The 144,179-nt window shown below is 42.8% G+C and overlaps 1 protein-coding gene and 1 long non-coding RNA gene across 2 annotated transcripts; one reads left to right on the top strand and one right to left on the bottom strand.

Moving 5' to 3' along the window:
* Window positions 1-3,985: 3,985 nt before the first annotated feature.
* LOC149466402 (uncharacterized) lies at window positions 3,986-5,979 on the bottom strand. The gene is made up of 2 exons (XR_016312094.1): window positions 4,450-5,979; window positions 3,986-4,295 (listed from the first exon to the last, which is right to left on the bottom strand). It is a non-coding gene; the product is annotated as an uncharacterized LOC149466402 (long non-coding RNA).
* A 61,375-nt stretch (window positions 5,980-67,354) lies between these two features.
* Window positions 67,355-112,957, top strand: AADAC (arylacetamide deacetylase). The gene is made up of 5 exons (XM_089672634.1): window positions 67,355-67,640; window positions 93,604-93,826; window positions 97,557-97,626; window positions 105,920-106,091; window positions 111,185-112,957. Exons 1-5 carry the CDS (start codon window positions 67,503-67,505, stop codon window positions 111,791-111,793), a joined length of 1,212 nt encoding a protein of 403 aa, XP_089528760.1. The 5' UTR covers window positions 67,355-67,502; the 3' UTR covers window positions 111,794-112,957.
* The last annotated feature ends 31,222 nt before the right edge of the window (window positions 112,958-144,179 follow it).

Below are 144,179 nucleotides of genomic sequence, written 5' to 3'. Positions count from 1 at the left end.
GGAGCTGGGATATACATTACTGTATACATGTCCTATCACTATAATGGAGTACAGGGTAGCTGGGATATACATTACTGAGTAATGTATATCCCAGCTCCCCTGTACTCCATTATAGTGATAGGACATGTATACAGTACTTACTGTCCCCCCGAGTCCCCCGCGGCGGTGGAGAGGGTGTCTCCTCTCAGCGGAGGAGAGTGGACCTCTCCTGCACTTGTCCCCTCGGCAGCGGTGCCGCAGAAACCGGAAACCGGAAGTTGTAAACCAGAACTCGGCTTCACAATGAGGCTTGGAGCGCAGGTGCAGTCGCTCCATGCTTCATCTGTGCTCGCAGCCGCTCGCCACAGAAGAATTTCTCCTCGCATTTGGCGAGCGGGCGAGCGGCTTTTTCAAGCCCTGTATTAAGCCATGTTAAACCATTCATCAACTTCAAATGTTTCACCTATGTCGTGTTCCCATTTATCCCTTTAAAACAACTTTTCCGGCTTAGAATGTTGTAAATTCTTGAAATGTGACCTACATAAATATTCCATCAAGGTGGAAGTGGTTAAATTGGATGTACACTGTAAAGTCCTTAAAAAATGTACAATCTGAGAGTAATAATAAATTTACAAATTGGGGAGCTGATTTTTTTTTAGTAGGGATTGTTTCGATAAGATAACCTTGTGATCACACAAATCAGCAATGCGTATCAGACTTTTGTTCATCTACCAGGCAAAAATTAGAGGGTTGAGACCTGGGATGAAAGCTGGATTACAAATTAAGGAAGCTAAAGGAGCATGGGGAGACTTCAATTCATACATACTGTTTTGTTAATATATCCTATAAGCTCAAAGAAAAGGATAGGGCAGGGCACATTATAGTGGGTCTATCCTTGGTTTGCAGCCTCATCATATGACTAATCAACTTTGTAGGATTAAGAGATGACTCAATTTTCATCCATAAAGGTTGAGATGTCAGCAAATGACAGCAGATTAATTGAGCTAACTGCACAGCATAAAAGGATTTGGCCAAATCTGGCACCCCTAGGCCACCCTTCAAATTAGGTGTATGTAAAGTGCGCTTGCTCACCCAGGGTCTCTTGCCCCCCCAAATAAATTGCAATACCTTGCATTGAAACATATTAGGATCCGACATATGGATTGAGGTAGGGAGCGTTCTAAACAAGTATAGTAATCTTGGTAGGAGGGTCATCTTTATTGTGTACAGTCTACCAAACCAAGACAGTTGATTACCAGCCCATTGTTGAAGATCTGCCGTCAGTTCTCTATATAAAGGGGGGGGGGTATTGACCTGGTACAAGGTGAGGAGGGAAGCAGTTAGAAAAATCCCCAAGTATGGGAGAGCTTCTCTTTGCCATTTAAAAGGAAACAAGTTTTGTATAACTTGGATTGTGCTGTCTTCTAGGGTGATGTTTAAGGCCACCGATTTCAAATGGTTAGTTTTAAAGCCCAAAATGGTGGTAAAATGTTGCAGGGTTTGGTATAGATTAGGTAGCGATGTTATGGGGGGCATAAAGCTTAGAATAGAAATGCTCCTGTTGGATTCATCACAGCTCATCCTCTTGTTGTATTGTTTGATTGCGGATGTTCTAGAGGCAATTTGAATCAATTTGCCACAATTTGCAATCTGTTCAAATAAGAGGCGTACCTAAAACCTTCAGGGCCCTGGTGCAAGAAACCATGAAGGGTCCCCCTTACCCCCCCAACCCCCTTTCACTCTGAGCCCAGGGCCCTTTACTCCAATCGCAGTCCCTTTATTATGGTCCCACAGCAAAACCGTTTCACATGTTCTGCAGAGGGCTCCCTTCCTGCCACTTGGGTAGGGTTGCCACCTTTTCTTCAAGCCAAACCCGAACACTGTAGTGGCGCATGGTAAATTTTTTGTAGTATACATATATTTTGTGAATAAATATCATTTCTAATCATATGGATTTAATCACAAGAGTTCCCCCTTACATTAAAGTCCACAGTGTCCCAGGGACACAGCACACTACCGATCAACGCGCTGCGTGCATGCGCGGTTACAGTGGGAGGACACTTCCTCCCAGAACGAGAAAACCACCTCGCATCCGTCCTTTCCATATATGGCGGGCAGGAGGCAGTTAAAAAATGTAGAGTACCTCTAGTCTTGATCTCTGATTGTGCCCTCCATCTAGATTTCACCTAATGAGATCCTAGTGTTCTCTGAGTCACAGTTTCTGAGAGCAGAGGCTTGTAGTACAATCAACTGTACTAGGATCTGGTTGCAGGCCACATATACAAAGTATTATTTGTCTTAAGGTACGTAAATCTGTTGTAATGTAGGTTTTTAATACTTACGGATTTATAAGAAAGTTAGTAATAGTTTAATGTAATAAATTATGTTAGTGTATAAGTAATCACTTTTATATTTTTATATATCTATATATATAAATAATGTATACTGAGACATATGGTCTCATTATTCTGTGGAAAGTTGGGAACCTCTGACCTTTCTATTTTGTGGTGTGGCTCAAACCAATTTTGACTAGTTTTTTATGGCTGAAAAAAAAGGATGTTGGACTCAAAAGAGAAGTATGAATCAAGGACTACCGCTTCCAAGAACTTCAAATGAAGAAGTTGAGGACTTCCCCTGATTTAACTATGCCATATTTATCCATTTTTATCATCTGTAATACCTCTTTAAACCAAGTTGTCTTTCAAGTTGTCTGAAATTATTGCATTACATCAGCATACAGTATCTGAAGTATCTTAAGCGCTTCCCGTCCCCCTATAGCAGAAATACTGCTACAGGGCGGCATGGGTGCGCAAAATCACGTATATATACGTGATTTTGCATTTCCAGGTAGGGGGCGCGCAAAGATCTCCGATGGGGGGGAGAACTGTTTTGTTTACGAACAGTTCTTCTCCCTGTCAGCTCTGGCACACTGCATTGGATGGCTGTGCACAGAAAAGCCATCCAAAGCAGAGTAAGGACTGTGAAGCACACTGACACTGCCCCCTAAAAAAAACACTCCCAGCACAAAGTTAACCCTTTGATTGCCCGTCATGTTAACCCCTTCCTGCCTAGTGCCATAAGTACAGTGTCAGTTCTTTTCTTTTTTTAGCACTGATCACTGTATTGGTGTCACTGGGGATGTCGGTGACACCAAGTCAGTTCCCTCCCAGTGTCAGAATGCCCACGGCAGTCCCGCTATAAGTCGCTGATCGCCACCATTACTAGTAAAAATAAAAAAAAAAATCCCAGCATATATACCACCATTTGCAAACACTATAACTTTCACCTAAACCAATTAATTTACTCGTATTGGGATTTTTTTTAGCAAAGGCATGTAGCAGAATACATTTTGGTGTAAATTTATGATGAAATTTGATTTTTAAAATTTTTTTACTGGACGTGCGTAATAGCAAAAGTTCAAAAATAATGTTTTTTTTTTCCAAAATTGTCGTTTTTTTTTTTTTTTTAATGTATAGTACAAAATTTATTTTCATTTGGGTGCAGCATTGCATGACCACGCAATTGTCAGTTAAAGTAAAGCAGCACCGTAACGTGAAAAATGGCCAGGTCAGGAAGAGGGGTAAATCCTCAGGAGGGCAAGTGGTTAAACATAGGAACGTTTAGGTAAAGTCTATCCCTTTATTACATCTGTTCTACACCCTATCCATCTAATAAAAAAAATTTCATAACGAGATGCCACATGTTGTCCACTCTTACCTCTCTTCTTTGCCCTTTCTTAGAATAATGTCTCTATGCTATGGAGGCCTCAGTCCAATGAGAGTGCCTGGCTTTGGACTCTCTTTGGACAGTGGGCTGGTTGGGAAGACTTGTGTTGTAAGACAATAAATCATGGCCTCCGCAGCTGTAAGAATAATCTTAGATGACTAGGAATGAGTAAATCGATCTGGGACAAACCTTTTTTTCAACAAAGGAACATGGGCAGTTAGGTACTGCCATGGGGGACTGTAACGGAAGTGAAGGCAGGACAGAGCACACGGAGAAGATGGGGAACACACAAAGCTTTATTGAAACAACAAAATGACAGACACTCAATGGGGAAATGGCAGGGAGTGTGATGTGCATGCAAACTAGGGACGATTCCAGGCACGGGGGGTCTTCGGCGACAGGCAGGTAACCCACCGCTGGACTGGGGTCTCGGGCAGTAGGCAGGCGATCTCCCCCCTAGGCTTGGGGCCTCAGCTGAGCTCCCTCCGTGACTGGACAGCGGATTGGAAACTCAGGCAACAGGCGGGCAACCTACCCCTGGGCAGGGGTCTCGGGCAACAGGCAGGCAATCTCCCCCCTAGGCTTGGGGCCTCAGCCGAGCTCCCTCCGTGACTGCACAGCGGATTGGAGTCTCAGGCAACAGGCGGGCAACCTACCCCTGGGCAGGGGACTCGGGCAACAGGCAGGCAATCTCCCCCCTAGGCTTGGGGGGTCCCAGGCAGAGTCTGGTCATGAGGGTCCCACCTCAGCCGAGCTCCCTCCGTGACTGGACAGCGGATTGGAGACTTGGGCAACAGGTGGGCAACCTACCCCTGGGCAGGGCTCTTGGGACTCAACGGGACTCTAGCTGTGGAGTCTGGCCTAGCACAGCTCCCACCCAGCTTTCTAGGGATATCGGGTTCACGGGGACTCAACGGGTAGCAATGGCTCAAGCACTCAGAGGCATCACAGGTAGCTATACTCCGAGCACGCCATGGGGCGGTTCAAGTAAAGGTAGTCTAGGCGTGTAGTAGGGCAGTTCATAACCCAGGTGGTCTGCGCGCACAACAGGGCCAGCTCAGGACACGGGTGGTCAGTGCACACAGCAGGGACAGTTCAAAACACGGGTGGTTGGTGCACACAGCAGGGACAGTTCAGAACATGGGTGGTCAGTGCACACAGCAGGGACAGTTCAGAACACGGGTGGTCGGTGCACACAGCAGGGACAGTTCAGAACACGGGTGGTCGGTGCACACAGCAGGGACAGTTCAGAACACTGGTGGTCGGTGCACACAGCAGGGACAGTTCAGAACACGGGTGGTCGGTGCACACAGCAGGGACAGTTCAGAACACGGGTGGTCGGTGCACACAGCAGGGACAGTTCAAAACACGGGTGGTCGGTGCACACAGCAGGGACAGTTCAAAACACGGGTGATCGGTGCGCACAGCAGGGACAGTTCAGGACACAGGTAGTCTGTGCGTACAACAGGGACATTTCAGGACACGGGGAAGGTCGGTACGCACAACAGGGACAGTTCAGGACACGGGTAGTCTGGGCGCACAACAGGGACAGTTCAGGACACAGGGGAGGTCGGTGCGCACAACAGGGACACTCACAGTAGGCGACTTGCAGACGCTCAGCAGCAGGCGGCTTCCAGGGACCCTCACAGCAGCTGGCTCCTCCAGGGGCCTAGCGATCAGCAGCAAGGCCCTCACGGCAGCCGGCTCCTCCAGGGGCCCAGCGACCAGCAGGCAGGGGCCCTCACAGTGGCCAGCTTCTCCAGGGGCCCAGCGATCAGCAGCAGGGGCCCTCACACCAGCCAGCTTCTCCAGGGGCCCAGCGATCAGAAGGTAGGGGCCCTCACAGCGGCCAGCTTCTCCAGGGCCCAGCGACCAGCAGGAAGGGGCCCTCATAGCGGCCAGCTTCTCCAGGGGCCCAGCGATCAGCAGCAGGGGCCCTCACAGCGGCCAGCTTCTCCAGAGGCCCAGCGATCAGAAGGTAGGGGCCCGCACAGCGGCCAGCTTCTCCAGGGCCTAGCGACCAGCAGGCAGGGGCCCTCACAGCGGCCAGCTTCTCCAGGGGCCCAGCGATCAGCAGCAGGGGCCCTCACAGCGGCCAGAAACAGCAGCGAGGGTAGCATGGCCGCGGGGTCTGACCTTCGAAGAGGGGCTCATGCAGAGCTGCGGAGAGTCCCACCCTGAGACATTCAGCGGAGGGAGCAAGATGATTCCAGCAGTGTGCACAGGAACAAAGAGAGAAGGGCTGCTTCCTGTGCGAATCTTTTTAAAACCATGTGGGACGCTGCTAGGTTGCCTCGGCAACGGCCGGCCCAGCACTGTTCATGGAAGCTGCACAGACATCTGAATGTGCAAGGGGGAAGGGAGGGGTGGAGGGATATGGCGGGGGATGGGAGAGGCACTGGCACACCTGACAGGGACATTTAAGAAAGCAAAACAAAAAATACAATGAGTAGAGGGTCCTTTTATTATAACTAAAAGGGCAACATTGAAACAACATTAATCATCCTAGCTACATGTTTGGAAAAAGCCTTTACGCTGTGTGTGGTTTCACAAGATAATACAAATTTCATGAACAGTGACACCATATTCTGACACAGGAGCGGACTGACCATTTGGAAACTTAGGCACTGCCTGAGGGCCCGGGGTCAGTATTGAGCCCCATGAGATGCACCTGGTACCTTTTTCATAGGCTTTTCTGAGTTTGGGCAAGGACACAGTGGCCCCATGATCCCCTATTGCCCGGGGGCCCCATGAGTTGTCAGTTCGCCCCTGGTCTGACAACACATATTTTGGTGTACTTTTTTATGCCTTATATATAGCTTGAGTTAATTACAGCAGCAGAACCCAATCTGATTCATTTCTTTGAAAATATTGAACAAAAGGCTTTTTAGGTAGTTTTGGTCAGACCTGATGACAAGGGTGTCTGTAAAATGTGTAGGGAGGAGCCTATTTTGTGATGTCATCATGCACGCCTCTGTTGGGTGGTGACGCTGTATTAATGTGCTTTGATAAAGCACTTTGGGAACATCCAGCTTCTTTTGCAATTACCTTTTGAGGCTTTCTCTCCTTATGGAGGGTGTCAATGATGGTTTTCTGCACAACTGTCAGGTCAGCAGTCTTTCCCATGATTGTGATTCCTACTGAACCAGACTGAGAGACCATTTAAAGGCTCAGGAACCCTTTGCAGGTGTTATGGCTTAATTAGCTGATTAGAGTGGGACACTTTGAGCTGAGAATATTGCACCTTTTCACAATATTCTAATTTTCTGAGATTGCGGATTTGGGGTTTTCATGAGCTGTAAGCCATAATCATCACAATTATGACAAATCACGGCTTGAACTATCTTGCTTTGCATGTAATGAGTCTCATATATTAGTTTCACCTGTACATGCTCAGATACATCTTTGTTTATTAGTGCCACATATGTATCATAAATCCATTTTATAGAAGATATTGGGCCATGTTCCATAGTTTTTTTTTTGTTTGAGTGACTCCGGTGCTCCTTTTGTAGTAAATGCATTGGAGACAAGAGGCTCACTGAGGGCCATCCATTTGAGGTGCAGACTCCTGTGGTGAGGACTGGTGGATACTCATGTTGTGTTAACCTCTTATAATTTGAAGGTTAAGGCTGGCTATACACTATACAATTTTCTGTCCAATTTCTGCCCAATTTCCTTTAGATTACTTTCAATTATGTAGTGCTAGGGCCTGCCTAATTGGATACAATTGAAAGTGTTATTTATGTTTGACCTCATATTATATGTTTTTTGGTAAATCTAAAGCAAAATTCTTGAGAAAATTGTCTAATGTATGAAAAGCTTAAGGCTGGCCATACATTATACAATTTTCTTTCGAAAATTGCTTTCGATTTACCAAAAACCATATAACATGAGGTCAAACCTGAACAACACTTTCAATTGTATCCAATTAAGCAGGCCCTTGCACTACATCAGGGGTGGGCAACTTTGGCACTCCAGCTGTTGTAGAACTACAAGTCCCATGAGGCATTGCAAAACTGACAGTTACAAGCATGACTCCCAAAGGCAGAGGCATGATGAGACTTGTAGTTCACCAACAACTGGAGGGCCACAGTTGCCCACCTCTGCACTACATAGTTGAAGGTAAATCTAAAGGAAATTGGGCAGAAATTGAACAAAAAATTGTATAGTGTATGGCCAACCTAAGTCTTTGGTAAGGCTGGCCATACATTATACAATTCTCTTGAGATTTTTGGTTTAGATTTCCCAAAAACCATATAATAGGCCAAACCTAAAATTACTTTCAATTGTATCCAATTAGGCAGGCTCTTGCACTACATAGTTTAAGGTAAATTTAAAAGAAATTGGGCAGAAATTGGACAGAAAACTGTATAGTGTATCGCCAGCCTAAGTGTGTTAGTGGTGATGATTATTCTGAGATCATGGCAACGGTCTGTGTGTGCTAGTGGAAGTGGATGGACTCTTTTCATATGTTAATTAACAATTTTATTTATTTATGGACAGTTATTAGTTTGTGTACTTTATGTATTAAAGGATTTGATATATGAATTGATATGCACAATAGCACTTTATTATCTACGAATGAGTGCACAGTAAGCAGTTTATGTTTTCCGGAAATTAACATATATTTTTTTTATACTTACTGCCTAACAGCATTGTATGTATGTATATATATATATATATATATATATATATATGTGAATTGAGCACTTTATGCGATCATCTCCTAGATTGTAAGCTCGAAAGAGCAGGGCCCTCGAACCCCTCGTGTATTGTATTGTTACTGTCTTCTCTCATGTTCTGTCCCCCTTGCTACTGTACAGCGCTGAGCATACCCTTTGGCGCTATATAAATACTGTATAATAATATAATAATAATTTAAAGAGACAGCGCACCTTTCCTGTATTCACATAGAGGGGTCACCTTCAGTCTCATGTATGATTTGACACAAGACGTGGGTTACCTTCTGTTTGCTTGTATTACAGAGGACTACTAAACATTCACTTAAAACAGGCCTATGAAAAAAAAATTTGGCAGCCAGCAGCAATTAGAAAATATGCCATTTGAAACAATACCTTAAAGATACCTAAAATACCTGAAAAGAGTCTGCAGGATATCAGCAGAATTAGGATGTAACAAAGGACAAAAAAAGGTAAGAACTCCTCTCTCCCCCCACCCCCAAATTCTCCAAGATACAGTTTATGCATTTTATCAGCAGCACTTCTTATGTTTTCCCTATCACAGCTAAAGCGTAGTCTCACTCTCTCAATCAACATTGATTATGTTGAATTCATATGCTACTAGCTTTAGTAAATAGATAGCAAAGAATATCATATGTATGTGTTTTAAACAGTTTTTTACACTTCTTTAGTTACTTCCTGGTTTCCATGTCTAGGCAAATTATGTCATACAACACAGCAGTCTTCAAGAGGGGAGGAGGGTTTTCTCAGCTAAGTACAACCCCCTGTCTGCATGCCTGAGCTAAGGGCAAATTAATTCCAGGAAGTACCGTATTTTTTGCTCCATAAAACGCACCTGACCATAAGACGCACCTAGGTTTTAGAGGCAGAAAACAAGAAAAAAAAATATTCTTAACCAATGGACTGCAGACATAGTACAGGAGATGACCAGAGACTGCAGACATAGAACAAGAGATGACCAGAGACTACAGACATAGTACAGGAGATGACCAGAGACTGCGTACACAGTACAGGAGATGACCAGAGACTGCAGACATAGAACAAGAGATGACCAGAGACTACAGACATAGTACAGGAGATGACCAGAGACTGCGTACACAGTACAGGAGGTGACCAGAGACTGCGGACACAGTACAGGAGATGAGCAGAGACTGCGGACACAGTACAGGGCATGACCAGGGACTGCAAACACAGTACAGGAGATGACCAGAGACTGCGGACACAGTACAGGAGATGACCAGAGACTGCGGACACAGTATAGGAGATGACCAGAGACTGCGGACATAGTACAGGAGATGACCAGAGACTGCGGACACAGTACAGGAGATGACCAGAGACTGCGGACACAGTATAGGAGATGACCAGAGACTGCGGACATAGTACAGGGAATGACCAGAGATTGTGGACACAGTACAGGAGATGACCAGAGACTGCGGACACAGTACAGGAGATGACCAGAGACTGCGGACACAGTACAGGAGATGACCAGAGACTGCGGACACAGTACAGGAGATGACCAGAGACTGCGGACACAGTACAGGAGATGACCAGAGACTGTGGACACAGTACAGGAGATGACCAGAGACTGCGGTCACAGTACAGGAGATGACCAGAGACTGCATACACAGTACAGGAGGTGACCAGAGACTGTGGACACAGTACAGGAGATGACCAGAGACTGTGGACACAGTACAGGAGATGACCAGAGACTGCGGACATAGTACAGGGAATGACCAGAGACTGCGGACATATTACAGGAGATGACCAGAGACTGCGGACATAGTACAGGAGATGACCAGAGACTGCGGACAGTACAGGAGATGACCAGAGACTGCAGACAGTACAGGGGATGACCAGAGACTGCGGACAGTACAGGAGATGACCAGAGACTGCGGTCACAGTATAGGAGATGACCAGCGACTGCGGACAGTACAGGGGATGACCAGAGACTGCGGACAGTACAGGAGATGACCAGAGACTGCGGACAGTACAGGGGATGACCGGAGCCTGCGGACAGTATAGGGGATGACCAGAGACTGCGGACAGTACAGGAGATGACCAGAGACTGCAGACAGTACAGGAGATGACCAGAGACTGCGGACATGGTGCAGGAAATGACCAGAGACTGCGGACAGTACAGGAGATGACCTGAGACTGCGGACAGTACAGGAGATGACCTGAGACTGCGGACAGTACAGGAGATGACCAGAGACTGCGGACAGTGCAGGAGATGACCAGAGACTGCGGACAGTGCAGGGGATGACCAGAGACTGCGGACAGTGCAGGGATAACCAGAGACTGCAGACAGTACAGGGGATGACCAGAGAATGCGAACCTTTGGGAAGGGGAGCGGGTACCTGAATTTGACAGGTACCCGCTCCCACTTCCACAGAGTTATCCTCCCTTTAGTGTGGGCACTTTGTGATTGGTCCGGCGTCTTCTGGAACCTGTCATGTGTCCCAGAAGACGCCGTACCATTCACAAAGCGCAGTGATTCTTGCGCATGTGCACTGGGCACTCAGCTGTCAAGCCCTGAGCTCACACTAAAGAAGCCGGCACGGGAAGACTGTACAGTGCTGGACCGAGGAATAGGTAAGGTCCTGCTGCAGAGCTGAGCGGCCGGCCTGGTATTCTGACACGGCAGCGGTGGAAATATCGGTCCGGCCACTCCATATTCGCTCCATAAGGCGCACTGACATTTTCCCCCCTTTTTTGGGGGGAAAAAAGTGCATCTTATGGAGCGAAAAAGACGGTAATTGCTACATGAATCACCTGCCCTTACTCAAGATGGTTATGGCCAGAAATGTTAGGGGGTGTTTTTCAAAGTAATTCCTCAGCAAAATAAAGCATGGAGTTATGGATGGGTGTAGGAGTTTGCTTTGAATATTAAAAAAGAATTAACTAGCAGTTTTGGTTTGAGGTACTCAGATACAGTGCAGTTCCACTGCAACCACTTGTCTACCAGGCACTTTTACCCTCTTCCTGCCCAGACCAATTTTCATCTTTCAGCGCTGTCGCACTTTGAATGCTAATTGCGCGGTCATGCAACACTGTCCCCATATTAAATTTGTATCATGTTTTCACACAAATAAATCTTTCTTTTAGTGGTATTTAACCCCTTGCCTACAGGGCACTTATACCCCCTTCCTGCCCAGGCCAGTTTTCAGCTTTCAGCACTGTCGCACTTTGAATAACAATTGCATGGTCATGCAACACTGTACCCATATGAAATTTGTATCATTTTTTTGAGACAGATAGAGCTTTCTTTTGGTGGTACTTAATCACCTCTGGGTTTTTTATTTTTTGCTAAACAAACCAAAAACAACTGAAAATTTTGAAAAAAAATTTTTTTTTCTTAGTTTTTGTTATAAAATTTTGTAAATAAGTGATTTTTCTCCTTCGCTGATGTGCACTAATGAGTCTGCACTGATGGGCACTGATAGGTGGCAATGATGGGCAAAGATGAGGAGGCACTAGTAGGTGGCACTGATGGGCATTGACAGGCATCACTGATGGGCACTGAAAGGTAGCTCTCATATATGGCACTGATAGGCGGCACTGACTGGCACTGTTAAGCGGCACTGACTGGCACTGATATGCGGCACTGATTGGCAGCACTGATAGGTGGCACAGACTGGCATTGATAGGTGGCACTGACTGGCACTGATAGGTGACACTGAAAGGCAGCTCAGATGGGCACTGATATGTGGCATTGATGTGGCACTGATGGGCACTGGCAGGTGGCATTGATGAGCACTGACAGCTGGCATTGATGGGCACTGACAGGTGGCACTGCTGGGGCTACACTGATCATCAGGGCACACTGATCATCGGTGCCCTGATGATCAGTGTACATGTCCCCTCCGAGGAATGCCGATTACCGGCTCTCCTCTCCTCTCGAGCTGTCAACGTGACAGCTCGTGAGGAGAGAAATGCTGATAACCGGCATTTCCTTATTTACATGCGATCAACTGTGATTGGACACAGCTGATCACATGACCGAGCCGACATCTTCGGCTCTTTCTGTTGATCAGTGATCCACAGTGTCCGAGGGACACAGCCCACCACCGATAGCCACTCTGCGCGCCCCCAGAGCCATGCACCCGCGGTTAGAGTGGGAGGACGTCATATGACGTCCTCCCAGAATGAGAGAACTGCCTTGCTCCCATCATTACCTTATATGGCGGGCAAAAGGCGGTTAAAGCGTAACTTTACTCTCTCAATCAACATGGACCATTTGTAATCCTTATGCTGCTAGCATTTAAATAGATAGGAAAGTATATCATATTGACTTGTTTTAAACTTTTTTTATACATTTCTTCAGTTACTTCCTGGTTAGCATGCCTAGGCAAATAATGTCATACATCCCAGCAGTCTTCAGGAGAGGAGGGAGGGTTCTCAGCTCAGCCAATGCCTGAGCTTAGGGCAGATGGATTTTAGGAAGTAAATGCTACTTGAATCATCTGCCCTTACTTAAGATGGCCAGTGCCAGAAAAGCTAGGGGGTGTTTTTCAAAGTGATTTCTCAGCAAAATAAAACATGAAGACATGGACGGATGGGTGAATTTGCTTTCAATATTAACAATGAATGAAATAGCATTTTTGGTTTGTGTTGCTCAGATGCAGTGCAGTTCCACAACCTTTCATTCTACGAATAAAAAATTACCTATGAATGAGGGACAAGTGGAGGATTGAAAAGTCTGCCTCCTCCATTCATAGATCACACTTCATTCATAAAAGCTGTAGCATGGCTTCTATATATAGAGGAGGTGGGTGGAAAGAACAGGCATAGATGGGCACTCTTGATGAGTGTCTGTCACAGCATTCTCAGCTCTATTAACCTTCACTTCACCAAAGGATAATGGCAGTGGAGGTAGGGGGTATTGGAGGATGAACATTTTAAGGAAAGCAAGAGCCAGCAGCAAAAGGAACACATTATTAGTAAGTAAGTAAGTAATGTCCCTTGTGCTGATTTTTTTTAATTTTGACTAAACTTAAGCATTAAATGTGTTCCACTCTATATCAAATGCTGCCTAAGAGTAGGAACCACAAACAAGCCTGAAACCAAAATGTACCTGGAATTACCTCTAATGTCCCAATCTTAGGCTAATAGAAAGTAATGTCCCTTGTGCTAATTTTTTTTTTTTATTATTTTGACGCTTTAATTCTGCCTATGTATTTTTGCATAAGACTTTTTTTTTTTACATTTGTTTGCTTCTTCTGATCTGTGTTCTCCTGTCAATGAGTGATTGTAATATGTCAAAGGGAAGGGCTTCATTTCCTTTCCCTACTTCATCCTTCCTGCGGTGACTAGGGAGGCCTTGCTGCATGATTATCAACTGGCTTTCAGGATTCCATGATCAGAGGGTTTCACTCTAGTGTTTACTTTGTAGTTCACCGTGAAGACGGGATTCAGTGACCTGCATGTGCAATAATGGTTTGTATGATTCAAGACATCAGCACTCACTGCTCTATTAATTATTTATCATATTCAGATCAGAACCAGTTGTGTTTAGACCACTACACTTAACTGTTTCATTCATAGGCTCCACAGTCAGTACTGATACAGTGCAGGCAATGCATGTGCATTAGTGCATTGTACTTTCTAAAATATGTCCAGACATTAGAAAATCACCTAATTTTCTGTCTAGTTTAAATTATATATAAAACTAGCAACAATAATGTAATTTATTGCAGCTCACCAGTCCTTGGATGTGGTGGCTGCATTCCTTTAATTTTTTCAGAAAATACTTGTTGATCTTACCATAAACGTGGTGCCATTGTCAACAACAAAAGGAAAAAAAGAGTAGGAAAAATTTAAAATGAAAACAAATGCAGTCACCACATCTAAGGAGTTGTAGGCTTCAAAATATAACATTTTTATTTTGGGGTTTAGATATACTTTAACTACCCTTTGACCCACTGATTATAATAATTTATAGGAATAAAAGAGAATCTTACATTTCAGATACCACGTAGAATAATATGTGAATTTCTCTGCGGTACTCCTTTGTTAGACTGGTCATGGGTTTTTTGTATTTAACAGTGTCTAGGGAGCAATCATTTCATACTCATAGTTTTCTACAGCAATATAATCTGATTATTTCTTCAATCCAATTACCTAAATCCTATTTTATTCTATTTGTGGAGTGATAGCTGAAAACTCCTGCTTAAGATGACATTTAGCGTGGACACGAGTGCCAGCCATAAATTTAAATTGTAGGCTGACATACACATGTTGCATTAAAGTCTGCAACAATGACTCTGCAGATTTTCCTGCTTTACCCCACAAACTGTATGCTGATTATCTTAATTACATATTTTATTTTGTGAACATTAGAGCAGGCTTTTATTTGAGCTGCATATGTGAAGGAAAACTATTACAATTACACAGAGTGTTTTTTATAATTTATTTATTGTAATATGAGAAACATTTGGAATATACTAATATTTCTCAAAGGTAACCAATAATGCTTTTATAAATGTTATTATTCAGTGTGATACAGAAAAGATTTTCCAGCTTCCTGGCTATGTCACACAGCTTTGTCTGCTTTTTGCATCAAACGCCACTACTGCAGTCCCAGCCTCCCTGCTGTACTGGTTCCTTAACCCCTTCACTTCTAAGGGTAAAACAAATCTTAAAGCCTAAGTAAAATTTTACAACATGTGTTAGTAAAACCGTACATATCATCACAACTAATTTGTACATCCAGGTGAATTATACTTTCTTTTTGAAATTATGGCCAAAAATTTCAAACTTGGTTTCATCAGACCATAACACATTTTCCCACATGCTTTTGGGAGACTTCCAGGGGCGGACTGACAACTCATGGGGCCCCCGTGTCCTTACCCACACTCAAAGTACACCCAAAAAAGCCTATAAAAGGTACCAGGGGCATTTCATGGGGGCCCCCTACTGACCCCGGGCACTTGGGCAGTGCCCGAGTGCTCGAATGGTCAGTCCGCCCCTGGAGACTTCAGATGTGTTTTTGCGAAATGTAGCTGGGCCTGGATGTTTTTCTTTGTAAGAAAAGGCTTCCATCTTGCCACTCTACCCCACAGCCCAGACATATGAAGAATACGGGAGATTGTTGTCACATGTACCACACAGCCAGTACTTGCTAGATATTCCTGCAGCTTTTTTAATGTTGCTGTAGGCCTCTTGGCAGCCTCCCAGACTAGTTTTCTTCTCGTCTTTTCATCAATTTTTTAGAGACGTCCAGTTTTGGTATTCTGCAAAATAAAGTGAATTGGTGCAGCACTACCCCAATACTACACTACTCCCACACTAGTTTATCCTCAAAACATTATCAGATGAATAAACCAATAAATGATGTAACATACCAATAGACAATAAGGTAAAATAGAATAGAATGCACATAAAAACCGTTTGAATCATCCAAAATGATTTGTGTATGGTACAATGGCCACCTAACATCAAGAAGACCTTTTTTAATGTGAGCTGGCTGAATCATACTAAATCATCCCTGAGGGGGATCCTGCTGCCTCTTCCACTAACCTGCGAAGGGGATATCACCGTTGCGGACCTACAGTAGTTCACCAACAGCTGGAGGGCCACAGTTGCCTGCCCCTGCCCCTGTCGATCAGTTCACTTTATGATCTGTGAGTGATTGGTTTGTTGTATGCACTGGTGGCATACATTAGTCACTTATGAGTTTGGTACGAGCCATTTTGGATGATTCAAACAGTTTTTATGTGCATTCTATTCTATTTTACCCACTTATTGTATATTGGTATGTTACATCATTTATTGGTTTATTCATCTGTTAATTATTTTGGGATAAACTAGTGTGTGAGTACTGTAGTATTGGGGTAGCGCGGCACCAATTCACTTTATATTTTGCACAATATCCATTTGGTATATGGTTGGGTGTTAGCAGCCCCCTCCCCATAATTGTCATTAGTCCATTTTGAATAGCGCAGGAGGTCCTTATCGATTCAGTTTTGGTATTGTCACTGTTTCACCACATTAACTCTAGAAATTCTGAAGGACCCTCTGCACACTGGTATATACCCTTTCAAGCAAACTATGCAATAAATAGGGATATTTGGTTCACACATATTGCAATACATGCTTAAGCTGGCCAACTGCATCAAAGTAATCCCTCTATGGCCAGTCCTACTCTGTCCTGCCCTGTCCTGCCTACGCAAGTGCTACTGTGGACACAATGCTAGCATAGGGGAAAAGACACAATGGGGAGAGCTACAAGGTTCAGGTCTGGCTACTGACACAGCAAACAAGAGATCCCTGTGCTCAAATCCATACAGCTAGTGCATGCATTTATCCATCAGGTGCTAAAGGGGTGTAACCACATTAACTCTAGAAATTCTGAAGGACCCTCTGCACACTGGTATATACCCTTTCAAGCAAACTATGCAATAAATAGGGATATTTGGTTCACACATATTGCAATACATGCTTAAGCTGGCCAACTGCGTCAAAGTAATCCCTCTATGGCCAGTCCTACTCTGCCCTGCCAACGCAAGTGCTACTGTGGACACAATGCTAGCATAGCTTAAGCATGTATTGCAATATGTGTGAACCAAATATCCCTATTTATTGCATAGTTTGCTTGAAAGGGTATATACCAGTGTGCAGAGGGTCCTTCAGAATTTCTAGAGTTAATGTGGTTACACCCCTTTAGCACCTGATGGATAAATGCATGCACTAGCTGTATGGATTTGAGCACAGGGATCTCTTGTTTGTTGTTTCACCACATTTTCTCCACTTAATGATTACTGTCTTCCCTGTGTTCCATGGTATATCTAACACACCGCATACCCTTGTAATGAGAACCTTTCACTGATGAGCAGAGCTAACCATAGGCTGATTCAGCCTCCTGTTTATTTTGGGCACACATAGGTCTAGGCACATACTTCAAGAATTCCCTTCTCAAATGCTTGTTCAACAGCAATGACTGTCAGGACCTAGATCACTTGCTGGAGGCACTGTGGTTCCCAGAGCCAATGGGTGTAATTTCTGTGGCCACAAGCAGGTGTCTCCCAGTAGCTTGCTGATCCTAGCAATCAGTCTCCACCTGATTCTGGCTGCTGGGAAGGTATATAACCCATTCCCTAACTTCCTTTATTGGCTCAGTGTATTGCCTGTGTGCTGTCCACCTCGTTATTGATGTGCTGCTTCTGACTGGTCCTGATTTCTGCTGTAATTATGTTCCAGTATCTTCATTCTCTGTCCTGCTACTTCATATCTGCTCCCCTTATTTCTGATCCCAGTCCTGGCACAGTAATTTCCGTTCTATGCTTCAGCCTGACAGCTTGACAGTTCTCCTGCCCAGTACTCCAGCTTCCCGGCCAACCTCTGCAGACACCAGCTGCTTATCTGCTCAACTCTGCATAGAGGAGAAAGGATACTGGGACCTTTCCACATGCAGATATGCCTACTTTTCTGCATATGGCTGTTCCTTAAAGGGGCGAAGTACATTTACAGAGGACCTGGATGAGTGGAGGCTATTTGGCATTCCCTGGAGAATATTGAGTGCTAGGAAGCATCTATTGACTTACTTGTGTAAGCAAGGAGTTGCAAGACATTTGGTGAGTGCGGTGTGTGGTGGAGAGTCACGCAGGTGCATGGGGTGATTTGCTCACAGAAGGTGGATTCACAGGTGTAACCCAAACAATGAACTTTTATTTTGATGGGAGGAGCACAAGTGTACTTTTACATTTATTTTGGACTATTCTGTTTTTGTTTGTATCAGGCATGTTATATGTGATATGTTAATGCTGTCTCATTACATGTTTTTTTCAGTATAACAACAAGTTTTATGCTTGGCTGAAGATAGCTGCTGTATTTAGTCACACATTGTTTAAGCGCATGTGTCTGTTTTGTTTATATATCACTTAATTTGATACCTCTATTGGGCTACCTGTTCTAAGCTTCCAAGGATCCTTTCCCAGTATCTCTTACCACATCTGCAATGTGACATCCAGTGCAACGTTCACAATATACAGTCTTTGTCTTACAAATATATAATTAATAATATTTGACAAAGGATTCCCAAAGCATAATGTGTTAGCTAAAGAGACTGCACAGCAGACAAAGCTTGCTCTCATTTAACACCTTCACTCTGTACACTATGATGTGAATTTACTAAAGGCAAGTAGACTGTGCACTTTACAAGTGCAGTTGCTCCAGAGCTTAGTAAATGAGGGGAAGCTCTGCTAATTTCCATCACCAATCATGTGCAAGCAAAAATTCTGTCTCCTTATTTTTCTTGCATGTGATTGGGTATTCTTTGCGATGTGAAGCTTCATCTCATTTAAGCTCTAAGCTCTGGAACAACTGCACTTGCAAAGTGCGCTGTCTATTTGTCTTTACTAAATTAACCTCTCTGTTGTACATCTTTGCTGCATAGCCCTTTGTTCTATACATTGCACTGTACATGTAATGCTACCTAACCTTCTTCTTTGTACACTGGGCATGTACATTCAATGCCACATAGCAATTGTCTTTATACTTTGCACTGTATATTCTATTCTACATACTTCTCCACTCTGTACACTGCATTGTACATTCTATACCACATAACATTCCTCTTCTGTACATTCTTTACTACATACCACTTGCTCTGTACACTATGACGAACATTCTATTCTACATACTACTCAGCTCTGTACACTTTCTGTACATTTTATACTGTATACTATTCCTGCTCTGTACACACTCTATATACTGATCTACCCTGTTTAATGCAATGTGCATTATACATTCTATAAAGTGATATTAATGAGGTGCGATGAACCCCAAGCTGAATGGGGATTCTTATAGAAAACATAGATCTGGAAATCTCCTGAATTTTGTTTCTACCAAATCTGGAAGTCTGCAACAAAAAGTTTAGATTTAAATCTGATGTCTATTCTGCAGAAAGCAACAACAGCTTTAAGTGATTACATAAATGTATAAGAGAATACGAATCAGTTCAATGCTAAATATGCCTAATCCACACTGTACAGAAGGTGGATTGGTCACATTAAATCATGTAGGCAATATAAACATCTGATTTATGTCATGTTTGGTCTTTAGCAAATCATAATTTCTGATTAAAAATGTTCAATTATTCCACACATGTATTGTGTTGAATGGGAGGTACATTGTTGAGTAGCAGACAAACATACAGTTAGGAGGAACAGAATTAATGTAGACAAAAGAACATGGCTGAACTATGAACCTCAAAGCCGTAATGTCTACAATGTAATAGTATATGCATGTAATTGCATCCAGTTCAAAATATTTTAATAGTTGGGAAGGGTAGGGTTATATAGGGGAGGGAAGAGACAGGGGAGTTCCTGGGGGACTTGAATCTGGGCAAGAGAGCAGTTTGGGACTCATTATCTATCTATAGCTATCAGATTTTAGTATACTTGAGGATGCTTTCCTTCAGGGTAACTTCGATTTTGCCATGAATCATAGCATCTGACCCAATTCTTTACTTGTGTGGGGCTTTCCAAGCAGCAGCCACTGTTTGCTTGTTGCAGTTGGACGCATATTGTTTCCAAAAAATATTTTATTAGAAAAAAAAGGGCATATACAACTACCGATCGCAGTCCGAGCATAGACACAGTAAATAGCCTCCTGTTGCGCAGACGGGTCATAGATGCAGACTACAGTGCAATCATAGCAGGACAATACATTAGGATAAGTGCATATTACATATCTGCAGGTATAAAGAGTATATTAGATAAAGTAATATATATCATAATGGATACTGACCCATGTAATAGTGAGCTCTTATGTTGAGAGAGTGTAAAGTGTTGGGTAAGGGTAGCCTTGAAAGGCGTGTATGTCCTGTTTTGTGCATTTGGATCAAGAATTTATGAGTTACGTAGAAGTAGTTGTGCCTGTAAGAATAAATGCTATACTCTGTTGGGGCGAAGTGACTGAAGAGAGTGTATACAAGAAGAATAGAGATAAATTCGAAAGAATAGAACAGTTAGAGAAAGGAATGTGTAGTGGGGAGAGAAGAGAGAGGAGAAGAAAATATATATATATATGAATGGGGGAGGAGGGAAGGGGGGGAATGGATAATTGTGGATAAATAGATCATATCCTTATGTAGGAGCAGAGCCAGGAAAATCTTCATTTAGCTTGGCATATAATATGCATATGGGGCAAAATGTGGGTCATAAACTCAGACTGCACATTATGCAGCAAACTTTTAGCCCATCCATCTATGAATCAAAAACATCTTTGATGAACTGGGTATTCTCTGATACAGAATTATGTCTGATCATTCAGTCAGGGGCCTAGGTTGTTCATGTACTACTGTGTGATAGGTAGTGGTGGTTTTGAAATGACTCCAACAGCCCCATGTCCTCTCGGGGCATTCCTGTGCCACAGAAATCAGTTCCTCCATTTCCTCAATTTTGTTGATCCTAGTAATAGTGTCTTGAATAGTGGGGACATGTGTGGAGCGCCAGTGGACTGGGATACACTGTTTTGCTGCGTTTACCATATACAAGGCCAACGATTTACGGTACGTCCTAAAAGGGAGTGAAGAGTGGTGGAGCAAGAATTGTGTGGTGGAGAGGTCCAGGGCGTACGTAGTTACTTGTGTAATTATGGTTTGAACTTTTCTCCAGAAGGGCTTTAGCAAAGGGCAGTCCCACCAAACATGCAAGAGTGTACCCATCGCCTGGTGACATCTCCAACATGAATCTAGGACATTAGGATCAAATTTGTGAAGCAGGGAAGGCACTCTGTACCATCCAGAGTATAGTTTGAAGTTGTTTTCCTGTGTGGAAACACATATGGACCCTTTATGTATGTGCTCATAGATGTGATCCCAGTCTTCTGGTGATAGTTGGAGTTGCAGGTTGGAGCTCCAGGCCCTGCAAGCTTTCCGGGATGGAAGGTCAATCGTGTTTTCGAGGCATGTGTAAAGCTGAGATACAACATGTCTCTGGGGAGAATCTGTAGAGCAGAGTTTTTCAAATGGGGTAAGTGGCCTAGTGTAGTCTTTTAGATGTGAGGCGCTATGTATAAAGTGGTGGAGTTGTCTGTACATCCACGGCGTCAGGGTCCGGGACAGGGATGGCCATTTGTTTAGAATGATGTCTCTGGATAGGAGTGTCTTGTCTTTGAAAAGATGATGTAACCTCAAATTGTCTGTGGGGCTATACCTGGCGAGAAAAGCACTTGACATACCCGTTGGGAAGTCTGGGTTCATTTTGATCAGAGTGAGTGGGCCAGGGGTGGAAGAGAAACCGTTTTTCTGATTCATCTGATGATAACATGATACAGTGGGGCCTATAAGAAGGTGTTCCCTGAACTCAGATGGAATGTGGGCGTTTTTCAGCCAAGGGGAGGTGGCGAGCAGGATCCCTGAAAAGGCAGCTTCTAAGTTAACCCAAGCCTAACGGTTGCAGTTTGTAGACCAATCAACTATTCTTGCCAGGTGACAAGCTGTCAAGGCTCCGGGTATGACCAGAGGTGTGTGGACTGACACAGGGAAACGCAGGCTTCAGGTATAGTGTAAATAAGACAATTTATTAAGACTAAACAACACAAACTCAGTGCAAGGTAATCATAACACAGTGCAAACAACCCAAACTCCAACAGATAACCGTATATACAAAATCAAACTTAGTCGGGCACGCCGGGACGGTAGCAAACAGGGTACTAGGAGCGAGCGGAAGAGTGGTCAGGACAGGCAGAGTTCGTTCAGAGTCAGGATCAAAGCAGAGTCAGGATCAGGCAGGATGCAGGTACAGGGGCTCATGGGAAACATACACCAAGGCACTGACTGCAGGTCTGGCCATTCCTTAACTACACCTCCTGCAATCGGCCTCAGGTGGTGGCTGATTGCAGGAGTGAGCTTCTGGTTGCTGAGAGCACCCGCTGGCCAGCCCTGGTACTGCAGCCCACACGGCAGATGAGTCCCACCACTAATGGTGAGTCCATTCCTGACACAAGCCTTGTAGTAACGGGTGATATCAGGTAGTCCAATACCTCCGCTTTTCTTAGGCATAGTGAGTTGGTCAAAGCCAATTCTGGGGCATTTATTACACCATAGAAATGAGGTACACAGTGTTTTGTAAGGTTTAAAAAAGGAATTAGGTAATTTGATGGGAATCGTTTGCAGTAGGTATAGTAGTCTAGGGAGTACTTTCATCTTAAGGATAGCAGCTCTACCAAACCAAGAGAAAAACGGTTTGTCCCATGGCTGAAGATCTTTGGTGATGTTATGTAGGAGGGGTAAGAAGTTTTTGGTATAGAGCTCTGTAAGGTGAGTCAGCAATTCAATTCCTAAATAAGTGATGGCTAGGGCCTGGGATTTAGTGAAGTTTATTTTAAAGTTGGACAGGTACTGAAACAATTTGAAAACGTGTAGTAGGTTAGGTAACGTAACATGTGGTTCTGTCAGGAAAAGCAAGATGTCAGCAAAGGCTGCTACCTTGTGAACTTTGTCATTGATCAAAATCCCTTTGATGCTGTCAGTCTGTTTAATGCAGTTCAAAAAGGGTTCCAATGTGAGAATGAATAGGAGGGGGGATAATGGACACCCCTGTCTGGTCCCATTGCTGATCGAAAAAGCGTCTAAAAGGAGGCCGTTGACTCTCACTCTAGCCAATGGCATTGCATATAAAGAGTTGGACGCATATTGAGTATAGCTATTGCAGAGTACAAGGTGATTGTTTTGTTAAGGGCTTTAGAAAGGAGTTCAAAAATCTCTGCCAATCAAATCATAATTTGATTCCTTTAAATAATATGTTGGTTGTCCGAATGTAAAACCATGTCATCTAGAAATATGGATTTAGGTGGCATATCTGGCAATAAAAGTGAATCTGCTAAAGTAAAACACTTCAGCACTCCTAGATCACAGCCCTTAGCTGTTTTGACTGGGTGGGGGTTTGCTCAATGACACTCTTTGGAAGGTCAACAAAAAATTGCTGCAATTGGCAGTTGTATTGCCTTTTTCACTAGAACCATACTAGAATGCATTTCTGAGGATAGTGACTTTGTCATAATTGGATTTACTCTGAAGTGTTTTGGACTTTGCACAGAAACCAAAGACCAGGCAAACTCTGCTAAGTACCTGTTATGTAGAGGTATTGGCCAAATGATCAAACAAGCAGCCTAGTGCAACATGGTGTTTGCTGGATGAATGCAGTATAAATTGATTGTATTAGGACGATTAAAAATAATTTAATAGGCACATACGTCTAACAAGCAATACAACAATTGCAGTAACAAAACCACCTAGGGGTAGTCTTTTCACAAAGGCTGCAAGGTGGCAATCCAGTATAGAACAACACATTCTCAGTGTAGACTAATATCTGCATAGTAAACCGTATAGCACAGTTACTTAAAACATAATAAAAGAGAATCTCCAAAACATAGACAGTGTAGTTCTCTCTCTCTCTTTCTTTGAGAGCAGGTTTGGTCAAGTAGTCCATATGGGTGTGTAGTGAGGGATCCCAGGAACAGTTCCTCAGACAACTGGCTGGATCCCAGGAGCAATCTAACAGACCAGAGTCTGGAGCAGTCTCAGTGGTGTATAGGTAGGATAGTAGCTATAGGTACAGTAGTAGGACCATCCCAATGGAAATGCAGTATCCCAGGGCTCACATACAATGTGCCCATCCAGTGATTGGGACTTAAAGTCTACCTTCACTCACTTCCATGGTGGGGCTGGTGCACATCATCTAGGGCTGACTGCCAGAACCTGTAAAAGACAGCCAGCTTCTATCAGTGAGAAGGACCAAGATGCCAATGCGAGGCAGTCACCTTAACAGCAGACCACAGTGAGACGCACTGGATTTGCTGAGCAGGTGGGAATATGTTTTCTGGAGAACCTAATAATAAAGGTAAGAGAAAAAAATATTGCGAGGGAAGTCCCCTTTTAAATAGAAGCTGAGTTGCACTTATGGGGAGTCCAGGGTATTGTTAGAAAAGGAATTAGAGGGACCTGAACCCACTGTAGAACAAGGTGGGTAAGGAGGGACTCCACGGCATATTTTACATTTTAAGCCCATTTATTTCACACTTGTTATTGTCTATTTTTGTAATATCTTTCTTCTATTTTTTTTAACTACAAATCTTGCAGACTTCACTGTTTTTAAAGTGGAATTATATGTAAAAATAAAAAATGCCCTTTATTTCTATGGATAATAGTAGAAACTTTTATATTATGGATTATTAGAATTGCTAAATGTCTTATTAGAAACAAACAACAATCCAGATATTCAGGCACTTTCTGAAACCGTTGTCACTGTCTGTGCTAGCAGCACAGCACAACAAAACTCAGTATCACCATGCCCCTGTCTTGCTCAACTCTGCCCGATCCCACCTGACACCAACCTAACCCCTGAATGCTCACTCCCACCAACAGCGGAAGAGTAGGCATGTCGCTTCCAGGAGTGACACTTTCTGGTCAATATGCAGCATTTATATTTCAATATCACTGCTTAACAGGAAAGTTATGACAATGTTGGAATATTAACATGTATATATTGCACCAGGCAAGAGGGAGACCAGCTAATAGATGGTTAGACACATTGACTACAGATGTGAGGATGACACTGGAAGATCTCACCAGACTAGCACAAAACTGACTTCTTTTTAGATCTTTCATCAAGTTGCTAGGATTTGGACCCAAGTTGATCGCACTTAAAAAAAAAAAAAAAAAATGTGTCTCCTAGCACCCTAAGGTCTCCTGAGAAAGTGACACATGGCGAAACACGTTGGGATTTTGGGAACCTTCCTGTATACTTTCTAGATGACTAAGCTGCTGTCATTGAAGATTGGTTAATACATTCTCTATGCGATTTAAGTATATTATACTTACATGATATCTTGAGAAATGGAGGTCTGGTCTATTAGCAGGGAGAAAAAGAGGTTGCATCTGTGACTCAGCTTAGGGGTAATTGTGAACATATATTCAGCTGCTTAGTTTTAATCTGTTTTAAAGTGGTACTACAGGCTGAAGGATTTTTAGCTTCATGCATTCTATACATGAAGACAAGAAACCTTCAGTATGCAGCTTCCCCCTCAGCTCCCCCCAATACTTACCTGAGCCCAAACTCAATCCAACAATGTGCATGAGAGCAGCAGCCTTTCTGGGTCCCTCTCTCCTCACTGGCTCAGACACAGGGATTTCAAACACTGGCTGTCAATCGCAGCCAGTGAGGAGGGAGCCTAGGGTGGAGCCTAGCCATGCTGTGTGTGTCCTATAGACACACAGAGGAAACTCATGAGTTCCCCCAGAACAAGCAGCTTGCTCTGGGGACACTCGGCACTAGGGAGGAGCCAGGGCTGGTGGGGGACCCAAGAAGAGAAGGTTCGGGGCTGCTCTGTGCAAAACCAGAGCAGGTAAGTATGACATGTTTGTTATTTTGTAAAACAAAACGTCTGAACCTTAAGGCTTGCTTCACACTCTTCTGAGACCCCAAGTTGCATGACGTGTAAAATCCCATGCAAGTCAATGAGAGCTGTCTTAATTAACACTGTACTACTTGAAGGTGACTTCTATCCGACTTGTGCCCATAGACTTTAATGGAAGTTGCCTCCAAGTCAGATCCTCATCTATATTTCTGTGATTTTGGATCTGAAATTACAGGAAGATTACGCAGGCAACGTCTCATGGCACACAGTGAAACAGCACACAGTTAACCCTTTGATCGCCCCAGATGTTAACCCCTTCCTGCCCAGTGTCATTAGTACAGTGTCAGTGCTTTTTAGCAGCACTGATCACTGTAGTAGTGTCACTGGGGATGTCAGTGACAGTCAGTTCCCCTCCAGTGGCATAATGCCTCCCGCAGTCCCGCTATAAGTCGCTGATCGCCGCCATTACTAGTTTAGAAAAAAAAAATTCAAGTAAATATACCTCTATTTGTAAACACTATAACTTTCATGTAAACGAATTAATTTACACGTACTTATATTTTTTTCTAGTAAACACATGTAGCAGGATACATTTTGGCCTAAATTTATGACGAAAATTGATTTTGAAGTTTTTTTTTTTTCTCAAATTTGTCAGTCTTTTTTTGTTTATAGCACAAAAAAATAAAAAATGCACAGGCAATCAAATACCACCAAAAGAAAAGGACATAAACTTAATTTGGGTGCAGTGTTGCGTGACTGTGCAATTGTCAGTTAAATTAAAGCAGTGCCATATCGCAAAAAATGGCGTGGCCAGGAGGGGGGGGGGGGGTAAATCCTCTGGAGGGCAAGTGGTTAAGAACAATGATGCTAAGAAAAATATGGGAGCTACTACTGCTGACTTGTATTTGCTGTCTTTACCTACTCAGTGACTGATCTGGACAATGTAGAAGTGGGGCTCAGACTTTTAACAATTCACTAGCCTCATTGTTTGATCCAGGTCCTGGGCTCACTAGCTAGCCAGGCCTGGATCAGTTAAGCCTGGTTATTTTAGCAGCTGTGAACTTATTTTTATTTAGAGCAGTGAGAATTGTGTACCCTTGGGCTTGGCATCAAAGGAAAGGAAAACAAGAGACAGCCAACAAGAAAATACTCTTCTTTATCTCAGTTTAGAAGAAACCTGTTTTCAAAGAAGTACAGAGGATGTAATTGCAGGTCAGCAATTTAGCTAGAATTGTAGGTGCTGCTCTTGACTCGACTGCATTGCTCAATCACAATCCGTTCCTAATCAGCCTTTCTTTTCCCTCCTGTCCAAAATCACTGTACCCTCTGCCCCCTGACCATGATCAGCTTCAACATTACTTCTACCAGCAGTCTAAGGATTGTTGTTATTATTGTTGTTATACAGGATTTACAGTCAGGTCCATAAATATTGGGACATATGCAAACTGTTGTAATTCCTACACCATTCACCTGATTTGGATGTAAATAACCTCAAATTAAAGCTGACAGTCTGCAGTTAAAGCACATCTTGTTTGTTTCTTTTCAAATCCATTGTGGTGGTGTATAGAGCCAAAAATGTTAGAATTGTGTCTGGTGATGTCTATGCCTTCCAGACTTCAGGCTGTAATTGACTGAAAAGGATTTGCAACCAAATACTAAAAAGTGAAAGTTTGATTTATGATTATTATTCTGTCCCATTACTTTTGGTCCCTTAACAAGTGGGAGGCACATATGCAAACTGTTGTAATTCCTACACCGTTCACCTGATTTGGATGTAAATACCCTCAAATTAAAGCTGACAGTCTGCAGTTAAAGTACATCTTGTTCGTTTCATTTCAAATCCATTGTGGTGGTGTATAGAGCCAAAAATGTTAGAATTGTGTCGATGTCCCAATATTTATGGACCTGACTGTATATAGCGCCAACAGTTTGATCAACGCTTTACAATATAAAGGGAGACAATACAGCAACAATACAGTTCAATACAAGAGGGTTAGGAGGGCCCTGCTCCTTGGAGCTTACAATCTAAGAGATTAGTTTCCACTCTTCTTTCCCTGTCTGTGCTATCCTAGCTTCTGCTCTAACTCCTCTCTTACCTCCTGTCCACAATCAGCTCCACTAATCTGTTCATGAAGAAAAGCACGTTTGCTGGGACATAAAATGTGCCAAAAAAGTAGTTGTTACCTGTCATTTGATTGCTTTTAAACATCTTTTTTTATTGCTGTCGTGATTTTAATTTATGTATTGCTCTGAGCAGTACCTTCAAACTAAGAACAAACAGTGCAATGAGATATACAGGAATGAATCCAATTATTTATTTACAGTACATATTGGCCTATGTGCAAACAGTTGGAGGAGACGGCATGGGTTTGATTCCAGCTGACGAATGTTGAGGTCTTGAGACAGCATAAAGTGTTCCTGTTTCTGAGTCAGAATGAAGCAATTAACTATATTGAGAGAAATTAACTATTTAAAAAAAAAAAATATAGAAATAGAAAAAAAGAGAGGAAATACATAGTGTTGCACAGCAACTAGTTCATGGACAGATACACCCACATTGGCTTACAATCTCCCTGTCCGATATATATTTACTGGCACTCTTTGCCTTGATTGTAGCATTTCCCCAATTGAGCTGAGAGCACAGATCCTGGAATCTAAAAAGGTCTGTTTGTAGGCTGTGGGAAGGTTCAGGCAGTAGGCACCCGGAGAGGGGAGTGGCTGAAAATGCGTAATTGTATTGTCAAAATGTTCCCGATACAACATTTTTAGACAAGTGGCAACACTCACTGCAGTATATGGGACTTGCAGAGAGAAAGTGATGCACAGAGACTGACAGCACCTGGCACAGGGAGCAGTTTGAAGGCAGATACAGTAAGCAGAAATAGAGTAAAAGTTTCCCGAGGAATTCTGACGACAGTTCTTATGCTGTCCCTCCTTCTCTGGAACTTCTCCCTATGCTAGGCACACTGACAAGCGGGTTCCTGTCCCTGACCTAGCACCATGAGGAATGTTCACCATCTGTAGTTAGCCAGGGTTTTTTTGTAAGTTCTGCCTTCATTAACCACTTGCCCTCCAGAGGATTTACCCCCCTTCCTGATCAGGCTATTTTTTGCGTTACGGCGCTGCGTTACTTTAACTGACAATTGTGCGGTCATGCAATGCTGCACCCAAATTAAATTTATGTCTTTTTCCAACTAATTGAGCTTTCTTTCGGTGGTATTTGATCGCAAGTGCATTTTTTATTTTTTGCACTATAAAAAGAAAAGACCGACAATTCTGAGAAAAAAAAACTATATTTTTGACTTTTTGCTATTAAACACGTCCAGTAAAAAAATGTTAAAAATCAAATTTTGTCATAAATTTAGACCAAAATGTATTCTGCTACATGTCGTTGCTAAAAAAAAAAATCACAATACGTGTAAATTAACTGGTTTGCGTGAAAGCTATAGCGTTTACAAATGGCGGTATATATACTGGAATTTATTTATTTTTTTTACTAGTAATGGCGGCGATCAGCGACTTATAGCGGGACTGCAGCAGGCATTCTGAGACTTAGGGGAAATGACTTGGTGTCACTGACATCCCCAGTGACACCAATACAGTGATCAGTGCTAGAAAAAAAAAACACTGACACTGTACAAATAACACTGGGCAGGAAGGGGTTAACATGAGAGGTGGTCAAAGGGTTAACTGTGTGCTGGGAGTGTTTTACTAGGGGGCCATGTCAGTGTGCTTCACTGTAAGCACACTGCTCTGGATGGTTGTGCTGTGCAGTGTGTCCTAGCTGACAGGGAGGAGGACTGTTAGTAAACAAAGCAGCCCAAAGCTCGTCAGAGATCCTTGGGACCCGGTGATTGACAGCCGCAGACGTGAAAGGCAACGCGGGTAGAGCGCGCACGACTCGCGCGCACCCACTACCCGGAAGTGCAAAATCACATATATATGCATGATTTTGCGCACCCCTGTGGCCCTGTAGCAGTATATCTATTATAGGGCGTCAGGGCAGATGGCTGCAGAGGCCAACCTGCACCTGCCTGCATGTTGTATTTCAAGTCCAGGTTATAGCATCAAATGCTGCCTGATACATCTCTTCAAAGTAAGTTTTACCTTCGGCTGTCAAAAACTGCCCAGGAAGTAGTTTTCTAAGCAGGCCTAATACTAATGTCCCTATGAATTCAATTTATTTTCTATAAAAATCTGAGCTAAAAAAAATCACCAAGGAGACCATAGACTTTGGGGAAGAACTAAACCCTGAAAACAGTTACCAAAAAAGACAGACAGATGACAAAATACTGGTCACAAATATTGCCTGTGATATTCCTGTAGCTGATCTTTCCCTGTTAATGACTTACCATGCCATGTACTGCACTGTGTCTCTGTGTGGATGTGGTCATCTTCGTTGAGGTAGGTCCTTGTCTTCTAATGCCAGAGCCTCCAGCAATGAGAACAGTGAACAGAACTGTAGTGGCATCACCAAATCTGCTGAGACTAGCAGTCACGGGCAGTAAAGTCAAATCACACTGCTAATATACAGACATGAGGCTGTAGACACAACCTTTCATCCATCACATTAACAGATAGTGAACTGTCACTACTAAAAAGAGGCCTCAATTTTGCACCGACTACTACACCTAATCCTTTTACCCTATTCAAAGAACTCAATAAATTCACCCGCAATCATACTCTCAAAAGACATTTTCAGCTACAGGCCCTTAAGAACACCAAAACATCATCTCTATCCCCTAACACCACCATTGTGGAAACAGATTCTTCAATTGACCCTCAGGCCCTAGACTTACTAATGGAACTCTGGGATGACGGAGACCCAGATGACACCTTTCTTCTGTCCCAATATCCTCCAGATTCTCCCCGTATTAGACATACAAATCTAAAACCCCCATCCACATTCAACCCAACTTATAATAAGGGTCCCTACATAGAGACTTTTTTTCAAATGGTACACTCTGATCTCAAAATCCTCTGTTCTGATAACACTAAATTTACATCTAACCTCAACCACTCTGAATTCTTATCCCTCAAAACCCTTAGCAATAACTCTGATATTATCATTAAGACAGCTGACAAGGGGGGAGGGATAGTCATCCAAGATAAGGTCGATTATTTTAATGAAGCCAATTGTCTGTTGTCTGATTCCAACACCTACCTTAAATTAGCCCCGGACCCTCTTCCTAAATACATCCTAGAATCGAATGATATCATCAAAATTGCCACCCAGGAAGGAATCCTCTCTAAATCAGAGGCCTCTTTTTTCCGGAGAGACATATTCAAAACTCCATATTTTTATCATCTCCCAAAAATCCATAAAGACCTTGATCATCCGCCTGGCCGCCCTATAGTTGCAGCTATGGAGAGCATTACCACCAGCTATTCGCTCTATATTGATAGCTTTCTCCAACCTCTAGCCCAATCACTTCCCTCCTATATTCGGGATTGTGTACATCTATTGGAAATTCTTGAGGCGTACTCCTGGGAACCTTCTTACATCTGGGTCTCCCTTGACGTTAGTTCCCTATACACCTCTATCCCTCACGATGTAGGACTAGAAGCTGTTCTACACTTCCTGTCTGTGGATGCTTCCCTCCACCCTAGCCAGATTAATTTCATCCTCACTGCTACAAAATTCTGCCTCCAGCACAACTATTTTTTGTTTAATGATAGTTTCTATTTACAAAAAACAGGCACAGCCATGGGCGCTAATTTTGCACCTAGCTATGCCAATCTCACCATGGGCCTCTGGGAAGATCGCTATGTCTGGAGTGATAACATCTTTGCTGCCCATTTGGTGTTCTATGGTCGTTATATAGACGACATTATCATCATCTGGGACGGCCCTGTCACTTCTCTTGCATCTTTCATTCAACACTGTAACAGTAACCCATTCAACCTTTCTTTTACCCACGTTATGGACCCTACCTCACTAAGTTTTCTTGACCTGGAACTTAGCCACTCGGATTCTAATATTATAGCTAAAAATTACACCAAACCAACCGCTGGTAATTCCTTTCTTCATTATACTAGCTGTCATCATCCTAGATGGCTCAAAAATATACCCAAAGGACAGTTTTGCAGACTTCGACGCAACTGTACCTTACTTAAGGACTACAAAGCCCAAAGCATTGAATTAAAACAAAAATTTACAGAAAAAGGATATCCCTCTGAGTTAGTGGAACAAGCATATCTCACCTACTTATCAGACACGATCCCCCCACCTAAGCCGCAATCATCGAACAACAACAATATCCGTTTCATTACACAGTTCCATTCTAAACATCACAAAATGGAATCCATCCTGAAGAAACACTGGCCTATCTTACATCAAGATCCACACCTTAAAATGATTATGCCTCCTACCCCCACATTTGTATATAGAAGAGCAATTAACATTAAGAATAAAATTGCACCTAGTAAAATTCCCCCCCTGAAATCCCCTCCTATTCACAATAGACTGGTACTAATCCCACTTACTGGGATGTTCCGCTGCAATAAGCCGCTCTGCCTCACGTGTGCCCATGTGAAGCATGGCCAACAAAATTTTACAATTAATGGAAAAGTCTATCCCCTCCAAGCCTTTTATAATTGCTCTTCCACATATGTAATTTATTGTTTGTCCTGCCCGTGCGGCCTTTTATATGTGGGATGTACCATTAGAACACTGCGAAAAAGATTTGGAGAGCACCGGAGGTCAGTTGATGATGGCATTACCAAATACAGTGTTCCCCGCCATTTTTCAGAGTTTCATTCTAAATCCTCTCTCCATCTACAAGTATGGGTCATTGAGGCTATACCAGATCATCTCCCCCCAGTTGAACGTTTCAAATTATTATGCCAACAGGAGACCTATTGGATTTTTACTTTAGATACCCTTGCACCTAGGGGCCTCAATGAAGAGATTGAGATACACACGATTATTTAATTTTTTTTTAAAAATTATTTTAATTTATTCTTCATATCTTTTTATTTATTTTTTACAGTATATATACTTCAATTCCCACCACTTCCCCCTTTTTTTTTTTTTTTTTTCTTTTTTTTTTTTTTACATGCGTATTTTTTTTTTTCCCCTGATTGTCTCCCCCCCCCCTTCATATTCCACCTTCTTACCCGCCAATCTTACCCTTTATAATCCACATCATAGTAATAACGTTTATAATTAAATATTCCCTGTGTAATCTTTTATCTTCCACATGCGTTTTTTTTTTTTTTTTATTTATTTATTTATTTATTTATTTTGTTTTTTTGTTTTTTTCTCCCCATTTCTTTCCTTTCCTTCTATTCTTTCTATCTTTCACATGTTCTACAGAAAGCAGCTGCTCACCGTTTATTTCTTATGTTTTCCACCACTGCTTGTTAAGCCTGTATGCATTATACATTTTTTTAATTTCACTACCCCGCCCCTCAGTTGCCCCACCCCTTCCTCCTCTCCTTATTTATTGGCTCATCCCACTAGCCAATCAGGTCTGATGAAAAGGCAGGTTGCCTAGAAATGCGTCACCGCCCCCTTGGAGGATTCCCAGCAACGTCCTGATGTCATTTCCTGCCTGGTGGCCATCTTGGATGTGCCTGAAGCTGGCCACTGTACCCACGCTGATGTGAGAGATCAGCAGTGCCTGCCCTGGATCCCGGTTCTTATCTGCGCCGCGACTCCCGGTTACTGCGCCTGCCATCCTCGCCTCCTCCTGTGGGACCTGCCTAGAGCGCCAGCCACGCAACACCTTGGCATTACAGCCATCCATTTGTGAGGTGCAGCACAGATGACATCCTCCTCCTTATATATTGATGCCTGATATCTACCCACGTCTTGTGAGTTTTTATAATCTTGTGTGCAATAAACTTTTATATTCATACTGCACTTAGTCTGGCGCACTTCTCTTTCTTCTCCATTTACCACAGAGTCCGGTTTACTCTAGAAAGTGCAAGCCTCACGACGGTGTCTACATTGCAGCGTTGTGTATATATATGTATACACATATATATACCATCTATCTCAATCCAGTACTGTTTGCATCACAAGGCCTTTTTTTTCCCCCTCCTTTCCCTCCCCTCCCCCCTTCCCTTTCCTCACCACTGAAGCTGCATCATCTACTTGTTGTCCCTTTAATACTAGCATATATGATTATATATCTTAATTTCTGTTTACTGGATTATTTTGTTTAAGATTTACTGAGTGAACGTTATATCCACTACAAATTCTCTTGCGCCAATTGCATTTTTATTTATGTCTAGGCACTCTCACCTATCAGAAAGTGCACAGCTAGTTTTCAAGATGGATTGGTAGATTTTCAGGGTCAAATAAAAAAGCTGTACATCCACCATGTATTTTTATCTTTTCCTCATAACACTTTATTGTAACATGTATGAGTTCACAACATTAAGTTCAATCACAGTGCCCTCCTCTAGATTCTGTTTATTCTCCAGCCACAGCTGGGGTGAAATATGTCAGAGAAGTAAATATTCTGCTTGGACTAAACATTGTGAATTCCTCCACAATTAACTTTTCTCAATGTTCCTTATATCATAGCAAATCTTCACTTTTATTTAGTTCAGTTCCACTTTCAGACTGGACGGAAATCTGTAAACGCAAGTTTCTTACACTAACCATAAAGTACAAAAGAGTTTCAGACATATTTCGAATTTAAATGTAGCCACAAATCGAAATTTGGCCGGTTCAGCAGGGACAGGATTCAACAACTTCTGTTCAACCTCCCTTTCATATAAAAGCTGCTCGATCAGTGGTTCCAGCCAGTGGTTGCAGCTCTGATCTGACTACCCCACTGTCAGAATACAATAGCTCAGTAGCAATTATTGAATGTGTGAATGGGGAAATCTGTTCGGTTTCAGAAGCAGAGGCTATTATGCAGTTATTCCTATTTAATAATGTAACTGCAGCTGCTAATAACTTCTAGAGTGTATATCCTAATCCTTGTGACAGACGATGTAGCTCTGTCCTATTATTATTATCTTGCATACACAGTGATAGCTAGGTCTGTGCTACTGTATGTGTGTAGTGGTCACCTTCCTGTATATTAGTAGGTAAGCCTGTTTATTGAAATAGAGTTTATATGCAGCTCCTGTTTATTTTAGTTAACCCTCTCCCTCCTGGTCTGGGATTCTATAGCTAGATTTTGCTCAGGGCTCAAACTCGCATAGGCTAGAGCCAGGTTAGTCATCCAGCAACCACTTCTGGTAGTTAGAGGTCCAGTTGCTTGATAGATTACAAACAATTAGGAACCAAGAGGCAGAGTAGATAGACGACTCTAAGTTCTGCTGTCGTACAGCAGTTCTGCCAGTGAGTAGCTCCATTCCAGAGTGGTTGGACAACAGTTGGAAGATCTCCCTTTCACTTCTGATCTTGTCTTCAGGTCTCCAACACAAATGCAGATGCCACATTGTGATCATCCTCAGGGGCCCCTGCAACTGAACGTTGCTGCAACATTCATATGGAGGTATCTTTGCTAATAACTATATATATCCGGGTATATGTGCACAATTCTTTTGTTGGGTCCTTTGCTGATAATTAGAGATGAGCGAATCGAAGTACGCGAAGTGGAATTCGAGTCGAATATTGGAAAATTTTCGATTCGTGCTGAATCCGAAAAATAGCCTACTTCGGACGCGCGAATCGAAATTTTTCCTAAAATGGCGGCGGACATGTGCGGCGACGGAGCGGGGATGTCTGGGAAGGCGCGCAGACAAGGCGCGCTGACCCATAATGCATTCCTTAATGACGTGATCGCATTAACCAATCAGCAGCCAGGCAGCCAGCACTGTGTAATGGTCGAGCTATAAATAGCGGCCATTTTAGAATTCTTCATTTGCCTCCAGTCATTCAAGAGAGGCAGACCGCTCTGTATTAGGGACAGAGTTAGGGCCACAGAAACGTTACTTGGGGACAGAGAAACGTTACTTAGGGACAGAGAAGCATTACTCAGGGACACAGAATTGTTAATGAGGGCCACAGAATCGTTACTTAGGGCCAAAGAAACGCTAGTTAGGGCCACAGAATTGTTACTCAGGGACAGACAGAATTGTTACTGAGTGCCAGAGAATTGTTACTTAGGGCCACAGAAATGTTAGTTAGGGCCACAGAATTGTTACTCAGGGACAGACAGAATTGTTACTGAGTGCCAGAGAATTGTTACTTAGGGCCACAGAAACGTTAGTTAGGGCCACAGAATTGTTACTCAGGGACAGACACAGAATTGTTACTGAGGGCCACAGAACCGTTACTGAGGGCCACAGAATTGTTACTCAGGGACAGACACAGAATTGTTACTCAGGGACACAGAATTGTTACTCAGGGACACAGAATCGTTGAATTAAAGAGTATGTCAGACAACATGCAGAGGAGTGGCAGAGGAGGCAATGTTTTAGGAGCGAGCAGACGTGGCAGCAGAGGAAGGGGTCGAGGCAGCAGTATTCGCAGCCAGAGGCCAGTGCTCCCGGTGTCATCCAGCGGTCGTGTCTCCACCGACAACCCTGCCGTCGTCGATTGGTTGGCTCGGTCGTCTTCCTCTTCCCAGGTCACCTCTGACACCTACAGCCAACGGTCGGTGGGTACGTCAGACACAACCGTTAGTTGGCATGGCCCGGGACCAAGCCCACTGAAATCACGTGTCCTCTACCTGCCCCTGTCCTTTGGTGTTCCCTCACCAAGCGAAGTATCGCATGCTGTGGGCTCAGCCCCACTGTACAGTGAGGAAGAGCTAACAGAGGGCGGTCAGGAACGGGGGGAGACATCCGCCTTTTCAGCAGCCAGGCGAAGAAGTAGTGGTGAGGAGAGTGGCTCGGTAGCCGGTCTAGAGACAGGTCTGTCTCCTGACCCAGACGCAGCCGAGGGGGCTAGTAGTGAGGCGGAGACCCTACTTGATGATGAGGAGGTTGATCGCACTTGGCAGCCTCGTCGTCATCAGGCAATTTCTTCCGCATCATCAGGAGAAGAGGGTGGCAGCTTGGCAGCGAGCGAAACAGTCGGTGGGTTGCCCAGGAGGCAGCAGGGTCGCAGCAGTGTCAGTGGAGCCAAACGGCCACGGAGTAGAGCACCAGCTCCACTGCAGCTTACCACCATGGCCAGTAGTGGTGCCGGTGTGCACGGAGGAAGCAGCAGTCAGCCAGTGAGGAGTATCGGGGGCAAAGTTTCCTACTCGGCGGTGTGGCAATTTTTCGTCAAGCCGCCCGAGGAAGTAAACGTAGCCGTATGTCGACTATGTGGCCAGAAAGTCAAGCGTGGCCAGGGGGCCCATGTTGGGACTACAGCGTTGCGGCAGCATATGCAGCGTCGCCATTTGGTGGCCTGGGAAAACCGTGATAAAGATACGGCGGTTCTGCCCGCCCCAGCCCCCGCTCCATCACCCGCTCCGTTACTTGCTCCGTCACCCGACGTCAATCGCCCTCCATCAGCCAGTCAAGGCTCCAACACCTCTGCTGAGGGGAGTTGTCGCTCGTTGGCATCTTCCGCTCGTTCAGATGCTCCTTCTCCAGCTATTCCTCTTCACGGATTCCGTCAGCAGTCTTTCTTGGAATCCGTTTCCAAGAGACAACAGTTTGCGAGCACGCACCCGACGGTGCAAAAGCTGAACGTCCTCCTGTCCAAGTTGCTGGTGCTGCAGTCCCTCCCTTTCCAAGTGGTGGACTCAGCACCTTTCCGAGAAATGATGGCTTGTGCCGCGCCGCGGTGGAGAGTGCCAAGCCGTCATTTCTTCGCCAAAAAGGCAGTGCCAGCCCTGCATTCACATGTAGAAGAGATGGTGGGCCAGTCTTTGAGCATGTCGGTCTCTGCTAAAGTGCACGGCAGCGCCGACGTGTGGAGCTGTAACTATGGTCAGGGACAGTACATGTCATTTACGGCCCACTGGGTGAACGTGGTGCCGGCACAGCTGCACCAGCAACTTGGACAGGTCACGCCGCTTTTGCCTCCACGTTTGCACGTCCTTGGTCCACAAAAGTTGTCCGCCTCTACCACCTCTTCTTCCGCCGTGTCCTCAGCCGCCACCCCCGTGCCAAGTCCCATTAACCGACCGGCATATCACATGTGCAGGGCGCAACGGTGTCACGCTGTTCTGCACCTGGTATGCCTTGGCGAACGTAGTCACACAGGGGAGGAACTTCTGAGTGTAATGAACAGAGAAATCGACAGATGGCTGTCTCCGCGCAAACTGAAAATCGGAACCATGTTGACCGACAACGGAAAGAACATGGTGTCTGCTCTGCGTCAAGGAAGGTTGTGCCATGCGCCATGCATGGCTCACGTGTTCAATCTGGTTGTCAAGCGGTTCCTAAAATCCACCATCCCACTGCAAGACATCCTTAAAATGTCACGTAAACTTTGCATGCATTTCAGCCATTCCTACACCGCAAAGCACACCCTCATTGAGCTGCAGCGGCAGAACGGAATTCCACATCATCGCCTGATCTGCGACGTTGCAACAAGGTGGAATTCAACCGTACACATGTTAGACCGCCTTTACGAGCAGCGAAAGGCCATCACCGATTTCCTGATGTTACAAGCAGATAAAGGTACTCCCCTGTGTAACTTCGATGTCAGCCATTGGCAGCTCATGCGTGACACCTGCCGCTTGCTCAGGCCCTTTGAGGAGGCCACGCTATTCGTGAGTCGGCAGGACTATGGGATGAACAACGTCATTCCTCTGTTGCACGTCCTTGAACAAATGCTGTTAACAATGGCTGGTCAGGGTGCGGTAGACGTGGCGCACAGATCTCAACGCCACATGACCCCTGTGGGGGCAGGACAGGAAGAAGAGGAGGAGGTAGAGGAGGACATTTGTGCTCAGGAATTATTGAGTGAAATGGGTGGTTTTTCCACTCAGCGGACAGGAGTGGAGGAGCAGGAGCATCTGGTAGAGGAGGAGGAGGAGGAGGAGACAGAGGACCCAGACGCACCGTGGCAGTATGCTGTGGAGATGGAGGCAGGGAGTCCCTCGCATTCCTTGGCACAAATGGCCCATAGCATGCTCAGTTGCTTGCGTAGCGACAGCCGAATAATAACCATCAGACAGAGGGATGACTTTTGGCTGTCCACCTTGTTGGACCCTCACTACCGTTCCAAAATGGTGGCCTTTTTCACACCTGCTGAGAGGGAGGCCAAAATAACGTACTATAAAAACCACCTATGTAGTCAGTTGGTCTCTGCCTTTGTGCGCCAACGTCCATCCTCAGACACTGTGGGCCCTGTGCGCTCGCGTTCCGCTGCCATGGCAGCAGGGGAGGGGTGGGGTGGTAGGAGCAGTGGCAGCTCCACCAGCAGCGGCTGCCTCAGTCTGCAGTCGATGATGAGTAGCTTTCTTCACCAGCGCAGTGAGGAAACTACTAACCAGCCGCAGCAGCAGCAGCAGCAGCATCAGGTGGACCTGGAGCAGGACCTCAAACAACAGGCTTGGGCCTACTTGGACAGCACCCTGCCAACCGAGGTAGACAATCCCCTTGACTACTGGGCAACGAAACTTGACCTTTGGCCCCAACTAGCTGAATTTGCCCTTGAAAGGCTGTCATGCCCGGCCAGTAGCGTGGCATCGGAGCGCGTGTTTAGTGCGGCAGGAGGTATTGTAACTCCGCGGAGGACACGACTGTCCACCCAAAGTGTGGAGAGACTCACGTTTGTGAAAATGAATCAGGCGTGGATTAGTCTGGATTTCAAACCACCAGTTCCTGACACAACTGACTAAATCCGCCATGAATCATGCCTCAAACATGTGCCACTTTCAGGTTTCCTCACACACTGCTGGTGTGTTCCATTTTTTGTCATAGGGTTCTGGCAGATTACGGGCCTCCCATAGCTGCTGCCAGGCCCCTAATCTGCCATAGGCCCCTATATACCGCCTCCTCATGCTGCTGCCAAGTCCAGAGTCTGTCATGGGTCCCTGTACGGCCTCCCATTGCTGCTGTCTCCATCGCCACACTCTGCCATGTGCCACTTTCAGGTCTCCTAACACACTGCTGGTGTGTTGAATTTTTTGACATAGGGTGCTGGCAGATTACGGGCCTCCCATAGCTGCTGCCAGGCCCCTAATCTGCCATAGGCCCCTATATACCGCCTCCTCATGCTGCTGCCAAGTCCTGAGTCTGTCATGGGTCCCTGTACGGCCTCCCATTGCTGCTGTCTCCATCGCCACACTCTGCCATGTGCCACTTTCAGGTCTCCTCACACACTGCTGGTGTGTTCAATTTTTTGACATAGGGTGCTGGCAGATTACGGGCCTCCTATAGCTGCTGCCAGGCCCCTAATCTGCCATGGGCCCCTGTACCGCCTCCTCATGCTGCTGCCAGGTCCACAGTGTCTCATGCCATGTGCCACTTTCAGGTCTCCTCACACTGCTGGTGTGTTGAATTTTTTGACATAGGGTGCTGGCAGATTACGGGCCTCCCATAGCTGCTGCCAGGCCCCTAATCTGCCATGGGCCCCTATACCGCCTCCTCATGCTGCTGCCAAGTCCAGAGTCTGTCATGGGTCCCTGTACGGCCTCCCATTGCTGCTGTCTCCATCGCCACACTCTGCCATGTGCCACTTTCAGGTCTCTTCACACACTGCTGGTGTGTTCAATTTTTTTACACAGGGTGCTGGCAGATTACGGGCCTCCCATAGCTGCTGCCAGGCCCCTAATCTGCCATGGGCCCCTGTACCGCCTCCTCATGCTGCTGCCAGGTCCAGAGTCTGTCATGGGTCCCTGTACGGCCTCCCATTGCTGCTGTCTCCATCGCCACACTCTGCCATGTGCCACTTTCAGGTCTCCTCACACACTGCTGGTGTGTTGAATTTTTTGACATAGGGTGCTGGCAGATTACGTGCCTCCCATTGCTGCTGCCAGGCCCGTAATCTGCCATGGGCCCCCGTACCGACTCCTCATGCTGTGACGTTGCAACAAGGTGGAATTCAACCCTACATATGTTAGACCGCCTTTACGAACAGCAAAAGGCCATCACAGATTTCCTGATGTTAAAAGCGGATAAAGGTACTCCCTGTGTAACTTCGATGTCAGCCATTGGCAGCTCATGCGTGACACCTGCGCTTGCTCAGGCCCTTTGAGGAGGCCACGCTATTCGTGAGTCGGCAGGACTATGGGATGAACGACATCATTCCTCTGTTGCACGTCCTGGAACAAATGCTGTTAACAATGGCTGGTCAGGGTGCGGTAGACGTGGCGCACAGATCTCAATGCCACATGACCCCTGTGGGGGCAGGACAGGAAGAAGAGGAGGAGGTAGAGGTGGACATTGGTGCTCAGGAATTATTGAGTGAAATGGGTGGTTTTTCCACTCAGCGGACAGGAGTGGAGGAGCAGGAGCATCTGGTAGAGGAGGAGGAAGAGGAGACAGAGGACCCAGATGCACCGTGGCAGTATGCTGTGGAGATGGAGGCAGGGAGTCCCTCGCATTCCTTGGCACAAATGGCCCATAGCATGCTCGCTTGCTTGCGTACCGACAGCCGAATAATAACCATCAGACAGAGGGATGACTTTTGGCTGTCCACCTTGTTGGACCCTCGCTACCGTTCAAAAATGGTGGCCTTTTTCACACCTGCTGAGAGGGAGGCCAAAATAACGTACTATAAAAACCACCTATGTAGTCAGCTGGTCTCTGCCTGTTTGTGCCAACGTCCATCCTCAGACACTGTGGGCCCTGTGCGCTCACGTTCCGCTGCCATGGCAGCAGGGGAGGGGTGGGGTGGTAGGAGCAGTGGCAGCTCCACCAGCAGCAGCTGCCTCAGTCTGCAGTCGATGATGAGTAGCTTTCTTCACCAGCGCAGTGAGGAAACTACTAACCAGCCGCAGCAGCAGCATCAGGTGGACCTGGAGCAGGACCTCAAACAACAGGCTTAGGCTTACTTGGACAGCACCCTGCCAACCGAGGTAGACAATCCCCTTGACTACTGGGCAACGAAACTTGACCTTTGGCCCCAACTAGCTGAATTTGCCCTTGAAAGGCTGTCGTGCCCGGCCAGTAGCGTGGCATCGGAGCGCGTGTTTAGTGCGGCAGGAGGTATTGCAACTCCGCGGAGGACACGACTGTCCACCCAAAGTGTGGAGAGACTGACGTTTGTGAAAATGAATCAGGCGTGGATTAGTCTGCATTTCAAACCACCAGTTCCTGACACAACTGACTAAATCCGCCATGAATCATGCCCCAAACATGTGCCACTTTCAGGTCTCCTCACACTGCTGGTGTGTTCCATTTTTTGTCATAGGGTGCTGGCAGATTACGGGCCTCCCATAGCTGCTGCCAGGCCCCTAATCTGCCATGGGCCCCTATACCGCCTCCTCATGCTGCTGCCAAGTCCAGAGTCTCTCATGGGTCCCTGTACGGCCTCCCATTGCTGCTGTCTCCATCGCCACACTCTGCCATGTGCCACTTTCAGGTCTCCTCACACTGCTGGTGTGTTCCATTTTTTGTCATAGGGTGCTGGCAGATTACGGGCCTCCCATAGCTGCTGCCAGGCCCCTAATCTGCCATGGGCCCCTATACCGCCTCCTCATGCTGCTGCCAGGTCCAGAGTCTCTCATGGGTCCCTGTACGGCCTCCCATTGCTGCTGTCTCCATCGCCACACTCTGCCATGTGCCACTTTCAGGTCTCCTCACACTGCTGGTGGGTTCCATTTTTTGTCATAGGGTGCTGGCAGATTACGGGCCTCCCATAGCTGCTGCCAGGCCCCTAATCTGCCATGGGCCCCCGTACCGACTCCTCATGCTGCTGCCAGGCCCGTAATCTGTCATGGGCCCCTGTTGTCGCTTGTTGGCATATTCCGCTCGTTCAGATGCTCCTTCTCCTGCTACTCCTCTTCACGGATTCCGTCAGCAGTCTTTCTTGGAATCCGTTTCCAAGAGACAACAGTTTGTGAGTACGCACCCGACGGTGCAGAAGCTGAACGTCCTCCTGTCCAAGTTGCTGCTGCCAGGCTCGTAATCTGTCATGCGCCCCTGTACCGCCTCCTCATGCTGCTGCCAGGTCCAGAGTGTGTCATGGGCCCCCGTACCGACTCCTCATGCTGCTGCCAGGCCCGTAATCTGTCATGGGCCCCTGTACCGCCTCCCCATGCTGCTGCCAGGTCCAGAGTGTGTCATGGGTCCCTGTACGGCCTCCCATTGCTGCTGCCAGGCCCGTAATCTGCCATGGGCCCCCGTACCGACTCCTCATGCTGCTGCCAGGCCCGTAATCTGTCATGGGCCCCTGTACCGCCTCCTCATGCTGCTGCCAGGTCCAGAGTGTCATGGGTCCCTGTACGGCCTCCCATTGCTGCTGTCTCCATCGCCACACTCTGCCATGTGCCACTTTCAGGTCTCCTCACACTGCTGGTGGTTTCCATTTTTGTCATAGGGTGCTGTATGGCCTCCCATTGCTGCTGCCTCCACCGCCACACTGTGGCTCCACACTCTGGTTTTGGCCCCGTGACTGCCCAAATGAGTGAAGTGTGCGGTGATTCTAAGATCGACGGCACTCATCTGCATGTCATACTGACTGACAGTATTATTTCTCTTCCCCAGCAGACTCCAAGGGCATTTAAATTAAAGGTACAGTGTTCTGCACTAATATTAAGTCTCTCTGAAGCCTAGAAACACCCTTTTTTAAGTTAAATTCACAGCGAATATATTCGACTCGAATCGAAATTTTTCCCCGAATTCGCCGAATCAGTCGAATCGAATTTTTGAATACTTCGCTCATCTCTACTGATAATACCTATTTGTATATTGGAATTATGTAATATTATCAATCTTTTTTTATATAAAGTTTGAATTATTTCCAAGCTGGTGTGCATCTATATACTTATGGATATTGTTATATGCAGTTGCTCATCTGCTCCCAATTACTTTGTTTAGATTACAGAGTAATTTCCCAGGAAGGGAATCCCCTCTGTTCACAGGGGCCCTGTCCTTGGTGGAGGCACTGACAACTTTATTATCAAACCCACTCTTCTACATAGCGAAGGTTCTATTTCTCTTATTAACCAACAGTTTTAGCATAATATCCTGTTTGGGGAGGGCCATTTCTCATAAATCCCTAAAAGAGAGCTACACACTCAAAATAAGCATTGCAGCTCTCTCAATCAATGAATCCTCTTACATCAATAGAATAATTTAAAGTTGCCCTAAAATAAAAAAAAGAAAAGAGTAAAAGCAAATGCACACGAGATTATATTATATAAAACATCTAGTCAATAATCCTTTATCCTCAATAGAAGTGGTTCTGATAATAACAAAATAAGCAAATTTTATCCTACAATTAGTTCCTCTTTAGACATTCAATCCAAAATGTGTTTTAACATCTGGTTCTCTCTGTCAGTGCACAGCATAGTGACAATGCTTCAAACATTAGCAATGTACAGCAATGGCTAGCACAGCTGCAAAAATAAAGCCACCATCCCCTCAGTTGTTCTGGAAGATCTAACGAATCTAACAGTTCTAACGTCTGTTAAAAAGCAAATCAAAGATCTTCTTCTTCTTCTTCTTCTTTTTTTTTTTTCTTTTGGGTTAACAATTATCTGAAAGTACTGAGGCTTTCCAGTATTAAAATATCAGTTTTCCTGGTAAGGTACATCTTTGGATTCTGCATCAAACACTAGTATTTATTACAGGACTGTTGTGCTAATCTCTGACACATCAAGCTGTAGCAGGGAACGCTGCATGCAGGTGGATGGAAGCTGGAACAGACGCTGTATCCTTATCTGATACAATGGGATTTCAGAGGTATTGATGTCAGCAGCTGCTGCTCCATTAGGGGAAAAACACAATGAAATATTTAATTAAAATGATCTTCTTGAAAGCAGACAGTTTAGTATACTAGTTAAAAATTAAGATAATTGAGAGTACTTTGCAAATTGTATTCATACTGATGGGATTGGGGTGGTTCTCTTGGACTGAACAGGCAGTAGCTCCACACATTGTTGTGAGCCATTGATTTTCATTTCACATATGTGGTTTGTCTTCTCGGACATGAAAAGTGACTAGTGATGAATGAAAAGCAACATGGATAGTTTAAAAGTGGGTATATCTTTTATAGAGGAATTAAGGCTTATGCACATGGGCTGAACAAAGAACATAAAGGTTCATCATTTGTGTCACTATTGTCATGTTGTCTTTGCAGCAGTGCAGCTGTTTGCTGCCACCCCAACAGGCAGAAATTGAACCTAATGAACTTCTCAAACCTAACATTTTAATTGATGTGGTGGAATGAATCATTCACAAGCTTTATATCTACCAGGAATGCTTGTAATGACTTCTTCCCACTCAAATTGCTTGTGCACTTTGTTCCCTGCCAGTAGTCTCACTTGTTCTACTGCATTCTCCATACAATAAAACAATAAAACTGAAAGATGTACAAAGCAGTGACCAACAGACAGTGCCCCTCCCCATGATGGAGACTGGAGGTAGGAAAAACTAGAGTTTGGCTGCCGTGTTATCCCTGCCTAGGTCTCTGAGAGATTTGAGGAAGCCAGTGGTTAATTTAAACCATTCTATGCAAAATGGAAATCTCAGCTCTGGATAAATTGACTGTTATTGCTAATTAAACCATGAAATGTGCAGTTATCTACAAAAATACAGATGGTTATTCTGACTGCTTTTAGTTGTTGAAAAGTAGAATCTCATTGGTTCCTGTAGCTTACTGCAATTTACTCACTTATTTACATAGAACTAAAAGGGCCCGTGTGTTTAGACCTGTAAAAATGGCACTTGGGAATTTCCACAGCGTGCACCACAGACTCCTAAGGTGTTCAGGTGACCTTTTATTCATAGTAATATAGTTTGTCCCAACCCCTGGGGCTTTTGCTGGGCAGCTTGGTTCTCATGTAAATCTAGAAGAATTAGACACCTGCATGCTTGTTCTGTATGTAAATGGAGGTCCACAGAACAAAAAGAAAAAATTATGCTGAATACTATAATATGTATTAGCCATGGTTATCGTAAGATATTTATTATTCTCGACAGGAATTCTTTAGCTTGCATATACAGTACTGTGCAAAGGTTTTAGGCAGGTGTGAATAAATGCTGTAAAGTAAGAATGCTTTCAAAAATATATATTTCAATTGTTTTGTTTTTATCAATTTACAAAATGCAAATCGAGAGAACAGAAGAAACATCTAAACCAAATCAATATTTGGTGTGACTACCTTTTGGCTTTAAACCAGCATCAGTTCCTACACTTACGTATTTTGTACACTTGCACAATGTCAGGGATTTTGTATGATTATAGTCAGGCCTATGATTACCAATTAAATCAAGCAGGAGCTAATGATGACCAATTTCAAATGTAGGTTGAAACACTGTGTAGGTGGCTTAACACTGGATGAGAAAAAGCCAAACTCTGCTACTGAGATGAGGTGGTGAAGACAGTTTCAAGTCACAGGTCATACACCTGAGCAGAGCAACAAAACATAATGTAGTTATACTGCATCGGCAAGGTCTCTCCCAGGCAAAGATTTCAAAGCATACTGGGGTTTCAAGACATGCTGTTTGAGTTTTTTGAAGTAACATAAAGAAACAGGCAACATTGAGGATCATGGATGCAGTGGTCGGCCAAGGAAACTTAATGCAAATAAAAGACACATCACCCTTATTTCCATTCAATATCGGAAGATGTCCAGCACTGCCATCCACACAAAACTGGCAGAAACCAGTGCGACCCAGCTAAACCCATCTACTATTTGGAGAAAACATATGAACTCAGGTGAAAAAAAATAGCAGCAGGTGCTCTGGACTGATGAATCAAAATTTTAAATATTTGGCTGTTGCAGGAGGCAGTTTGTTTGCCATAGGGCTGGAGAGCGGTACAATAATGAGTGCCTGCAGCCAACAGTGAAGCATAGTGGAGGTTCTTTGCAAGTTAGGGCTGCATCTCTGCATTTCAGAGTTGGATATTTGTTCAGGATCATTTATGTCCTCAATATCATTTATGTCCTCAATGTTGAGAAATACAGGCAGATACTTATTCATCATGCGATATCATCAGGGAGGTTTGCGACTGGCCCAAAATTTATTCTGCAGCAGGACAATGACCCCAAACATACAGCCAATGTAATTAAGAACTATCATCAGCACAAAGAAGAACAAGGAGTCTTTGAAGTGATGATTTGGCCCCCACAAAGCCCTGATCTCAACATCAATGAGTCTGTCTGGGATTACATGAAGAAACCGAAAGATCTGATGTAGCCTACATTGTTAGAAGATCTGTAGCTAGTTCTCCAAGATGTTTGGAACAGCCTGTAATGATATAACGCACTGGGCACACGAAAAGCTGTGTCTGGTAGCCATGTTGTTCAAGAATCATAAGTTGGCCATGATGGATTTGTATAACAGTTACACATTGCAGCTGAAAATAGCTAGACGTGCACCTCCATAGCCTTAACTTAGTCACATTTCAAAGAGCCTGTTCTCAACTTAGGGACATCAGATACGAGCACATAGGCCTTTGTTAGAGCTGTAAATATTTAATTGAAGCCCTGGCAGAATGTCTATTAATTTCTGCTTACTAAAAAAATCTACAGATTACCACTTTCCTGGCCCATCGTAAAACAGTCACAAAATCCTTCAGTACTGTCACCCATGTTTTGTAGGGCAATAAAACCCATTAGGGATACACTGCACGCAGTAAAATGCCTTAACCAGAGCTAATGGGTATCATAAAGCAGTAAGGCTTGCGGTGACCTTTCAGAGGCCCCCTGCCCAACTCAAAATTTCAAAAACTATGCACAATTCATAAATTTAGACAGGAATAAGACACATCAATATTAAGCATATATTTGAATGGGGAATATCATACTGAACAAATCGAGATCATACATGACTAAGTTATAGTATACAGAAGGTGAGATAGCAGTCAGATATCTCCTGGATGACAGGCCTATCCGAGATACCCTGTATTTAGTATCCCTGGACATGAAATACAATTCTGAAAAATAATCTACCAGTTTCCAGAATACATCCGGTACATATTGGAAGACATTAATATTAATATAAAACTGTGTGTAAGGGAGGACCATGACACAGTCATAAACACAGTGACCTCCCCATGGCCACCCCTCATCCATTTAATTTGTCAGATGGTCTCTGATAACACCCTTTTGATATCAGAGAACAAGGAGACTGCTCCTGAAGTTGACCGCTCTCATCTTAACATTAAACCAAGGAACACCTAACCAGACTTTAGAGAGCCACTGTACCATTTTGCTTATTCATTGTGTGCGCCCCTTACCCGAAAATGCAAAATCACGTAGATATATATATATATATATATATATATATATATATATATATATATATATATATATACACAGTGGGGCAAAAAAGTATTTAGTCAGCCACCAATTGTGCAAGTTCTCCCACTTAAAAAGATGAGAGAGGCCTGTAATTGGCATCATAGGTAGACCTCAACTATGAGAGACAAAATGAGAAAAAAAATCCAGACAATCACATTGGCTGATTTGGAAAGAATTTATTTGCAAATTATGGTGGAAAATAAGTATTTGGTCAATATCAAAAGTTCATCTCAATACTTTGTTATATATCCTTTGTTGGCAATGACAGAGGTCAAATGTTTCCTGTAAGTCTTCACAAGGTTTGCACACACTGTTGCTGGTATTGTCAGGGCTCCCGGGTATGACCAGAGGTGTGTGACTGACGCAGGGAAACGCAGACTTCAGATATGTTATAAACAATGTAATTTATTAACACTAACCATACAAACATAAACGCAGTGCAATACTAAAACATAACACAGTGCAAACGAACCAACCAACCACCCACCCACAGATAACAGTACATACAATGCAAGCGTCGTCAGGCAGGCCGGGTCAATATCAGTCGGGCAGGTAGGTACAGGGGGAGCAAGCGGAGAATGGTCGGGGTCACAGGCCAGGTTCAGCAGGTAGCGGGCAGCGTGGTACAGAGGGTCAGGCAGAGGAGAATGGTCAGACAAGCCAGGGATCAGAGCAGGGTCAGCAGAGAATCAGACAGGAACAGAGAGCAGGAACAGGATACAGGGCCCAAGAGAAACACAACACCAAGGCAGAGTCTGCAGGTCTGAATGTCCCTTAAATACACCAGTATAATTAGTTCCAGGTGTTTGACTGGCTGCAAGGTTGAGTCTCTGATTGCTGGGAGCACCCGCTGGCAAGCCCTGGTACTGCAGCTCATAAGGCAGCTGAGTCCCACTATTGCGGGCCAGTCCATTCCTGACAGTACCCCCCCCTCAAGGAGCGGCCTCAGGACGCTCCAAACAGTCCTAGCTGGGCAAAATGTTCCACCGCCCGGGTCTGGTAACTGGCGGGATATCAAAGACTGGCACACCGGGCAGGACTCCGGGCAGCGGCACACCGGGCAGAGGCACATCGGGCTGGACTCCGGGCAGAGGCACATCGGGCTGGACTCCGGGCAGAGGCACATCGGGCTGGACTCCGGGCAGAGGCACATCGGGCTGGACTCCGGGCAGAGGCACATCGGGCAGAGGCACACCGGGCTGGACTCCGGGCAGAGGCACATCGGGCAGGACTCCGGGCAGAGGCACATCGGATTATCAGGCGAAGCAGCAGGCAGCGGGCCACCAGGCGGAGCAGCAGGCACCGGGCCCCCAGGCTGGGCAGCAGGCAGCGGGCCCCCGGGCGGAGCAGCAGGCAGCGGGCCCCCGGGCGGAGCAGCAGGCAGCGGGCCCCCGGGCGGAGCAGCAGGCACCGGGCCCCCGGGCGGAGCAGCAGGCACCGGGCCCCCGGGCGGAGCAGCAGGCACCGGGCCCCCGGGCAGAGCAGCAGGCACCGGGCCCCCGGGCGGGGCAACCGGCATCGGGCCCCCAGGCAGAGCGGCGGGCGCCGGACCCCCAGGCGGAGCGACAGGTCTCGGGCCCTCAGGCGGAGCGGCGGGCGCCGGACCCCCAGGCGGAGCGACAGGTCTCAGGCCCTCAGGCGGAGCGGCGGGCGCCGGACCCCCAGGTGGAGCGACAGGTCTCGGGCCCTCAGGCGGAGCGGCGGGCGCCGGACCCCCAGGTGGAGCGACAGGTCTCGGGCCCTCAGGCGGAGCGGCGGGCGCCGGGCCCCCAGGCAGAGCGACAGGTCTCGGGCCCCCAGGCGGAGCGACAGGTCTCGGGCCCTCAGGCGGAGCGGCGGGCGCCAGACCCCCAGGCGGAGCGACAGGTCTCGGGCCCTCAGGCGGAGCGGCGGGCGCCGAACCCCCAGGCGGAGCGACAGGTCTCGGGCCCCCAGGCGGAGCGACAGGTCTCGGGCCCTCAGGCGGAGCGACAGGTCTCGGGCCCTCAGGCGGAGCGACAGGTCTCGGGCCCCCAGGCGGAGCGACAGGTCTCGGGCCCTCAGGCGGAGCAGCGGGCGCCGGACCCCCAGGCGGAGCGACAGGTCTCGGGCCCTCAGGCGGAGCAGCGGGCGCCGGACCCCCAGGCGGAGCGACAGGTCTCGGGCCCTCAGGCGGAGCGGCGGGCGCCGAACCCCCAGGCGGAGCGACAGGTCTCGGGCCCTCAGGCGGAGCGGCGGGCGCCGGACCCCCAGGTGGAGCGACAGGTCTCGGGCCCTCAGGCGGAGCGACAGGTCTCAGGCCCCCAGGTGGGGCGGCGGGCCCCGGACCCCCAGGCGGAGCGGCGGGCGCCGGATCACCAGGCACGACAGTGGGCGCCGAGTCAACTGGCATGACCGCTGGCACTGGGTCAGACATTGGATCGTCTGGCTGGACAGCGGGCATCGGGACACCAGGCATCAGGTCATTTGGCTCGACAGTGGGCACCGCGTCATCTGGCAAGGCAGTGGGCTCCGAGTCAACTGGTATGACCGCGGGCACTGGGTCAGACATTGGATCGTCTGACTGGACAGCGGGCATCGGGTCACCAGGCATCAAGTCATTTGGCTCGACAGCGAGCACCGCGTCATCTGGCAAGGCAGTGGGCTCCGAGTCAACAGGCACGACAGTGGGCACCGGGTCATCAGGTACCGGATTGTCTGGCTCGACAGCGGGCATCGGGTCACCAGGTATGACAGCGGGCACTGGGTCACCAGGCATCAGGTCATTTGGCTTGCCAGCGGGCACCGCGTCATCTGGCAAGGCAGTGGGCACCGGGTCACCAGGCATTGGATCGTCTGGCTCGACAGCGGGCATCGGGTCACCAGGTATGACAGCGGGCACTGGGTCACCAGGCATCAGGTCATTTGGCTCGCCAGCGGGCACCGCGTCATCTGGCAAGGCAGTGGGCACCGAGTCACCAGGTACGACAGCGGGCTCTGAGTCAATTGGCACGACAGCGGGCACCGGATCAGGTACCGGATCATCTGGATCAACAGCGGGCATCGAGTCAACTGGCCTAATAGGATCGTCAGGCTGGATCAGTTCATCATGCTGGGTAGAGGCATCAGGCTGAATGCCGGCGTCCGGCTGAGTAGAGGCTTCAGGCTGAGTAGAGGTTTCAGGCCGAGTAGAGGTTTCAGGCCGAGTAGAGGTTTCAGGCCGAGTAGAGGTTTCAGGCCGAGTAGAGGTTTCAGGCCGAGTAGAGGCTTCAGGCCGAGTAGAGGCTTCAGGCCGAGTAGAGGCTTCAGGCCGAGTAGAGGCTTCAGGCCGAGTAGAGGCTTCAGGCCGAGTAGAGGCATCAGGCCGAGTAGAGGCATCAGGCTGCGTACAGGCATCAGGCTGCGTACAGGCATCAGGCCGAGTAGAGGCATCAGGCCGAGTAGAGGCATCAGGCCGAGTAGAGGCATCAGGCTGCGTACAGGCATCAGGCTGAGTACAGGATTCAGGCCGAGTAGAGGCATCAGGCCGAGTAGAGGCATCAGGCTGCGTACAGGCATCAGGCTGAGTACAGGATTCAGGCTGAGTAGAGGCTTCAGGCTGAACCACGGAAGGCAGGTTCACCGGTTTGGATACTGGCAGGATGGTATTGGTTGGAAAGAATTTTCGCTTTTTTCTAGTTTTAACTACTGGAGCACTGCAAGTAAACGCAGGTCTGCAAACGAATGGAGCAGCTGGAGACAGAGAAGAACTGGAGGATGGAACAGGAGAGGGAGCAGTTGCTACAGAGGGCTTTTTTACAGGGTTAAAGGCAGGATAGGTGCAGCGAGTGGGAACAGGGTACTGACATGCGGTAGATAGCAGGGCAGGAGGAGCTGTTGGGAATACAGGAGTAGAGCTTTGAGGAAATAGATTAGAAGCAGGACTGGGTTTTTGTAAGCTGACTGAGGCTGGGTGTAACAAGTCTGTCCATGTCTGCAGTATGGGTTGAACAAAGCTGAGCTTACACAAAGCCTGTCTGACCAAAGACTGCACTGCGTTTATACAATCTCTTAGTGTCTGTGGTGAACATGTGGAATAACGCTCCAGAAAGTAATCCACATCATCCTCTAATAACCACAACAGGGACTCTACCTGGTCTGCACTAAATGGTGGCAAAAATTCATCCCTGCATTCGGGGGTACCAGATGAAATCAACTCAGCACAAACCTCAATCAAAGGCTGCACCTCAGAGAACTATGTGCCCTGATCTACTAGAACATGAGCGAGCCGTATACATTCTAGCAGTTCATCCCGGGGATACTCCTTCAGAGTTTGATAAGCATACTCCCTGTCATCAAACACTAGCAGATATAAATACGCAACCTCATCCAGATCCATCCTTCCCATCAACAAGCCAAGATGGCTTCCCTGTGCAGCCACTTCTGGTCAGGATTGGCCTTGGTGTAATGTCAGGGCTCCCGGGTATGACCAGAGGTGTGTGACTGACGCAGGGAAACGCAGACTTCAGATATGTTATAAACAATGTAATTTATTAACACTAACCATACAAACATAAACGCAGTGCAATACTAAAACATAACACAGTGCAAACGAACCAACCAACCACCCACCCACAGATAACAGTACATACAATGCAAGCGTCGTCAGGCAGGCCGGGTCAATATCAGTCGGGCAGGTAGGTACAGGGGGAGCAAGCGGAGAATGGTCGGGGTCACAGGCCAGGTTCAGCAGGTAGCGGGCAGCGTGGTACAGAGGGTCAGGCAGAGGAGAATGGTCAGACAAGCCAGGGATCAGAGCAGGGTCAGCAGAGAATCAGACAGGAACAGAGAGCAGGAACAGGATACAGGGCCCAAGAGAAACACAACACCAAGGCAGAGTCTGCAGGTCTGAATGTCCCTTAAATACACCAGTATAATTAGTTCCAGGTGTTTGACTGGCTGCAAGGTTGAGTCTCTGATTGCTGGGAGCACCCGCTGGCCAGCCCTGGTACTGCAGCTCATAAGGCAGCTGAGTCCCACTATTGCTGGCCAGTCCATTCCTGACAGGTATGTTGGCCCATCCCTTCATGCAGATCTCCTCTAGAGCAGTGATGTTTTGGGGCTGTCGCTGGGCAACACGGACTTTCAACTCCCTCCAAAGGTTTTCTATGGGGTTGAGATCTGGAGACTGGCTAGGCCACTCCAGGACCTTGACATGCTTCTTACGAAGCCACTTCTTCATTGCCCGGGCGGTATGTTTGGGATCATTGTCATGTTGGAAGACCCAGCCACGTTTCATCTTCAATGCCCTTGCTGATGGAAGGAGGTTTGCACTCAAAATCTCACAATACATGGCCCCATTCATTCTGTCCTGTTCATGGATCAGTCGTCCTGGTCCCTTTGCGGAGAAACAGCCCAAAGCATGATGTTGCCACCCCCATGCTTCACAGTAGGTATGGTGTTCTTTGGATGCAACTCGGCATTCTCTCTCCTCCAAACACGATGAGTTGTGTTACTACCAAACAGTTCTATTTTGGTTTCATCTCACCATATGACATTCTCCCAATCCTCTTCTGGATCATCCAAATGCTCTCTAGCAAACTTCAGATGGGCCCGGACATGTACTGGCTTAAGCAGGGGGACACGTCTGGCACTGCAGGATCTGAGTCCCTGGCGGCGTAGTGTGTTACTGATGGTAGCCTTTGTTACACTGGTCCCAGCTCTCTGCAGGTCATTCACTAGGTCCCCCCGTGTGGTCCTGGTATTTTTGCTCACCGTTCTTGTGATCATTTTAACCCCACGGGGTGAGATCTTGCGTGGAGCCCCAGATCGAGGGAGATTATCAGTGGTCTTGTATGTCTTCCATTTTCTAATTATTGCTCCCACAGTTGATTTGTTCACACCAAGCTGCTTGCCTATTGCAGAGTCAGTCTTCCCAGCCTTGTGCAGGGCTACAATTTTGTTTCTGGTGTCTTACGACAGCTCTGTGGTCTTCACCATAGTGGAGTTTGGAGTGTGACTGTTGGAGGTTGTGGACAGGTGTCTTTTATACTGATAACAAGATCAAACAGGTGCCATTGATACAGGTAATGAGTGCAGGACAATGGAGCCTCTTAAAGAAGAAGGTACAGGTCTGTGAGAGCCAGAAATCTTGCTTGTTTGTAGGTGACCAAATACTTATTTTCCACCATAATTTGCAAATAAATTCTTTCCAAATCAGCCAATGTAGTTGAGGTCTACCTATGATGCCAATTACAGCCCTCTCTCATCTTTTTAAGTGGGAGAGCTTGCACAATTGGTGGCTGACTAAATATTTTTTTGCCCCACTCTATATATAGGGCGGTCAGGAAGCAGGTTAAGAATGGCACCACAACACACCATGAATTACCATGCATTGCAGTAGATACGGATAGACATGAAACCAGCCATTAATTGACACTGTCAATACATGTCTAAACTAAGCCCAAAGGAAGATGCTGTATACTTGCCTTTCTGGCAGCCCATGTTTGCAAACACTGCTTTGATTGACTGCAAGTCAAGTGTCCAATACTGCTTGATGTAGTGAATATCTGCTCCTCCTACTATATGCTATAGTTCCCTGTACATCACTGCAGGACAAAACGTGGACTTAAATTGTTACTAAACCCACAACAGTAAAATCAGTCTGTATATGCAGTAAAGCATGCTTGTTATACTCACTAAGGGGTTAATCCTCTGAGTGCATTTGATCAGCACAGGGCCAATCAGCACTGTCCAGACAGTGGGTCAGGGGTCATGCAGCCTCATAGGGCAATCAGGGGATAATGAAAACTCCTTCTACAAGCTTTAACTAGTATTTTGCTGGACACTGATAGAAGACACAAGATTGCTCTAACTACTGATGAGAAAATGTATTTAGCAGTTTTTATGTACTAAAATAATTGCATTTCCATGTTGTGTGTGTGCTGTGGGAGACCAGATATAGTGAGTATAGGGTCCTGGGTTTAGTAACACTTTAATTTAGTTTGGATCTTGTAGCGACTAGATTAGCTGCAGTGCTAATGTGAAAATATGTGAAATTTGGCAACATTAATGATCTTTTCTTGGCTGCATTTCTCATTTAGAGTACACAGCCAGTAAATGTAGTAAAACATGACTAGCAGCTGACTAGCTTTGTATGAATCAGTCTGTTTTATTTCTGTTGATTGTTTGACCTGAGTGAACATAAGATTTTTGGGAGGAAGGGTCAATCTTAGGGTATATGGCTCCCTGTATAAAGGTTTATTATGCCCCATACCCTTTGTAATCCTTGCTACAGAACCCATTATCAATGTAAGCAACTAGTAAATAAAACCATATCTTTTTTAATATATAGGCATTGCAAACTTCCAGGACAAGCTTTCACAAAGAGAAGCAAATATTATTATTATCATCCAGGATTTATATAGCGCCAACAGTTTGCACAGCACTTTACAATATAAAGGGAGACCGTACAATTACAATACATTTCAGTACAGAAGGAATATGAGGGCCCTGCTCGTGGAGCTTACAATCTAAAGGAAGGGGGAGGTGATACAAAAGGTGATAGCTGCAAGGGATGATCTGATGGAGGTGACTCAAGTACAGTTCTTAGGTGGATGTGAGGTAGGCTTCCCTTAATAAGTGAGTTTTCAAAGATCGCCTAAAGGCAGACAAGGTGGTGGCTGACCAAACATACTGGCGTAGGGAGTTTCAGAGGATGGGAGAGGCTTTGGAGAAGTCCTGGAGGGGAGCATGGGAGGAGGTGACAAGGGAGCTAGAGCAAGATGTCTTGGGAGGAGCAGCGCGGGTGATTTGGACAATATCTGCGGATGAGGTTGGTGATGTAGCTAGGGGCAGTGTTGTGGATGGCTTTGTATGTTGTGGTTAGTATTTAGAATTTTATACGTTGGGTTGATGGAAGCCAGTGAAGGGATTGGCAGAGAGGGGCAGAAGTCGCTGATTAGTTGGTTAGGTGTATGAGCCTAGCAGCAGCTTGCAAAATGGGCTGAATTAGGGGGGGGGGGGGAGAGTAAGAAGGTGTTGGGTTCTGCTCTGTATTTTTTCATATTGTTGCACAGAACAGGTGGGAGGAAAAGTGTTACAGGAGAATAAAACAGGGAGGTGTTGGGTTCCTCTCTCTCCTCCTTCCTATGAAGATATACAATGGGTGGCAGGAGGAGTGATAGAGGGGAATAGATCAGAAAGGTGTTGTGTTCAGCTCTCACTTTTCTCCTATAGCACAAAATACATGGGAGAAAGAGTGATCAAGAAGAAGAGAGCACGAAGGTGTAGCATATTTCTTTCATCTTCCTCCTATGGAGACATACAATTGGTGGGAAGAGGTGTGCTGGAAGTGAAGGGAGTAGAAAGGTGTTGTGTTCTGCTCTCTGCTTTCTCCTATTGTTGCACAGAAGGGGAGGGATGAAGAATGCTATAGGAGAAGAAAGCAGGTAGGTGTTGGGTTCTTTTATCTCCTCCTTCCTATGAAGGCATACAATGGGTGGGAGGGGCTGGACTTGAAGAGAGCAGGAAGGAGTTGGGTTCAACTCACTTTTCTCCTATCATGGCATAGAATGGGTGGGAGAAGCAGTGCTCAAAGAGAAGAGAGCACAAATGTGTTGGGTACTTCCCCTCCTCCCTCCTATGGAGACATACAATGGGTGGGAAAAGGAGTGCAGGAGAAGAAGAGAGCGGGTGTGAATTGGTTTCTTCCTTGAATTCTATAACACATATTCACTATTCTCTGTGAATAAGCACTGCTGTGTGACACATTTCACAGAGCCTACCTTCTGACCTACATTGGTGCTGAGAGGAGGAGATTCAGGAGGCGGAGTCAGTACAAGAATTACTACTTGCAGGCTTCAAAGGATGATAAGAGGGGGGAACTTGGCAGAGCTGCGGGGGTTAAGAGGGGGTCATGGGAGCTCAATTACAGCAGGTGGTGGATAGGAGGGGGGCATGTAGAAGAATCTATCCCCTTCATTTTTCTCCTACAGCTGCTGAAAAGCTGCAGAAGTAAAATGGAAGGGATTGGTTCCTCTATATGCCACCCCCCCTAACCAGAAGAACAGGGGGCTGCATGGACCCCCTGGAGCATTGGGCCAGGTCACAATTGCGACCCCTGTACATATGTCCTTAGCTGGCGTTATAAAGTAGAAGTGTATGACCAAGGAACTTATTTAAACATAAAGCAGAACGTCACTCTCTCAATCAGCATTTACTATCTTTAATCCTTATGCTGCAAGCATTAGTAAATAGATAAGAAAGTATATTATATTTACTTTTTTTAACATTTGTTTTACATTTCTTCAGTTACTTCCTATTTCCCATGCCTAGGCAAATGTTGTCATACATCCCAGGAGTCTCCAGGAGGGGAGGAGGGACTTTCTCAGCTAAGCATACCCTCCTGTCTGCATGCCTTAGCTAAGGGCAGATGGATTCCAGAAAGTAAATGTTACATGAATCATCTGCCCTCACTCAAGATGGCCATGGCCAGAAATGGTAGGGGGTGTTTTTCAAAGTGATTTCTCAGCAAAATATAGCATGGAGTCATGGATGGATGGGTGAGTTTGCTTTGAATATTAAAAACAAATTATATAGCGTTTTTAATTAGTGGTGCTCAGATGTAGTGTAGTTCTGCTTTAAAATATGCTTTACTATTCATCTGTGCTTTGTGCTACAGTTATATTCTTATTTTTCCACTTTGCTATTTATGTTTTTTAACTGATAAAAGATACCATTGTGGCCACTCCAGCTTTGGTAAGCACATATTTCAGAGCAGCCTGTTTAGAGTGGAGTACTCCACCTCTTCAAACATGTGTGGGGCACTTTGGCATACCATTGGGTGATTACTGAAGTGGTTTGGCATGCCCTGGCTGTTTTCCAGGGTGAAATGAAGCAGAGAAAAATCAGATAAAAGTCCTGCCAGAGAGCAGAACCCACAATGTTAACGAGGGACCTGTGAGTTTATTGACAAATTACTGATCATCGCTGCACAAAACCTATTTTGTATTATTATAATTAAGACAAATGTTCTGTTTTAAGCTGATTCAAATTATTTAGGAGTTATATTAAAATTTTGTAAGATCAGTATTAAAACAGACAGCTGTTTTAGTAAGGCGAGTACCCCTGCCCCTGGGAGTGCATGGTTAGCATCTCTGTCTGCATCTACAGGTGAAACTTGAAAAATTAGAATATCATGCAAAAGTTCATTTATTTCAGTAATGCAACTTAAAAGGTGAAACTAATATATGAGATAGACTCATTACATGCAAATCAAGATAGTTCAAGCCGTGATTTGTCATAATTGTGATGATTATGGGTTACAGCTCATGAAAACCCCAAATCTACAATCTCAGAAAATTAGAATATTACATGCAATCAATGAAACAAGGATTGTAAATAGAACAATACTGGACCTCTGAAAAGTATAAGCATGCATATGTACTCAGTACTTGGTTTGGGCCCCTTTTGCAGCAATTACTGCCTCAATGCGGTGTGGCATGGAAGCTATCAGCCTGTGGCACTGCTGAGGTGTTATGGAAGACCAGGATGCTTCAATAGTGGCCTTCAGCTCATCTGCATTGTTCAGTCTTATGTCTCTCATCTTTCTCTTGGCAATGCCCCATAGATTCTCTGTTGGGTTCAGGAGAGTTTGCTGGCCAATCAAGCACAGTAATCCCACGGTCATTGAACCAGGTTTTGGTGCTTTTGACAGTGTGGGCAGGTGCCAAGTCCTGTTGGAAAATTATGTCAGCATCCCCATAAAGTTCATCTGCGGAAGGAAGCATGAAGTACTCCAAAATCTGGTAGACGGCTGCGTTGACCCTGGACTTTATGAAGCACAGTGGACCAACACCAGCAGATGACATGGCTCCCCAAATCAACACAGGCTGTGGAAACTTCACACTGGACTTCAAGCATCTTGCAGTGTGTGCCTCTCCATTCTTCCTCCATACTCTGGGTCTTTGATTTCCAAATGAGATGCAAAAGTTGCTCTCATCAGAAAAGAGGACTTTGGACCACTGAGACCAGGTCTGTTTTTATTTAGCCCAGGTAAGACGCTTCTGACATTGTTTGTTGTTCAGGAGCGGCTTGACAAGAGGAATACGACATGAAGCCCATGTCCAGGATTTGTCTGTGTGTGGTGACTCTTGATGCATTGACTCCAGCCTCAGTTCACTCCTTGTGAAAGTCCCCAACACTTTTGAATGGCCTTTTCCTGACAATCCTCTCCAGGCTACGGTCATCCCTGCTGCTTGTGCACCTTTTTCTTCCACACTTTTCCCTTCCACATAACTTTCTATTAATGTGCTTTGATTCAGCACTTTGGGAACATCCAACTTCTTTTGCAATTACCTTTTGAGGCATTCCCTCCTTATGGAGGGTGTCAATCATGGTTTTCTGCACAACTGTCAGGTCAAGAGTCTTTCCCATGATTGTGATTCCTACTGAACCAGAATGAGAGACCATTTAAAGGCTCAGGAACCCTTTGCAGGTGTTATGGCTTAATTATCTGATTAGAGTGGGACACTTTGAGCCGAGAATATTGCACCTTTTCACAATATTCTAATTTTCTGAGATTGTGGATTTGGTTTTCATGAGCTGTAAGCCATAATCATCACAATTATGACAAATCACGGCTTGAACTATCTTGCTTTGCATGTAATGAGTCAATCTCATATATTCGTTTCACCTTTTAAGTTGCATTAATGAAATAAATTAACTTTTGCACGATATTCTAATTTTACGAGTTTCACCTGTATATTATACTATATTTCATATCTATAATTAAGTATTAGTTTATTACAGCTTGCCCACAGATTAAGTCAAAAGTTTTGTTCCTTCAACTGAAATACATCAAAGTAGAAACCTTAGTCACACCTGCAACCATTCTCCTGCTCTAAGATAATGGGGAACCCAAACAGTGCCTTGCCACTTGCCATACACTTTCCCATTACCTTACATAACTATTGAAACATACTGTATATGTGTACATATGTTGATTGTGAAAATTGAGTTGTTAGTGTTGGGGTTAAAGTATTTTTAAAACAAAGTAAGTAAATGTCACGTCTTCATACGGAAACTGAACTGAGGTGGAATCCCACTAACCCTCCCTTAAACTTACCTGAGCCCCATCTCGATCCAGCAATGGGCACAAGAGCAGGGACTCTCTCTGCTCTCTCCCTCCTCCTTGGCTCAGACACAGCAGTGAGAGCCATTAGCTCCCTCTGCTGTCAATCACAGCCAGTGAGTAGGGAGTGGGAGTGGGGCTGAGCCATGCTCTGTGTCTTATGGACAGAGCTGCTGGGAAGAGAGCACGCATGAGTCCCCAAATTGCAAGTGGCTTGTAATCCCCTGTGGAGGAGCCAGAAGTATCGATAGGGGCCCCTAGAAGAGGAGGATCTGGCTGCTCTGTGCAAAACTATTGCACAGAACAGGTAATTATAACATGTTTGTTATTTAAAAAGAAAAATATTCTTTACAATCATTCTAACGTACCAAAAGAATTTATCAGCCAATTTTGATTTTTTTTTTCAGTTCAACCTGTGTCACTGTGCATGTGTGTGTGATTATGTCAATACCATTTCCTATAAGATGCGAATTTAAAACTTTTTTTGAAAATACTGACACTCCTTGCTAACACCACCAACTGTGGAAGGGAGTTTTCACATTTTTCTGCTCTAACAGTAAAGAACCTCTTACAGTTTGGGATATGGAATTAACTTGTTCCAAGCTGGAAATATAACAGAAATCACCCCTTTGGCAAAGGAAAGGCAGCAGGTGTCCTGAAGCGATTCAGTGTGGCTAATCAAGTGAGAAGGTGGATGCTGCTCAATCAGCCCCAGGAGACAGGTGTATAGATGGTTTGACCTTAGGATGCATTTCACCCGGCCCACCAGGGCTTGATTACAGAGGCCTCCCCCTTACAGTTTAAAATTGAACCGCTTCTCCAAACTTCATTGAGAAGCCATTTGTCTTCTTCAGGAATCTGAGCCTGCATAGTTTTCTGACAATTATAGAATTGCTATTTAGATATTTATTCTTTCAATATAGAGCATCATTTGCCATATAGTTGCCAACCCCTCTTCCTGTCTTTCTGTAAAGCTGCTATACCCTGTTGTGAAGGTATTGTGCTTAACTTTGTATCATCAGCAGAAACTGAGACTATTTATACCAACCTCCATATCGTTTATAAATAAATTAAACAGAATTGGTCTCAAGATAGAGCCTCAGGGAACCCCACTTATAACTCCAGACCATTCAGACTATACGCTATTTATTACCACCTTCTGGATTTGCTCCTGTAAGTAGTTTTCTATCCAGGTGCATACATAATTTATCATCTATGCCAACAGATCTCACTTTGTAAATGAAGTGTTTATGGGGAGCTGTATCAAATGCTTTGATGAAATCCAAATACTCCACATCCACAGGTCTTCCTCTATCGAGATTACAGCTCACCTCCCCATAGAATGTTAACAGGTTGGTCTGGCAAGAATGATCTTTCCTAAATCCATGCTGGTTGCTACTGATAATATTTTTGTCTGCAAATTCTTGGATATGGTCCCCTACCATCTCTTTCAATAGTTTACATACTCTTGATGTTAGACTGACTGGTCTGTAGTTTCCAGAGATATATCTTGGCCCTTTTTTGAATATTAGTACTATGTTGGCTTTTCACCAATCAGCTGGTACCATCCCAGTCACTAAGCTGTCCTTAAAGATTAGGAATATCAGCCTGGCTATAACATGGCTAAGTAAGACTCTTGGGTATAAGCCACTTGGTCCTGGTGATCTTTTTTATGTTAATTTTTTCTAACCTTTTTTGAGCACTGGTTTCTGTTATCCATAAGGGTACATTTTATACTATCAATGCAGTCGTTTTCTTTACACCCCTCCTTTTCTTTTGTAAGAAAAGAATGTATTTATTACAGTTGCCTTCTTGTCATTTGTAACCAACAGTCCATAGTTATCCTTTATGAAGCCAACATGCTCTGACTTTTGCCTTTTTGCTATTAATATATTTTGAAACATTTTTGGATTTTTTTTACTGTTCTCCGCTATGTGTTTTTCATGGTTTATTTTAGCTGCCCTGATTGCGCTCTTGCATTTCATTAGGCATTCTTTGTAGTGTTTAAATGCCATTGGTTACCCCGTCGGTTACCCCCCTGCCTTCAATTTTTTAAAGGACAGTTTTTTCTTGTTAATATGTCTTTTTTCACTAGAATTAGCCACCCAGGTCTAACTTTAGTTCTTTTATATTTGTTAGGCATTGGAATGCACTGATTAATATCATTATTTAATATATCCTTATGACACTCCCATATTTCATTGTTTCTAGAATTGGATCGCAGCCACAAGGATTCCACCTCCCCCTTTGCCCCACTAGCAATGTCATCCCTCGTATTTACAAACAGAGCTTTTTTGACATTAAGGCACACTCCTCCCCCTGTCCTACCTTCCCTGTCCCTCTGATACAGGGAGCATCTCTAGACTATTGCAAGCCAGTCATGTGAGCTGTCAACTCAGGTTTCTGATACTCCCACACAGTCAAAATCATTCTCATGTATCAGCAATTCCAGTTCTTCCATGTCATTTACCAAAACTTCTGGCATTCGTGCGCATGCCTTTTAATTTTGTACGAGTGCATCTAATTTTCTGCTCGTTTGATCTGAGGTTGCAGTAGCATTTAACCAACATACACTCCTTGGCATTAGGTGCTTTAGTTGCACTACCAATGTTGCGCCTGGTAGCACTCTCTGAACTTCGCTCACTACCAGCTATAGCTTCCTCTGACCCCCCCCCACAACATCATCTAGTTCAAAGGGCCCTTCAACCTCAAATGTTGTATACAGTGTAGTATTTGTTGTAAAAAGTGGTTATCAACATTTAAAAAAATTTAAATCTAATTTTAAAGCAAAACTGACATCTCAGCATGAGAACAGAAACAAAAAGTATGTGTATGTATGAATGTGAGTTAGGGACCTTAGATTGTATGCTCCTTGAGGGTTAGGGACTGATGTGAATGTACAATATATATGTAAAGCGCTGCATAAATTGACAGTGCTATATAAGTACCTGAAATAAAGAAAAATACAATTAAAAAAAGTACATTCAGTAAGATGGTAGCCAGTCCCGAAACTGGAAGCGTGGCATGACATCAGCATGTATAGCTCCGCAGTGACACCACTGCAGAGCTATACATGCTGACATCACACAGTCGCTTTGTGGCTGCATGTGGTGAGCATTCCTCCTAAATAGCAATGATGTGGTGGATATCCGCCCCCTGGTGGTAGGGAGTGTCACAACCCAGAAGCACCAGATGAGCAGTGAAGCTGGCTTATATCCATTTATTATGTGCTATTTGCTGCTTTACCTTGCAGCTTAGGAGCTGGTGAGTGTGTAGCGGTGGTGGCTGGAGACACACGTGATATTATATGCAATACATTGGTGGAAGATAGACCACAGACACAATTTTGGAGCAAAAGAGAACATTTATTTAAGAATACAGTTTCAAATAAACTGTTACATGTTTTTTGCTTTTTCAAATAATTTCTTGTGTGATTTATTTATGGTGTATTTACACAGATGTATGATACAGTATATGGTTTGCAAGTTTCTATATTTCTTATATGGCATCTTCCTGTTCACTGCATATTTTAAGTTTTATTTACATAGTTACATAGTTAGTCTGGCTGAAAAAAGACAAATGTCCATCCAGTTCAACCATTAAAAAAAAAGTTATAATCCTATACCCACAGTTCATCCAGAGGAAGGCAAAAAACCCAGCAAAGCATGATCCAATTTGCTCCTGCAGGGAAAATGTTCCATCCTGATCCCCCGAGAGGCAATCGGATATTCCCTGGATCAACCCCACCTATAAATGTTAATAACCAGTTATATTCTGTGAATCTGAGAAAGAATCCAGGCCTTTTTTTGAAGCAATCCACTGAGCTGGCCAAAACCAACTCTTGAGGGAGTCTATTCCACATTTTCACAGCTCTCACTGTGAGGTTTTGTATACTGACCTGCTTTGCTAGCTGCCAAGGATTTTTAGTGCTGACTTGTTTCATATTGCATTACATTTTGAAAGGAGTTTGTGATGGATTCATCCACATGCCACGCCCACAACGACCAGCTAACCGAGGAGCACACGTGCGGCCGTGACTTGGGGTAAGAGGGAATAAAGGGGACATAACTATGAATATATAAAACCGTATATAAGATCAGCCGGGATATACTTCCACAGCCCGCACTACCTTTTGGCCATCACCGGAGGGAGACTCCACTCCAATCCAGCTGGCTGACCACACACTGGCAGATACAAATCTTATATACAATCTGGTGCACTGATTAGGGTTGAGGAGCAGCTTAGCAATCACACACCCTTCTAGGGTCCCTCCAGCCATCCTACAGCTAGAACCCCAGTGTTAATCACTCCTCCACTCTCCACACACCCCCACACTAGACACACCACAAAAGGTAGCCTGCCACCACCCAACAGTTTATCCACAGAACGGTCTGTTGAGACACCCCACACACACAGATCTCCATCTGGCAGATCTGTTACCTTTTACAATCTGCACGCAATCTGCCCACACACAGTGCAATTGCATACAGATTGGCAATGAGCTTGACCGAGCGTTTAAAGGCACTAAAATACAATACAATCTATTCTCTCCAATCTAATCTTTCCAAAGTTATGAGCCCGTGCTTAAATACACAGAAGTCACTAATTAATTTTAAGATTTAATATCCCAAAAGTGGGCAGTGCATAAAATATGTGCAAAATATAAAAAGTTACAGAAAATACAAGAAGACACACAAATGACTATTCACTATAAAATAAAAGGGAATAAAACAGAATAAAACTTTTACCAAGATCTATCCTGCGACTGGAGCAAGCCAGAGCATCAGCAATCCGTCAAATAGAACCGGCTCCATACGAATTACCATGTCCCAATGTCCGGGTACTCAATTTATGGAGATATGGACGTAGGCGGGACATTAGTCCTCGGCCAATTCACCCTGGGGGGTGTTCCTGTACCCACCCACAGGATGTTCTGGGTGCTGACCTGCCCAAGTTCAATCAGACCAAGACCGGCTTGAATCACCAGGTTGGGGATTAGATTTCCGACACCAGCGCATCAGTCTGATCGCGATAGTAACAATTACTCTTCGACTGTCACAATCTAGCGCTGCCTAACCATTTCCTGCATTTTCCTGGCCTTCTACCTAAGGCACAAATATGGTTTTTATACGTCGGTGTGACCCACAGAGTGCCCCATCAGAGGGAAGTATTTTCATCTCTCTGCAACTAATATTTTAGCTTTTATGAGAGATGAAACATTTCCGTTGATGTATGTATTTCTTTTAGAGCTCCCCAGACAGATCGGAGACCCCCTGGTGTCATGAAGCCAAAATGTCTGTGTTTCTCTTTTCAGCTTCAGGAAGGTGGCCAAGTCTGATTATGTATAGGTGACAAAATCTTATTAGCACTCAGGTGCCACTTCCAGCCTGAGGAAGCTGCTCTGTCTCTTTTCAGATGTTAATTGATGACCATCTTTATGAGTACCTATGACTGAATATTTCTTTAATAACAAGGAATGAACTAGATTTACATTGTCATATTCTCTACAGGTCACATCTTATCTACTCAAATCTGTACATTCATGTCACATGTATGTCACAGAGTTCAACTTTAAATTATAACTAAAGGCAACATGTTTTCTTTCAGTTTCGGATGGAGTGGAGATGAATTAGAACACCAGTTGGTCTTTATGGATGTCTGTGCTGCTGTTAGAAAGATTTACCCTTTGTATTTGTCCTGTTTACCATTATCATCGAAAGTGAAAGTAAAAGAAACCCCACATTTGGAGTTGACCCCAGAAAAATAATAGAGGAGATATTTTACATTGGGGCACTAGTTCTGGAGACCTGGGGGTCCCCAATGAATTCACTTAATTTTCAGGGAAAGCGGAAGTTAAGTCTTGCAGCTTCACAGCCAGTTTGCAATAGGAAACTGGCCTGGACCTGTGACGTATTCCAGAAGGCTGCAGGAGAAGAAAGTGGGAAGAATGGCCTGCTCAGATCACTGCGGGTACCTGTTAAAACCAGGTACCTGCTCCCCCCCCTCCCGGAAAGTGCCAAATGCGGCAGTGGAGGGGGGGGGGGAAGGCAAGCAAATGGAACATCCCCTTTTGGGTGAAGTTCTGCTTTAAGACAATCATTTCTTGAGTACATTTATTCACTACACTGGACCTGTGTATCTTCAGGCCAAACAATCTCAAAATGTGGGATTTTCCCAGCTGTTTGCTATTGTTCAGATCTGGAAAGAAAAAAAAAGCAACCGAATGCCTGTGCTCCTGCTCTGGACTGTGGACTCCACAAATGTCAATATCCCCATATGAGTAAGAAAGAAATGCAAGCCTTGCTCTCCTCAACAGAATAGGGAAATCCAAAGAGAACTATATATAAGGATGCAATGAGGTCCAAAACCCCTGAAGGTGGTCTGGGGGGTACTGTAGACCTCTAGATAGCTGGTGACTGACGCGTTTCGAGGTTGTACCTCTTACTCAGAGCCAGTGTTTATGCAGCCTCTGCAGAGGTTTTGGACCGCATTGCATCCCTTGTGACATGCTTTCCATTTGATGTTATTTCTCTTGTGAGTATTTTACTTTTCATAAATAAATCTAATTTTTAAAGGTAATGCGCCCTCTTTTTGTTTCCTATATAGAGTTTTGTTATTATTCACCCTAACTAAAGTAAATCTGTCAAAATAAAATTCAAACTCTACATATGATTAAAAAATGAAAACAAACAGAACAGAAGAAAACAAACATAATGATTAAGAACAAAAAATGCACATAAAATCTGTTAGTACGTCCATAGCAGAGTTTATAGGCACAGGAATATAATTTACTTTTTTATATTTAAATAAAAAAAAAGCTGAGCTTGGCCCTACTCCTCTTACCTCTCAATTACTTCAGTTGGTCAGCAAATGCTCATCACTAGGTCAATTAATCAAAATCGTTTGAGATAGGAGGGAGTGGAGCCAAGCTCAAGCTGAAGAAAAGTCAAGATATGCATATACATTCATCTGCTAGTTTTTGTCAATCTACTCATTTTAGCATGCAGCTATTACTCATGGAAACCTCTGCTTATGCATTTTTACTGTATATAGTCGGTTTGAATTGCCTGGGTTTGTGACAGGTTTATTTTAATACCAATGCTTGAGTTATCTCTACAGGGCAAAATATGTATGCTCAGCTGGTGTGATCATGCCTATTTACCTATATATGGGTGTGTAAGCAGTATGATCTGTGCTACTAACTGTGACAGAATCTCCTAGTAATGATCTACCCAACTGCCTGTCACAGCATTTCTGTAGTCTGCAGTGGAGATCAGATGACGAGTAGGCTCAGGTCCAGTAGATTAACTTGCCCTATCAGTTCTGCTGCTGACTTGCAACACAGGCGGTGAGAAGAGTCTTGACAGACAGACGTGGGCACTGGATTTGGACATGGCATCAAAATCAGTGTGCTTTGTGCTTGTGACTGTGCTGCTAGCATACTACATTTATAAGCCTCTGCCAGACAATGTGGAAGAGAAATTCAAAGTGATGTTGTTAGATGCAACTTTTAGAACTCTAGGACATGCGGTAAGTCTAACCTTTTTGTATTATACGTATACTGTTCTCTGAAGTCCTGGCGTGCATTTCTAATGACTTAATCCTTTTATCGTTTTCAACAGCTTTTAAATACGCATTCAAGACAAACTGCACATGAGCAATGGAATTCTGTAATCAGGATTTAGAAAATCCTGCTGAATTGTAGTATGGATATGTGCTAGGGGATCTATTTCTGAAGTCACTCCTGTAAAAAAATGACTGTAGGATTTTTCTAACTAGACTTATGGCTGCACTTGCATGGAAGTTGAGTTTTGCTAATACTTATGGATCTTTAATTGGCTAATCATTACCAAATTTCCTTCAGCAATGAGACATATCTGAGTAGTGCTATTGGTAGTTTGGGAGTTAACTGTTCTATTATTTGTGAGTTCACCAGGGTGAGAAGCTTTGCTTCTTAGGTCAGTGTTCAATTGTTTATTGTTTCAGTGTTCCACATCTAATACCCTGCATAAACTCCTGGTATTATTTCGGAATAATAATTAACAGCAGCCAAGAGCAAATACAGCATCAGAGATCTTCCAGCATGCAGAGCTTTTAGGATCTATATAAGTCAGTGTATATAATTACAGATCAGGGGAAACAATCACATTGGTAATTTGTAGCTGACCTGTATGTAGACAATTTTACTGTATTATACCAAGTCTTAGGTTTAAATTGTGCGGAGTGAATCAGCATCCTAATGTACTTACTGTTAAATTAAAAAAAAAAAAACATAACTACAATAACTTCTAACAGAACAACACACAAAGAAAACATAAACGTGTACATCTTCACATACTGTATATGTGGTTGTGAAATTACCTTTTCTTCTGAACTCAGCAGTGATTGCTAAACTGACAGCAAAACTAGCTCAGCACTAGCTGCATCCCTGCACACATGTACTATGTGCTGTATGTAATTACCAAGCATTATTAGTATAATCTGCAAATGCTTCATGTCAGTTCCGTTTACAATTATTGCACTGAGGACGATAGGAAATATTTACTTATCTACAAAGTCTCTTTGGGGCTGATGTGAGCAAATACAAACATCCTTGTTACTTCTAGCAATCAGTTTAATTGCATTATTAATTTGCAAAAAGCTGGATTGCAGAAGCTGATTGATCACGGGCATGGATTTATATGTATTTTCTATAGCACAGTTTTCAGCCCTATCATTAAAGTGATAATAAACCCAGGACCCTGCATCCATTCTATCTGGGCTCCCACAGTACACACAACATGGAAATGCAATTATTTTAGTAAATATAAACTGCTAAATACCTTTTCTCATCAGCAGTTAAAGCAGTCTTGTGACTTCAGCAGAGCACTGGTTAAAGCTTGTAGGAGGAGTTTTCTTTCTGCTCTAGGAGGATGTGAAACCTCTGACTCTGTCTGGACAGTGCTGATTGACCCTGTGCTGATAACATGCACCCTTCCAAGAAAAAAAAAAAACCTCCCCAGCAATATTATTATTATTATTATACAGGATTTGGGGCAGCACAGTGGCTAAATGGTTAGCACTTCAGCTTGGCAGTACTAGGGTTGTTGGTTCGAATCCCAGCCACGGCACCACCTGCCTGGAGTTTGCATTTTCTCCCTGTGCCTGCGTGGGTTTCCTCTGGGTACTCCGGTGTTCTCCCACACTCCAAAGACATGCTGGTAGGTAATTGGACCCTGTCTAAATTGGCCCTAGTATGTATGAATGTAAGTTAGGTACCTTAGACTGTATACCCCTTGAGGGTTAGGGACTGATGTGAATGTACAATATATATATGTGTAAAGCACTGCGTAAATTGATGGCGCTATATAAGTACCTGTAATAACTAAATAAATGTATATAGCGCCAACAGTTTGCTCAGTGCTTTACAATATAACGGGAGACAATACAGACACAATACAGTTCAATACAAGAGGGATAGGAGGGCCCTGCTCCTTGGAGCTTACAATCTAGGAGATACACACCAAACTGAGCATGTACAGGTGACCATGGGTTCAGTCTGTATCAGGTGGTCATTTCAACAAGAAGAGGGGCAGAGAAGAAAGGATCAAACATCGTTTTTACACAATCTGGAGGATTAACTCCTTAAGTTCCACAGTGAATATAACAAGCTTGCTTTACTGCATATACAGACTGATTTTACTGTTACGGGTTTAGTAACATTTTAAGATCAGCACTGTGAATTTCTCTTTCAGTCACTTTATCAGTATTAGGGTCCCAAATACATGAAATGGGGTGCTCTCCTCATCCAGCCAGCCAGTTTCTGCCAGATTAGATGCCAATAGCATGTCCAAAGGTTGGCTGCAGAAAATCCCACCTAATGATCTCAGAGTTGAAAACCTGGTATTGTATCCTTTTTTTGCCCACCAAAATGAACTAGAAGTGTATTAAGCAACATTGTCCCCTTCTTTATTCATAGCCGCAATATTAATGTTTGTGCAAACTCAGATTTGCTGCTTAGGACAGAAACATTTATGAGCACAACTGTGAAATGATCATATCTTGCAATTCTAAAGCTGCTCAAATGTCTATGGCCAGCTTAAATTCAGGTACTTACTAGTCTAGACTAGTGATGGTCTACATGTTTGAGTCAAACGTTACTTGGACTATAATATGGGCTGTTTGTGTTTTCTGAGAATACACGAATGGTATGGGCGTTTGGCGGGCTGTTTGCCCGCCACATCCCACAATGCATTGCGCCTTGACAACGCATTGTGATTGGCCACAGGTCAAGTGCTATGCTTTGGCCAATCACAGGGCATGATGACATCACAAGGGGCATGGGTGATCCTGCCCCCTTGTGACATCATCATCCTATTTAAGAATTGCCATCCCGGAGCAGCTGTCAGATGGCGAGAGCCAGTGTCGAGGGCGGAGTGGGTTTTTTTTCTTTTTCGGGTCCTTTATTTTTCTTTAATAAAGAACTCGTCAAATACTTTCTCCTGTCTTTTTTTTACACTACACATTTTTTTTTGTGATAGGGTAGCGGTACCATGAACTGCATACTCATTCACATGGGGGGGCTGGGATCTGGGGGCCATCTTGTTAAAGGGGGCTTCCATATTCCAATAAGCCCCCCGCCTGCAGACCCCCACAACCACCAGTCAGGGTTGTGGGAAAGAGGCCCTTGTCCTCATCGGCATGGGAACACCGTCCCAATGCCGAGGGCAAGTGGCCTGGTAAGGACCAGGGAGGGGGGTGCTCATTCGTACCCCCCTTTCCTGGCCTGCCAGGCCTGTAATCGGATCAAGGGTCTGCTAGGAATTTAGGGGGGACCACATGGTTTTCCCCCATTTTTTGGGGGTTCCCCTTAAACGTCCTACGAGGCCTAAAGGGCCTGGTGTGGCTTTTAGGGGGAACCCCATGCATTTTAAAGAAAAAAAATCTACTGTGGGGTCCATCCTAACCTTCCTACCAGACCTAAAGGGTCTGGTGTAGATGGGGGGGGCAACCTCACACTGTTGTTTTCTTTTTTGTGTTTTTTTAATAAAAATTTCATTTTTTTTTTAAATGGCAGTCCTGCTGCAGCAGGTTCTATACATTGTACAGATGTGCAACTTTGCAGGTAGGTTAAGGGGACCCCCCCCCCCAGGCATGATATTGAAAGGAATTTTTAATTATTATTTTTTTAACTTTAAGCAATGAAAAATGACTGCCCCTTTAAAAACGGTAGTTTTTGAAAAAAAATGTTTCCACTGTTTCATGTCCCTCAGGGCAGTACCCGAGTCCCCATACCCCTTTTATGGCCAATAACTTGCATATAAGCCTTCAAAATGGGAACTTTTGAATTTACAAATTCGAGTCCCATAGACTTGCAGTATGTTCGATTTTTGCGGTAGAACTTTTTTTTAGGTTCGAATGTTCTACCGCGAACTGAACGGGGGGGGGGGTGTTCAGACCATCACTGGTCAAGACCTGGCCTTGAAGCCTGAAAACATTGGTTGATGTCAGAAGTACAGTTGAGGAGTGTTGTAACAATGTGTTGGCTACTAAGTGGCAATTGCCCCACCTACGAAAAACAGATTATTTTCACTCTTTACTGAAAACATATAGCTTTACAGAGTTAAATGAGGTAAAAAATTATAAACACTGTTACACATTGACCTTTGCTACCTTATCTCTTGCACAAATTTGGGCTTAAATTATTTAAGTGCCAAGGCTGCTTTGTATTCACGGTTTGGCTCTACCCCATCCTGATGCCCTGCACCTACATGAACCACAACCTCAAAATTTACTAACAAGGCTCTGTAGGTACTCAGACTTTTTCATACTTAAATGATAAGTATAGCTAAAGCAATTTTGGCTATAGGTCTCCTGTAGGTTCACAACAGTGCAGTTCCTTTTGCACATCTGTGACTTGTTTTCAACTGATAGCGGGCTAAAGACCACTTTTGCCTGACAGAACTCAGTTGGTCCAGGCTTTGAAAAGATCCGGACCATATGGTCGGAATCCAACCAGAAGCTTGGACTGGCACTTGGCTTGTGGTGATGGATCACTCAGTTCTCACTGCAGAGCCAGTGGGGGAAAGATGCAGTATCGTATCGATGTGCTAGCAAGTTTGTGGTTACTAGTCTTGCATCGCCTGTTGTTTTAGGCACTAAAATATCCGAGACTAAATAAACTGCATAGTAGTTTCTTTCAGTATGGTTTCCTCAAAACAACCTTGTCAGCCTTAACTGGAGAAATACAATACATAGCCTCTTCATATTGTGAGAAGGGTTGTGAAACGTATAGTGGTCACCGAACAGGTTTTCTTTTTGTATGGAATGAGGTTAGAGGTTGCAAGTTAGATCTTTTCACCAATACAAATATGTTTTATGAAGTTCTGTTTTAGCTCCAGGAAGGATTCCTTTGTAAGAGAATAGTTTGGGAGATTCTGCACAGAGGAAATCCGTACTCAGTAGACTGCACAGTTCACAGCAAACAGATTTTATGCTGAGTCTGGACTTTGCGACCTTTTATCTTAACTCGTAAAATGCTTCTAAACAACAAATTGCACAGCACAGTTTGCTTTCCTTTTCATGGCAAAGGTTACAGACATTCAACCTTTGTTTCACAGATACCTAATAAAAACAGCTTAAATTAGCTTAACAATTCTTTGTTTGAGCCTGGTTTCACATATATGCGGTGCGTTATATTGTATGTGATTCGTACAAGAACCGCACCGCATTCCTGTACAAATCACATGCGTTTTGTGTGCGCTGCGATTGGAGCCATACATTTTGTATGGCTCTTATCGCACCGCACCTGCACCAAAAAGGTGCAGGGCCCTTTTTGGGTCTGCACTAGAATCGGATCACATGGGAATTCACACCTATGTGATCCGATTCTGCACATCGCATGTTTTGCGGACCGCTTTCGGGGTGTTGTTAGCTTGATATACACACCTGCAGCAGTTCGCATGAACGGGATGAAATTCTGATGCAGTGCGGAATTCACACAGAAAACGCTGCAAATTCCGCGCCACATCAGTGTGAACCAGGGCTTAGTCACTTAATATAATACAGTATTACAAAGGTCAGTAAGAGCCTCTGATTGGATTTGCCAAAAATAGGATGCTATGGGGAACATTCATAATGCTAACAAGTCTGGTATGCCAAAAAGTGTTAGCCCCAGCTGTTATAATGGTGAGGACTACATGCCTAAACCTGAACTCCAGGCAAACAGCTAAATGTACATTTAAAATAAATATAAGGGAATAGTTTATCTGCCAAAGGCTTTGTTTTTCCTTACACTCCTTAGACACACAGCCCCATCACACAGCCAAGTGAATGACACCACTTACAGTTATGGAATACAAAGGTGTCCACTCTGTATCCCCAGCCTGCTGTTTATAAAGTAAAAGTGCAGTTACAGTCAGGTGAGCTCATACTTGAGCACTCTCCTATAAGTATGCCAACAAACTTACGTGCAACTCACATGGCTGGCTCTCAGTCCTGCCCGTCCCCATAAGCCTAGATGAAAATATCAGGTGAAAAATACTGCTTTTAGAGTGATCATCCGATAATCTGACCGTTGGTTCACAGCTTTTGGGAGCCGATCGCGACAGTTCATGAAAAATTATCTGAAGGGACAAGCATGAAAATGTTTCATGTACAATAACAGAACAAATGATTTTTATGTAATCAGTACAGTTGTCTCCGTAACAAAATCAAGTGAATAAGGATGTGCATGCTCAGAAATGAAAGAACACATTACTTGACTAAGGTATTGCCGATATTACAGCTGCTCCTAAACCTTTAAAACCCCCCCACCTAAACCTGTGACCTCCCCAAATCAAAAACGACACTGACCCACATTGGAGTTTAATGGCCATAGCAGCCATTTTTATTAAACAACAAGTTTACAACATTTTGTTACCAAAAATACCAATTCTTCATAATAACTCACCTAATCGTTAATGACCTTACTGTTATTCTGGATTACCTCATTAAAGTCTAGGGTCTTAGAAGGCGACTTATATATCGACCAACCGACTGTATCTACCACCAACATAGACTTCAAGGCCCCCAGATGCAAATACACCGACTCGGGGACAATTTCCTAAAATTACCCTTGATACAACCAACTTTCTCCTGAACCATTACTGCAATAAATTTGCTAGGATAGGTACACCCATACCTGTGATGAGCCCAACCCACCATTCTCCAAAATAATAAAACCATCACTGCCTTCCAAGACTCTGAGACCCCTGCCAACTGCTATGACAAAAGAAACTCAGAAGACAAGCACACACTCCCAAAACACAGGAACACGCCCATCCAGTAAACTGCCCTAGAACCACCGAAAGGTCAGGAAGGACCAAACAAGGTGAGCCCCATGAACAAGGAGCTGTCAAACAAGTCGTTCAGGAGGAAGGGTGGAAGAAACTTGTCCTACACTGTTCCAGCTCTGACTGAATCCGACCACTTTGGCACCACCCTACTATCTCCCCGAGCCACCTGGCCCCTCTTAAGCCACACCCGAGCCTCCTCCAATCAGCTACCACTTTCCCTTTTTAAACCAAAACTCCTCTATTAACCCTACCTTCCTCTGCCTATCCTGCTAACTTAGTCATGTCAGGCCTTCCGCCAATGCTGCCCATCTAGCTCCAGGCCTTATTCTAATCAATACATCATATCACTTCCAAAGTTGTATTCTGTCTTAGGAGAATTCTCGTAACTCCAGTAACCTATTTGTTTTTGATATAAGACTAGCATGAAAAAAAAAAGACGCTCATTTGTCCGAAATTCTCATTGTGTGTACCAGGCATTAGTCTTGCTGTATAGGGGTCTGCAGTGGATTGATACCAAGTCAAATTCAGGAAGTTTTGAGGTGAGAACATTGATGGGGTATACACCAAATGTGTGCCCACTCAACTCTTTAACACCAGGGGCTGGTAATATGTATTTCTAGACATCAGAGTCTGGCAGAATATGGATACAAGAGGATATCAGTGTATATGTATTCCTGGTTTGTAAGTGGAATTCAGTTTCTGAATCCCAGTCTAAAACAGCAAAACACACAACATGAGTAGGCATACAGTATTTGCTAGGAGCCAAATTACAACTAAAAGGTAATCTGTCACAGGGCAAATTGACAGGTTCTCTTAGGAGCCCCCTTTTCTACACCCAATGATAATCACCTTTGCCACTCTGCCCCACCAAGCTGATCAGTGTCGAAGCTTACACAGGGTTAAAGACATTCTCCCTGCCCACATATAGATTGGGCCTAGTAATCAGCTGCTCATTGAAAAGTTACAACCGCATCCCTTATGCAAGCTTTCTTACACATACAGGTATTGCTGAAGAAGAAAGGGGTTGTATCTGTCTAGTCCTATTAAAGTGCAATCTGCAGCACATTAAAATCTGTTGCCCACTAAACTATGCAGTTCTTAAACTAAATTGCTATAATAGGAAAGTGGAAAACAAACTATGAAAATGGACCTTTGTACTATAATAGCTATCACATGGCATATTTATTTCTGTTACTTTGGTTGGATTTTGAAGGAACTATAAAGGGTTGAGGTCAATTTTATTTTACTGAGGTGGGAAATTTTGCTCTTCTGACTTCTAAGTTGTGTGTGTAAATTCCAGCTTGAGCTATTGAGCCCTGTACACACAAGGGTTTTTTTCGGCCTAAAATGACACCTGCTGACTAGATACAAAATGTTCATATGCATTTTTTTGTATTTGCCTGACTAAAAGCTTATTTACTTCATGTTAGAATTATGTAAGTATTTGAACATCCATAGCCTCATTACAGATGCACTTTGAAAGTATTTTTTTAAATGCCTATATCTTATATTGAAACTAATATGGTGTTAATTAAAAGGAACGTGTCATGCCTGAAATATGGAAGCTACCACTACTGACTTGGTTTTTAAAGGTACAGGCTCCAGAATGTTCACCCAAGCCTTGGCATTCACTGCCCCGGGCCTAGCATTAAAGTGGTTCTAAAGGCTTAGGGATTTTTACTTTCATGCATTGTATGCAGAAGGGAAAAAAACTTCAGTGTGCCCCTCCTAATACTCACCTGAACCCAATCTCAGTCCAGCAATGTGCACAGGAAACTTGGCTTTCCCGGGTCTCTCCCTCCTCATTGGCTGAGACACAGCAGTGGGAGCCATTGGCTCCTGCTGCTGTCAATCACAGCCTGTGAGGAGAGAGGGGGGGCAGGTCCGAGTCCTGCTCTGCTGTGTCTTATGGATGCAGAGAGTGGGGCTTGGGGACAAGCATGTACCAGTGCCCCCATAGCAAGCTGCTTGCTATGGGAGCATTGCTCAGGTGGGAGGAGCCAGAATCGCCGACAGGGGACCAAAAAAGAGTAGGATTGAGCTGCCCTGTGCAAAACCACTGCACAGAGCAGATAAGTGTGACATGTTTGTTATTAAAACAAACAAGACTTTAGTATCACTTCAAGTCAGTAAAGGCTTGAAAGGCTTATCTTCCCTCTTGCATGCTTGTTCCAGGTCAGATAATAAATCAGTTGTCATATTCCTGGCCAAAAATAGAATCTAACAGGATGCTTGTAATTATTGGCTATGGTACAGCACTTTTCAAAACTTTGCACAAACCAGTTTTTCAGAAATGTACAGCTTATTATGCAGGGTTTCCTCTTTTGTTTAAAATCATGTTTAACCACTTGCTGCCCGCCCACAGTACTTTTATTGTGCGCAGCAGGCACTGCGACATACTGGTACGTGACAGAGCACATGCACAATGGTGTGTCCCCTGGGTCGGCCTGGATATCATGTGATCACTATGACCAACCATAGTTTTCACATAATTACAATGTAAGCAAAACTATCATGAATGGCTTTCATTCATTACATTGTACTTACTATTGTCATGCTGTGTTTGGTCACAAGTGATCTCATGGTACCTGGGCCAATCACAGCACCCTGTAACATGTGATCACTTGTGACCAATCACAGCATCACAATAGTAAACACTAAGTCATGAATGAAAGCCATTCATGACAGTAACACTATTGCTTATAACAATGATCATCACTGTTAAAAGCAATAAAGGTAAAAAAAAATATCCCTGATCACCCCTCTGAGTAGTACAGTATCACTATGGTGACATGGACACTGAACTATTTTGATGACAGTATGTAAAAAAAAATTGTAAATAAAAAATGAAAAAAGTAAAAAAAAAGAAAATATTATTAAAAATAAAATAAAAAAATATTATATTTATATTTATTTATGTTATATACTTTTACCAGTCAGTATCCCTGGTGACTGGCACACCAGTTATATGATGACGCTGTACTGCACTGGTGACAGTATGTTAAAAAAAAAAATTGTAAAAAGAAATTATATTTAATTTCTTCATTTTCAAAAATTGTGACAAAAATTGCAGCTTCAAAAAACTTGTCATACCTCTTACTGTATACCTTGGACTGTCTGCTTTCCAAAAGGGGGTACTTTGGGGCTTATTTTCACTGTCCTGGCATTGTATGGCCTCAAGAAATAGGATAGGCTGTCAGTACATCAGGAGAAAAATGTTTGTATTTTTCCATTTATAGAGCAAAAAATAGAAAAAACCCAGTGGTGATCAAATACCACCAAAAAGCTCTATTTGTGTGAGACAAATGATGTAAATCTCATTTGGGTATAGTTTTGAATTGGCAGATAAAGTAGCACAGTGTTAAATAGCAAAACATGCCCTGGTGAAGGTGGGAGAGGGGGGGGGGGGGGGGTGTAAAACCTCCTGGAGTTTAAGTGGTTAAAATAAACACTTGCTTGATTGAAACATAATTGCAAAACTTGGAGGCATTGTCACAGTCACAGATGCTAGATATCTATATGTGTACATGATCATATTCTGCACTAATCATTTATGTCCCGTTTTGTCAGCTGAAAACTAGAAAGTGACATGTTTACTTTGTACACACAGCCTGCCACGAGCAGATATCAGAACATGGTTTTCAATGTTGATTAATGCAGACTGCATTTGGGAAGAAACTATGGTATAAAGAGAACAAGAGTCCTGTTCTGCCCTTTCATTTCCCCACCTCTCTGTTATTTGATGATAACTGACAATGAGGGAAAGAATGCCAGTGTGCAGAAGCTGTTAGCTTTATGAAATCATCTAGGGATAAGTGCACTTTTGTGATAAAAGTGGACTATAATGTTGCTTCTTTTTAATAGTGGATTCAATGTCAGCAATCTCAACATGATTATTTGTAGAGCTGACACCCTAGGCAGCTGCTGAATAGATGGGTCCTTCTGCTGTCTCTCAGTGGTGAACTGCCCTGAAGGGAACCTGACACTCATCAACACACCAGTAGTATAAAAATTGGCTTTGATTTAGCAATTGTCCTTCCTTCAACCACAGGAATCCCTCCCGTGGAGCTTTTGTATTCTAACAGCGTGGAGGTTTCCCAGCCATCAGAATACAATGATCACTGCCGGCTGTTATAGCCAATGGTAGTGAATGAATGATTAAAATTAGACAGGCTGGTTGTACTAAAGTTGATAAGAGTGATCAGTACAGACAGCCAGCAATATGTAACCTCCAGCTGCTGCTTCTGCCAAGTCCTGTCCCTCTCTAGAGTTCCTTCTGCCAGGTTCTGTTTCTGTTTCCAGCCAATCGCCTGCCTCCGGGAGTCGTCCACAATGTAGGGGGGCTGCTGGGACCCATAGTCTGCCCCAAAGATAGCAGTCTCTGGATACCACCATTATGGATTCTATGCAGATACATTGGGGCAGCCACAAGCCTCAGTTAGGGATTACGGTAGATAGGAAGAGACTGCACTGTGTTTGGAACTGATATGCCAAGAAAGCTTTAAAACTTTGCCTTTGCTTGGTCTGTAGTTATTGCAGAGGTGTATGCATGTAAACAGCACACATGTGGTTTCCAGCTTGGGTCACTAGTCACATTGGGGTATGAAAACAGCAAGTGGTTACCAAGGCTAACCGAGGTTTAACAGACAGTCTGTCGTGAAGCGTGTACCTGTGACAGCGGGGGAGTGTTGCTGATATTATGTCCCCTGGCGGTCTGTCTCACATAGCAACAGGGGAAAATCAGTGCTCAAAGGTGCCCAGCCTGTGCACTAGGTACAGCAACAGAAGAGTTAAGTTAGTGCATGCATGGAGTCCACACTAGGTACACAGTAGGGCTTCATTCTGTTGCTGGGAGTAAGGTGGCGGAGATGTGCTGGATGGGTGGAGTGGATAGAGACTCAGCATGTCCCTCTTGAATGCAGCAGAAACAGTGGTACAATGGCAGAAGAACAGGAGAGTTGCCCGAAGGACAGTTTTTGCTGAACTGTACACGGCGCACAGCCATTCCTAAAGTTGAGGTCCTGCCTTAAGGTTGAGGTTTCCCTGAAAGCAGCCTTTGCTTGTCTTTAGGCATTGATGGATACAGCAAGGCAAGTGGGGGTGCTCATGTGTCAGGAGAGTGACCTGTTCTATACTTGACGTAGCCCAGAAAAACCCACCTTGGGGGTAAGCCCCCTATGTGACCCATATTTGACGTCCAATGAGTTTGAATGAAATACCTTCCGGCTCCCCCCCCACTCACAAATGCCCATACATGGATCAAAATTTAAAATTTCGATCCATCTATGGCTGGCTGAAGTTTAGCTTAAACAATAGCAACAATAACAACGTTAAATCTGATACTATACACTGGCTCATTATAAAGATACAATGACTGTAAAGGGAACTCTATGGCAGGCAACAATCAGAATGGCCTATCTAATGCTTCCAACTACTGGACAGTGGAAGACTGAGATAAAGTTTCCCAGCAGGAATGCCCTTAACTCTTGCAGGCATGCTCACTCCCAGTTTAAGGGTATTTCTACACCACAATAGTGGAGCAGATCTAGCAATCTCCTTAACCACCCAGCCATTTATGTGCAGTGGCCGGGTGGGAGCTTTCCCCTTCTAAATGGACATACCTGTACATCCTTTCAGAACGTGTGCCTTGCGCAGCCTTAGGACTGCTTAGTCCCTAACACAGCACATCACATCACATCATAGATCAGGACATGGGCACTGTGATTGGCCCCTCCAATAACGTGATGGCTATGTCCCATCACAACCATCACTCAGTGAAAACAGAGACGTGTCTCTGTGTCAGTTCTTCCCACTGAGCTCAGTGAGAGCTCAGCGAGAGCTCAGTGTGGGGGGGGGGGGGGGGGGTATTTCAGCCTGTGACTGACAGCTCTCTGTCTAGCTGATGATTTTAGTGTTCAGCTATACAGAGATCACACAGATTGCAGCAATCCCCACACAGTACACCAAGCACCATCTGTCCCTGTCCAAGTGTCACATCAACATCTTTACCAGTGTCCCATCAACATTTGTCACAGTGGACCAGTGCACAAAAACATCTGCAATAGTGTTCCATTGCAACATTCAGATCTGTTGTCTGCTGGTGGACGATCAACATCTGTCACAGTGTACAAGTGCACAAAAACATCTGTCAGTGTACCAGTGGCCCACCAATAAATTAATAAAAACTTAAAGTGTCCCATCCCCCCGTGCTTGCATGCAAAGGTGAACACATACGTTGGTCCCATACGTACACGTAAGCGGTGACCGCACCACACATGTGAGGTATTGCCATGAATGTCAGAGCGAGAGCAATAATTCTAGCACCAGATCTCCTCTATAACTCTAAATGTCATCAACAATATCTTATAGAGTGCAGATTGACCACTCTTAGCAAGGGGTCACAAACCTTCTGGTAAGCCTTGCATGGGAGTGGATGGTGTCACATTACCTATCTTTGGAAGTCTTCTGATCTCATTACACCATGTGGTGACTGATCTAATCTGATTTTACCATAAGATTATTTAGTTTATGAACACTTTGTGATTATTTATATGTTTTTTTTCACATATTATTAATACTATCATGATTTCTGTATGTAATGAATCTTGAGTTGTGAGCTCTGCATTTTACTTGAACACATTTAATTGAACTGACTAGCCCAATGTGGCACGCAGAATCTTGTGAAAATCACACTGTCAAAATCGCATAGTGGGCACGCCCATTCCCTGTACACAATAATGTGATCAGGGATTAAGCTGAACCTTAGAAATCAGCAATGGCCATTCTGCAAGATTTTTTTCAGGTTGCAGTTAGGTTCAGTGGCATCCCCAACAGGTTTTCTGGTCAGCCTATGGTCTTTATTTCTCCCCAACATTCACATCATCACCCCACCATCCCCCTGTCCGAAGCTTAGGTTCCCCCAGCTGCACTGCAATTGTACTGTTATTGGTTGCTAGGACTGCCAGCGTCCTAACAAGCGTTCATAAGCGTGTCCCAGCACTCTTAGGAGTACAGCACTTCCTCCGTCCAGACCTGTTCTATCTCCTAGCTCTTAGCCATACTATAAGTGTGTGATGTAAGAGTGGATACTGATGGGGACTTTGATGTGAACCCTGATGTGGAAGGAGACGCTGATTGGGACCATGTTGTAAATAAAGGACTCTCAAATGTGGAATGTAATTTAAAGGGGAAGGGGAGGGGGTCTGATGTAGCATTGGACTTTGATGGGGACTATGATATAATGGGGACCCTGATATAAGGATGGGATCTGGTTGCCTTAAGTTTATTTCAAATTTCTTTGTTTTGTTTTACTGAAATTCTTTCTCTGTTGTTCTGAAACAGAATGCTGATTAAAAAAGCTAAAACTCCATAGTCCAAGTAAACTTTGTATGTATTTTTATATACCTTCAGGTCTGTTTTGAGTTTGGGGAGTGGGACCCATGCCATTATTTTCATATACACTTGTCAGTTGGACATCCCTGGCTGATGGCTAAATAGGCTTGGCAGGGAAGCGTTACTTGTTAGATGGCAGTATCTTCCAACTCCCCAACACCCAGCCTGAGTGAGAAGAAGTTACATTTAGCAGTGGTAGTAATACTGCTGCTAAATGTCTCACTTCCCTGTGCAGCCAGAGGTTTATTTCAGCTGAACATCCATTTAGTCTAGCCGTTTGCTGAACTTCCAAAGAAGCATATTCGGAACGGAAACGGAATGGAGTGGAAATAAACATTAATGATACTGATTTTAAGGAACCATAAGCATACTTGGGTAGCACTGAGTATTTTAACATTTTATGAGGTGTGGTGTGGTAAATTTAAAATCACAGCTTTTTCTTTGACCAACATGACAATGAAAGTGGTCATTATAGCTGGAATACTGTGCTATTGGTACTTTATAGTTCTCAGACACCTATACCTAGTGAAGATCACTAGCACTCATTTACTTTACTACTTTCGAGTTTCTCCATTTTTTAAGATTTCATGTGAATGACAAGTTAATATAACATGTAAAACAGTATTCTTCCTCATGTAATGTAATGTAATGTATCTTTTAGATGTAATATATGATGAGTCAGGTGTTACACAGCAGGCACTGAAACTGGAAGAGACTGCCCTTTACTTCACCCTACAATTGCTTCCTGAAATACATGCAGCTTAAACATTTGTTAGTGGCAAGCACATTATCCATAGTCTACTTTGCCCCCTTATACATATCAGTTTTTTTATTAGCAGTATATTGCTAATAAATATCATTCTTTTTTTTTTAATGTTCCAGGTACCATTAAGAGATGAAGGAAAATACCACTACTTCCCCCACTTCAAAACAAATCAAATTCCTTCACCCAAAATGTTTAACTTTGTAACAACTATCCTAAACATTTCAGGGTTTTTTCTGTTCTTGACACCTAATGACACATTTTTTAAAAAGTCAAAGGTCTATGTGTAGTCCACTAAAAGGCATCCTCTAAAATCAAAGATGGACTACTTTTAGTTTGTATCCTAGAGAAATATCATAACTTATTTTTCTTTCAATGCCAAAAATTTAAAACATTTTTTTTAATTTGTATGAATTTGTATCCATTTTAAAATAAAATACTGTTTAATCTACCAATCAATTTTTTATAGATTGGTGGAAAACCCCTTCAAAGTGTCATTAACTTTGATTGACCTTTCAGACTAACATTTCTGCAGCAACAATTGCTAAGGTTTTTCCTTGCCCAGTTACAGTAAGAAAGAAAGTACTCTTGTATAAACACTGGGCAAACATACATAATCAGTGTTTTTGTTATTCATGGGCAACACTTTGTTCTGCAGATTTGAAACCTATCCAGAAAAGTTTGGAAAGCATTAAGCACACAGGTATCAGTCATGATACAGAACATTGGCTTTCAAGATTAGGTCAGGTACAAAGATCTTGGCAAGTGGTATCTCCCTAACAAATAAATCAGTATTATAGAGTTAATTACTTGTTTTTAGCGTGCACTGGGCAAACATACAAGTACAAATCAGGGTGGTTCCAGTACAAGGCTAAAACATTGCCTTGGTGCACAATGATTTTTGATAAGCCAATTTAGCTGCATTTAAACAAAATGTTTGCGTACAAAAGAAACACAGCTGCGAATTGGAGAAAAGCCTTTATAAAAAACCAGCACAGTTTCTGTTATGTGCAGTTAGGTCCATATATATTTGGACACAGGCACAATTTTAGATTGTTTCAGGTATTTACCAAAACATATTCAAGCTATAGTTATATAATGGATATGGGCTGAAAGTGCACACTCTCAGGTTTAATTTGAGGGTATGTACATCCAAATTGGAGGAAGGGTTTAGGAATTATAGCTCCTAAGTGTAGCAATCCCACCTTTTTTAAGCGATCAAAAGTAATTGGAAAATTGAATCAAAAGCTGTTTCATGGCCAGGCGTGGGCTACTCCTTCATTACTTCTTCATCAGTTAAGCAGGTAAAAAGTCTGGAGTTAATTCTAAGTGTGGTATTTGCATTTGGAATCTATTCCTGTGAACCTACATCATGCGTTCAAAGGAGCTGTCCATGCAAGTGAAACAGGCCATTGTAAGGCTTCAAAAACTAAACAAATCCATCAAAGAGATAGCAGCAACATTAGGAGTGGCCAAAATCAACAGTTTGGTACATTCTGAAGAAAGAAGAACACACTGGTGAGCTCAGCAACATAAAAAGGCCTGGACATCCACAGAAGACAACAGTGGTGGGTGATCGTAGGATCCTCTCTATGGTAAAGAAAAACCCATTCACAACATCCAGACAAGTGAAGGACACTTTCCAGGAGGTGGGCATATCGTTGTCAAAGTCTACAATCAAGAGAAGACTTCACAAGAGCAAATACAAAGGGTTCACTGCAAAGTGCAAACCAATAATACCCTGAAGAATAGAAAAATCAGATTAGACTTTGCCATAAAACATCAAAAACAGCCAGACCAGTTCTGGAAAAGCATTCTTTGGACAGATGAAACTAAGATTAATCTGTACAGAATGACGGGAAGAAAAAAGTGTGGAGAAGGCTTGGAACAGCTCATGATCCAAAATACACAATGTCATCTGTAAAACATGGTGGAGGCAGTGTGATGACATGGGCATGCATGGGTTCCAGTGGCACTGGGTCATTGGTGTTTATTGATGATGTGACAGAAGACAGAAGCATCTGGATGAATTCTGCAGTGTTTAGAGATATACTGTCAGCCTAGATTCAGTCAAATGCAGCCAGGCTGATTGGACGGCGCTTCACTGTACAGATGAACAGTGATGCAAAACACACTGAAAAAGCAACCCAGGAGCTTTTGAAGGAAAAGAAGTGGAATATTCTGCAATGGCCAAGTCAATCACCTGATCTCCACTGAATTGAGCATTCATTTCACTTGCTGAAGACAAAACTAAAGGCAAAAACAAAGAACAACTGAAGACAGATAGTTAGAGCCTAGCAAAGCATCAGAAAGGAGGAAACCCAGTCGTTGGTAATGCCCATGGGTTCCAGACTTCAGGCAGTCATTTCCAGTAAAGGATTCTCAACATAATATTAAAAATGAACATTTTATTTATGTTTATATTCATTTGTCCAATTACTTTTGAGCCCCTGAAAATGGAGGGACTGTGTATAAAAATGGTTGCAGTTCCTAAAATTTGTACTTGATATTTATCATAATTAAAGCTGCAAGTCTGCACTTCAAATTCATTTGGATTGTTTTGATTTAATTCTGGTGGCATACAGAGCCAAAAGTATGAAAATTGTGCCTGTGTCCAAATATATATGGACCTAACTCTATCTATATTTAGTATTATTTACGCAGTTCCTTGTACAGAAAATTAATCTGATTTGTAAAAAGAGAAAATAACAGCTTAGAGAAATACAGTACTTGTATGTTTAATATGAACCTTCAAATGTTAGTTTTCATTTACTAATCTATGCTGCAGAACTGACAGATAAAATTAGTATCCTGTCATCAACTCCATTTCTCTGTTCCACTGGTATTTATCGAACTGATCCTGCTTTTTTCAGAACCCAACTGAAGCCTCTCTTACTGTAATGCAGTCAGGCATTTCAAGGAAGTTTTTGCTTTTGTGTTGGGGTGAGTGGTGAAGGAGTGGATGGCTGAATAGGTGATGGAGTAATGTTGAATCTTTCACTCTGTAGACAGGGTCTTACATAACAAATTCATGGCTGTGTTTTGAGTTCCTAAGAATATCCCATGTACAGAATATTGTACAGACTTTTGTAGTTAAAAGTACTTTGCACAAAGCCTCATAGAAGAAGAGGGCTGTGATGGATGGCTTCGGGGAAGTCCTGCCCTCCAGTCTCAAGGCTGAAGGGACAAGGACTGATGGGGCATGTAGTCCCCAGAGAGTTAAGCCTGAGTATATGTGACTAAAGCCTGAGAATATTTGTGACCAGAAGGCCCAGGAATATAGTGCTGTGTGAGAGCAGGGTGGAGGAACTGTTAGCCCAGGCTACTGTGGACCATCCCACATAGGGAGTGAGAAAAGGACCTACGCTGCCGAGAGCTCCTGTTACTGAAGAGCGAGAAATGTTGGTGTTGTGTGTGTTGCTACAATGAGTCTGAACTGCAGCACCCTCAGAAACTGAGGCTGCTGGTGTGACTGCTCTGTGTGCACTGATGACCATGGCCTGGAGTGGGGGGACCCATGATGCTGCAGGTGGAGGATTGTATCCCATAGTTTGTGAGAGACTGTTTCCCTGTTCCTTTCCTGTGGGATCCTGTTAGAGTTGTGATGTACAGATCTGCATTGCTGTGGGACTATATAGTTCATTGTGTTGTAAGTGAAAAGATATCTATCCAGGATATCTGCTGATTCATCCAGACTCACTGATACTGTGTTCAGTACTGCCGCCAGTCCCCTTAGAGGCCGCAAAAAAGTGCCTGCCTCTTGTATCCAGTGACATTGTTCCAGGCGCCCCAGGAGTTGGACTAATCTTAATAGCCCCCAGAGTAGTGAGAGGCCTTTGGCCACCATTTTAGATACATTCCTTCTTCAAGGGACAGCATTACCTGCTTTCTGCCCCCCCCCCGGCTTTGTTTTTTTTAACTGTTTCCCCTTTCTTTCTGGATTACACAATTCTGCTTGGAGCGCTTCAACAAAGACTTTAGGCCCCAGCACCAGCCACCAACAAACAGTTATCAATGAACATTTACCACTGACCAGTGTGGGAGAATATCCCATTGTTATCTCCTTAACCCAGGGCCTGGGAGGTCAAAACTTTGCCCTTGAACCAGATTGTTGAGTGCCAGTTATGCATGATTCTAATATTGTCTTCATTTTAGGTTGTGTTATTGTATGCATTGTTTTTTGCCCCTGTTTTGCCACTGTTTATTGGTATTGTTGCTGTACTCTTGCTCTGTTGGCCAAATAAACAACTTTTCCTTCAGCCCAGGTATGTCACAGAGTGTGGTACTGCCTAGTGCAGTGATCTCCAAACTGCAGCCTGGGGGCCAGATAAGGCCCCTTGCTTGCTTTTATCTGGCCCTTGGGGCACTATTTCATCTATTGGTACCAACAACTGGGTATAATTCCCCTCACTTACACCAATGAAGAGGGCACAACTCCTTCAAATGACACCGATGATGGGGCACAATTCCTCCCAGTGACACAAATGATAGGGTTCAATGACATCAATGATGGGGCACAATTCCTTCCAGTGACAGAAATGATAGGGTCCAATGACATCAATGATGGGGCACAATTCCTCCCAATGACCCCAAACAATGGAGCATTATTTTTTTCCCACTGATGTCAGGACCTTTTCTACTCCCACTGGCTGTAGTCTGGCCCTCGTAAAGTCTGAGGGACAGTAAACTGGCCTAAAAGTTTGGAGACCCCGTGCCTAGTGGGTCATTTAATAGTAGGGAGAGGGGAGCCCAAACATCAATGGCTACTTTGGTGGTACGTGCTACACATAGAACATAGTGCAGGGGTCAGGAGAATATCTGTTATATACTTATGACTGCCAGACTCTGTACTGTATATGTTGTTACATATGGCTAATGCACTCTTTAGGCTGTGCTGTAATTTGCATAGTCCTGACCTCTGTACTCTGTACACTGAGCTGTATATTGCATACATACATTAAATTACATTCATACCCTTGCACTCTATATGCTATATTGTACATTACACATTCCTGTTTAAAGTCTTCATTGTATGCTGCTGGTTGCTAACTAGTAACAATTCTAATGAAGTGTTAGCTGTATAAATTATGTGCAGCAAAGCAGCAGCAAAAATAAATAAACATTTGCCAGTTCTGCCAGCTCTGGGCATTTATAAATATTATATATTTTAAAAGGATATAAATATCCTTTTAAAACATTTCCCTATGTATTTTTATGCAAACTACACATGTGGTGCATCTAGAAATAGTATGGGTTGCCTTCCAAAGCTTTGTAGCAATTTCTCCCATTTAAAGAAGAAGTAGGCCTGTATTCTTTCCTAGATACAGTACATAAAATATAACTGAATGCTAACATTTGTAGGTAAGCTTGATCCAGGGAATATCCGATTGTCTCTCGGGGGATCAGAAAGGAATTTATTCCCTTGCAGGAGCAAATTGGAGTCTTTGGATCAATTGTGGGTATAGGATTATAATTTTTTTTTTTTTTTTTGGTTGAACTGGATGGACATTTGTCTTTTTTCAGCCAGACTAACTATGTAACTATGTATATCCAAAGCTCTTTTGACTATACTTATCCTGGGGATCACAAGAGTGCAGTTCACCCTGCACTTATGTGATCTGTTTTCAGCTGATAGTGGGCTAAAGCCCGCTGATGGCTGATGTCACTCAGCTGGTCCAGACTCAGAAAAGATCTCGACTTTACTGTTGAAATCCAACCAGATGCAGGGACCGGCAGCTGGCTCAGCCTCTCAGCATGCCGCTGAGAGCCTGAGCCAGCCTCTTCCATCCCCTCCACAGCCCAGCGCTCCAGTGAGCACTGGAGGGGCAGAGCAGATAGCCAGTGACTGAAAATCCCAGCTCTCTGCTCAGAGAAGAGGGGGGGGACTGAGCAATAAACATTCTTTCACTGCTCAGTTCTCAGGGCAGAGCCATCAGGGGACAGCTGCAGCTGCAGCCATCTAGATCAGTATAATTTTTTATTTTTCTGTCTTCCTGCACTTCTCTTTTGAAGCTCAATCAACATCTGAAAACCTTTTTTTCTATTTATATTTCTGTACCATTGTATGTTATGATTCTTATCTGATTTTCTTTCTTGGTGGAAATGTACTTCCTACTCTTCCATTCCTGTGCTCCCTGCTGACATAGCTGAGTAACATCCACTTTATTTCTTCATTATTTCACACAGACTGATCTTTTCGGTTAAAGATTATACTGGATAGTGCAATCAATTTTAGACACACAACACAAATACTATAACAGGACAGAAAAGGAAAGAGTATGAAAATGGAGGCAATTAGCAGGTGTTAGACAAAATGGTCCCTGAGGCAAAAAGTAAAGTGATGACCCTATATGCTGATATTGTGTACAGTGTGATGGGGATGTCGTAAAAGAAAGGGAAGCCTATGTATAAATATAAAAAGTAAAGTGTACAGCTTGTGTGGTCAGTTGCAGAAATCAAAATATGGGTGTGCTTTTAACAGGTGCAGCCTTTCAACCTCTACATGCTCAGAATGTAACAATGCTTCCTTAGTAGAAGCATATGATCTCTTGCATTGAGCAGCAATATACAGCTATATTAACCAGAGGCAATACTTTGTTGGATGTAGAAGAGGCAGAATGGATTATAGAAAGTGGGCCTCAGAAATCTTCAACAAATATCCACCATATTCAGAATCAAAACACCCCATTGCTGTGCAATATTACTTGCCATAGCAGTTGGCTGGGTCCTTAAAGCATATGCCATATATCTTCACAAAAACATGTGCATATATAACATTTTCTTGGATATTCCATGTAAAGCAAGCTGTGGATGGAGAGCATACAGAGAGGAAGACCTTTAGACAGAGGAGAGAGATAGTTATGGAACTAACACTTTTTAAAAACCTATCTTAAAGAAGAACATTCAAACAGTTGGGGACTACAAAGCAACTAGCAGCAGTGTCTAGAGAGAAACTAGTTTTTCAGCACAGGAACTGTTCTACGAAATTTGAAAAAGTATGGGACATGTGGCTTGCTATTCCTGGCCTGGACCCAACTTCACTTGTTTTGCACTCTCCTGTTCTGGTTGTGTACTGCCTGGCATGTCTCTCATCATACTCTTATTGGTTCTGGTGTTCCCAGATAGGAATTCATAACTATAGGATAACCTGTAAGATTGTTTATTGTAATAATCCATATGGTATGACACATTTTACTTTATTGTAATGACAGATACAGTAGGCACTTTATATAGTTTGGTCTTTATTTTTGTTTTATATTGGTTGTCTGTGCTATTCAGGTCTTGACATCATACGTGAGGTACTCCATGATTTTATTATGTGTACAAAATTAGAGAATGATTGTTTAATAACCCATAAGGAAAAATATACTTGAGGATTGACCTTGTATGGAAAATGTGTTTTGACTTGGAAAGTATGTTTTGTTTTGTTGAAAAAAAAAACAAAAAAATGTAATTAAGAATTATCTGATAAAAAAAATCATAACAACGTGCAGCAGTCAGGAATATGTACCATGTAGTGTATCAGAAGTTTGCAACCCAAAACAGTGTGTAGCGTGCAGTGGTCAGGAGAATGTAAAGTAATGGCTTTTATATTACTGGAGAAAAAATGGCCAATGTCAATGGACACTGTAAACAAACTGGTATTAGTGGTCTCTAGGTAGTGAAAATTAAATAGCATAATCAGAAAATATGCCCCAGCATATGTGGTAAGGTGATAAGTAGGAGGCAAAAATTCCCAGGATGGGTGTTAAGTGAAAAAAAAAAAGCTGTGGAGTCAGTAGTCATTGTTAAGACAAATACCCCAATGTTTGTGCCAGTGGGAAGTTTGTGCCACAGTCATTGGTGTCAATAGGAATATGCATTCTTCCATCTCACTCCCATACTGCTACTTGAGTACCAAGACAAGCTTTTTAATAATCACAAACAACTGCAAGTAATTGCAGAGCTTGGGTGGTTTTTCAACAATTACGAAGTTGCCTGTTGTCTCAGCTACTGGACTCTGAGATTGTAACAAAATAATCTGGCCAGAACATGGAGTTTGCTGTAGCAGCTGCTATGGCCCCTGTCAGGCAGCAAATTGCAGTTGCAATAATTTGGCGTTTCAGCAAGAGCAGATCAATGATTTGCAGAGACAACTACTGTTTAGTGCACCTGTTTTTTTGAGCATACTACTACTTAGCTTTCCACTACTTGTGTACCAAATCCAGCCTGTTTATAACCACAAACATGCCTACTGTTTCAAGTACTACACTCTGAACCTGGTCTCAGATAGTGACAGCTAACTGCGACCTTGGAGGTAGTAGGGTCTATGGGCAACTTCCCAGTCCCCCTCACCGTTGACCCTGGCTGCTAGTACAATGATTATCTGATTGAATATATATTTCCATGTCTTTAACCACTTGCCCTCCTGAGGATTTACCCCCCTTCCTGACCAGGCCATTTTTTGCATTGCGGCGCTGTGTTATTTTAACTGACAATTGTGTGGTCATGCAATGCTGCACCCAAATTAAATTTACATAATTTTATTTCCCACGAATTGAGCTTTCTTTTGGTGGTATTTGATTGCTTGTGAGTTTTTAATTTTTTGCGCTATAAGCAAAAAAGTCTGACGATTTTGAGAAAAAAAAACAATATTTTGGACTTTTTGCTATTAAACATGTCCAGTAAAAGAATTTAAAAAATCAAATTTCATTATAAATTTAGGCCAAAATGTATTCTGCGACATGTCTTTGCAAAAAAAAAATCCCAATACGTGTAAATTAATTGGTTTACGTGAAAGTTATAGCGTTTTCAAATGGCGGTATAGATAATGGGATTATTTTGTTTTTTTCTGGCATGGAGATGCTCAGTGACTTTTAGCGGGACTGCGGGACTGTGACGGACATTTTGATACTGGGTGGAAACTAACTTGGTGTCACTGACACAAACAGTGACATCAATTCAGTGGTCAGTGCTAAAAAAAGCACTGACAGTGTACTAATGGCACTTTGGCAGGAAGGGGTTAATGTGAGGGGCGATCAAAGGGTTAACTGTGTGCTGGGAGTGTTTTACTAGGGGGCGGGGTGTTCTTCACTGTAAGCACACTGATCGGGATGGCTGTACTGTTCACAGCCATCCCAAGCAGTGTGCGGGAGCTGACAGGGAGAAAGATTGCTTGTAAACAAGACAATCTTCCTCCCCGTCGGAGATGCTTGGTAATCATCAGGCTCCGGCGGGTAATTACCGGCTGGGACCTCTACCCGGAAATGCAAAATTACATATATATACGTGATTCTACGCACAGGTGCCACCCTGTAGCAGTATATCTGCTATAGGGCAGTCCTTAAGCAGTTAATGGGCTTTACATATTTGTTGAGTTTTTTTAGCTTGGGGTAGGTTTATTTCAAATAAATAGTATCATGTATTTCTGTTTTATAGCACTCAATAAAATTTGCATGACCTGTCATTCGTGCACTGCACCATGTACATATTCAGGTGAACTGGTGCACGCTAAATCTCTTCTGTGTCTTGTATGATAAGATATCTGTACTATGCTTTCATATAATGAAACTGTGTATGCCCATTGTGTTGATAATGAAAATAATTAATGTTTAGAATTCTCTTCATGCTTTTAGATCATTAGCTCATTTTATTTGAACAATATTTAATGTATCATTTTTGTTATATTTACCAATTAATCCACAATAGCTTTATTTTACATTTGCATATTCACAACACTTTAAAGCTGAACTCAATGCAGATACAGATGACACACATTCATTCAGCTCAGAACACATTTATACATTATTAAAGGGGGGGGGGGGGTTAAACAGTGTAAGGATCTAAATTGACCTGGTATCAGCCTCTTGAAGTTTGTGTATAACAATGCTGGAGTGTAGTAGGAAGTAGCAGAACATAAAACAGATCATGTGCTGACAAAGAAACATGTTCATAGGAAGAGAAAGCAGAGTGAAAGAGAGATAAGCTCATTGCTGTGCTGCTTCTCCTTTCACTGTCCGGTCACAGGCTGGGGGTGGGTCCAGTAGAACCAGGACTCAGATGAAGTTGGTTGAATGATACTGGACATCTAACAGAAGTCCAGTGGGAAAGAACTTTGGATTGAAAATTAATATTGTAGCACAAGCTGTTTTTTTTAATTATCTTTCAATGAACTATTTATTTTTACTTAGTTACAGTATTTTTGGCTGATATTTTGCTTTAACTGCGCTTTCTTGCTGAATTTTCTCCATGATAATATTTAGCATGCAAATAAGTACCTGATTACATTACATAGTAATTACATTACATACATTACCTATATACATTACCTACTGGTAAAAACAAGACGAAAAGTTCTCTATAAACATAAAGCAGTATTAAACCAAAAAGCAAACCTTTATTATATTGCAGCTTACCAAGTCTTAGATGTGATGACCTGATAATTCAGCCAGTAAATCTGTTCTTTTTCAACAGAACAAGCTCCCCTTCAAATGTAGCAGTTAGAGGGTTGATACAAACTATTTACCACTGGCAGGAGTGCTTACAATGGTTTGCTTTTATTCACTTACTGTAAACAACTTTATCATAAAAGGAAAATAACTGTTGCTTTAACTACTTGTGTAAATGCAGTGTGAGCTGGAGTTTTGCTTTACTTTGTTAGTGTATCTGCTAGTACATTTACCCCCCCCCCCCCCCTCCAGACTGACAATGCTGCTGTCTATTGTGCCCCCTGTGCTCATTCATTCAGAGTTGTGCCTCTCTAATACCGAAATTGTGTTACTGGCCAGATCATCAGGTGAAAACAGAGGGAAAAAGACTAAAAATAAGAAAACTAATGATGTGGCCACCACATCTAACGATTGGTAAGCTGCAATATATTACCTTTTTGGTTTGGGGTTTAATACTACTTTAAGTACTGTCCATAGTCACCAACTTGATTCTTTTAATTTACAGAGAGAATAGAAGATAAAACTTGAGTGGTTGCTTTGGCTAAGTTCTCCACTTTTCCTATGTTTTATATGATTCATGTATTGTTGAATTACAGGGTTATTTAGCTGAGCTGCTTGGGATGAAACACTACATGGATGTCATGATGCTTTTAACGAAGGTGGAACATACAGAAGCTATTTCAGATGAATATGTTACTGTCACAGACACATCATTCAACAATGTTCCTGTGAGATTATATGTGCCTAAACGACAATCAGAAGCACTAAGAAGAGCTGTTATCTACATTCATGGTGGTGGATGGTGTTTAGGAAGTGCAAGTAAGTGGCATGTAATTAATGATTTGTGTGGCATTGTCATCTAATAAGACATACTGAAGAAGACAAAAAATTCTGCTGGAAAAAATAAGCATTTATTTCTTTTTAAACCTTTCTAGCTAATGATGACAAAAGTAAATGAACATATGACAAAAGCTGCCATATACATTATATGGCCAAAAGTATTGGGACACCCCTGCAAATCATTGGATTCAGGTGTTCCAATCACCTCCATGGCCACAGGTGGATAAAATCAAGCACCTAGGCATGCAGACTGCTTCTACAAACATTTGTGAAAGAATGGGTCACTCTCAGGAGCTCAGTGAATTCAGCGTGGTATCGTGATAGGTTGCCACCTGTGCAATAAGTCCATCCGCAAAATTTCCTTGCTACTAAATATTTCACACTCAACTGTTCACAGTCAAGTGGTATTATAACAAAGTGGAAGCAACTGGAAATAACAGCAACTCAGCCACAAAGTGGTAGGTCACGTAAATGACAGAGCGAGGTCAGTGCATGCTGAAGTGCGCAGAAGTCGCCAACTGTCTGCAGAGTCAATAGCTAAAGACCTCCAAACTTTGTGTGGCCTTCAGATTAGCACAACAACAGTGCATAGGGAGCTTCATGGATTGGGTTTCCATAGCAGAGCAGCTGCTTCCAAGCCTTACATCACCAAGTGCAATGCAAAGCGTTGGATGCAGTGGTGTAAAGCACTTTGCCACTGGACTCTAAAGCAGTGGAGATGTGCTATCTGGAGTGACAAATTGCGCTTCTCTGTCTGGCAATCTGATGGATGTGTCTGACAGAACACCTTAAGGATAAATTAGAGCGGAGACTGTGAGCCAGGCCTTCTCTTCCGACATTAGTGGCTGATCTCACAAATGCATTTCTGGAAGAATGGTCAAACATTCCCATAGACACACTCCTAAACCTTGTGGACAGCCTTCCCAGGAGAACTGAAGCTGTTATAGCTGCAAAAGGTAAGTCAACTCAAAATTGAACCCTATGGACTAAGACTGTGATGCCATTAAAGTTCATGTGCGTGTAAAGGCAGGCGTCCCAATACTTTTGGCAATATTGTGTATAATGGGAAGAAAATTAGGTGTCCCCAAAGGAACGAATCAAATTTTAGCTGTAATTTGTAAAGCTGAACTCCAGGCAGACCATAATTGTGGTTCTGTATTCACTAATACATCAATAAATGTATTTTGTAACTGAAAGCTGTGGAAGTAGTGCTTATAAGAAGTATGCTGATAGGTGGAGGTAGCAGAAAGACAGATGGACGCATCACTGTGCTACATCTCCTTCACCGTTCAGTTAAGGGCTGGGAGGTGGGTCTATGACAGCCTGGGGTCAGAGGAAGTGGGCTGAATGATTCTGACTGAGGCTATCTAGTGGCTTAAAGAAGTAACGCTTTTGCTGCTATTGCAGCAAAAACAGCTTTTTTAATTTTAACTTTAATGGACTGTTACATTTTTCATACTGGGCTTCTACTTCAAACTCTGAATGGAGTAAATAGACAATGATCTGTATATAAACCTACTTCAAATGTTATTTTTCAATAGTTATATGATCTGATGCTTGTCCTTAAAAAAAAAAAATTGAAACACGTGAAGCAAAGGCTAACCATTCACGTTGTTCTAGGTTAGCATATAAAATGAAAGCTAAGATGTAACTGATGTTGGCTATAGAGTCTAGTCCTTAGTCATACCCATCTGGTTTAAAATGAGCTGATTCTTGTTTTTCTCATAGGAAGATGCTATCAGCCAGGCCTTTAGGTACTTAAGGTTACTACAGCTTTTGGACAAGCTGGAACCACACAAGGCAACATGTTCTCAGGTTTTTGTAATCGAACATGAAAATTATGTTGATTTCAATTAAGATTTGATGGAATTGTTGTCTTGCTCAGTTCAGCTTTTGAAATTCTCAATTTCATACCTGGCATGTGATAACGAATACACAATGTGTTTTTTTAGTGTACACCCATTACCTGTACATTTATACAGTCATTAATAAATGCCTGACATGGCTTATAAACACAGTGCTCCAAACTCGAGATGGAACAAACCTCCAGTACTTGCCAATTCTATTACTATGCATTGAAGCTTGGGCGTCTTTGACAACACCCAGAATTGTCTGCTTATATGCAGTTTTTATTTCCAGAAATGTCCTTGTTTTTTAAGCACTGCCCATAGGAAAATAACACTTTTCCTCTGAATGTTAAATTTATATTTTGGAACAAATGAATGTTCTTGGTGCTTCTAAATAAAAGAATAGTAATAAATACACAAAACAGTGATTTATACTTGTATTTAATCACACCAGAAAAGCTCGTTGTACACTGATTGATATTCGGTATTTTCAGCAAGGACCAACCAAATTTCAATCAGTGTGTGGCCACCCCTGCTCAATCGTTTGACTGACTTCTGTCAAAGGTGCATTCAGGAAAACCTCCTGATGTATTCTGACTGAGGTGGGTCTCTCTATTCAAACAACAATGCATGTGTAACATGATAGTAAGAATACAGTGTCCCAGCAGAGGGGATTCCTCCATCCACCTCGTTTATGCTGATAGAGGAATCTGTGAAGGCCCAGCCAGTGCACCTTGCACTGGCACTATTTATTTAATTTTTCTTCACGTGTTTTTCACTTGCACTTTTGTCTGTGTTTTTCTCACTTGGATGGATAATATGGAATCTTGGGCCTACTCTAAAGTCTAGGGGAAGGATGTGTGGCCATGAGGTTCCTTCCTTTTCTGAAACAAGGTGTCTCTCTTTGGGGGAGCCCCTCACCTAGTACAGAGTTGTTGGCTTTGACTGACTATAAGGAAAAGGGTCTGCCAGGTCTATTGGCTAGTTGGACCAAATTGAGCCTTGTACCTGTCAGGAGCCTAGTGCCTTGGAGGGTCAGAGTAGAGTCTCTTTCTTAGGGAGGTGGACTGTTTTTTCACATGTACTTTTTTTTGTACACTTACGTGTTTTTTTTTTTTTTGTTTATTTTTTGTGTACTACTGAGGGTGAAAGAAAATCTGTTAATTTTATCCATTTAGCCCACTGGCTGGAAAAAAAAATAGCCGTCTATGGCCAGCTGAAGAATAGTAATTTTGCACTAATCATTTGAAAGATCGATTCAGGAGTAGTGTAAATACCTCTTACTTAAAGAAAAAAAAATGATCCGCGAAACCCAATCCAGACCTTGGAGAATAAGTTTTATGCGCTTGTCTATCAAAATGGTTGAAGTCATAATGATGAATCACAAAGTGCAATAATCCATAGCAACCACATTTTAGCTCATTGAAGTCATATAAAAGATGAATATAGCTGGTATGGGTTGCAGCATTATGTATATATAAATATTTTGTCTTATTTATTAAGCCCATTAGAATGCTATGTAATATTGTCTGTAATGTTTCTCGGCAAGAGGTGGATGTGGTGACATGAGTGGAGCTAAATAGTATTAAATGACAGTAAGAATAACATGCTCACATGCTAATTAAATTACCATATGCCAATTCTTGCTGATATGTATCTGCATATCAAAATGTTTTGCTGAAGCAATGTTCCAGTGATAAAGTCTAATTTAATACATTTACACAGCATATGGACATGTAGGCTAGCTTCCCTAAATAAAACAAAAACTCAAGGAACCCATTCATACAGTATTCAGTTTTTTCATATGTATTGGAATGCAGATTATTACTTATATCATATCAGTCTGACACTTTTAATTACAGCCATGAAGCCATATGATATTGTGTCAAGGCAAACAGCACAGCAGCTCAACGCGATGGTAGTGTCAATCAAGTAGGTTGTGTTTCTTCTTCATATGACAGCTACGCATTAGCTTGTTTACTAAATTATATTCTAGAGCAGATTATAAACAAGTACGTAAAAAATGTATATTTAAACAAAATCTAAGATAACCATGATCAAGATAGCCTTTGGAAAATACAAAATGATGTGCTTCTAATTTCAACAATTTAAATGTTGGAGCAATGGTGTCAATGTGTGCAGAGTAAAGCTGGATTAAAACCTAATAATGCCTCAGGGACAGATCAGTTTCCAGGCCTCCCAGCTTTTATTATTTCTACTTCATGAAGTCTGTGCTACTGTTACTGGTCTGTGAAGATTTCACTAGGTGTGAAATTAATTCCAGCCTGGCTGCCAGTTAAGTAAATTTGATTTTCCTTTTCAGATTTCTAATAATAAAAGCTAGAGTGCTGACTATATAATATATGATATTTACAAGTAATATAAATGGTTCTCAAGACAATCACATGCATGACAGATAAAAAAAGAGGCGCCTGGTTATGTGTCATTGCAAAATTAATTTAATCAAATTTGCTCTTCACCAATGTTTCCTTGCAGCAGGGGACTTTACCTAAGTACTAGTCATGGACCACGCAATGAAATATGGAGAATTGTTAAATAAATCATCTTGTTTTAGTTGAAATAGTTGCATATAGCTCAGCAAAGAGCTACACAGTTTAGTAATAGGCAGTCGTGATTCATACATTCCATAATTTTATGCAGATTGGGCAATCTCCATGCATATGCTCTGAAGAGTAAAACAAATATCAGAGTCTACAATTTTCCTGGCTTTCAAATTGATGTTCCCATCACTATTTCTCAGAAAAACCTCACTCAACATCTATCAACCTCAAAAGAAGTAAAAAACAAGGCTTGGAACTTTGGTCAAGCCCTGGTGTGAGGGTTGGCCAACAACAGAAAAATCTCTTAATCTTCAAATATTCTTTTATAAAAGAAAAGAAACCAATCCAATCACTGTAAACATTGGCTATTAAAGTGTATTTCCACCTTTGCAGCCACATTGGGATAACACCCAATTTATAATTGTTACATTCTCCATTCGCATAGCATAACTTATAAGAGAAGAATGGGATTCATAAAAAAATATACTGTATATACAGCACCATGAAAAAGTATTCATATCCCTTGAAATTTTCCACATTTTGTCATGGTACAACCAAAAACGTAAATGTATTTTATTGGGATTTTATGTAATAGACCAACACAAAGTGGCACATAATTGTGAAGTGGAAGGAAAATGATAAATGGTTTTCAAAATTTTTTACAAATAAATATCTGAAAAGTGTGGCGTGCATTTGTATTCAGCCCCTTTACTCTGATACCCCTAATTAAAGTCTAGTAGAACCAATTGCTTTCAGAAGTCACCTAATGAGTTAATAGAGTCCACCTGTGTGTATAAATACAGCTGTTCTGTGAAGCCCCCAGAGGTTTGTTAGAGAAAGTCAGTGAACAAACAGCATAATGAAGGCCAAGGAACACACCAGATAGATCAGAGATAAAGTTGTGGAGAAGTTTAAAGCAGGGTTAGGTATTAAACAAAAATCCCAGGGGTTGAACATCTCACAGAGCACTGTTCAATCGACCATCCGAAAATGGAAAGAGTATGGCACAACTGCAAAACTACCAAGATATGGCTGTCCGCCTAAACTGACAAGCCAGGCAAGGAGAGCATTAATCAGAGAAGCAGACAAGAGGCCCATGGTAACTCTGGAGGAGCTGCAGAGATCCACAGCTCAGGTGGGAGAATCTGTCCACAGGACAACTATTAGTCATGCACTCCACAAATCTGGCCTTTATGGAAGAGTGGCAAGAAGAAATCCATTGTTGGAAAAAAAGCCGTAAGAAGTCCCATTTGCAGTTTGCGAGAAGCCATGTGGGGGACACCGCAAACGTGGAAGAAGGTGCTTTGGTCAGATGAGACCAACATTGAACTTTTTGACCTAAAAGCAAAATGCTATGTGTGGCACTAACACTGCACATCACCCTGAATACACCATCCCCACCATGAAACATAGTGGTGTCAGCATCATATTGTGGGGATGCTTTTCTTCAGCAGGGATAGGGAAGCTGGTCAGAGTTGATGAAAAGATGGATGGAGCCAAATACAGGGCAATCTTAAAAGAAAACCTGTTAGAGTATGGAAAAAACTTGAGACTGGGGCAGAAGGTCATCTTCCAGCAGTACAATGACCCTAAACATACAGCCAGAGCTACAATGGAATGGTTTAGATCAAAGCATATTCATGTGTTAGAATGGCCCATTCAAAGTCCAGACCTAAATCCATTTGAGAATCTGTGGCAAGACTTGAAAATTGCTGTTCACAGACGCTCTCCATCCAATCTGTCAGAGCTTGAGCTATTTTGCAAAAGAAGAATGGGCAAAAATGTAACTCTCTAGATGTGCAAAGCTGTTAGAGACATCCCTGAAAAGACCTGCAGCTGTAATTGTAGCGAAATGTGGTTCTACAAAGTATTGACTCAGAGGGGCTGAATACAAATATATGCCATACTTTTCAGATATTTATTTGTAAAACATGTTGAAAAAAATGTATTATTTTCCTTCCACTTCACAATTATGTGCCACTTTGTGTTGGTCTATCACATAAAACCCCAATAAAATACATTTACGTTTTTGGTTGTAACATAAAATTTGAAAAATTTCAAGGGGTATGAATACTTTTTCAAGGCACTGTATATAGTATATACACACCTAGCTGGATGCAGCATCGGTCTGGTGCTGCATCTGTCCTCTGCCACTTCTAAGACTGAGAACTGATCGATCAAAGACCTCCGATCGCTTAGTGCTCAGTCTTCAGTGAGCAGAAAGCCAGAGACTGTCAGTCTGGCTCTCTGCTCTGCCCCTTCAGCGTTCACTGGAGCACAAGGCTGTGGAGGGGGCAGGAACCGCTATCTTAGGCTCTCAGCAGATCACTGAGAGGCTGGACCAGCTGTCGGTTCAGGCATCTGGGTGAATCCCAACCCCATGGTCGGGGTCTTTTCAGAGCCTGGACAGGAGTGTCTAACGCTCCTGATCCATCACAGCTGCATGTCTTATTCCAGCATTCTGGTTTTGGCTATGATGCACTCTCCCTGTCTGTCTGTCCACCTGCAAGGTGATTGATGTGGCCAGTTTCTGGGTGAACAAACCTTATTTAATCCTGCCAAGCTTGCAGTCTCATGCTTGTGGTATCGCATTTGTAACAGGTGCTGCAAGCTCCCTGAGTGTCTGTTCTGCTCTGCTGTTTGGATTCCCTTGTTGACGACCTTGGATTGGATATTGACTACTCTCTGAACTCTGCCTGCCTTTTGACTACAGATCTGACCTTAACTATTCAGAACCTTGCCTGCCTTTTACCTGGACTATCATTGAACCACTCTGCCTGTCTTCCAAGCACAAGTACCTGTTTGCTTTGCTCAGTTCACGCCTGCCTCGGTATGGTGGCCAGGCACCATAGCATTGTGTATAAGTACCGGTAGGCCTACTTGCCTTATGGGAAAGGGGGCTGCTATATGTATAGCAGAAGCTAGCTATAATGTCTGACCACCTGCATGAGGGGTAGGACTGACAATATCACAAGCCTTTAACAAAAACATTTTTCTGTGAAAATGGACTCTGTACAGGCTCATTTACAGTGGGGCAAAAAAGTATTTAGTCAGCCACCAATTGTGCAAGTTCTCCCACTTAAAAAGATGAGAGAGGCCTGTAATTGGCATCATAGGTAGACCTCAGCTATGAGAGACACAATGAGAAAAAAAAATCCAGACAATCACATTGGCTAATTTGGAAATAATTTATTTGCAAATTATGGTGGAAAATAAGTATTTGGTCACCTACAAACAAGCAAGATTTCTGGCTCTCACAGACCTGTACCTTCTTCTTTAAGAGGCTCCTCTGTCCTGCACTCATTACCTGTATCAATAGCACCTGTTTTTGAACTTGTTATCAGTATAAAAGACACCTGTCCACAACCTCAAACAGTCACACTCCAAACTCCACTATGGTGAACACCAAAGAGCTGTCGAAGGACACCATAAACAAAATTGTAGATCTGCACCAGGCTGGGAAGATGGAATCTGCAATAGGCAAGCAACTTGGTGTGAACAAATCAACTGTAAGAGCAATAATTAGAAAATGGAAGACATACAAGACCACTGATAATCTCCCTCGATCTGGGGCTCCACGCAAGATCTCACCCCATGGGATCAAAATTATCACAAGAACGGTGAGCAAAAATCCCAGGACCACACAGGGGGACCTAGTGAATGACCTGCAGAGAGCTGGGACCAATGTAACAAAGGCTACCATCAGTAACACACTACGCCACCAGGGACTCAGATCCTGCAGTGCCAGACGTGTCCCCCTGCTTAAGCCAGTACATGTCCGGGCCCGTCTGAAGTTTGCTAGAGAGCATTTGGATGATCCAGAAGAGGATTGGGAGAATGTCATATGGTCAGATGAAACTAAAATCAAACTTTTTGGTAGAAACACAACTCGTCGTGTTTGGAGGAGAGAGAATGCTGAGTTGCATCCAAAGAACACCATACCTACTGTGAAGCATGGGGGTGGCAACATCATGCTTTGGGGCTGTTTCTCCGCAAAGGGACCAGGACGACTGACCCATGTACAGGACAGAATGAATGGGGCCATGTATCGTGAGATTTTGAGTGCAAACCTCCTTCCATCAGCAAGGGCATTGAAGATGAAACATGGCTGGGTCTTCCAACATGACAATGATCCCAAGCATACCGCCCAGACAACAAAGGAGTGGCTTTGTAAGAAGCATTTCAAGGTCCTGGAGTGGCCTAGCCAGTCTCCAGATCTCAACCCCATAGAAAACCTTTGGAGGGAGTTGAAAGTCCGTGTTGCCCAGCGACAGCCCCAAAACATCACTGCTCTAGAGGAGATCTGCATGGAGGAATGGGCCAACATACCAGCAACAGTGTGTGCCAACCTTGTGAAGACTTACAGGAAACGTTTGACCTCTGTCATTGCCAACAAAGGATATATAACAAAGTATTGAGATGAACTTTTGATATCGACCAAATACTTATTTTCCACCATAATTTGCAAATAAATTCTTTGCAAATCAGCCAATGTGATTGTCTGGATTTTTTTTCTCATTTTGTCTCTCATAGTTGAGGTCTACTTATGATGCCAATTACAGGCCTCTCCCATCTTTTTAAGTGGGAGAACTTGCACATTTGGTGGCTGACTAAATACTTTTTTGACCCACTGTATTTGCTCAGGAGATTTGCAAACTGTACACCAAGTCCAGAAACTGTCTGTGCATGTAAACACACCTCCAGCAGCAATGCAGGAACCAGAGCCCAAGGTTAATCTGCCTGGCCATTTTTCTGATGACCTTCATATGTTTTCTAACTTTAAAAACAGTTGTATGCTATATTTTAAAATTAGACCACATTTTTCTGGTTCTGAAGCACAGCGGGTTAATCTGATTTTTACATGATTGCAGTTGGATCCCGAGTCTTAGGCTTTTAGTCTCCCTGCAGAAGACCCAGCTCGAGGGTCAGTTGAAGCATTTTGTAAGGCCCTGGGTTTACTCTATGATAATCCTGACTATGCCTACTCAGCAGAGACTAAACTAGTTCACTACATCAGGGTAAATGCACTGCTGAGCAATACTGTTCTTATTTGCGCTGCTGGGCACCTGATTCAGGGTGGAATGACCCAGCTCTAAGAAGCCAGTTCAGGTTAGGCTTCTCAGACTCCATTAAGTACTCTTTAGTTCACTACCCTGAACAAAAGTCATTGAATGAAGCCATGCAAGTATAGACATGTATAGACAGACAATTACGGGAAAGGTGTACAGAGAGGTTTGTTTCGTTGACCCCTGGTACACTGCCCACTTCCTTATCAGCCCTTCCTGGGTCCTCTCAACGTCTCCAGGAGGAACCCATGCAAATTGGCGCTACTCTTTTATCCTCTGGGGAAAAGGCTAGGAGAAGATCCTAAGGACTCTGCTTATACTATGGCAACCATCGCCACTTTGTCACCAGCTGCCCTAATAAGCCAGGATACGCCAAAAGTCTACAGCGGTTGGGGTTTGCTTCTTTAAACTTTTTGTTCCTGCACAACTTCGTTCTGCCACATTCTCTCATCACCTCTCAGCTTTCATTGATTCTGGCTAACTTGTCCCCAAGTTATGCTGCCTCTGCCGATGTGATCCAGTCTGCCTCTGCACTGGTTATTCTGGTCCAGCCTATGCCAATTGAGCCTCCTGTTTTTTCATATTCAGGACTTTCAGTAACCTGGCCTCACCCTGCTGCAACTACAACTGCTCAAACCTGTCTAAGAAGTTCCATCCATACTTTGGATATACTGCCCCATTCAGCCAGGCGGGGGCTCTCGACCTTTTCTTCAAGCCACTCTGCATTCAGCCTGTGTTCCAGATATCCAGTGTGACAGGAGTGACTTTTGGGGGTGGGGGGACCTCTGTATCATCTTCCCAAATTCCCATTATGTTTAAGGCACCCTGTGCCTGTTAAGGGGTACAGGGTGTGTATGTGAATGTCTGAGTGTTGTGTATAGTGTGTGTTCCTTTGTTCTCGGCCACATGGCTGTCCATTGTCTGTTTGCCATGTGCTACCCCCCATTGTGCTGTGTCTTCCTGTCCAGCCAACTATTATGGGATGTACTGTTTGTGTATTGGTGTGGGGGTTGGTCAATGTCCTTTGCCATGTGCTTCATCCCATTGTTCTGTGTCTTGGTTGGATGGGGAGGGGTGATGATGTATTTCCTGTTCTTGGTTGTGTTTCCCCGCCCTCTGTATATATCCTGTGTTTTGTGTTAAAATAAAAAGAGTTGGCTTCCTGTTTTAAGAAGAGCTGGGTGCTGTCTTTTTCCTGAGGGATTTCAAGGGTGTGGTCCGTGGATGGTGTTCGGACAGGGGAAGCTGTGGTATAACGAAAAACTCAGTGCGGTCTGGGTTCCGGTTCCGTTACATCCAGCTTAACTACAGTGACATGTTGTGACAGACCCAACCAAGACAGGGTCTTTTGGAGAAGGCTGCAGGCTAGCCTCTTGCCTACTGACTATGGGCCCTGTTTTTTGAGGGGGCTCTATTCTTTGGTCGGTGTGTCCCTGGGGTACCTTTTTAGAGTAGTTTTACTTCAGATTCAAGGCCATGTCTCCCGAAAATATATAGCATTGCCTGCTTCAACCCCCCTCCTAAACTCAGATACTCTAAGCAGATGTTAATATAATTAGCTAAAAACAACCTGATGCTAAAGCCTCTTGCTGTAATCTGTTTATTAAGGTGTGATGTGTTTACTGTATTACTTGTCTACCGTCTATTTACCGTGTCTTTGTAAATTGAGTCACCTATTGTTTCTGTCTGTTGGTTAGTCCTCCTGGAGGTTCCTACATGATGGGATTAGTTTGGTGTCAACATGACCTTGTTCCCTAATTAGTGTGGAATTATATCCCGATGTGTAATGTTTGTCTTTATCGTTCATGTAGGGACTGTCCCTATTTCTGAAGTGTATAAAATTCTGTATTTCTGTGCAATAATCAGTTCCAGTTACACCTAAGCTAGTGTCATCTAATCCTTGGGTGCAATGTCCAGCTACAATACCTTGGTTCTGTGTCCCAGCAGTGAGGAAGAAGTTCTCTGATGAAAGCACCCAGGCAGGGTGCCAGGCGGTCCATCACACGTCACTTGCTATCCAGCCTGACATTACTGGTTGTCTGTCTACTGTCAAGTTTGGCTCCATAGACTCTGCCTGCGAACCAACCTGACCTCTCTGGTCCCCTGATCTTTGTCCAGCTTGATGGTCCTGTGCCGCATCTTCAGCCTCTTGGCCCTGTGCCAGATGCCCCTGATGGTCCAGTGCTTAATGTCCAGCCTGCTTTTAAAGATCCGGGGGCCCCTCCTTAGAGGGGGGTAATGTCAGGAACATCTAGTGCTCCTGATCCATCACAGCTGCTGATCTCATTCCGGCATTCTGCTTGCTGTACTTCTTTTCAGTGCACACCACTGAAATGCGGTGGTGTGAACTGGGCAGGAAGGAGATTGTGCATTTTACCTTATCTTGCGGCAGAACTGCGTTGAAATAGCCGCTCAATGCAATCCTACTGCATCTGGTGTGAATGTACCTTGGGAACACCAGCTTTGTCTTTGGCACTAGTTAAAATTTCACATTCTGAATGTACACAAATCTTTCCTACAATAAAAAACGTATTCCAAGATATTAGTCTTTTTTTAAAAAAATGGTTCTCATAATGTATTTTCTTTTTTTTTTCTTAGCTACCGACTGGCTCCCAAGTATCACTTTCCAACACAGTTTGATGATGTGTATGCTGTAGTGAAGTTCTTCCTACAGCACAGTATCCTTGAAAAATATTCAGTCGACCCAAGTCGGATAGCTGTGTCTGGCGACAGTGCAGGGGGAAACTTAGCTGCAGCAGTAACCCAAGAGGTACGACTTTCAGTTCAATAAACGTAAATTTTTACAATGGAAAACATGCCAATTCTTACTGGAAGAATTAATTAAAATAATTGGAAAATATGTGTTACTATCACTGATGAAAAGATATTCAATGTTAAAATGATAAACTTTTCCCATATAGGTACAGTATGTTCAACTGTAGAATTGAAAACATATACGTAGATGTACAAAGTTACTTTTGTATTATATACAGTATGTCTATTGAGGGGGGTAAGTAAGTAACCTCAGCCTGGACCCAAACTACATCTTCAGACATTTGAAATGTATAATGTATATACTGTATATTACTTGTTCCACTTTCCAGAATATCTGTATTTAGGTTCAGTCAATCTTGTGAATCATACACCATGCCACACTGTGTAGATGGGTGGATGACATCTGAAGCTCCCAACTCCCTTTGTCAACTCCAATACACTGCCTGAAACAATTTGTGAATAGGGGGGGGGGTGTCTGATCATTCATAGGATTCTCTCCCTCATTAACAAGTCATTTTACAGTCAGTGTGATCAGTGAGATAACTTCACAATGGAGGAGAGGGCAGGAGGGGGCATGTCCCCATTGGATCATCTTTATTGCAGCTGAGTCCATGGAACTAAAGCTCATAACAGCCACAGCATTGGAAGTTCAGCAGCAGGAAGAGGACAGGGCAGCCCTGCAATGAAGAGTTCTACAGAATCCAGCAGTCTGCACATTGTGGGATATACTTTACAGGTAAGTAATGTAACTAAAACTAAAGAAAAAAATGTTTTTAAGCTAAACTTCAAATTTAAACTTGCTCTCCAGGCAAGAAGTTAAGTAACCATATGAATTATATTTAAATGAGCTGTTTTACCTGCCATATAATTTGTATTTGTGTCCATCAAGTTCAGAAATTGACCCATCCCTGACACACGGCACAGCCCTGTCTATCATAGGTCTATCTTAGGTTTATCTGCTGTGGTTTCACTGACAGGTCCACCACCCTGTGACTGAATAGACAGACTGAGAGGCTGAACAAGCTGCCGGTCCAGGTGTGTGGGTGAATCCCGTCATTAATGTTGGGATCTCTCCAGAGCCTGGACCTGCTCAGTGATGTCAGATGTCAGAGGAATTTAGCCTGCTGTAAGTTGAAAAGGGGTTACAGAAGTGCAGAACTAAGTGTAGCCAGGTGTCGGCTATATCATTATGCCTTTCAGGGACATTTACATGTGAGACTATGATTAATCCTTTTCCCCCTAGTGCCCAATACTGGGAATGCTACATCACTTGCTATTAGCAGAGTCAATCCAGGTCTTCTGACAGTAACGGATCTTGGGACCTGTAGTCCTACAACCAATACATACTGTATTTCTGAGCGCTGATTGAACTACAACTACCAGAAAGATGGCAAACCAGATTGATGCTGACTCAGCAGATAAATTCTACAAGGGACTGGATTGCTCTCTTGGTATAGGATGTAAAGCTGCACACAGGGGGACCACCGTTTTCCTTCAGAGATAGATTGTTGGACAACTGCTGCGGGATTCTACACATCAGCTTAGCACAGCAGGGACGTTAATTGCCACATCGGGATCGCCTCAGCTTCTCTGCATCAGGATGGTGACTGTCCAGTCTTCATACAGACATCTCTGTCTGCTGCTCTGACAGGCCATCAGGTGGTAATTCTGCACTTCCCTGCAAACAGCCATGAGCCTAGGCAAGGACTCTTGTTCTTAGGAGGCCATTCTATACATGGGATTAGTAAATGGCAGATGCCCAACCTCTTTCTGTCATCACTCAAAGACAATGCATGCAGAAACCTTTACACCTCCGTATCAGGAGATCTTTGTTTTGAGCAGTACCAAAGCCTATCTCTTTATCTTCACTGAATTATCAGTATTCACTACCATTTATGGGCCCCACCATTGCTAGCAGAAGACAACTGGCACCATCATATCAGCAACTTTAAACATCGTAGGACTCAAGTTGCAATCTCTAGTTAAGGGGACCTCTTCCCTTAAGGCCATTGTTATTCAAATTAGGATACTCACACTCACCAGCCACTTTTTAAGTACACCTTGCTAGTACCGACAAAAAGCTCCCTCTTGTCTTCAGAACTGCCTTCTACACGACATAGGTGTTGGAAACATTCCTCAGAAATTTTGGCCAATATTTAATGAGTTACAGTGGCCTTTCTATCATCTCAAACCAGTCTGCCCATTCTCCTCTGACATCAACAAGGCATTTTAGTCCACACAACTGCCACTCACTGGATATTTTTTCTTTTTCAGAACATTCTCTGTAAACCCTATAGATGGTTGTGCATGAAAATCCCAATATATCAGCAGTTTTTTTAAATACTCAGGCCAGTCCATCTTGCACCAACAACAATGCCATGTTCAAAGTCACTTAAATCCCCTTTCTTCCTCATTCTGATGCTCAGTTTGAACTTCAGCAAGTCGTCTTCACTACGTCTAGATGCCTAAATGCATTGAGTTTCTGCCATGTGATTGGCTGATTAACAATTCATGTTATCAAGCAATTAAATAAGTGTACTGATTAACAATTCATGTTATCAAGCAATTAAGTGTACCTAATAAAGTGGTGAGTGTATATCTATTTATGTTGGGGGTAGCACTACATAAGTGCACACCTGTGACCCATTGAAGACATATTGCCCAAAGAGCTTTGGCCATACTTCTCCTTTATTGAGCTCAGGTCTTTATTACTCTGTACTCTCCTCCTTTCAACTATGACTCCGTCTATGAGTACTGCTGCTAAGATTGGACAGTAGAGTGCAAGAGGTTGATAGCAAGTCAAATGCAGATAAATGTTCTGCTTGCATTTACATTTAAATAAAATAGATTTCATGATGTATTACAGAGCTGCAATTTGTGTCATTTAATCTTCCTGGAGTTCAGCTTTAGGATATTTCAGAAAATAATAGCTGAGCAGGTTAGGATAAAATGTGATCTGAGAAATCATGAGTAGTGGAAGAATATCTAAATCTAACAATATTTGAATAATTAAAAGGTAGAGCTTTTTTTTTAAATAATTTAAAGTGGAACTACACTGCATCTGAGCACCACAAACCAAAAACACTATTTAAATAATTTTTAATATTCGAAGCAAACGCCCCTCTCCATCCATGTCTTTGTGCTTTATTTTGCTGAGTAATGTCTTTGAAAAACAACTCCTAGCATTTCTGGCTACAGCCATCTTGAGTAAAGACAGATGATTCATGTAGTGTCTGCATCCTGGAATCCATCTGCCCTTAGCTCAGTCATGCAGACAGGAGGGTGTGCTCAACTGAGAAAGCCCCCCCTCCTCTCCTAAAGACTCCTGGGATGTATGACATAATTTGCCTAGGCAAGAAACCATGAAGTATTATTATTATTATTATACAGTATTTATAAAGCGCCAATAGTTCGCTCAGCGCTGTACATTACAAAGGGGGACAGAACATGTGACAGAACAATACCAATACAATGCAAAACATGAGGGGATTGAGGGCCCTGCTCTTTCGAGCTTACAATCTAGGAGGGAGGGGATGGTGGCACAGGAGCAGATAGCTGTGGGGGATGGAGTGGTAGGAAGAGTGGAGGAGGTCGGTCAAGTTAGCATAGGGTAGGGTAAGCTTTCCTGAAGAGATGGGTTTTCAGGGTGCGCCTAAAGGAGAGGAGAGTAGGTGATAATCTGATGGGTTGGGGCAGGGAGTTCCAGAGGATGGGTGACACCCTGGAGAAGTCCTGGAGGCGGGCATGGGAGGAGGAGACCAGGGAACTAGAGAGAAGGAGGTCTTGTGAGGAGCGGAGTGTGCATGCTGGGCGGTACTTGGATATTAGGTCAGTGATGTAGTTCGGGGCAGTATGGTGGACAGCTTTGTACGTCAGTGTTAGGATTTTGAATTTGATCCGTTGCGCAATCCGAAGCCAGTGGAGAGATTGGCAGAGGTGGGTGGCGGAAACGGAGTGGTTGGAAAGGTGAATGAGTCTGGCAGCTGTATTCAGGATCGACTGAAGCGGGGATAGCCAGCGGTGAGGCAGGCCAGTGAGGAGGGAGTTGAAGTAGTCGAGTCGTGATATGATGAGGGAGTGGATGAGCTGTTTAGTGGTTTCTGGGGTAAGGAACGTGGCAATGTTGCGGAGCTGGAGTCTGCACGAGTTTGTTAAAGATTGGACTTGGGGCTGGAAGGATAGGTTGGAGTCCAGAATGACACCAAGTACTCTGGCCTGCGGGGCGGGTTTGATGGTGGCGTTGTTGGATGTGATGTAGAAGTCAATGGAGGGTGGTGTCCGGGCTGGGGGGAAGACAAGAAACTCAGTTTTGGAGAGGTTCAGTTTAAGGAAGTGGAGCGACATCCAGTCTGATATGTTGCTCAGTAGGTGTGTGATTCGGGCAGAGACCGAGGGGGTGAGGTGGGGGGTTGAGAGATAGATTTGTGTGTCGTCGGCATAGAGGTGGTAGTTGAAGCCATGAGAGTGTATGAGTTGGCCAAGGGAGGAGGTGTAGATGGAGAAGAGAAGTGGCCCAAGGACAGAGCCTTGAGGGACCCCAACAGAGAGGGGGAGTGAGGGGGAGGTGGTAGCATTATAGGTAATGCTAAAGGAATGTAAAAAAACAAGGTCAAAACAAGTAAATATAATATACCCTCCTATCTATTTACTAGTGCTAGCAGCATAAGGAATAATAATAGTCAATGTTGATTGAGAGTGTGACAGGTACTGATACTGGTATAGGTTACCGACAGATCCACTTGAAATGTTTTTCTTCTGGAAATGATGATTGTGTGATATACACATAGTGAAGTCCTGTAGACAAAATTAGCACGGTATTAAGAGAATACATCAGTGACTGAATAGTTATGAAAGTCAGGATCAAGATGACATCTACTGAAAATCAGTAATTGCAACTCCCATACAGTATTTCTGTCACACACAGTTTCACTTTAATTCTTCCACAGGTTGATAAAGTAAATGGTTTGTAGCATCCTGTTAAAATAAAATGCTCTTCATGCTGGTAACAAAAATAAACTATGTGTAATAAGGGCAAACATTCAAGCTCTGATTAAATTGTTTAATATAACTTTGATTTGATTTTTACAGCTGTTACATGACCCTGAAGTCAAAGTGAAACTGAAGATTCAAGCATTAATCTACCCAGTTCTGCAGAGCCTTGATCTAAACACACCATCTTACCGAGAAAATGGCAACATGCCTATACTGTCCAGGACACTCATGGTGCGTTTTTGGAGTGAATATTTTACCACTGATCGAAAATTATTTGAAGCCATGCTCTCTAACAGACATATACCATCTCAAGAAGCTCATTTATTTAAGTTTGTAAACTGGAGTGCTTTATTGCCTGATAGCCTGAAAAACAACCACATTTACCACAAGCCTCAATATGGAGACTCAAGTTTTATAAAACAATACCCAGCAATTTTGGATACAAGAACATCTCCATTGTTATCAGAAGATGACAAATTAAAAGGTTTGCCATTAACATACGTCATTACATGCATGTATGATGTCTTAAGGGACGATGGCTTTATGTACGTATCAAGACTACGGCAAGCTGGGGTTCAAGTAACACACCACCACTATGATAGCACCTTCCATGGTATTCTTTTATTAAATACATTGCCCTTTGATTTGGATATAGCCCACCACATAGTAGAGGAATACTTAGGCTGGCTTGGTAACAATCTGTGAGAAGAGTACAGAAACCAGAAAGGTAAATAATTTTACTATAATTTTGATGCATCTCCAGATATGTGACAATTAGAACTGGGAATTGTCATTCTATATTTCTAAGCAAGGTCTAAAATGTGAGAACCCTATACACACATACTGCTCTACTGTCCTTTTGACATTGCCATTTACTGTTCGTATAAACATAAGATGGCCATTATTCAGGAATTTTTCAACATGGGGTATCCGTAAGTAATGCTAAAACCATAAATATAACCCTGAGACGCACTGTGGATAATAAATCTGTTTAGTAGCTGTATAAAGATCATGCCTGCTCTGATAATCATATAGGAATATGTGTGCATCTGCTGAAAATTAGCTTTTAGCGCTTGAATACTTTCCTAATGACCATCCACTATCTAATGGCTAGGGTTAACTTTATCTTTTTTTGTTATGAGCAATTCATGTTGTTTCTAAAACTTGATACCTATTAAGTTGATCTGTCTTTGTTTAACTATGTGATTACTAAAAGATAATCCAGACGCAAAGACAAGCAATGGCTCCAAAACCGCTTGATTTTTTTCAACAAAAATGTATTAATTTCAACAAAAATCTTCCTTTAAAATTACCTGTAAAACCTCTCTTCTGTAGACATCCAAAAGACCAGCAGACTCAGAGCTGCCCCCTTCACTCTCCCCCCGCAGCTACATAAAGATAATGTAGGGAGATGAAAGGCGGGGCAGAGGAGCTGGGTCAGCAGCACAAAGAGTAATTGGACACCCACAAAAGAGGAAAGGGCCTATGCTTGGAAATTGAGTCTATCTGTCCTAGTCAATTTTCTAGTAAGTTCAAAGGCAAGGGAATAAAAAATAATTTGTGTAAAGGACAAACACTGCAAAGAGCAAAATAAAACTTAATTTTTTTGTGATTTTATCTGCTTTTTTAAGTTGGTAACATGCAACTCTTTAGGTTTATGCACTGGTATTTTGCAAAAATGTCTGTTCTGAGATAGCATCATTCCCCAAGTCAGTAATCATGGCTAACTGTACCTCAAGAGTCCATAGACTATTAGATTCCTACATAATTTCACTTATTTTATTTCTTCTGAAATTTGAATTGTGAATGTTTATACTTTCTATTCTTGACAGGACAATAAAGACTATTCAGGTGGGAAACTACTAAAAAGCAGTGAAAAAAATCTTTGTGTTATCACCTGGTGCCTAGACTCTAAGCCTATAGAAATACTTATCACCTGGGAGGCCATCCTTTTTTCTACAGTCATAGAAAAGAGTTAACCCAACACATTCCTATAAACACTCAACCCACACTAATATTCAAGTGAAGACTTGGAAGTCAGCAGCTAAAATACATGGCAAACATATCCATACTAAAGAAGACTTTCGAGCCATCAGTCACATGAGATACTATGCTAATAGTTATTTCCCAACTACAAATGCTTTCAGTCTAATTTAGAAAGTTGCTGCAAAGCATTTAAGTCATGTGAATAGTCTAGTAGTGCTTTGCTACGACTGGTATCTCTGGGTGGGTATTTTTTTTTTCACCTTCCTACATGTTTGGTTATGCAATAGTCAAACTCACTAACATTGCCTAAGTAACCCTTGGGTAAATAGATTTACATGCCCATTAGTATTTAGTTAACTCATCAGTATGTTGGGGGGGGGGGGGGGCTACTGAATGGGCGCCACTGCCTGGCAACACGGGGGAGCCGTGCTTTACAGGCCGCCTGCCCTACTAGATTAGAGACAATAAATGAGAGTTGGCACCCTCAGATGGCCATTTCTTAGACCACCCCACCAGGCCTCACATTAGGAGGACAGTGTCTTTTCTCTAGCTTGTTGCATTGGTCTGTTCTTACCTGTGCTGGCACTAGACTACAGAGTAATTTCAGATTAACAGTGCAGAACATTAACTATCCTCCACCATTTCTTCAGCACAGTACACTTGCCTTGCTCCAGCCCATACATTTGGAAAGGGACACTGTTTTGTTCCGAGGCCACACTTTGGTGATCCTGTCCCTAAGAAAGCTCTGTACTGCAGCAGCCCTAATATAGGGACCCACTACTGAGAGCGGCATATTTAAACTAACACCAAACCACCCTCCTGACTGGAACTTTCCATCACAAGCCACCACTATCCCATCGATGTTACACAAGAACTTGTAATCACTATTACTCATTTACACTTTATCCTCCTTGTTGCATACACTGTGTGGGCACTCATGAGCTTATCTTCATTAGGTGACCAGACCAGATTTTGCAGAACTTTATTACTGAGGTGTAATTCACTATATTAGTACATGGATGTTACATTGCTCCCCATCAGGGATGTCATCTACACAGTCATTCCCTATACAAATCACTGGTCCATAATGAACTCATTAGTTGAACATAGGTCACTGTGGTATAGGCATTACTGATAACAATAGTCTACTCGGGGTAGCATAAACTAAGCATTGTTTTAGGCTGTACAATGGTGTGCATACATTTGGCTCAATCACTTCCCATACATGTGGCTGGTAACTTTACACTCCCCAACTCCATGTCCTCCCTCCTTCACTAACAATCACAGTGCAGGATGTGTAGCCTTCCCTCCTTTCCCACAGAACCAAAAAAGAGCTATGTTCTGCTCATCTATATACCTTCATAACAGAAAATGACCTCCTTTCCAGCCAACGCATCACAACACACAATTAACCCCATTGATACCGGACCTTAATACATATATGAATACTGTGACTATATAAGCACCTGCCAGCAAGCTCATGTTTAGCATATTAGCTGAGTACTTTAGTTATTTGATAATGACTCATCAAAACATCACTGAATGCTTCAACAAAATGGTGACTGTCTACAGACACCAACTGCCTGTTGCATAAATATGAATGAGATGGGTAAGAGATGGCTTCAGCTCCTGTTCTCCACCTGTAGAGAACTCCTCAGATGCATTTAACCCTTTTTGGGCCTAAATTGTGGTGGCCTCTACAATTAAGACTCCAAAAGAGTGAAATTCGCCTGAGGAGTTTTCTATAGGTGGAGAACAGGAGCTGAAGCCATTTCTACCGATCTCATTCATATTTATGCAATAGGCAGCAGGTCACCATTTTGTTGAAGTCTACTAGAGCCTGACACGCCACTCCTGTCTGTCTTGCACCAGTCTATTCACATGCTGATCCAACTGACACAGGTTTAGGGGGCATTTGAGTAGTACCTTTTTCGTTGTTTTGGGCTACATTACTGAATCTCTGTTGAACAGACAGCTTTCTGACTTAAATGTGCAAGCTTTAAGTCAAAACTGTAGATGGTGTAACCTATAACTGTTATATGTTTTCAGTCCATGCCAAAGATGGTGAGACATCTGTTATATGTTTTCAGTCAATACCATAGATGGTGAGACCTATAACTGATATATATATATATATTTGCATGCCTAATTATCTTACTGTAAATATGGTGTCATATAGCTGGTATACAATCACTTCTTTAATAATGGTTTAGCACTCTGCTTCAGGGTAGTCATGAGTTTATGTATAGTTGGACCTATATTCTTAAACGTGCTTCTGTTCTTGTAAATCATAAAATGTTGGGTTTCCTAGCAGCATATGGCAGCTCAGGAAGTCTATAAATTTCTTGTTGAAAGGGTATTCCTACTTTGAAATACTGATGTGGTGTTTGTGGTTAAAATGATCCTGAGACCAGTGATCACGTAACTATCACAATGTTAAGCTATGCTGGAAAGATCTCCAGCAGTGAGGTGGACCAAATGAGGCTAACCACCCCAATCTGGGAAAAGAAGAAAATTATTGCAAACCCTAGGGCCAAACCCCTGCATGGGCTGTAGTTAGTATGGTGCAGTGTTCATAAGGAGGTACAGTAGTCAACTTTTGCTAGAACTAGAGAGATCACTGTGGCTTGAAGAACTGTTCTCAATCTATAAACCAATCACCTCAAAAGTGTGCAAGGGCACTTATTTGTAGCCAAAGCTCCGTGATCAGTAAAATCTAATATTTAAATCACAGCAATCTGTAGGTGGCAATTTACATTATACAGTTCTTGATGTTCCCATGTTGGTGTCTTACAGCTGCTGTTATTTTTATTATTAGTTTTGACTTCAGTTACTTTAGAACAGAACCTCTAGAAAAAAAGTGAGATTTCTGCTTTTAGAAAGTAAATGTCACTAAAATGTTTTACCTTAAGTGGGATTGTGAGTTTAATAATAAGGTGCAAGGATGAATGAACAGTTGTACTCACTGCCAATATATTATATGCAGAAATCCTCTGTCAGATAGGCTTTTGTTCGAGAGTTATACAAAAAACTACCATTTTCACAGAACTAAACACTAATATCTGAATAAGATCAAGTTGTTTTAACCCAACTGAAGATTATAATTGAACATGCCAGTTCTCAGACACCATTATATAAGGTCTCATTCACACCTGAGCATTTTGTAGCCTTTTTCATTCCCATAGGAATATATGAAAACGCGCAAATCACATTTTTATGCGCTTTAACACATTTTGTTGCACGACCAAGAGCATTTTTCTGACTTTGCAAAACATGGCAACAACTGATGTCATAGACAAAATTTTTCTCTATTGGCTAATACCAGACCTAAAAAAGCCAAAACAAATCATGCACAAAGGTTTGTATAAAAGCACATGAAAAAATGCACAACAACACTATGCTCAGGTGTGAATGGAGCCTAAAGGTTAACTGCTATTGCTCGCCTCCTCTCAAAAATACAAGTTGCCTGGCTGTCTTTGGCTTTAGTAGTTTGAAGTACAGTATGTCTAAGCTCCACTCCAGAGTGAAAGCATTAGAAGGGGAAGCCAAAGCAGACTGTGCATTGATCCTTAGAAAGGAATTTAAGCCTAGCATGCAGCCCCTAATTCTGTTGATCTGAATCCATAAGATGGCTGGTGGGCTGGCATCGGGTCTGGTAGAGTGAAAGGTAGAGAGTAGTGATGGGCTTTATGTTCGACTCAACTTGCTGTTCGCCTGCCCTGCCTAACAATACACTGCACCCTGATAGTGCATTGTGATTGGCCAAAGCAATGCACCTGACCTAAGTATTTAAGAACCTTTATTGAGGCTGTCAGATGACCAGGAGTCGAGAGCAGAGTGGGTTTTTGTTTTTTCTTTTTTCAGGTCAGCGGTGGCGGTGGGCATTGTGATTGGCATTGGATCCACACTTGGGAGACATTTTTTTATTTTTATTTTTAATAAAGGACTTTTCAAAGACTATCTCATGTCATTTTTTACTACACTTTTTTTGTGAATGGGTATTGGCACCATGTACCCCATACTCATTCACATAGGGGAGGAGCCGGGATCTGGGGGCCCCCTTGTGCAAGGGGGCTTTCAGAGTTCGATAAGCCCCCCCCCCGCAGACCCCCACAACCTCTGGCCAGGGCTGTGAGGAAGAGGCCCTTGTCCCCATCAATGTGGGGACAATGTGATTTGGGGTGGGGGAGCCCCCCAAAAGCACCCCCCATGTTGACAGTATTTGGTCTGGTATGGTTCAGGGGGGCGCTCACTCGTCCCCCCCTCTTTCCTGACCTGCCAGGCTGCATGCTCGTATAAGTGTCTGGTATGGATTTTGGGGGAGAACCCCACGCCATTTATTTTAAATCTTGGCATGGGGGTTCCCCTCAAAATCCATACCAGACCTGACGGACTTTGTATGGATGGGAGGGGAGACCCCATGCTGTTTTTTTAAAATGTTTTTAATTGTCGGGCAATGCTGACAATTCTTTTGACATTCAGCTGTCAGCAGGGAAGCCAACTGACAGATGAAACATTAAAGAATGTTTCACTACTTAAATACCGCATGACTCATGCGGCATCTTAGTAGCTGAGCTGTATCTTACCACATGCTCAGATGTGATAAGACATCGCTCATTACATTGTACCTGATCGAAGTTCGCGGTTAAACTGTTCTGTAGGATCGAATGTTCGACTGCGAACCGAACAGGGGTGTGTTCAGCCCATCACTAGTAGACCTGGGAGTATCATTGCTATGCAGTTAGGCCCTACTTTAGTCAGACTACCTAATCTGCGTTCTCAAAGGGCAATGATTCTGAAAGTACTGCAACTAGGGCTGCAACTAATGATTATTTTCATAATCGATTAGTTGGCTGATTGTTATTTCGATTAATCAGACACCTCAAAAAAAAGTTGTGCATAGTTTAGTTAATATGTAAAATTTTTAAAAAGACCATATGCCATGGTAAATATGCCAAGGTCAGAATTTGGCATAAACAACATGAAAGCATGAATCCATCCTGCCTTGTAACAATAGTTCCGGCTGGTGGTGATGTAATGGTGTGGGGGATATTTTTTGCCACTAGCAAGGTGTACCTAATAAAGTGGCCGACAAGTGTAAATAACCAGCTATGTGGTTACGGAAAAATATATAAACCACTCTGAGGATAACAAAAAGAAGAGATATATATACTATTAGAGGTTGAATCTGGTAAATATCATCAGACTCGGAAATCAAAATTTTGATTTAAAGAAAAAAACATTTAAAAAGACCTAAAACGGTGTTTTGCAGTTTTTGTAGACAGGACTGTAATATATACAGACTCTCTTGTCATAGGCAGGTAGCTTGATACAAGCTACCTGCTCCTGCTGTCACTTATGCTGGCCATACATGAACAAATTTTTCCTTAAGAACATCATTCAATTTTCTAATTGTTAGTGGGATCAAATCAACATTCTTTTACATAGTGACCAGAAATTTGAAAGAGCAGAACAGAAAACTTTTCTTGATCTAACAAATTTTAAGACCGTGTATGTGGTTTTCATTCAGAAAATTACATTCACTGTAAAATTGAATTTTAATAGCAAGTGCCATTTTCATGCTACATTCATCCATTCATCGAATGTACAAAAAATTTTCGTACAAATACTCTCATCCGAAAATTGATGCGTGCATGGCCAGCATAAGACTTTTAGTAGCAGAAGCATGCTTTTTTTTATCACCTGTCGTGATGGGGTTAAAAAAACAAAAATAAACCCCTTATAGTACAAAAACAGAAGATAACCACTACTCTAAGGGGTTAATTTATACTGTGAAACAGTGAAAGTAATAATATTATATATACACATTATATATATATATATATATATATATATATATATGTATATATATGTATATATATATATATACACAGTGATCAGTATAAATGAGTACACCCCAACAAATTTGTCAAAAAACCTTTTACTTTTCTTTCAGAATCAACATTCTCTATGGGACACTACACTACAAAATACTCCCACAAATGCAGGCCATTGGTTGCAAACATGGTTTGTTAATTTGCACACAAAAAAGTATTTTTTCCAACAAATCAATTCAAGACCATATTGCAAAAATGAATACATCCCAATAAAAAGTATTAGGATTTTGATATCTATAATTTAGCTTTGCTCCTAACTAACAAGAATTCAACTGCAGGTGAATAATTATTCATTAAAAAGGTGTCCAGCAGACAGTTGATTATAAAAGGGAGTTACTTAACAAAGAAAACCCCTTCCCATTTCATGCTGTCAGCGATGGCACCACATGGAACTGAAATGTCACAAGCCCTGAGAAAGAAAATAATTTCTTTACACAAGAAAGATGAAGGCTACAAGAAGATCAGCAAAGCTTTACTTATCAGTCAGAATACTGTAGCCGTCCAGACGACCTCGTCAAGAGCATCTTCTGATGAGAAGGATTGAAGAAAATCGCCATGCAAGTTCACTGCAGTTAGCTAAAGAAGTAGAAAGCCAAACACTGCAGAGGAATGGCATGCTTGGTATCGTCCACGAAGAAGCCTCTCCTAAAGCTCATGCACAAAAAAGCCCACCTAGAATTTATCATGGCCCATACTGAAAAAGAAGAAGACTACTGGGACTCAGTACTCTGGAGTGATGAGACCAAGATAAATGCTTTTGGAACTGATGGCTTCAAAACTGTATGGCGTTGTAAACGTAAGGAGTACAAAGAAAAATGCATGATACCTACAGCGAAACATGGCGGTGGCAGTGTCCTTCTGTAGGTCTGCATGAGTGCTGCTGGTGTCAGGGAGCTGCAGTTCATTGATAGTATTGTGAATTCACAGAAGTACTGCTTTATACTGAAGGAGAAGATGCTTCCATCACTCCGTGCCCTTGATCGTTGTGCACTTTTCTAACATGACAATGATCCAAAACACATATCTAAGGCCACTGTTGCATTTCTGAAGAAGTACAGGGTGAAAGTGATTCAGTGGCCAAGTATGTCTCTTGCTCTAAACCCATTCGAACACCTATGGAGAATTCTGAAGAGACAAGTTGAGCATCACTCTCCATCCAGCATCCAGGCTCTAAAAGAGGTCATTCTTGACGAATGGAAAAAGATAGATGTTGCAATATGTCGCCAACTTGTTCATTCCATGCCTAGAAGACTTGGTGTTGTCCTTACAAATCATGGAGGTCATACAAAATACTAGATGGAGTAGTTTTTGTTGCGGGGTGTGTTCATTTTTGCATCAACTAATTTGAGTAAAACTGATGGTTTTGTAATCTAAGTTATATTATTAACCTTACTTGCATGTAATGAGTAAAACAAATGTTCTATAAAACTCAGTTTTGTAAACATTTTGGAAGTTTTTCTTGTGTTCATCGAGATATTGATTAAAATCTTACTTTTCAAAAGGGTTGAACTCATTTAGGCTGAGCACCATATATAAAGTAAATATACCCAGAAATAGGATATACTGGGCATTTGAACTGGGAGTCAGACGTGAAGCTATATGAAGGGTGAAAGAAGATATACAGTACACCTTTTATATTAAAGTAGTACTAAAGGCTGAGACTTTTTTCATGGATATATTATTTTTAAATATAATGCACAATACTGGTAAACATTTACTTTATATTTAATTGTAATGCCTTATATTACCCCCCCCACTTCCTATCCGTGCTGTCACATCACACTGGGGATCTTCTCCACGGATCTCCTGCCAGAATTAAAAAAAGACGTAGCCATGCGGGGCTCCGTCTGCCTGGCCGCATCACTTATTACCCACTTGCCCTCCTGAGGACTTACCCCCCTTCCTGATCAGGCCATTTTTTGCGTTACGGCGCTCCGTTACTTTAACTGACAATTGCCCGGTAATGCAACACTGCACCCAAATTACATTTACATTCTTTTTTTTTCCCACAAATCAAGCTTTCTTTTGGGGGTATTTGATCACCTGTTTGTTTTTTATTTTTTGCGCTATAAAAAAAAAAGACCAATTTTGAGAAAAAAACAATAGTTTTTACTTTTTGCTATTAAACATGTCCAGTAAAAAATTTTAAAAATCAAATTTCATCATAAATTTATGCCAAAATGTATTCTGCTACATGTTTTTGCTAAAAAAAATCCCACTACATGTAAATTAATTGGTTTACGTGAAAGTTATAGCATTTACAAAAGGCTATACATATGGTATACTGGGATTTTTTTTTTTAAAGTTTATTTTTACTAGTAATGGCGGTGATCAGCGACTTATAGCGGGACTGCGGTGGACATTCTGACACTGGGGGGGGGGGACTGTCTTGGTGTCACTGACATCCCCAGTGACACCAATACAGTGATCAGTGCTAACAAAAAGCACTGACACTGTACTAAGGCACTGGGCACAAAGCGGTTAACATGAGGGTCAATCAAAGGGTTAACTGTGTGCAGGGAGTGTTTTACTAGGGGGCGGTGTGTTGGTGCTTCACAGTACTCACACAATACAGCCATCCAAAGCAGTGTGCCCGAGCTGACAGGGAGAAGAACTGTTAGTAAACAAAACAGTTCTCCTCCCCACCAGAGATCCTCAGAAATCACTGGACGCCGGCAAGTAATCACTGGTAAGGACCTGGTGATTGACAGCCGCGCCCACAAATGGCGGCATGGGTAGGACATACGTGGCACGCACACGCCCCCTACCTGGAAATGCAAAATCACGTATATATACTTGACTTTGCGCACCTATGCTGACCTGTAGCAGTATTTATGCTATAGGGCAGTCGGGAAGCGGTTACCAGTCTTCTGTGAATGGCAAACTACAACTATCGTCAGTGTTTGTGGCTGTCAGGTTGTAGTTCTCAATGAACTACCATGGTGCTTGTAGGAGCTACAAGCAGACCGCTTACACAGAGTCTGCAAGAGCCCTGCATAGCAGCCACGATCTGCTGATCATGGGTGCAATGCTTTACAGGCTCCCAATGAAAAAATAGTAAATGCACATTTTTTTACCTGAAAAAAAGATGTGCATTTATTTTATTTTTTTGAAAAGGTGAACTTATCCTTTAAAGTGTTACTAAACCCAGCACCCCCAGCACCCTCCATTCACTATACCTGGTCTCCCACAATACACAGAACATGGAAATGCAATTATTTTAGTAAATATAAACTACTAATGACCTTTTTGTCATCCGCAGTATAGAGCAGTCTTGCGACTTCTATCAATGTCTAGCTGAGCACTGGCTAATCTTTTAGGAGGAATTTTTATTCTGCTCTGAGTGTTCTATGAGGCTGCATGACCCCTGACCCTCTGTGTGGACAATGCTGATTGGCCCTGTGCTGATCAAATGCACCCTCAAAAAAAGGAAAAAAACTCTCTAACAATACACAAATACACACCAAATTGAGCATGTGCAGAGTGACTCCTAGAGCTCTCTACTATCAGCAGATTGACGGGGGACAGTAGAAGAAGGGGAAGATCAGAGAAGACAGGATCAGTCATTTTACATAATGCAAATGATTAACCCCTTAGGTTCCACAGTGAGTATAACAAGCATGCTTTACTGCATATACAGACTGATTATACTGTTGTGGATTTAGTAACACTTTAAACCTGGTTTGTAAGGGGGAAAATGCAGTATAGTTTGTACAGCTCAAAGCCTAAGGTATGTTGTTGGCTATTGTTGAGCCTGTAATTGGTGAAACTGTAGTAGGTTTTAATGGAAGTGGAGACTACTGACTATCATTTTCTTACGATCTGTTGTTTTTACTTTATATTCTTATAATCCGATTTTATGATCTGAATGTTTTCGTGTGTGTACCAAATAAATATAACCACATTTATTTTTACAAATTAAATGTCTATTTTTATGTGTGCACTGTATTACTATATTGTATTGCTGTTTCTGATCAATGTTTGGATTATATGTAATTTTTTTTATAAATATCCTGGTAAACATTGTTGTATTTTATGTGTGCTTTTGGACTTGAATATTGGAAGTATCTCTTTTGTTAAAGGATTATTTCAGCATTTTTTTATGCTTTTGTTTATTGTAAATTAAAAAAAAAAAATAAAGTTTCATTCTTCACATGACTATAGTCTTGGTATATAGTGGTTGTGGAAATCTGCATGACTTGATACATAGAATTTACTGTTCAACAAGATTGTGGTAAGCTTTGAATTCTTCATTGTAAAGTAATGGTCACATTTATAAATAATGGACAATCATGTTAATTTCCACATAGAATGTCAATTACTTTTAGCCTTCTATTAATCTGAATAATGTTGAAGTTTGTAAACTTACTTTATGAAGATCCCACGCATTGACTTCCTTTAATTCTGTGACACATATTCACTATACACTGTATTTAGGCACGGCTGTGTCACACATTTCACAGAACCTGCCTTCTGAACTACAGAGGTGCTGAGAGAAGATTCAGGAGGCGGAGTCAGTACAGGAATCACTGCTTGCAGGCAGCAAAGTTCCATGGGATATGTAGTCCTTAGAAATGGAAAGTAAACAGCCGGATTAGATGCAAAGCATGCAGGGAATCCAGGAAGTTCTGGGAAGAGATGCCCAGCAGATTTTGCAAGTACGCTTATACTAGATTGTCAAAAATAACTATTGCTAATGTTTTTATTACAATGCTGTTATAAAATGAAAGTGTATGTTGTGCCTACAAAACTTCTTTAATATGGAAAGCTAGGTAAAAGTACATTTTTCCAAGTAGCACAACATACTTGGTCATTTACTGGCAATTTGTTGAGTGAAAAAACACTGTACGTTATAAAAAAATACTGTGTTCTGTAGGGTCCTCCACCACTGCAAGTTATCATCATCTTCATCACAGCAGCTCTAGACATTGATCCTAATTTCTCTTATTTTACTGTTGTGCTACATTATATAGCTTACTGCCATTGCCTGACCTGTTGGCAGTATTGTGGACCTGATTGCACAAAGAAAAGTCCAGAGGGCAATTTATAGTAACAGTAATGTTAGTGTGAAGTTTATGAACAGTATAATATATTGTGGGGATCCAGTATCCTCCATCAGAGCGAACTGCATTGAGTTTACAGAAACAGCTTTCTTAAAGAAGAGCTCTGGGATAACATGATTTGCTATAAGCAATCAAATTGTATTAGAAAAAAAAAAAACACTGATCACTTCCCCAAGGTAGTACAATGTTAATATGGTAACATTATACTACTTTGGTCATAGTGCAATGTGAAAAAAAAATCTTAAAAAAGAAAAAAATTTTTATAAAAAATTATTGAAAAAAATAGAAAAAAATTATCAATTTTTTTCTTTCGTACTGTCACCAGTCAGTGTCCCTGATCACCACCACACCAGTTATGTGATGACGCTGTACTGCACTGGTGACAGTAATAATTTTTTTTAATTCTTCATTTTCCAAAAAATTATGACAAAAAATTATAACTTCAAAAAACTCGCCATGCCTGTTATGAAATATGTCGGACTGTCTACTTCGCAAAAAGGGGTCATTTGGGGGATATCTGTACTGTTCTGACTTTTCTGGGCCTCAAGAAATTAGATTGGCTGTTAGTACTTCAGGATTGATCAATTTTCAGATATATCCCATAGTTTGTGACCTCTATAACTTTCCTACAGGCTAAATAATAAATACTGATTTGGGTTATTTCCACCAAAAAAATGTAGCAGAATACATCTTGGCTTAAATTTATGAAGAACAATTATTTATTTGCAAAATTTTATAACAGAAACAAATAAACATGTTTTTTTTTAAAAATGTTCAGTCTTTTTTTTGTTAATTTAGTAAAAAATAAAAACCCCAGTGGTGATTAAACACCACCAAAAGAAAGCTCTAGTTGTGTGAACACAATGATAAAATGTTAGTTTGGGTACAGTGTTGCATGACCGCGCAGTTGTCATTCAAAGTGTGAGAACACTTAAACCTGAAAATTGGCCTGGGCAGGAAAGGGGTAAAAGTGCCCGTATTGAAGTGGTTAGTAAAGATACCTCCAGATGAATGTTCAGCAATGTCAAGTTGCAGGGGCTCCTGAAGATGATCACAATGTTGTGTCTGTCTTGGTGTCAGAGACCGACCTGAAAACAAGCTTTCTGATGATGTAGAGATCCTCCAGCTATTGTCCAACCAGTCTGGAACACAACTTTTCACAAGAAAAAAACCATGGCGTGGCACTGGAATGCAGGCTCAACCCATCTACTTTGCATCTTAGCCCCTAGTAGCTGCTAATCTGTCTTGTGCAGGGACGGACTGACCATTTGGAAACTCGGGCACTGCCCGAGGGCCCGGGGTCAGTAGGGGGCCCCATGAGATGCCCCTAGTACCTTTTTCATAGGCTTTTTTGAGTTTGGGCAAGGACACAGGGGCCCCATGATCCCCTATTGCCCGGGAGCCCCATGAGTTGTCAGTCCGCCCCTGGTCTTGTGACAGGACTTCTAACTATCAAGTGGCTGTCAGATGCCTAACCTGTTTCTAGCCTATGTTGGTTATTGAACCCTGAGCTAAAACTAGCTATTAAATCCCAGACCAGAAGGGACAGGGCAACTAAAATAACAAGAGCTAGATATAAACTCTATTGCAATAAATAGGTTCAACTACTAACATACAGCAAGGTTTCTCAGGCTCTCTATTCTCACTTTATCCTTCTGGGGTTTCCTACCAGGGGCGGACTGACAACTCATGTGGCCCCCGGGCCATAGGGGATCATGGGACCCCTGTGTCCTTGCCCAAACTCAAAAACATCTGAAAAAGGTACCAGGGGCATTTCATGGGGCCCTCGACTGACCCTGGGCCCTCGGGCAGTGCCCGAGTTTCCAAATGGTCAGTCCGCCCCTGTTTCCAACCCAACAACCCAAATACGGAAAGTGCTATATATAGGTAATTCTGTGAAAAGCAGCAAAGCTATTTACAAATGCTTTATACTGTAGAACACCTGGTATATTTTGGCATTGTCTGGTTGGATGAGGTGATGTTACTGCTCCTGCTCTCCACTTCATCCATTCAGAGAACGCCCTGTATTCATTGAAAAAATACAAGGCATTCCATGAATGGTGTGCAAAGAACCGGAAAGGATCATGGCTGTCACTGTAGGTATCTTGGGTAACTGCAGTTATTTACAGCATCCCAGTGGACCTCTGGGTATCAACTATGCATGCATACACCAAGCCAAGCTTACCCAATGTACTGTAAGTATGCAAAAAAATATATTTTGTGGAGTTCAGCTGTAAAACTAATAACAAATACAAAGACATGACACTTTGTGACTAGAGTGAGTGTTGCATGTCCCTGATGCTGCAGCTTATACCCTTGCTGCTTCTTTGTAAAGCACATCCTTCAAGATTCACTTCAATGTGCATGGAGATACATATATACAGAAAAATCAGCAAACCCTCCTATATTTGTCCACTTTCCTCTCCTTGACATCCCTTCACTCGCCATCACACTGCTCCTTGCTGTGTCTGCAGCTGTGTCTGATAACAAGTGACAATGCTGTTACTGTGAAAGAAACACACACAAACACTGACAGCAAGTGACCAATAGAAAATGTACTATGATTGTGGTAAAAGGAGCTTTTATAGCACTGAGCATGAATAGCAACAGCACGTCAACACTAATAAATGCACTATGAATATGTCAATCTTTGCTATGTTGTTTTATAGGGAACCTGGTATAATTTTGCTTGATTCACTTAATTTGGCTGTGGACTGCTAAGGGGCAGGTTGACACAAAATTATAATAATAATAGTGCAACGCTATACCATAAAAACAAAATGTAATTATTAGTACCTAAATACGTAATAGTAGAAACATAAATAAATATATAAATATAATAAACATGCAAACAACAATACTATGGTGATGAGATCCAATGCGGATCTATTTGGTGCCAAACAACTCTATAGTGCCCAATAATGTGTTGTGAGGTCCTCTTCAAGGCCTCATAAAGTGCAAACAAACAAATCTACACAAATGACCAGGATAATTTCTATCCAGAAAAAATATATAATTCCAATAAACAACCCAAAAACCCCTACTAGTGTAAAAATATCTGTGATACCCCTAATATGGGGGAATAATCTCCTCACACAAAGTGACCAGTGTTTACACAAGCACTCAACATTAAATAATTAGTGACAGATAAACATAAAATAAAAAATCTCAAAATGTCCAAAGAATCTCAGATGAATCGTGCTCCAACATATACAAAATTAAATTCCATGCAAGATGATAGGGTGAACATGTATTCACACCAACTGTACGAATCCTCAGTGACTAAAATGCCCCCTCACCTCTTTTATGCAACTCACTGGGCCACCTTGCTTTCAGGATCACCCCAGGATCCTTCACAGGCAGTATCAGGTTACTGGATGGTATACAACAGTAATCAGGTGGCACTTACGCTTCTCCGATCCTCTCCCGATATAAGTATCCGCTAAATAGTATGCTCTCCCATCCGGACCCATGCAGCATTCCTCTGAATTCCCTTTCTTTTATTAACTAGCAGTATAGACCCCAGCACAGTCCATCAACATCACATCTCTACTATTGCTTATTTAGGTAGTAATAATTATATTTTATTTTTATGGTATAGAGCTGCACTATTATTAATATTTTGCACAAGTTTGGAAGGTTGTTGATAGAGTGTTGGCCACTAAAGTATACACTGATCACTCCTAATAAGCGTGTTTTATTTACAAATGGGGTCAAAGCAGCATAGGGGAAAATGACCAACATCATAGGGAAAAAAAAATCAGGAACAGTTACAAACATCCAAAACAACACAGAGAAATCAAATAAATCCTAGCCACTTAGCTCATCTCTATCTAGCTACTAATTAATAAGAACCCATACATTTTATCAAAGGTCTCAGAGGAACTGGCTGATAAGCACTCCAACACTGAGGTATAAAAAAGTCCTAAACACCTTATGTGTAATAACAACATACCATAGTGCATAATAACTATTAATTGAGCAGTACAGATAATAACCTGATTAAATATATGTTCATAATAAACTAATAACGAAACACAGAATATGCCATATTACATGTATAAGCAGCTTAAAATTAAACCTGCTTTGAAGAAATACCCTATAAAGCCAATTATCCAATCAAGTGGGAAAAATGACCTGAAAGATCCAATAAAAAGTTAATTAGTGTGCTAAAGATTAAAACTTAATCTCTAAAGCATGACTTTTCTCTTCAAATGCCTGCTGCGTACTAACTATGCCGACAATTACTGTAAATCTTAATAGATACTCGGTGAGTTGTATTTCAGCATGCATTCCCAGGATAAAACTACAAGAAGTGTATTAGGCATGGCTGGTACAAACGTGATTGCTACCCCCTCTTATTTCCCTGTGTTATTCTCACATAACATTGTGTCCAGAATACAGAAACATTTCCCTTCCTTCATATCCCTTTTTTGCTCTCTTATCTTCTTGAGCCTCACAGGGAGGCTGCACACAAAAACAGCAATGATGTAATATACTTGTCACACTTGTAATGAGTGCATAAAAAAAGAATAAAAATTAAAAAGAAAAGAAAAAAAGTGGGGAAATATGTAAATATTTAATATTATGAAAATTTTAAAATTAGGTTTGGTGACACAGGGTCTCTTTAAAGTTTTTCTAAACTCTATTTAAATTACATTAGTTTGCTAAAGCACTGTGTATCATATACAATCATCAATATTTTTCATCCTCCTAGTTGTTTCTGATCTCCTCCAGCCCCCTTTATCCTCTTCATGTCTACATGCATTTGCTCCATTGTCAGCTGCATCATTACTCTGAACAAGTTTCTTTATAGTATGTAGGCAGGCTTAACTGTGACTGAATCATCCAACACCCCACTAGAAGGCCTCCTGCTACATTACAGGGCTGACTAGGATCTCACTGACCATATATAGCCCAGAGCAGGGGCGGACTGACCATTTGGAAAATTGGGCACTGCCCGAGGGCCCGGGGTCAGTAGGGGGCCCCATGAGATGCCCCTGGTACCTTTTTCATAGGCTTTTTTGAGTTTGGGCAAGGACACAGGGCCCCATGATCCCCTATTGCCCGGGGGCCCCATGAGTTGTCAGTCCACCCCTGACCCAGAGCACATGCAAAACACAATTTCTGCCACATGTGCATGAATGGATTATTGTAGACCCTTCACTCACCATTCTCCTGGTCGACATAGCAATGACCCACCGATGGCTAGGGACACTTCCTGCATAAGGCCTTACATCTCCTCTATTCCTACAGGACAGCGCTTCGATAGTCCATGTAACACCTGAGGCCCATGTGACACACTGTCCAGGTCATCTGCCACGTGCCACATGGAGGGAGTCTCCTCCTTACCAGCAAGAGGGCAACCTTGTCCCCTATTCACCACCAACCCCACCCTGACCAGACCTGCACCACTATAATGGGATGGCAGGCAGTATAAACCTCTAGACATACCAAAAAATAAAAGGACACCAACTTGGATTAATAATGTCTGCGGCCTTGTTTACTGGTTTTCACAAATTTAACAAACCAGATACCATAACTTTTTCAATTAAGAAATATTTTTAAACACAGTAAACCACATCAGCCCAGTCATTAAGTCTCAAGCTGTCAATTTCATTTTCAATTTAAAATAATCTTTTACTAGTCCCCTTTCAGTCATGAAAGGGACTAACTACATAAATAATCCCTTTGGCAATAATCCTCCTAAATCCCTTTGGCAACTGGCATAGATCCCTCATAGCTCCTTTATGTATGGTTATTGGGAGCTTCTGGAATGTTCTGGGGGATCAGGTGACCTTAATTGGCCTATCCTGAGTGACCCTCCAGAACCTTCCCTAATCAGCTGACCCCTCCTGACCTGTCACATAACCTCCCATTGAATTTAATCAGTGAAGGGCTAGAAATTCCTCCACCACCATCCCATGAGGGAAATGTAGACCTAGTAACCGGTTACTCCCCTTTTCCCATGAGATGGCAGGCAGTCTAGTCCTCCAGACAAACCAAATAATAGTCATTAAGGCTCAAACTGTCAATTTAATTTTCAGTTTAAATAATCTTTTACCAATCCCCAATAGGCAGGTGGGATAAATTTTCATTCCACGTGGCACCTTTATCTATTTCAATACAAGTCTGTTGAAAATATCTAACCCTATATCTGATAAGAGTACCCCATCAGCCCAATATAAAACTGAGGTATCATCTTCCAAATCAAAATGTCGAAGTAAAATACCAATGTCTAGAGCCATGAATTTTTGAATAGCCCTATTGATTCTCTTGTTGACCTTATCAAAGGGTTTAAACATAGGTGATTCAAGCCATCTCAATCTTGGAATGATCTCAGAGAAGACCACTGCTAGGTCAAGATGTTTTTATGACTAATGGTATTCTGGATATTGCCAATCAAATCCAAAGTTCTGATTTGCCCTATGTTGTTCCCTCCTATATGTATTAATAGAACATCAGGAGAAGGCCAGTAATCATGTAATCTATTCAATTCAGAAAGCAATTCATTCCATAGCATACCCCTACATCCTTTCAAAAAATAGTTAAGTTTCGAAGGACTCAATCCTAAATTTTCAGTGTAAACTCTGGATGCTGCCCTTTTTTGAGCCTAAAATATATAGGAATGGCACAGGATCCAAACAACTCAAACTGTTCACCTAGAAATAGATCAAACAAATAGGTTAGAATGGACATAAGAGCAATTCTGCATTAAGAGAAGGTCTTATCTTTAAATATCGTTTTAGGCAAAACATAGGGCATATCAAATCTTCAGAACTGACATTCAACTGCAACCATGATCGGTTCCCAAAGTATCTGTTTTAATGTAAGGAAATAATAACTTCAATGTATTGTCTATAACTAACACACATCTTAACAGGGTTCCTGAACCTCAACATTTGGAATCAGGTAAAACCTCTGAAATACATAACGCAGCAAAAAATGTAAATTAGAATACTGAATTAAATAAAGAAGCTTCATATGCTAAAAAACAGACAGATAAAGTCATTTGACATAAGTGGTGTATTAATTCAGGTGTAATTGGCTATCTGTTATCCTTAGTAAAATGTACTTTCTTATAACCTTTCACAGATTGACGAACTGAGAAACATATCATACAACTTGGCAGATTGTTTAGTTTTAAGAAAAAATATACACCAGAAAGCAATTTATTTATATGTGACCAAGAATAATTTCTAATCATTAGAAAATTCGTGAACATCAACACCTGTGTTAACTGAGAGAGGGATACATTCTGAGATGATTAGACAGATAACCAAAATAGCCAAGCATTAGTATAATTATGCCACATAGAAGGAGCTACTGAGTGCTGGATATTCTAAAAGATTAAATCAAGTCCCACAGATGTGGAGGGAAAAGGGTTACTAATATATCCGCGTTAGGCATCAGGTGGAAAAAAACGCTTCATCTGGTGACGAGAAAGAGCATCCGCAATAATATTACATTTACTGGGAAGGCATGGAAAGGAAAGGTGTTGAAGACATGGAAAAACTAAATGTCTTATTAAAGAAATAACTGGTGGGGATTAAGACATTAGCAATTAACCACTTCCCGACCGCCCTATAGCAGATATACTGCTACAGGGCGGCACGGGTGCGAAGAATCAGGTGCGTCTTATGGTCAGGTAAGACGCACCTGACCATAAGACGCACCTAGGTTTTAGAGGCAGAAAACAGGAAAAAAAAATTCTGAACTAATGGACTGCAGACACAGTACAGGAGATGACCAGAGACTGCGGACAGCACAGGGATGACCAGAGACTGCGGACAGCACAGGGATGACCAGAGACTGCAGACAGTACAGATGACTGCTGACCTTTGGGGAGGAGGGGAGCGGGTACCTGAATTTGACAGGTACCCGCTCTTACTTCCACAGAGTTTTTGTTTGATCTTACCTGTTCCTCGATCCAGCCGTGCGCTGTCTTCCCGGCTTCTGTAATGGCGCTCGGCATGACAGCCGGGTGCCCAGTGCGCATGAGCGAGAAGCACTTGCGCTTTGTGATTGGTCCGGCGGCTTCTGGGATCTGTCATGTGTCCCAGGTACCGCCTTACCATTCACAAAAAGCACCGCTTCTTGCGCATGCGCACTTGGCACCCGGCTGTCATGCCCAGTGCCCACACTACAGAAGCCGGGAAGACAGCACGCCGCTGGATAGAGGAACAGGTAAAGTCCCGCTGAAGAGCTGAGCGGCCGGCCCGGTATTCTGACACGGCCGCGGTGGAAATACCGGACCGGCCGCTCCATATTCGCCCCATAAGATGCACTGACATTTCCCCCCCAGTTTTGGGGAAGAAAAAGTGCGTCTTATACGGCGAAAAATACGGTATACATGATTTTGCGTTTCCGGGTGGCTGTCAATTACTCGCAAGCTCCGGGTGATTCATGAGCATCTCCAAAGGGGAGGAGAAGTGTATGTAAACAATACAGTTCTCCTCCGTCAGCTCATAGACCCTGCTTTGTATAGTTGTGCACAGCACAGTCATGCAAAGCAGTGTGATTACTGCTGAAGCACACGGACACAGCACAGAGTAAAACAGCACACAGTTGTTTGATCGCCCCACATTTAACCCCTTTCTGCCCAGTGCCATTAGTACAGTCAGTGCTTTTTTTAGCACTGATCAGTGTATTGGTGTCACTGGGGATGTCAGTGACACCAAGTCAGTTCCTCCAGTGTCAGAATGCCCGCCACAGTCCTGCAGTCCCACTGTCCTGCTATAATTCGCTGATTGCCACCATTACTAGTAAAAAAAAAAAAAATCCCAGTATATATTCCGCCATTTGTAAACGCTATAACTTTCATGTAAACCAATTAATTTACAGGTATTGGGATTTTTTTTTACCAAAGACATGTAGCAGAATACATTTTGGCCTAAATTTATGATGAAATTTGATGTTTTAATTTTTTTTACTGGACATGTTTAATAGCAAAAGGTCAAAAATATTGTTTTTTCTCAAAATTGTTGGTCTTTTTTTTTTATAGCGCAAAAAGTAAAAAAACGCACTGGAAATCAAAGAAAGAAAAGCTCAATTTGTGTGAAAAAAAGAAGTAAATTTCATTTGGATGCAACATTGCATGACCACGCAATTGCCAGTTGAATAACGCAGTGCCGTAACGTAAAAAATGGCCTGGTCAGGAAGGGGGGTAAATCCTCAGGGGAGCAAGTGGTTAATGGCAAACATGACACCTTTATTATCCTTGCCAAATAAAATCGTCCTATTGGAGAACTGCAAACCCCATATTTCCAACACAATAATAATTGGAAATAACTCCAATAGCACAATATTTTTGCAGAGCCCTGTTGAAACCCATTTTGCAGGCCAAGATGAGAAACACGAATGAGTACCCCATATTGCTGCGAATCCAACTGAATCGGCAGCATCTGTATGTTAACAAAACTCTTCTTTGGAAATAAATTCAAACTGCCAAAGTGTCCTTCCGTTAAAATGTTCCAGAAATTGTATCCATACCATTATATCTTCTTTCATGCTTGAAGATATTCACACATGAGTGTTAGGATTTTTTAAACCTGAATTTGCTATATAAAAGCGCCTAGAGAACATTCGTCCCATCAGCAAAACTCTTGTTGCAAAAGCTAATAACCCCAATAATGATTCAATTTCTTTTAAAGTGACTTTCTTTTTCTTAAAAATGGTAATAATTAATGGTATAATTTGTATAGCTTTTCTTTAGGTAATCAAAACTCCATCTTGACTGAATCTATGGTAATACTCAGAAAGTTAATACATGTGTTGGGGTGAACTGTTTTTTCATGTGCCAATGGTATACCAAAATCTGCACAAATGGTTTGGAAAGTTTGTAATAATTAATAACAACTAGAAGCACTAGCATATATAAAATATAATCTAAATAATGAATTAAAAAAAGGGTAATTTGCTACTTGAGAAACAACCCATTCAAGAAATGAGGAAAAAGATTCTAAATAAAAGCAGGATAGGAAACAACCCATGGGAAAGCATTTGTCAAAATAATATTTATTATCAAAATAAATCCCAAATGATTTAAATCCCGAAGGGTGTACAGCAAGTAATCTAAATGCTGATTTAATATCCATCTTTGCCAGCAATGCTTTAGGGCCCAAACTTGGGTCTGTTTGATCATGTAACTCCTTGGAGCCAGCATTACGCAAATTTTCGGCCTCTTGGCAGCTGGGCCTTGATGCTGAGGGGCTGCATATTTGTGTACCCGATGTAAACAAACATGTGCAGTGAGCTCATACCCTGCAAGCTCCAGGCACTGTTACTGGCGCCTTAGGGAAAGCTCCCGTTCGCTACTTGCCTTCGGGAGCTTTCCGATCATTTGATCACTGTGACAGTCACTCTCAGCGTTCACATTACCCTAAACCTCGACACGCCTCTCAGCGTCAGAAACCCCTTAAAGAGCAGGGAGGCACTGGTGCCAAGGGGTATACGAAAGTTAGTGAAAGGAGGATGGTCGAAAGGAACTTCCATTCTCCCCACCAACATTTCTTTGTTTAATTTATCTTTTACTATATGATGGAACATTTTAACAGATTTTAAATTATTTACCACTTGACAACCTAAACCTGTGAAATCCGGTAATAAAAAACCTTTTGAGAAACCATTAATTAACAACCATGCTGTCTGAGGTTCTGGATAGACCAGCAGCCATGGAAGCATGCTTTCCAGACTCACCAGGGTTAATGCCTTTTGGAACGTTATCATTACCTGAGGACTGTGAAGCTGCCTGAAGTTTCTGAAAACATTTGGCAATTGAGTGTGACCCAGAACAGAATGCACACATATGTCTATATTTGTAAGCACTATGCCAGCGACACTGTCCATCATTAATCACAAAACATACTCCTTTTTTGTAAGTAGCCCCTGTATTAGAATTACCATTAGTGCTTGGTTGTCTTAAAATGAAGGTCTTTTGTGGCAAAAACAAATTTAACCATAGCCCAACATCTTTTGAGCCCTACTGTAAAGTTGGCTGAACTTGCAATTTTTACCTGAAAGCCTCATCCACCAAAATCTTTATATGCCTCTAGAATTATGTCCATATGTTGGAATAATGCTGAATTTTTTTGTGAAAATTTCTTGCATAAAATTATACCATATATACAAAAAGCTTGAATCCAATTAACAATTGATTTAGAAACAGGCCTGCTCCTTTCTTCCTCTGATTTATCCTCTTTTTTTGATAGGCCTAAGTAAAAATTATTTGGTGCATGGTAATAAGGACAATAGATCAACATACTCTCCCCACCAAATGTTCTCCTTTATCATTGCTGACAGATGATAAACCTGGGGAGACAGAATGCAAGGCATAAATTCTTTACAGCATTGATCAGAATCAATGTGTTTTTCTAGGTTAGGCTGAATAGGTTTTGAGCCAGTATTTGTCACCGGTGGACAAGAAGGGAGAAAACCCTCAGTGCCTTCTGTATTAGAAATGGCTACAGAACAAACATATCTTGCTATGTAGTCTGACTCACCAGTCAAAGATGCAGCTTAAGACATAGATACATAGCTACATAGTTAGTCTGGCTGAAAAAAGACAAAAGTCCATCCAGTTCAGCCATTAGAAAAGAAAAAAAAGTTATAATCCTATACCCACAGTTGATCCAGAGGAAGGCAAAAAACCAGCAAAGCATGATCCAATTTGTTCCTGCAGGGGAAAAAATTCCTTCCTGATCCCCCGAGAGGCAATCAGATATTCCCTGGATCAACCTTACTTATAAATGTTAGTATCCAGTTATATTCTGTGTATCCAAGAAAGAATCCAGGCCTTTTTAAAGCAATTCACTGAGTTGGCCAAAACCAACTCTTGAGGGAGTCTATTCCACATTTTCACAGCTCTTACTGTGAAGAAACCTTTCCGGGTTTGGATATTAAGTTTAATTCCTCCAGACGTAAAGAGTGCCCTCTTGTCCTCTGTGATGACCTCAGGGTGAATAGCTCTACACCGAGTTCACTATATGAACCACTGATGTATTTATACATGTTGATCATATCCCCCCTAATCTCTTCTTCTCAAGAGAGAATAAATTAATTTCCTCTAATCTTTCCTCATAGCTGAGCTCCTCCATACCTCGTATCAGTTTGGTTGCCCTTTGTAGCTCTCCAGTTCCCCAATGTTCTTTTTGTGAATTGGTGCCCAAAACTGAACTGCATATTCCAGATGAGGTTTTACTAATGATTTGTACAGGGGTAAAATTATATCTTTCTCTCTCTGGAGTCTATACCTCTTTTAATACAAGAGAGGATTTTGCTCACTTTAGAAACCGCAGTTTGGCATTGCATGCCATTATTAAGCTTGTGATCTACCAGAACCCCTAGATCCCTCTCCACCATTGATTCCCCCAGTTGTACCCCCCCTAGTATGCATATTCTTAGCCCCCAAGTGCATAACCTTACATTTATTAACTTTAAACCTCATTTGCCACATAGTTGCCCAATTAAACAGTGCATTGAGGTTGGCTTGTAACTTGGAGACATCCTGTAAAAACATTATTCCACTGCACAGCTTGGTGTCATCTGCAAAAGACTGAAATGGGATTTTTAATCCCAGACCCTATATAGTTTATAAATATATTAAAAAGTAAGGGTCCCAACATTGAACCTTGGGGTACACCACTAACAACCCAGACCATTCAGAGTATGAATCATTAACCACTACTCTCTGAATACGATCTTTTAGCCAGTTTTCTATAAATTTATATACAGAATTTTCCAAGCCTGTAGACTTTACACATTAGCCGTATGTGGGGAACTGTGTCAAAGGGTTCCCCACATACGGCTATGTGTAAAGTCTATATTATCACTGTCCCAGCCTTTGCAGCCCTTTTGATCTGTGCAAGGAGCTGAGTCTCCACCTACTCATTAACACTGGGAGGCTTATATCAAACTCCAGTGATTACCTTTGTAGTACCACCCCCATGTGCAGTTCTACCCATAATGCTTCAGCCTCATCACACTCTCCATCAACTAGGTCCTCTTTCACACTTGTTATGAGATCACTTCTCACATAGAGACAGATACCACCACTTAGATTGTAAGCTCCAAGGAGCAGGGCTCTTATAAGCCTCTTGTGTTGAACAGTATTGTTGCTGTATTGTCTTCCGTTATATTGTGAAGCACTGAGCAAAGCTTTGGCGCTATATAAATCCTGTATAATAATAATATCACCACCTTTGTCCTGTCTTTCTGAAAGAGAACATAACCAGGAATATTAATGGCCCAGTCATGTGAAGAATGAAGGCAAGATTCAGCAATACCAATTAAATCATAGTTCTGTTCATGCACCAAAGCTTCCAACTCACCTATTTTGCTTGGCAGACTTCTGGCATTGGTGAACAAACACTTCAATACATTGACACCTTGTTCACACGTATTTTGCATATTTTTTATTTTCATACAAATGGTACCAATTCCACTGACTGTTTGTAACATGGGAACCTTCTTATCATCTGCCATAGCCTTCCTCCATCTTTCTCCATTCCACCCACCAATGAGGACTAACCCCTGTCTGATCTGTCTGCCCCATTATAATCTAATTCACCCTCACCACTCTATCCTAGTTTAAATACTTCTCCAGCCTGCCCATAAACCTCTCCCCCAGCACAGCAGACCCCCTTTCATTTAGGTGCAAACCATCTCTAGCATATAGGTTGCACCCCAATGAAAATTCAGCCCAGTGCTCTAGAATCCAAATCCTTCCCTCTTACACCAGGTCTTTAGCCATGCATTGAGTTCTCTAATCTCCCCTTGTCTTTCCTGAGTTGCACATGGCACGGCTAATATTTCAGAGAATATCACCTTGGAGATCCTTCCCTTCAACTTGCAGCCTAGTTCTTTAAATTGGTTCTTAAGGAGCCTCCACCTTCCATGTATTCTGTCAGTGGTTCCAACATGGACCAAGACAGCTGGGTCATGCCCAGCCCCTCCCAGTAATTTATCAACCCAGTCCACCACATGCCGAACCCTGGCACCAGGGGAACAGCAAACCATTCAGTTGAGGCGATCCTGGAGACAAATTATTCCATGAGTCCTTCTGATTATAGAATTCGCTACTACCAACAGCTGTCTAGGCCTTCCTGCACTACCCTCACCACCCCTCCAAGATAGTCTGCCCTCCCAGCTGTTAGGGATAGCAGTGACATCTAGGGCTGCCACCCCTGAGCTTGCCACCCCTGAGAGAGTGAAGGCTGTGTAGGGGAGCATCTGACTAGGATTGCATTGCCTGGAGACACTGTAAATCTCTACTGATTCTCTTCAGCCATTCCTGGCCATTTTAGGATTTATTAATATTTGGTTGTTTTTATTTTGCACATTTTGGCACTTTATAATTTTTAGGGAGGCGCAACATCACACTTATCGGGACATTAATCCATACTGTGGGAACACTTTTGTTGTTTCCAGTCACCCGAGCAAATTATTGGTTGACTTGTTCATTAGTATTTATATGTAAGATATCACACATAGGAGTCACGGGATAATCATAGACTCTTTATACTTGTGGGTATAACTGAAGCTGTTGCCCTGTTTCTGGCATTGCATGCTGTCTTGGCAATGATCCTCCAATCAGGTCTTGAAGATTCAGGCTCCACCCCCTGCCACTTCCCATCTCACCCTCAGCATTTGACTGTGTCAGGGATTGCGGCGGCACACGGGTCTGCGCATGCGCAGAACGCCGATGCGCATTAGCTGGCAGGCACTAGGGCATAGGCAACCGCGGCAACAGTGGCGGCCGCGCATGCGCACTCGCGATCATGGACGCGCACCTGGCACCAATGATAGTACAGGGCGCACTATTTAAACCAGCCCTGTGCATCCCCAAATTGCCATATGGTCTTGTTCCTGTGTTCCTGATCATTTCTGTACTGTGATTGCCTTGTTATTGACCCAGCCTGTCCCTGATCCTGTTGACCATCTCCTGCTCTGACCTTTGGCTCGTTTTGACTATTCTCTGCCTGATCCTGATTGCCTGACCTCCTGTTGCTGAACCTGGCCTGTGACCCGTTTATCCTTTTGCCTGCCGCTCTGTACCGTCTGCCTCCGCTGTTACCGACCTGGCCTGTCTGACTACACTACGTACCACCTCTTCACATCTGGCTCTCACCTGCCACTTGCCACTGGCAACTACCTCTACCACAGCTGGTTGTACTCGGGGGCCGCGACCTGGTCTCAGGCTGCCACCATCAGGGGCTCTGGTGAAACAGCACACTGAGGCTTAGACTCCGCACCCTGAGGAATTCCGGCCTGTGGGTCGCTAGAGGCTACTGCCAGCAGGCTCCTGACAGACTGTCATTGTCGCCTACTAGAGGCCAGTCTTGCTCTCCTGGCCAATGCTGCTCAAGGTGGGAAGGGGCTTAAGCTTGTGAGTGCCTCCACTTCTGGGCTGGGTGAATCGTGTTCCCTCTGCTTCCTCTGATGCCATCCTGCTCTCCAACCTCCAGAACTTCCTCTGCCTCAACATCCTCTTCCGTCTGCTGATGTTCATCGTCACCGCCGACCCTTCTGTCAGCACTGCTGCCACTAAGGTCCACCTGTCCTGAGGCTGCTTGATCTGATGCCAAGGAGAAACACCTCCAGAGCCAGTCTTCTCCACCCGCTGATCTTGCTTTTTCCAGCAGCTGTCTCATGAGGGACTTTGTGTTGCTAGAGGTAAGGAGAGTATTCTAGCTCTTCTGCACTCCTAAATCCCTCTGCTGACTGGCATAGATCCCTCACAGCCTCTCCTCTATATATGGTTATTGGGAGCTTCTGGAATGTTCTGGGGGGGTCAGGTGATCTTCACTGTCCTATCCTGAGAGACCCTCAGAACCTTCCTTAATCAGTTGACCCCAACTGACCCATCACATAAATCCCATTGAATTCAATCAATGAGGAGCTAGAAACTCCTCCACCACTATTCCATGAAGGAAAAAGAGGCCTAGAAACCAGCTACTCCCCCTTCCCCTTACATTCTCTTCAGGATCCTGAATCTCACCATGTGTCTCCTACATTAGAGGCACCTGTGCGGCACTGCAGCCCAACTGTGCGCTATCCCAACCCTCGCCTCAACAGACAACAGGGATCCACTTGAAACACCAAACTTTAGCCAGCGCCTTGGTCCAGCTCCATCTCATTAAGAACTTGAGGTACTGAGTAAGTACAGTGTTTGGCAATTAATAATCTCCTTCACAGCAACATGACAGGTCCTCAGTATACCTTTGTATCACCCAGTATAAAGGGTGCTCATCCTGAGGTAAGAAGAAGTTGCTTTAGTCTCTCAGTACATATCAATGACCAGGCAGCTCCATTCCCATCAGCCTACTGACCCAGCTAAGCTCCACCCTAGGATCCTGCCAAAAAGGAAATTAAGTCACCTCACTTCCTAGGAAGATTAGGGGAGAGTTCTACCTTACAGGGACAGTGAATTAACCCTTGCCTACAAGTGCGCCAAGCCTAAGCAATGTTTGAAGGCATGATTGCATATAGTCTCAAACAGCAGCACATGAGACAGGATGATATTGCAGAAGCACAATTGGTAGACAGTTGTCACCCCATAACAGAAAGTATCCAAACAAAGACCTTCATGGCAGGATCACTAGGTATTATTTTAAAGAAAACTCCAGATTTAAAAGGGTTGAAAACAGCTTTTGAAATTACATTAAAGCAGCATTAAAGTCTAACTAAAGGCAATTTTTTAGGTTTATACAGAGTGGAAAGGGATTAGAACACCTATCAGTTTTCATTTTCACCCTCTATATTTGTCCTGTTTATGGTTATCATCAAAAACAAAACTAAAAGAAAACCCCAAACTTTGGAACACTAATAGGGGGGTCTAATGGGGTCACTAGTTCTGGTGATCCTGATGACACACTGAGATTCCCTCACTTTGGAGCCACTGCTGTGGCTATGGGACAGGTAGTGAAGGGAAATCTCCCCGATGTGATTCAGATAAGAAAAAAAAACTTAACGGGGGTTATAACCTCCCTCACTCTATCAAAAATAAAAAATTTTGCCTTTGGTTACACTTTAAACTGTAAGATTAAACTTTTTCCTATAAGTAAGCTTATAATAAGTCATACCTGTAAGTACCATTAAACCACTGAATATCTCCTAAACTTGTTTCATTTAGGAGATATTCACATCTGCTCCAGCCATAGACATCACTTGCACATGTGCAGTGCGCTCTACATTCATGGCACACTAAGTCCCCTCATTGCAGAGAGTGCTGTGCCATGATAGTGACTTTCATGCACATGCTTGGAAATTATGTCATTGCAGGCCAGCCATAAAGAGCCAGAGAGTGTGAACCTGGAAAGAAGACCATGCGAACATGCAAGCACCAGGAGCAGTGACAGCTCAGCACTGGAGGGCAATGCTTGAGAGGTAAGTCTGTCATAATGTGCTAGTATGTGGTGCATACTAGCACATTATGGTATAACCCTGCAGGGGCCCATTTTAAAAGAACTGTTTTCATTGAGTTTATTACTGCATTAACTTTTATATAATATTTAGGTGATTGGGTTTACATCTACTTTATTATACTTACAAAATTAAGAAATTATACTAGTTTTTTTTTTAAAAAAGCACCCTTTGTTATCAGTTGTTTCTAATACATAGACATTTCAGAGAAGTAAGGTGCAATGAGTTTGCTGTGCTAATATTGCTTTCCATATTTAAAGCGGAGTTCCACTCAAAATCGGAAGCTCTGCTTATTTGCCTCCTCTCCCCTCCACTGCCATATTTTGCACCTTTCTGTTTTTGACAGGTACTCGCTCCCACTTCCGTCTCAGTTCGCCGTGGTGAAGTGAGCCGGAAGTTCGGCCCCCTCCTCCCTCCCACAGTCTCCTGGGAACTTTCACAGGTCCCGGAAGACTGCCGGACCAATTAGGAAGCACAGCACAACTCGTGCATGCGCAGTGGTCACCAGGCTGTGAAGTTGCAAGCTGTCACAGCCTGGTGCCCACAGTAGAGATGCCGGCACCATGCAGGAGAGAAGGGATGCAGTAGATGAGAACATTTCTGGACTCCATGACAGGTAAGTGTGTGTTTATTAAAAGTCAGGAGATACTTTTCTTGTAGCTGCTGACTTTTAATAAACACAAAAACCGCTGGAACGCCGCTTTAAATCTTGGTAATCTCTAAGGCTCCGTTCACATCTGGGTGTTTCCTAGCACTGGCAAAATCACATTGATTTTGCCCGTCAATCCAAAAATGACAAATCACACTATACGTGTTCTGGCGCCATTCATTTTCAATGGCAACTAAAACGCTGTGCAATTCTGCTGCAACTGTCATGCGATAAATCATGCTGCAATCACTGCAAACCAGATCACACTAAGCTTGCTGCCCAAAAAGGAGCAGGAGCTTCTTTTGGGGCAACAAGCTTCACATGATGCAATTTTCACAATTGCAGCACGATTTATCAGGCAACAATCACGGCAGCATCACACTGTGTTGAAAATGAATGGCACATGAACACATGTGGTGTGATTTGTGATTTTTACACAACATTTTGGAATTGTGGGCGAAATTGCGACGATTCTGCCTGTGATACAAAAGGCCCAGATGTGAATGGAGCCTAATACACAGGTATAGCAGATCCATCTATAAGAAATCTCCTGTATGCAGAGGTAGGATACTGCTGGATGCCTGGCACAGGACTTAAGAATGGAGGATCAACAGGACAAGATAAAAGTGGTGAATAATATGACCACCTCCATTTTTCAAAAAAGTCCACTTCACCCATAACATAATTTTTTGGCAGATAATGTCAAGTTGTACTACCTTCCAGAACACATTACGTCTCAGGAACACCAATGGAAAGATCCCTGTGCTGAATTTACCAGATATGCAATTATAGTTTTAGGCAAATGCTGGATGAGCAATAATGTTTAATAAGCATTTACAATGTAAGGTATTGTCTTTGTACGCCATACAAATATACAAAACAATATTATTTACTAAGAACAATGATTTGTCAAGGTTGCTCTGGGAAAAACATTTACAAAGAAAACAAAATATATGCCCACATAAAGATAATTCATTAATTATGTATTAATCAGTAAGCATTTTCTTGTAAGCAATCATACAATATTTATTTAACCATATAATAAAATTTAAAAAAAGAAAATATTGCAAAATAAATGATAGTTCTCAAAAAGATAAAGCAAAAAGAAAAAATAATGTAGGTTTAAAAGCCAGTAAAAATTACAATTCTCAAATATTTTACAAATAAGCTACAACATGCTTGAAAATTTAGACTACACATTTGTAACTGTACATTTCTTTTTAATAGAATAACACAAATGATATAACGGATATAAGTACAGTACATTTTCTAAAAGCCAAACTTGTAATATATTGTATATAGCAAAGCAACACATGTTTGCTATATTGAAACTTATCAATTCTTAGATGTGATAGCTGCATTAGTTTTCTTTAGGCTTTCTTATTCTCACCTGGTGATCCTCCTGGAATGCCTGTTGTTTTTCAAGAGAACAAACTATTCTGCAGATGTAGCAGTTACAGGGATGAGACAACCATTGACGGGGTGCTTACAATGATCAGCTTTTAGTTATTTATGTAAAATCTTCATCCCTCCACTTCCGTCTGTAGGACGTACCTGTATGTCCTCAGGTTGAAGTGGTTATATTGGAGACATGGCTGCAGTTATGAGCCCTGTATCTTTATTTTCATTCAGCGATGCTCTACAATGAAAATGTGATCCGAGCAGCTCAGTGGCCTTTGGATCACTTTTACATGGGACAGAAAGGGGTCTCCCCTCCTGCTGCCATCTCTTGTGATAGCAATAAAAGGGATAGTGTAAAAAAATGTAAATAAAATTAGAAAAAATTATTTAAAGCGCTCCCCCCCATGCTCATGCACACATATATACAGTGGGGATCGAAAGTTTGGGCACCCCAGCTAAAATTTTGTATTAATGTGCATAAAGAAGCCAAGGAAAGATGGAAAAATCTCCTAAAGGCATCAAATTACAGATCAGACATTCTTATAATATGTCAACAACAGTTAGATTTTATTTCCATCATTTACACTTTCAAAATAACAGAAAACAAAAAAATGGCGTCTGCTAAAGTTTGGGCACCCTGCAGAATTTATAGCATGCACTGCCCCCTTTGCAAA

Source organism: Staurois parvus, unplaced genomic scaffold, assembly GCF_062004578.1.
Source record: "Staurois parvus isolate SC_StPar_1 unplaced genomic scaffold, SC_StPar_1.0 ptg000131l, whole genome shotgun sequence".
In the NCBI taxonomy this organism is placed as follows: domain Eukaryota; kingdom Metazoa; phylum Chordata; class Amphibia; order Anura; family Ranidae; genus Staurois; species Staurois parvus.
The sequence above is the reverse complement of the archived record's forward strand: the minus strand, read 5'-3'. Positions and strand labels throughout refer to the sequence as shown.

Excerpts from the sequence above, each read along its gene's own strand:
- AADAC (XM_089672634.1), top strand. The coding sequence starts at position 67,503 with ATGGCATCAAAATCAGTGTGCTTTGTGCTTGTGACTGTGCTGCTAGCA. Across the intron at positions 67,641-93,603 it reads TTAGAACTCTAGGACATGCG|GGTTATTTAGCTGAGCTGCT; the intron begins GTAAGTCTAACC and ends GTTGAATTACAG. Across the intron at positions 93,827-97,556 it reads ATGGTGTTTAGGAAGTGCAA|CCATGAAGCCATATGATATT; the intron begins GTAAGTGGCATG and ends TTTTAATTACAG.